Below are 144,179 nucleotides of genomic sequence, written 5' to 3' on the forward strand. Positions count from 1 at the left end.
AAGTATAGAGAGAGAGAGAGAGAGAGAGAGAGAGAAGTGCTCAACTCCCCGAAACAGAGGGCAGGAGAGTTTTACGGACTCAGATGAGCTAATGAAGAGTGCTGGAGGGGTAAAGCAATAGAGTGTATGGATTACACGATGTTATATCCTGCATTTACTATTGAAGCCAGATTGAACATGGTCTAGGTGAATTCTGTAAGGGCCCACTGAGGGTAGTCAGAAAAGCCTGTCACATTTAGTCAAGCTAAGGAGAAGTGAAGGCCATCTTGAGCAGTAACACACTGGGTAAGGGGTTTCTTAATTAACACAGTTTCCGAGGATCAGGCAAAATTCAATATTACCAGTTCCCCTGAAATTAACCGTAGAGGAAAATATTTACTATTTAGATAACTGCTTGCAAAATGACTCTAGTCCTGAATCATCCCGTTGTACCTTATTTATTCCTCCCTTTAAAAGTTTAAGGCGGGTGGGTCACAGTGGCTCAGCAGGCAAGAATGCTTGCCTGCCATACCAGAGAACCCAGGTTCGATTCCTGGTGCCTGCCCATGTGGAAAAAAAAAGGTTTAAGGCAAAACCACCCTCCTGAGGCACTCTGATTTTAAAATCTGGATGTTACCCATCACCAAAGCCTGAATCAAAGTACTTTCCTTGCTCATCTGGTTTCGGACTTTGTTACCCATCATACGATCAGATACCCAGTGATGTCCAACCAGTGCTAGATGGGACAAGATTTCACACATGCCCTTTATCCTGGGCAGTCAGCCTATGGCACACACAGCCCTAGGATGTGTGTGAGTTGAGGAGGTTTAGTCACACGTTGACCCCACGAGTTCACTGTTGATGATATTTCTGTCAGTTTCTGTCAGTTTTACACATTCTGATGGTGTCAGGCACATAACACTTACTGTTTCAGACCCAAATGTAGAACCCTAGACATGCTGGCATATGTTCCTTCCATCAAGGAGATGCTTCCCCACCTGCCTGATGGGATGTGTGAGTGTGCATATTTAAGTGTAAGACACACCAAGGTTGCTTCCCAGTAAAGCTGTGAAGGCCACTAGGAGATTCCTTCCATCCTCCTTCTCATTCTGTCACTGTGGGCACTGCCCACGGAAGCCCCAGGCCCACACCCAGTCCACCCCTGCTCCTCATCTCCAAACTTGCGTGCGCCATTTTCTTAGCTCATTGTATGATTATTAACTTGCTAGTGGCACAAAATAGACAGAACTAATGTCAGTGTCAACAATGGCTTAAAGTTCTTCTCTCTGAGTATCTGCCTTGTAATAACACCTCTCTGTCATCGCACTTTAAAGAGTGAATTTGGGGGAATTTTAGACAATATCACAACTCTAACAGATGCTGGTGTTCTGATGATCTGGGGTAGTAGTAAATAGGCATAAGCCCAGAAATAATGAAGATCCATCACAGAGACTTTGCTAACACAGCTGTGCTGGTTTGGAAGGATTTATGGACCCTAGAAAAGCCATGTTTTAATCAAAATCCCATTTTGTAAAGGCAGAATAATCCCTATTTAATACTGTATGCTTAAATCTGTAATTAGATCATCTCCCTGGAGATGTAACCCAATCAAGAGTGGTTGTTAAACTGGATTAGGGAAGATGTGTCTCCACCCATTTGGATTGGTCTTGATTAGTTTCTGGAATCCTATAAAAGAGAAAACATTTTTGAAGAATGAGAGATTCAGAGAGAGCAGAGAATGCTGCAGCACCATGAAGCAGAGAGTCCACTAGCCAGCACTTTGGGGATGAAGAAGGAAAACGCCCCCCCAGGAACTTCATGAAACAGGAAGCTAGGAGAAAAAGCTAGCAGATGATGTCATGTTTGTCATGTGCCTTTCCAGATGAGAGAGAAGCCCTGACTGTGTTCACCATGTGCCCTTCCACTTGAGAAAGAAACCCTGAACTTCATTGGCCTTCTTGAACCAAGGTATCTTTCCCTGGATGCCTTATTTGACATTTCTATAGACTTGCTTTAATTGGGACATTTTCTCAGTCTTCAAACTGTAAACTAGAAACATATTAAATTCCACTTTTTAAAAAGCTGTTCTATTCCTGGTATGTTGCATTCTGGCAGCTAGCAAACTAGAACAACAGCTTTTTAAGAGTACACTAGAGGAAGCTAAGCCACTTTTGCTCATCTTGCATCAAGTTTGTGAGGGACTATTCTCAGCAAGATAAAAAGGTTACTTTTTAGTGACTGCCAATATAAATGACACTGATAGGATCAGAATTATAATGCAGTCCTTTTCAAAATCCACAATGAATATTTATTGCCCCAGTTCTCACTTGCCTTGACAAATCTGGTAATTGACTATAAAGCAAAGTACAAGAGGAAAATGGCTGAAACAATAATTCAAAAAGAAAATATGAGCTAAGAAATCTTCATTATCAGGAAAATTGCTAATGTGAATTGTCACTTTTTTGACAATGGATTTGAGGATTCAGATACTTTTAATAAGTTCCTTTTTCTATCACACGTAAAGTATGTAGGGAAAAAAGAATGTCAGAGAAACCTGACAACAGTCCAGGAATTGTGCATTTAGCCTTTGAAACTACCCTAATCAATGTGTAGCTTATGTCTAGTTAAAATCATAATATATTTAAGACTGTGAATGACACTGCATAAGCGCTTATTAACTTAAGCCAGGTGTAAATAATTACCACAGTTGATTACATGTTCAGTATTAAGTGATTATTCAAAAAAATAGACATCTCATTTGAATTAGCCATTTGATTTGGTTATAGATCAATTTACAGTCATCAATTTTTAACAGTGACTGAAGCTAGCAAATATGATTTAATTAGAGCAATGTATAAAACACATTTATATTCATAAAGGTACAAAAAAGCATCTAATCTATAAAGGATGATGGGCTCAAAGTTTCATTTTATCTAATATATCTTTCTATAATTCCATAATCCTATTTCAATTAAAGACATTTTATTCAAAATGATAACCCTACATCTTTTGAAAAATTGGTGTTTATTTGTTCAATATTAAATGAATAAATAAATTTCCAATGATGTATATATATATATACACAGATCTCTATTTTTTAGATACCAGTTCCAAACAAGGATGATACAAGAAAATAAAATCATGGACTATTCTTTTTTTTTAATTTTTTTTTTTTACATAGTCAGGCACCAGGAAATGAACCTGGATCTCCGGCATGGTAGGTGAGAATTTTGTCACTGAGCCACTGTCACACCATCCAGACTATTCAGTTTTATAGATATAGATTCTAAAGTTCTAATAAAATATTTACAAATTCAAATTTGGCAGTTTATTAAAAGACTAATAAATTCTTACTGTAGGGTTAACCTGAGAATGACAAAATTTTTCAAATCTAGGAATTCTAGCAATACAACTGAGGTTAAAAGATTTTTTCAAAAATAGGATATTGAAATAAGTTCAGAGAAAGCCTTTGGTAAAATTGACAATACATTAAAAAAAAAAAGCCACAACAGCGAATGAACATCAGTAGGAATAAAAATAAAAATTCCTTATCAAGTGCTGAATTGAATCTATCTTGTTTACCCTAACAATGGGATGTACCAAAATGCACTGTGCACATCAGATTAAATGGTGGAAATTTAGAAAGTTTCTGATTTGATACAAGAATAAAAAACAGCTGTCTAGCACCACTACTCCCCAACATATATAAGGTTTTAACAATGAGACAAGAAAGAGAAATGTGAAAAGAAGTGAAGAGTTGGAGTTGTCAAAATTTAAACAGTAAATCATTTGTCAACATATAAAATCCAAAAGAATCAAAACTATTAGAACTAATATAAGAATTCACCAAGTTTGTTAATTATAAACTCAAAACATATATATCTGTAGTATACGTTACAACAAATAGAATTTAGAAATGGCAAAAGAAATAGGATCTTTTCAAACAGAAGACACATATTTAAGGCTATAATTTGATGTAGCAAAAATGTAAACAATCAGAAAAAATAACTGGATAGAGTGATAAAATATGTACTGCATTGGAAGACAAAGTTATCAAGATATCAACTCACTTCAGATAAATCTATGAGTGTAATTCAATTCAAATTCATTTTCAGTTAAGTATTTCCAAGAGGATATTTCATTTATTTAACTAAGTGACTGGTAAACTTAAAATTCTGAGAAATAAGAGCAAGAAATAAAGATAAGTCTAATAGATATTATTTTTATGTTCTGTTAGCTAAAAGAATAGGACCTTAGCCAAGAAATAGAAAAAATATATATCAATATTAAATACTATAGAGTCTAGAAAACACAAAATTTCTCTATGGAAATTGTGACATGATGCAGGTTGCCTAGAAAATCAGAAAAAAAACATGAATAAAGTAAAGAAGGATTGTTGCCAGAATAACTAGCTTTCCATATGTAAAAAAATGTAAAATTAGGTTCCCAACTTCACACTAACTCACAAACAATAAATTATGGGTGAACAAAACAAATAAACACAAATAATAAAACTTTAGAATCAGAAAGGTAAAAAAGAATACCATTTTGACTTTAGGATGGAAAATAATGAAAGACATATACAAATATAAGGAAATAAATTGACAAATTTAACTATATCAAAATAAAAACTCCTGTTCAATAGAAAGGTAGGAATAAATTTCTTTTAAAAAACTGGTGAAAAAAAATCATTTTCAACATTAGTTTGATAGTCAATTTCATGTGTCAGCTTAGCCAGGTTATGGTTTTCATTTGCTTGTTATTTCACAGATGGGATATCAGGGATGGGGCTTGCATCTATTTATCAGTGGATTGCAAATATAGCTATTTGCATCTACAGTCAACAAAGGAGGTGGAAAGTATATCCTCATCCCGTTAGTTGGAGTTCTTAAAAGTCAGAACAGAGAATTTCAAAGTTTAGAAAGAGCTATTTCTGTTTCTACTTCAGCCAGCTAATTTCCCCAGGTGAATCCAACTTCACCTTTATCAGAGTTTCCAGCAGAGAGTTTGCATTTAATGTTGTAGATCAAGGGGATAGAAAAGGCATTAGCAGTGTGTTTGCATGGTTGGTTGAAACATGGATCAAAAGTTGGCTGCCATTACCTGAGGTCAAAATGCCAGGACTGCCCTGGTGTAATGTAGATGAGGGGATTCAGAGGCTTAGAGAGATTGGAATGTTAGAGTGGGTTTATCATGGAAAACCTGCTTACACACCCCAAGAATCCCCAGAGGTCACCTCTTTCACCAGAACCTTAAAAAATAAATTTGCAAGACTAGTTCCATCATCCCTCAAAAACTCTGTAACTGTCCTTCACTGTTGGTCAAAATTTTACTGTTTTGTATAAACTGCTGTCACAGAGCTGAAATCCTTAAACACAATGGTGATGATCAGATCCCGAGTTGGCAGAAGCCATGTGGCAACAGTTAATCACCATAGACAAGGTGGGCATGGGCACCATAATGGACAGCAGACTCAAAGCAGCAGTCAGAATAATCTGACTTCCAGAGACCTGTGGTATTGTCTAGCAGATCATGGGGTACCTAGAAGTAAAATAGCTGGGCAGTCTACTAATTCTTAAGTAGAAGAATTACTTAAGCTGTATAAGTAGAAGAATTCTAGGTCAGTTGAACAGAAGTGTAATTTGGATTACAAAAACAGTGTCACCACCCCTTAATCAATTCCCCAGCTCTTCCCAAAGAGACCTACAACCTTTTACTAGGGTGTATTAGTTAGGGTTCTCTAGAGAAACAGAATCAACAGGGAACACTTGCAAATATAAAATTTATGAAAGTGTCTCACGTGACCATAGGAACGCAGAGTCCAAAATCCACAGGGCAGACTCCGAAGCCGATGACTCCAATGGATGGCCTGGATGAACTCCAGAGGAGAGGCTCACCAGCCAAAGCAGGAATGCAACCTGTCTCCTCTGAGTCCTCCTTAAAAAGCTTCCCATGATTGCATTTAGCATCACTAATTGCAGAAGACACTCCCCTTTGGCTGATTACAAATGGAATCAGCTGTGGATGTAGCTAACGTGATCATGACCTAATCCTATGAAATGTCCTCATTGCAACAGACAGGCCAGCGCTTGCCCAATCAGATGAACAGGTACCACAACTTGGCCAAGTTGACACCTGTCCCTAACCATGACAGTCCACCCCTTGTCAACTTGGCACCTATATATATATATCACCTTAGACCATACTTAATTTCCAAATGAAAACAAATAAGCACACATTTTTTCTTTTACCTGACAATACTCAACTGTCCTGCATATAACTGGAAACACATTAAATCTCTCCAGAATAGCGTGCAAATCCTTGGGCAACATTCATTCTTAAACTTGATATCTTACAACTTAAATAGTATAACACACACAAAACAGCATTACAGTCCTAGTTTCTGTAACTGATCACGTGGTTGAAGTTCATATTTATCACTACCTTCTTCCACTACCCATTCCATGTTCCCTTTCCCCTCAGCAAGCACTTCAGCTGGCCATGGTTCTTTGCCTGGTGGGGTGACCCAAACCTTTATTCCTGAAGTCTCAGAGCCATTAGTGGTCCTGCCTGGATTGTGTTGTTGCAGTTTTCCATTGATTTTGATCACAGGGCATGGTAGTACTAATAGACGCCCCAGGGGGTCTCCTATATTCCAAGAAAACTCTTCAACTCCATTATGTAGTTGCAGTCCTACTTCCTTCTGATAGTCAGGGTCAATTACCCCAGACAATAATGTAATCCCCTTCTTGGTGTGTTGATCCAGAGGCATAAGTAGCCCAAAGTGGCCAGGTGGCAATCTTAACTTCCAGTTCAGTGGTATCACTGTTGTTTCTCCTGGAGAAAGCACACCCCGTTTTGGAACTAAAACCTGCAGGGACAGGAAGCAAAAATTTTCCTAGTGGATCACTAGGAGTAATAGTGAGTGGCACCACACCCATTTCCACCCCTTGGTTCCTGGACCCATGGATCCTGGCTATGGGAGAAACAGCACCATACAGCGGACGCTGATTCAGAGCATACACAGCTTCCTGGAGAACATTACCCCAGCCTTTCAAGTTTTTGCCACCTAGTTGGCACTGTAATTGAGTTTTCAAAAGGCCATTCCACCGTTCTATCAATCCAGCTGCTTCTGGATGATGGGGAACATGGTAAGACCAGAGAATTCCATAAGCATGTGCCCATTCTCGCACTTCATTTGCTGTGAAGTGTGTTCCTTGATCCGAAGCAATGCTATGTGGAATTCCATGACGATGGATAAGGCATTCTGTAAGCCCACGGATAGTAGTTTTGACAGAAGCATTGCGTGCAAGGAAAGCAAACCCATATCCAGAGTATGTGTCTATTCCAGTTAGAACAAATCGCTGCCCCTTGCATGAAGGGAGTGGTCCAATGTAATCAACCTGCCACCATGTAGCTGGCTGGTCACCTCGGGGAATGGTGCCATATCGGGGGTTGAGTGTGGGTCTCTGCTGCTGGCAGATTGGGCACTCAGTAGTGGCTGTAGCCAGGTCAGCCTTGGTGAGTGGAAGTCCATGTTGCTGAGCCCATGCATAACCTCCATCCCTACCACCATGACCACTTTGTTCATGAGCCCATTGGGCAATAACAGGAGTTGCTGGGGAAACAGGCTGACTGGTATCCATAGAACGGGTCATCTTATCCACTTGATTATTAAAATCTTCCTCTGCTGAAGTCACCCTCTGGTGTGCATTCACATGGGACACAAATATCTTCATGTTTTTAGCCCACTCAGAAAGGTCTATCCACATACTTCTTCCCCAGACTTCTTTGTCACCAATTTTCCAATTATGGTCTTTCCAAGTCCCTGACCATCCAGCCAAACCATTAGCAACAGCCCATGAGTCAGTATACAAATGCACCTCTGGCCAGTTTTCCTTCCAAGCAAAATGAACAACCAGGTGCACTGCTCGAAGTTCTGCCCACTGGGAGGATTTCTCCTCACCACTGTCCTTCAAGGATACCCCAGAAAGGGGTTGTAATGCTGCAGCTGTCCACTTTCGGGTGGTACCTGCATATCGTGCTGAACCATCTGTAAACCAGGCCCGAGTTTTCTCTTCCTCAGTCAATTCACTGTAAGGAACTCCCCAACAGGCCATAGCTCTGGTCTGGGAAAGAGAAGGTAATGTGGCAGCAGGAGTGGAAACCATGGGCATTTGTGCCACTTCTTCATGTAACTTACTTGTGCCTTCAGGACCTGCTCTGGCTCTATCTCGTATATACCATTTCCACTTTACAATAGAGTGCTGCTGTGCACGCCCAACTTTATGGCTTGGTGGGTCAGACAACACCCAACTCATGATAGGCAACTCAGGTCTCATGGTAATTTGGTGGCCCATGGTTAAGCGTTCAGTCTCTACTAAGGCCCAGTAGCAGGCCAAAAGCTTTTTCTCAAAAGGAGAGTAGTTATCTGCAGCAGATGGTAAGGCTTTGCTCCAAAATCCTAAGGGTCTGCGTTGTGATTCTCCTATAGGGGCCTGCCAAAGGCTCCAGACAGCATCTCTATTTGCCACTGACACTTCCAGCACCATTGGATCTGCTGGATCATATGGCCCAAGTGGTAGAGCAGCTTGCACAGCAGCCTGGACCTGTCGCAGAGCCTCCTCTTGTTCAGGTCCCCACTCAAAATTAGCAGCTTTTCTGGTCACTCGATAAATGGGCCGGAGTAGCACACCCAAATGAGGAATATGCTGTCGCCAAAATCCAAAAAGACCAACTAGGCGTTGTGCCTCTTTTTTGGTTGTGGGAGAGGCCAGATGCAGCAATTTATCCTTCACCTTAGAAGGGATATCTCAACATGCCCCACACTACTGGACACCTAGAAATTTTACTGAGGTGGAAGGCCCCTGTATTTTTGTTGGATTTATCTCCCATCCTCTGACACGCAAATGCCTTACCAGTAAATCTAGAGTAGTTGCTACTTCTTGCTCACTAGGTCCAATCAACATGATATCATCAATATAATGGACCAGTGTGATGTCTTGTGGGAGGGAGAAACGATCAAGTTCTCTGCAAACAAGATTATGACATAGGGCTGGAGAGTTGATATACCCCTGAGGTAGGACAGTGAAAGTATATTGCTGACCTTGCCAGCTGAAAGCAAACTGTTTCTGGTGGTCCTTACTAATAGCTATTGAGAAAAAAGCATTTGCCAGATCAATAGCTGCATACCAGGTACCAGGGGATGTATTGATTTGCTCAAGCAATGATACTACATCTGGAACAGCAGCTGCAATTGGAGTTACCACCTGGTTGAGTTTACGATAATCCACTGTCATTCTCCAAGACCCATCTGTTTTCTGCACAGGTCAAATAGGAGAGTTGAATGGGGATGTGGTGGGAATCACCACCCCTGCATCTTTCAAGTCCTTAAGAGTGGCAGTAATCTCTGCAATCCCTCCAGGAATACGGTATTGCTTTTGATTTACTATTTTGCTTGGTAGGGGCAGTTCTAGTGGCTTCCACTTGGCCTTTCCCACCATAATAGCCCTCACTGCACGAGTTAGAGAACCAATGTGGGGATTCTGCCAGTTGCTCAGTATGTCTATGCCAATTATACATTCCAGAACTGGGGAAATAACTACAGGATGAGTCCAGGGGCCCACTGGACCCACTGTGAGACGAACCTGAGCTAAAACTCCATTGATCACCTGGCCTCCATAAGCCCCCGCTCTGACTGGTGGTCCAGAGTGATGTTTTGGGTCCCCTGGAATTAATGTTACTTCTGAACCAGTGTCTAATAATCCCCGAAATATCTGATCATTTCCTTTTCCCCAATGCACAGTTACCCTGGTAAAAGGCTGTCGGTCTCCTTGGGGAAGACTTAGAGGAAGGTCAACAGTATAAATTTGTGGCAGTGTAACAGGTTTCTCCCCCATAGGGACCTGGCCTCCCCTTCATTCAAGGGGCTCAGGGTCTGTAAACTGTTTCAAGTCTGGAAATTGATTAAGGGGTCGTGACTCTGTGTTTTTGTAATTCAGGTTAGACTTCTGTTCCCTTGACCTAGAACTCTTTTGTTTATACAGCTCCAACAAGAATTTAGTAGACTGCCCTTCTATTGTATTACTAGGCACCCCATGATTTACTAGCCAATGCCACAAATCTCTGTGTGTCATATAATTTTTATGCCTCCTTTGAGTTTGCTGTCTATTATAATACCCACGTCTACCCTGTCTTTGGTGATTAAGTGCTGCCACCTGGCTTCTGCCAACTCGGGATCCTGTCATTCCCATTGTGTTTAAGGATTCCAGCTCAGTGACAGCAGTTCCTACAGTAATATCTGACCTACAGAGAAGTGCAACCACAGAGCTCTTGAGGGATAATGGTGCTAGTCTCACAAACTTATTTCTCACTGTTCTGGTAAAAGGTGCATCTTCTGGACATTCCTGGGGTGTAAGAGCAGGATTTGCATGATAAATCCACTCTAACATCCCAATCTCTCTAAGCCTCTGGATCCCCTCATCTACATTATACCAGGGCAGTTCTGGCATTTCAACTTCAGGTAATGTTGGCCACCTTTTGATCCATGTTTCAACCAACCACCCAAACAAGCTGTTAACACCTTTTCTAACTGCTCTAGCTATAACATTGAATACAGAATCTCTGCTTAGTGGGCCCATATCAATAAATTCAGCCTGATCCAGCCTTATATTCCTCCCACCATTATCCCACACTCTTAAAATCCATTGCCACACATATTCCCCTGATTTCTGTCTATATAAATTGGAAAACTCACACAGTTCTTTTGGAGTATAACGTACCTCCTCATGTGTGATACTTTGTACCTCACCTTTAGGGGCCTGTTGGGACTTTAGTCTAGTTATAGGTCTAGAAGAAATGAGGGGTGGTGGTGGTGGGTCATGAAAATAATTAGAAATATCTTCCAAGCCATTTGCTTCAGGGCTTTCATTTGCAGTTTCATCTAGTGAAACAGGATTAATAACTCTAGGGCTAATCCCTTCAGGAGGAGGCTGGGTGGCCAATTCCTCAAGGCAGGCTGGAGGTGGGGCGGCTATGTCCTCAGGGCAGACTATTACAGGGTTATCTAGAGAAGGCTCAGCATGGTCTAGGGTTTCAACCTCACCCCCAACATCATTATCAATCCATATGTCACCATCCCATTTTTCAGGGTCCCACTCCTTTCCAATCAATGCCCTCACTTTAACGGCAGACACCATGCAAGACTGAGATTTCAGTTTACGTTGTAAAGTTGCTACTCTAACAATAAGACTCTGAGTCTGATTTTCAGAGATCTCAAGTCTACGGCTACAGGAAATAAAATTTTCCTTCAGGATACTCATAGAAACCTCTACATCTTTCAGACGGCACTTAAGCTTCTTGTTTGAAGCCTTAAGCCCATCCCTTTCACCCTTTAATGTAGACAGTGTATCTAACAACAACCAACCAACATCTCTATAACTCTTATTTCTACAAAACTCTGTAAAGTTGTCAAAAACATTATCCCCCAGAGTCTGGCTCGTACAAGCGAAGCATTAGGAGGATCGAATGATGATATTTTGACTATCTCCTTTGCCAACTCAGTCCATGGATTGGGAGTGTCATTCTGATTACCGGAATCAGAGTCCTTAGTGTCTCTGAGCCCAGTCAGAGTAGAAAACCATTCATAAAAACCCATTTTTAAGATTCTGTTCCTTAAGAACCACTCCTGGTACCAAGATGTATTACTTAGGGTTCTCTAGAGAAACAGAATCAACAGGGAACACTTGCAAATATAAAATTTATGAAAGTGTCTCACGTGACCATAGGAACGCAGAGTCCAAAATCCACAGGGCAGGCTCCGAAGCCGATGACTCCAATGGATGGCCTGGATGAACTCCAGAGGAGAGGCTCACCAGCCAAAGCAGGAATGCAACCTGTCTCCTCTGAGTCCTCCTTAAAAGGCTTCCCATGATTGCATTTAGCATCACTAATTGCAGAAGACACTCCCCTTTGGCTGATTACAAATGGAATCAGCTGTGGATGTAGCTAACGTGATCATGACCTAATCCTATGAAATGTCCTCATTGCAACAGACAGGCCAGCGCTTGCCCAATCAGATGAACAGGTACCACAACTTGGCCAAGTTGACACCTGTCCCTAACCATGACATAGGGTAACTGTGCACTGGGGAAAAGAAAATGATCAGATATTTTGAGGATTATTAGACGCTGGCTCAGAAGTGACATTAATTCCAGGTGACCCAAAACGTCACTCTGATCCACCAATCAGAATAGGGGCTTATGGAGGTCAGGTGATTGATGGAATCTTAACTCAGGTCCATCTCACAGTGGGTCCATTGGGTCCCCAGACCAATTCTGTGGTTATTTCCCCAGTTCCAGAATGCATAATTAGGATCAACATACTCAGTAACTGGCAGAATCCCAATATTGGTTCTCTGAGTCATGGAGTGAGACCTATTATGTTAGAAAAGGTCAAGTGGAAGACAGGAGACTTGTCCCTTACCTAGCAAAATCCTGAATCAGAAGCAATACTGGTTTCCTGGAGGGATTACAGAGATTAGTGCTACTCTTAAGGACTTGAAGCATAAAGAGGTGGTGATTCCCACTACATCCCCATTCAATTTCCTGTTTGGCCTGTGCAGAAAACAGATGGGAATTGAAGGATGGCAGTGGATTATCATAAACGTAACCAGGTGGTAACTACAATTGCAGCTGCTGTTCCAGATGTAGTTTCATTGCTTGAGCAAATCAACATCTCACTGGTACCTGGTATGCAGCTATTGATCTGGCAAATGCTTTCTTCTCAATAGCTATCAGTAAGGATCACCAGAAACAGTTTGCATTCAGCTGACAAGGCCAGCTATATATCTTCACTATCATGCCTCAGTGGTGTATCAATTCTCCAGCCCCATGTCACAATCTTGTCTGCAGGGACCTTGATCATTTCTTCCTCCCACAAGACATCACACTGGTCCATTACAGTGATAATATCATGCTGAGTGGACCTAGTGAGAAAGAAGTAGCAACTATCCCAGACTTATTGGTAAGGCATTTGCAGGTCAGGGGATGGGAGATAAATCCAACAAAAATGCAGAGTCCATCCATCTCAGTGAAATCTCTAGGTGTCCAGTGGTGTGAGGGCATGTCAAGATATCCCTTCTAAGGTGAAGAATAAGCTGTTGCATCTGGCCCCTTCTATGACCAAAAAAGAGGCACAATGCCTAGTTGGCATCTTTGGATTTTGGAGAAAACATATTCCTCATTTGGTTGTGCTACTCTGGCCCATTTACCTAGTGACCAGAAAAGTTGCTAGTTTTGAGTGAGGACTGAAACAAGGGGAGGAGGATCTGCGGCAAGTCCAGGCTGGTGTACAAGTTGCTTTGTCACTTGTGCCATATGGTCCAACAGATCCAATGGTACTGGAAGTGTCAGCGACAATTAGGTATGCTGTCTGGAACTTTTGGCAGGTCCCTATAGGAGAATCGCAATGCACACCCTTAGGATTTTGGAGCAAAGCCTTACCATCCACTGCCAATAGCTACTCTCCTTTTGAGAAATAGCTTTTACCTTGCTACTGGGTCTTGGTAGAGAATAAATACTTAACCATGGGCCTTCAAGTTACCATGAGGCCTGAGTTGCCTATCATGAGCTGGGTGTTGTCTGACCCACCAAGCCATAAAGTTGGGCACGTGCAGCAGCACTCCATCATAAAATGGAAATGGTATATACAAGATAGGACCCAAGTAGGTCACAAAGGTACAAATAAGTTACATGAGGCAGTAGCCCTAATGCCCGTGGGCCCTACTTCTGCTACATTACCTTCTCTTTCCCAGACTAGAGTTTTGACCTCTTGGGGAGTTCCTTACAGCCAGTTGACTGAGGAAGAGACAACGTGGGCCTAGTTTATAGATGGTTCTGCACGATGTGCAGGGCCCATCCAGAAGTGCACAGCTGCAGTACTACAACCCCATTCTTGGATGTCCTTAAAGGACAATGATGAGCAAAACTTTTGAGCCATGTATCTGGTTGTTCATTTTGCTTGGAGGGAGACCTGGCCAGAGATGCATTTGTATACTGACACAATTTCTGTTGCTAATGGTTAGATTTGATGGCCAGTGACTTGGAAGAAGAATGATTGGAAAATTAGTGACAAAGACGTCTGGGGAAGAGGTATGTGAATAGACCTATCTGAGTGGGCAAAGAATTGGAAGATATTTGTGTTCCATGTGAATGCTCACCAGAAGGTGACTTCAGCAGAGGAAGGTTTTAATGATCAAGTGGATAAGATGACATGTTCTGTGGATACAAGTCATCTTCTTTCTTCAGCCACTCCTGCCATTGCCCAATGGGCTCATGAACAAAGTGGTCATGGTGGTAGGGATGGAGATTATGCATGGGCTCAGAAACATGGACTCCACTCACCAAAGCTGACCTGGCTACAGCCACTGTTGAGTGCCCAACCTGCCAGAAGCAGAGACCCATACTTAGTCCCTGGATGACCTCATTGCCCAACGTGATCAGCCTTCAACCTGGTAGCAGGCTGATTACACTGGACCGCTTCCATCATGGAAGGGGCAGAATTTTGTTCTAGCTGGATAAGACACATATTCCAGATATTGGTTTGCATTCCCTGCATGCAATGCTTCTGCAAAAACTACCATCTGTGCACTTACAGAGTGACATTTCCACCACCATGGCATTCCACAAAACATTGATTCTGATTAAGGAACCCACTTCATAGCAAATGAAGTGCAGGAAATTCCACATGCTCATGGAATTCTCTTGTCTTACCATGTTCCCCATCATCCAGAAGCACCTGCATTGATTGAATGGTGGAATGGCCTTTTGAAGACCCAACTACAGTGACAACTAGGTCGTAGTACCTTGCAGCCTGGGGCAATGCTCTCCAGGAGGCTGTCTATGCTCTGAATCGGTATCTACTCTATCGTGCTGTTTATCCCATAGCCAGGATTCACAGGTCTGGGAATCAAGGGGTGGAAATGAGAGTGGCACCACTCACTATCACTTTTAGTGATCCACTAGAAAAATTTTTCTTCCTGTCTTTGCAACCTTAAGCTCTGATGGTCTATAGGTCTTAGTTCCAAGAGGTGGCATGCTTCTACCAGGAGACACAACAATGATTTTATTGAACTGGAAGTTAAGACTGCTACCTGGCCATTTGGGCTTCTCATTCTTCTGAATCAACAGGCAATGAAGGGGTTTTAGTGTACAGCTGGGGTGACTGATCTTGCCTATCAAGGGAAAATACAACTGCAACTACACAATGTAGGTAAAGAATATTTTTCCTATAATACAGGAGATCCCCTAGGGCATCTCTTAGTACTACCATGCCCTGTGATTAAAGTCAGTGGAAAGCTGCAACAACCCAATCCAGGTAGGAGTACCAATGGCTCAGAAACTTTAGGAATGAAGGCTTGGGTCACTCTACCTGGCAAAGAACCATGGTCAGCTGAAGTACTTGTGGGTAAAGGAAATATGGAATGAATAGTGGAAGAAAGTAGTGGTAAATATGAACTATGACCATGTAATCAGTTACAGAAATGAGGACTGTGATTTTTATGAATATTTCCTTTCTGTTTTGTTATGAGTATGTTTGCCTTTTTATATAAGCATTTATCTTGTTTTCCTCTTAACATTTGTCATAAGTTGTATTGTTCATATTATAGTACTTAAGTAATAGGTTATGAAGTTTAAGGGTAAATATTAACCAAGAAAACATTGCATCCCATTCTGGACAGATGTAGTGCATGTCCAATTGTACACAGGACAGGTGAGTATTTGTTAGATGATGCATATGTTCATTATTGTGTTCTATTTTGAAATTAAATGTGTTTCAAGGTGATATGTATAGCTGCAAAGTTCACAAAGAGTGGACTGTGATGGTTAGGCTCAGGTGTCAACTTGGCCGAACGATTATGCCCGGTTGTCTGGTGAGGTAAGCTCTGGCCTGACCACTGCTGCAAGGACATTTCCTGGCTGGTTGATTAACAAGAAGGCTGGTGTATTAAATCAGTTGATTGCATCTGTGGCTGATTACAACTGCGAACAACAAAGGCGTGCCTTGCTTCTCGCAATGAGATAATTCAATCAGTCAAGCTTCTAAGGAAGGAGAGAAACTCTTTCACTGCTTCTTCAGTCAGTGAACCTCCCCTATGGAGTTCATCAAGATCCTTCATCAGAGCCACCAGCTTCACAGCCTGCCCTTTGGATTTTGGACTCTTCCATTCCCATGGCTGTGTAAGACACCTTTATAAATCTCATATTTACAGACCCCTCCTGTTGGTTCTGCTTTTCTAGAGAACTCTGATTAACACAACAACCAAAATAAAATCCTTCTAATAATCAATGCAGAAAAAAATTAAACAAAATGGACAAAGTACAAGACAATCAAGATGAGAAAACTTAAATGAGCAGTGAATATATCAAAGGAAATGTACATTATAACAATAATGAAATTACTATTGTTTTCTATTTGGACTGTCAAAAATGACAAAAATAAAATAAAATAGACAAAATCAAGTATGCTGAAATAAAGATAAATTAGCAATTATTCCAAGTGTAGGCAAGTTGAGAAGCAGACAGCCTACTAGAATGTGATGTGAGAATGCCATTTACATGTAAATGTGCCCCCCACACTGTCTATCCTGCAAGTCCCTGTGGTCCTGCATGCGCTCTCTTCCCTACAGCATGATTATATTCTGGGTTCCCTGGTCTTTTAGGGGCACTGCCCAATGACACTGTCATGGTCAGGTTCATGTGTCAACTTGGCCAAGTGCTGGCTTGTCTGTTACGATGAGGACATTTCATAGAATTAAATCATAATCATGTCAGCTGCATCCACAGCTAATTCCATTTGTAATCAGCCAAGGGGAGTGTCTTCTGCAATGAGTGATGCTTAATCTAATCACTGAAAGCCTTATATAAGGAGGATTCAGAAGAGACAGGCTCTTCCTGTTTCAACTGGTGAGTCTCTCCTGTGGAGTTTGTCCAGACCCTCCATCGGAATTGTCAGCTTCACAGCCTACTCTGTGGATTTTGGACCGTGTTCCTTCAGTCATGTGAGACACTTTTATAAATTTTATATTTACGAATGTTCCCTATTGATTCTGTTTCTATAGAGAACCCTAACTAATGCAGACCCTAATGGCCACCTACCAGTGTATAAAGCAAAACAAAACCTTCATTATGTAGTATATATTTGCATCAAGACAGTTTTCAAAGATCAAAAAGAATATAAAAGTAACAATTCCTACCTGTGTGTAGATACCATGTGTGCTAGTTTGAAAGAATGTATGTACCCTAGAAAAACCATGTTTTAATCTTAATTCCATTTTGAAAAGGCAGCCGTTCCTTCTAATCACTATTCAGTATTGTATGTTTGAGACTGTAATTAGATCATTTTCCTGGAGGTGTGATTTAATCAAGAGTAGTTGTTAAACTGGATTAGCTGGAGGTGTGTCTCCACTCATTTGGGTGGGTCTTGATTAGTTTCTGAAGTCCTATAAATGAGGAAACATTTTGGAGAATGAGAGAGATTCAGAGAGAGCAGAGCAGAACAACATAGCCACAAGAAGCAGGGTCCACCAGCCAGCGACCTTTGCAGATGAAGAAGAAAAATGTCTCCCAGGTTGCTTCATGAAACAGGAAGCCAGGAGAAGAAGCTAGCAGATGATGCCATGTTTGCCATGTGTCCTTCCAGATGAGAGAGAAACCCTGACTGTGTTCGCCATGTGCCGTCTCACTTGAGAGAGAAACCCTGAACTTCATCGGCCTTCTTGAACCAAGGTATCTTTCCCTGGATGCCTTAGATTGGACATTTCTATAGACTTGTTTTAATTGGGACATTTTCTCAGCCTTGGAACTGTAAACTAGCAACTGATTAAATCCTCCTTTTTAAAAGCCATTCGTTTCTGGTGTATTACATTCTGGCAGCTAGCAAACTAGGACACCATGACTCCTCTTTAAAAACCTCATCTCGAATTAGCCATTTCTTTGCTTTGTCCTGAGACATGGTGATCTAACTGGAATTGGGTGTAAACAATGTTCTTGTATTTCCCATGGCACCATTCTGGAAAGTGGTCACACTTACCCCAATTCTGTCACACTCTGGTCAACATTACTTAATATGTTTTTTTTCAGGTCATCATAAAACTTATGAATGCAATAACTTGGCAATAGAATGCTGAAATAAAAAGCAATCTTTGGAAATATTTTGAGATTGTAAAATTAGGCTTTTTCTAGTGGTTGTCCTTCAAGTGGTTTCTTTCACAGAAAGTAACTTACTTTATATTATTAAAATCCCCTATTGCATTAAAATAAACTATCTGTTCAGAAATAATTTGTAAATACTTCCAAATCACAAAATTCTACTTATCTAACACTAGTCTACCTAAAGTATAGTTTGTATATTCACTCAACCATTCTTCAGGTTTTCTTATAGTATTAAAATTTGCAATATAATTCTTAGGACTAAGAAAATGCTCCCGTGAACAATTTCAATATACAGCTTCAAATGATTGTGACATAGTTAATGAATACATTCTTTTCAATATTTCTGAAATAATGTTTGCAAATTTGGAGGTTCTGATGCTTTAAGCATTGAAGATATCTAAATACTTTATAAATTAATAACAAAGCCTAATGTTGAGTAAGATCAAAACATATTTTGCAAAGAAATATTAAATCAGAAGCACAAGGTAAATAGCCAAAGGCCTTTTTAAAATCCCCATTATTCCAATAATTAAATTAAAAGTTATTTAGAATATAAAGCATTTTACTCTAATTCTTTCTCACCATGTTCTATTACTTCAAAACAGTTCCTGGTGCATGAATGTGTTGGTCCAAGTGTGATGATGGGAGCTTTGAAGGTGTATAACTGATTTCAAATCACTCCGGCACAAACTACTGATTCTCTTATCATGCACTAGTTAGTTTTGCTCTAACTTTTGTTAAAATGAAAGTTCTAACATCATGTCATTAAGTGCCAGAAGGGAAAGATATCAAGGCATAGTGAAATGAATGCAGCTTCTATAAATAGGGACCTCATTTATAAATTGGGAATACCCTGTGTTCTCAGCACAAATACATAAGATGCCTGCAGATGTGTTTGCCTCAAATTGATGTGCAGTGCCAACCAATACATTTGTGGTCATTCCTGAAAACATTGAAATAATATTGATTCTTTAAGATCACTGTTCCTAAGTGTACTTGTTAATGGATGCCCATACAATGGCAAGTAAAGATTAACACTAAAGCTATTAGCGAAAAAAAAAAGGCAAATGGTAAATTTTTAAGACAAAAATAGTGTTGCAGAATCAAATGACAACATCACAACAAAGAGGGCAGTGTCCAATAAGGAGAGAAAAAGGGTATTTTCTTTCAGCCCTTCTTATACTTTTCATATTGAAAATTCATGTATGTTCTGCCCATGATTATGCTTTATATGCTGGATATTATTAATAGTACATGACATCTGGTGCATACATTTATAATATTCTGTACTTCCACAAAGCAGTCTTCTCTCTCTTTCTCTCTCTCTTCCTCCCCACTATTGTTCTTGTAATTCCATTCCAGTTCTCAATCTGTGACTTCTCTGCACTGAGCTGCCCTTCCACCACCCAAACATTAGAGCTATCACAAAGGGAAACTGCTGCTGGATCTTGAGTGGGGCAGTAAAAGATTGGCAGGGACAGTGGCACACAAAAGTCTATTTTCCATATTAAGAGTGAGGCAGTTTTTCAAAAATAGCAGGTGGTTTTTTTCACCCATTTATTCATCAAATAAATATTTATTAAATGAATACTATGTGCCAAGGACTGTCTAGTTGGTGGGAATGACCAAAAGATGTCTGGCGTGAGTGCAATCCACCCTTCTAGTTCCAATGAGCACAGCTATAAAACCTGAACACTAAATGCATGGGACAGCTATTTGAACACTCAGAAAATTAAATAGTAGTAGTGGTTGGGAAAGAAGAGCAGAATTCAAAGTATAACTGAACAGCAGTGAGTCTACCACGTTTCCCTTCAATATCCATACCAGGGGTCAGAGAGCGCGCCAGCGTAAGTGTAGATTAAGCTCAAGGAAGACGAAAGAATATTTCAACTTTATTTTATTTAACTTTTTGAAATCCCTCATTTTGTTTTGTTTTGTTTTGTTTTCCTTTATTTTCCTCTGGGCCCTTGCACCCCAGTGTCCAGGAGTCCCTGTGGTGGAAGGAATGGGAGCGTACACGAAGCAAAGCTCTGAAGGAAGTATATCTTCTCCTCCAGGTGGTGAACTTGTGGTCCCAGAGCCTGGGGCAAACCCTGTCGCTTTTATCTCTAGTTTGTTCCACCTGCCACAAAATTTGTGGCAAAGAATAATGGCCAAACATCCAGCTTTCTTGGTGAGGAAGCAAAAAAAGGACTTCAGGGAACCAGAAAGTATTGGAGAGATCATTGAGAGAAAGGAGCTGAGAAACGTGACAAAAGAGAGATTTTCATGAACTTCTGGGTTCATCCCCAAGATGTACAGGGGTGTGGATATGATCCTAAAAAGTTGAACGGTAAATTTTGAAAACTGAGCAAAGAGATAGACCACCATCCCAGGCTCACACTGGCCCGTGGGTCAGATCTGAATAGCACAGCAAACGCTTTGAAGACCCTACTGACCTTGCAACTGAAGTTCACAAAGGGCATATTGGAAATGTGCAGCCTGAGTGTAACAAGGCCAATTGCTGCTGAAACAACACCTCCGTAGACTTTAGCAAGATCTAGAGCCTCCAAACTGAATACTCAAAATGCCTGTGACATAGTCCAATATTATTTGGCATACAAATAACCAGAAAAACATCAACTTACATGGAAAAAAGCAATTAACAGACACCAATGCTGAGATGACCCAAATACGATAATCACAAACCAAAGACTTTAAAGCAGCTATGACAATACAGTTTTTCCAACAAGTAATCACAAACACTCTTGAAACCAATGGAAACATAGAAATTCTCAACAAATGAATATAAAAATAAAGAAAATCTAAATAGAAATATTAGAACTGAAAATTACTGTAGTCAAAACACAAAACTGAAGAGTCATAACAGCAGAAAGAAAATTATAAAAGGAAAAGTCCATAAACATGAACATAAATCAATATAAATTATCCAATCTGAACAATATCAGGAAAAAAAGATGAAAATAAACATGAACAGAGCCTCAGAGACTTGTGGAAAATAACAAAAGTTCTAATAGCATGTCATCTATATGCCAGAATGAAAGGAAAAAGAATACAGTGCTGAAAAAATACTTGGAGACATAAGGGGGAAAACTTCACAAATTTGGCAAAAGGCAAAAATGGATATAATTAAAAGGTGAAAAAGACAAATCTACAATTACAGTTGGATACTTTAACTCTCTCTTCTTTGTAATAAATATAAATAGTGGACAGAAAATCACCATGATTATAGAAGAACTTAACAACTGTATCATCAGTTTTGGAAACCAACCCATAAAATTGGTGTAATCATATTATCCAATTTTATACTTATTAGAATGCAAAAGAAATCAATCATCCAAATAAAGAGGAAACTCAGTTTTATAAATTGATCATTCTCTTTGTTCCTATCAGATTTAGTCTGAGCCCAAAGACCTAACACATTAAAACTGCTTTGCCCTTTCCAAAAGGCATCTTTCTTTACGATAACAAATGGAATTATTCCTAAATGTTTACATCAGTAAGATTTGTGAATTTTTTGTCCTCTCAACATAATAGGACCTATCCAAATTAACCTTTTGTGTATTTTACTCTTAAATTTGAATTTAGAATGTATAAATTTTATCATGTATTTTCCATTTCTCTATCTATGTAATTAAGAAAATCTATAAATCTCTCTTTTCCTTGAACTTATTTGGAATAAGTTATAACATTCTTTGGGAAATATGATGAAGTCATTCCATGGAAGCATTACTAATATTCACAGTTTTAAAAACATAGTAATACTCCACAAATTCTGTTTGATGACATGATAGCACTAATAAGGAGAATGGCTCAAGATGGGCAATTTTGAATGTGGGTTAAGAGCGTGGAATTAGAAGCAATGTGGCCTGGATTCGAAACACCCAACTCTGCCACTTAATCACTGAGTGGCATGGAGCAACTTAATCTCTGTCTTAGCTTCCTCATTTATAAAATGAGAATTATAATATCAGTATATCTAATACATTTAAAATATCAACTTGGGTATTCTGTACCCAAGTTGCACCTTGGTTGGTACCAAGTTGCACCATGTAAAGTGATTATTATTGTTATTTGCAACTAAGTCTAGAATCCCTCTTCCTAACCCTTACATTTCCATGACATGGCTACCAAAATCTTGTAAATAAGATTCATTCCATGCAGGTATTTATACATTTTCTAAATGCCTCTGCATGTGCAGGTACTCTCTCGGTGTTGGAGATGCTGTGATAATTAAACATAATCTTTGTTTTAAAGATGATGACTCTGATGGGTACTATTTGCAGGTATTATATACTGCCCAAGGCGAAAAAAACACTGGGAAAACATTTTTCAAAACTGAAGTCCATAATACATTGGAGAAACATTATAACTACTTACTAAAGGCAAAGACTTCAATAAATTATTTTAATGCCCCCATTGTTCTCATTAAAGATGTTTTAATTTCTTACTTTAATACATTACAACTTTATCTCAAAGTAATTTTGACCGAAGGACTTTCAAGATGAGTTTACAAATCATAATGATTTCAATATTTTAGGACACTTTTCAAAATTTTGAAGTTAATTGGTCAGTTTAATTAATTCTGAGATTTTCAGCAGTTTCACTTATCACACATGATTGATGATCATTAGTTTAGAGCAGATTAAATGTCTTCTGAGCCATATATAATATTAAGTCTCAAACAATGGTGCGTTCATGTCAATTAGGATGAATTTCATTTTTCCATGACAGGCATAACAGAATAATGGCAGAATCTAAGGTTATCTATGCCCTAATTCACTAAATATCACAATAATAGCTTCCTTTTTTTTTCTTTTTCTAGTGAGCCACTATAAATTTATTTAACATTATTCAATGCTAATTTGAGTATAAAGCAGATCCAGATTCCATAGATTCCAGGTTCATCTGTCTGGCTACATGACTCAATCCCAGATGACAAGTCATATGAAACATAAAAAATTCACAAAACCAATTAATAAATGGCTTGATAGATGAAACAGATACTTTTCAAGTTTGTGGCTCCAGTGTAACTCTTCTGCTTTAGGAGAAAGCATGTGAGAATGGAAAACAAAGAATAACTTGCAAACTGTAAGGGACACAAAGCAACATATATATTTTCTGCAGATAGGAATCTATCAATATATGTTGCTCATTGATTTCCAAGTATCAGAAGATGGCTCTCACAAAAGATAGCAAAATGAAATATCATTATAGATATATTTTTGTAGGTAAGAGAAGGTCAAAACAAAGCATATGACTGTGAAAAGAGTTAAGAGAATATTTGAATTAGCAAATTCACATTCTTGTTGAATGTGAGAGTTACAGGTTTAACATGAAAAATACAAAATCAATCATTATATGACGAGCAGTCATGCACAACAGTTTTTTACTCTTGAGATTACTTGACTTGGATAGCCCAGAAACAGCTTGCTTAAATCTGAATTTGAAAATACTTAACAATTAATAGATTTCAGATTGCAAGCACAACACACAATTTTATTTTTATTGCACCATTTACTGTGAATATAAGAATTATTCCAAAACTCAGATTCATGTGCTGAGGAGGTTCTAATCAGCCTAAGAAGGTGGAGAGGGAAGAATGAGGTGGAGAATTTTAAATTGAAAAATCAGCAGAACACAGTCTTCATGGAACCAGGGTCCCTGTGACTGAGAATATCTCATAGGTAACCTTGAGCTGAGGAAGTAAGGTATTCCTAAGAGGTACACGTTCACCTGGACATTGGCCATCAACGATGCTGAAAAAGTAAATGTCTTATTTATCACGCTAGCAAATGAGATTGCTAAAGTTTTAAATACAAAAAGGAAATTGATGTATATTCCAAATCCTGAACATTGAGCACCAAGCAACAAGTCAGCATTCCAATAGCTGTTATATAATGCATGAGTTATTATACTGTTAACTGAGGTGATATGTATTTTATTAGAGGGGTATACTCATTCTACTTTGCTTATCAATCCTGAAAATCCATTAAATAATGTCAGTTTTTCACAGCAAATCTAAATCTTTTATTCAACGCTACCAGCTTGCTTCGTGTTAATGAGATTTTTGTAGACATAGCCAGATTTGAAACATAGATAACACTGCCCCCACACACTGCAACGGTTTGTTAAAAATATTTGTTTTTCACAAAACTGGAAGTAATAAACTCGTTATAAAAATGTGCTGTAAGGCACTAGAGGTGTTAATCTAATATTAAACATAATAGTTGCCTGTTTTTCCAGTACAAAAGCCCAGTTGTTTATAAGCCTTCTTTGAGCAACTCTTGAATAAATATTGAGTGAAGAGGGTGTTTACATTTACTATCAGGTTTGCAAACTACCCTTACCCCCCAAAATGTCACTAAGCTTGATATTAAACAGATCATATATGCCACACAGATAACAGAAATAAAAACACACAATTTTATTTTTATTGCACCATTTACTGTGAATATAAGAATTATTCCAAAACTCAGATTCATGTGCTGAGGAGGCTCTAATCAGCCTAAGAAGGTGGAGAGGGAAGAATGAGGTGGAGAATTTTAAATTGAAAAATCAGCAGAACACAGTCTTCATGGAACCAGGGTCCCTGTGACTGAGAATATCTCATAAGTAACCTTGAGCTGAGGAAAGTCACAGCTGTATTTCACAGCTGTATCCCGGTACAGGAAGCTAGATGGGTAAGTTGGCATTTAATGTTTCTGAATTTTCCACATTTTTCTAACTCTAAACATCTTAACTTTCTAATATAAATATATAACCTAGATAAAAATTAATGATTAATCATGAATTTATCTTATGAATGAACTAACCAAGAATTCAATAAAGTGTTTTATTTGCCTTCCAGAAAAAATAATGATATTGAAATTCCTATGTGGCTATATTTAGAAACCAAGAGGTACGCTTATCACATTAATACTTCTATAGTGCAGAGACAATTTAAACTTTTGTAAATACAGTCATTTTCCTGGGATATTTATTGTTTCCTTGTTTATTTGAGAAGTGCATAGGTTGGGAATCAAACTCGGGTCTCCCGCATGGCAGGCAAGAAGTCACCACTGAACTACCCTTGCACCTCCTTGTCAAACATTTTTAAGGCTCCTTTAAAATCCTTTTCAGATAATTCTGACATCTGATTCAGTGTTGAGGTCTCTTGCTTGTGTTTTAAGTTAAAACTGTGATTTTCCTGGATCTTACTGTAATGAGTGATTTTCGATTGTATTCCAGACATTTTGGATAATATGAGACCCTGGATTCTATTGCCGTGTTTAGCAGCGAGACTGCATGTTGTGGTGCAGCACAAGCAGTGAGTGCTGGGCGTGCGTGCATGTCCAGCTGCCCACTGGGCCGGCCAACACCCCCTGAAAAAAGTGGAGTGTAGCCTCATGCTGCCTCGCTGCAGCAGGGGATGGAAGTTCAGCTCCCCTCCTAGTCCAGCTGACACTGGGCAGTATGTGTACACACTGACCCCCAGCCCTGCATGGCTTCTATGGCAAGTGTGAGATTGCCTCATTCTTGAGGCCCTGATGTCCCCAGAGGAAGGGAAGGGTGGACACATAAATCTCCCACCCACAGCAGTGTTTTGCCTCATTACGCCATGTGGCCTGTGGGTTCAGCTTATCACCAACCCTATAGATAGGGGAATCAGTGCACCACTTGCTACTGCCTCATGAAAGAAAGAGTATAAGATCATCAGAACCCCCTAGCTTTGGCTAGAAAGTTAGTGGGATACCTCCCCACTCCACCTACTAACCGACCCCATAGGGGAGTGGAGTACCACTGCGTCTCCCAGCCCAGGCGTGGGAGGTCATCTGCCCACTTTTGCTATAGGGGGAAGGATAGATAAGATTTTTAAAAAATCTATTTTGTCTGTATCTGTTGAAAGCTTATGCTGCACCCTTTCTGAGGTCTATAGGAAAGAAAGGAAGCACGGGAATCTTTCTACTGTATCGTTCCTCAAGGTCCCGAGAAAGTTTAGAAGTTCATCTTTGTCTTTGGTGGAAGATGTTTCAGAATATTTCTGCGCTTGCTTTTGTGTTATGTCCAGAGTGTCTCCATTGTAAGAGTCCCTGGCAGTTATAGGGCTACCCCATTTTGGCCTCACTGGGAGTGCAAATATCTTTGGAAACATGTGGGACAGATGGAGTGAAACCATGGTAGTAAAAGAGAGCTACATTCCTTTATTTGTCTTATTTTTATAGCAGAGATTGGATTTAAATATTTTTAGGGTTTGGGTTCTTGAATGGTTGGATTTAGAGACATGAGGAAGGAACATGAACGAGTGAACAAACATGAATTATCTGATTCAGTGCAAAAGATGCCTTCAAAAGCACTTGCGAATTCTTCACAGATTCATTCTCCAACAGATTGGTCTAAGTGGCTCTAACACATTTACAAGTGGTGAGATAGCATTAGTTTTTAAGATTACTGGGTATAACAGTAATGCTTTATGTGATCTTCAGAAAACTGTGTAAGAGGGAATCATGGAAATATTTGTACTATATATGCTTATGGGTATCCATGTCCATATACAGATTTCCTTTGGACACTACTTAATCATTGTCCTTTGGAGCCACTAAACCAAAATTACTAGCCAAGATCCTGGTATCATTTGGCCTGTATCATTCTCTTACTAACAGAGGTGACCATCACAGGCAAATGCAAAATGAGAAAGCTTCCATCTCCTGTCCCATAGAGAAGTTTTCCAGAGCAGAGTCTCTAATGTAGCAGCAACTCAAGGAGAAAATTTCTTCTCAACCCTTTTTTTTTTCTGCATTGGCAGGCACTGGGAAGCGAACCTGGGTCTCTGGCATGGCAAGTCCTTATCTTTTGAGAGAGTAGATTCAAGCTCCCCAAATGTGGTCTGCAGGCCTCCTGCACCAGAATCAGCTGGGAGAGAAGCATGAGCCTCTCGTCACACCCTGCCCCTACAGTTCTGACTGAATCAGTCAGAGCCCCAAGCAAGGACTCTGCTTCTTTAACTACCTTCTGCTGGTTTTTAATCACACTTAAAGTCTGAGAAAAACTCGATCAGTACAGGGGTCACTTTTTTATGTTAACATTTTAAAAGGACATTAAAAAACATCCCCAGGTGTGGAATGGGGCTATGAAAACTGCAGTGGCACATTGCCTACAGCTGAATCTTCAAGAAAGTTCCTGAAACACATTTCTTCCCATCTTTATGTGAAGATCACCAGAAAACTCCTTTTTTCGCACCAGCTCACCTAAGACAAGTTTGTGAAATAAAATGTTTCTTCTTGAACCTTTCAAACCAGCTTACATTGCACTCTCCCCACACATCAGGGGGTCGCCTCCTTCTGCTTCCTTAAATTTTCTTACTGCCGCTTCATTTAAAACATTCCTATCCTAGATAAGCACTACAAGCTGTTGCCAGGAACTACCTGCCATTAGTAATAACTCCTTAGACTTAACAGTGAAAATCTCTCCTACATGGCAAATGTTAGCTGGAAGAATTTATACTGATGAATTTAATTGAATCCATTTTTAGCCAGTGATGAATCTGAATTAGGAAATTGGATAGTGCTTCTGATCTGTCACTTGTATAACTCACATTAGTTGTTTTTTTTTTTTTTTTTTGGATTGGCAAAATTATGGATTTACAGAAGAGCCATGCATAAAATACAGGACTTCTATATACTATCTTATTATTAACTACTTGCATTGCTGATTGCTTTGATACATTTGTCAAAAATGATGAAAACTCATTTTTATAATTTACTATTAACCACAGTCCATGGTTAAATTTAGAGTTCACTGATGTTGTGCAGTTCCATGGAAATTTTTTTAAATGTATATTCTAGTAACATGTATGCAACCTAAAATTTCCCCTTTGAACCATATTCAAATATATAATTCAGTGCTGTTAATTTCATTCACAAAATTGTGCTACCATCACCACCATCCAGTACTTTTCCACCATCCCAACCAAGTAGGAACTCTGTTCATTTTTAGCCTTAACTCCCTATTCCCTCCCCCTTCTCATTTCCTGCAAGTCTATATTCTAGACTCTGACTCTATGAGTTTTGCTTATCCAATTATTTCATATCACTAAGATCACACAATATTTGTCCCCTTGTGTCTGGTTTATTTGAAGAGATATGTAATAAGCATTTATCAGTGAGAATAATATATTCATAGGAAGAATTCATTAAGAAGAAATTATTTTATTCAAGAATAAACTTATGAAATTCATTAAAATATTGATATGATACACCTTTTCCTTTTGATCTCTAACTGCAAAAGCAGGAAAGGAGAGAGATGGGTCTGAGATAAATCGGACACTCCTTAACATTTGCTGTGATAAAGACAACATGAAAATGAGTCAACCTCAAATGGTTAACAGAAGCAAATTTAACAAATTAAAATTCATCTAATTGACCATTGCATGAATTTACTTTGTCAATTGACCTTGTCTGCTCCAAGGGACCTGGTGTGAGGAAACTGCCCTTGGTTAGATGAGGTGCCTCCAAAGCTGGGGTTACAAAATTATGGCTAAAACAATTATGCATGTTCTCTTTGAAACTTGTATCTGCAGGGGTTAAAGCAATGAAAATCAACCATCTTTCCATCTTCCCATAAGCAATCTCTAAGGAATCACAGACATGTTTCTTGTGCCATATGACTTGGGGCTTTTTTAGTATACTCTCTCATCCATTCATTTTGTTGTGCAGAAGTATATGTAAATATATGTGTGAATGTGTGAGAGTAAGAGAGAAGGGAGTTTGGATGTGTGCAAACTTGGGAGAGAGAGTGAGAAAAAGAACCTATTTCTTAATTAACAAAAAAAAAAGAGTAATATAAACTTCATTTGCTTCATGTGTCTCTTTACTGAGCCACTAGAAAATTCAGTTTACCCCTGTGATCAAAGATAGTGGTTTTCTAGGTTATGGTCCTTTACCACACCCCATGGTAGCCAATGAGGATGTCAACTTGAATGTCTGATTGGACAGTTGATGGGGAAAATTGATGTCTGAAACCATTAAAGCAATAAAATGGATTCTCATTGAAACTTATATCCGCAAAATTTAAACCTGCCATCTTTCTCACTCCATTGTGTACCTTCTGTTCTGATTCGTCTCCCCTGCACTACACATTGCATACAAGTTGTAATAAACTAAAATTTGATACATAACATATAGTGACATATTGGATAAGGGTTTTAAATATAGGGAATATATTGGCTAAGGGTTTACAGCTATGTTTGAATGTATGTATGCATTTAAAATAGCGTTTACATTTTCTCTGTCTTAGGTCCTATAATATATTTTAAGGAAAAGTCATGTCTGAGCTCAGAGATGTAAAATAGAATCACTGTATAACGCTGCTTTTAGGGATCTGGAAGAACACATCATGCATGTTAATTTCTGTTTTGGGAACTGTGAAATGCACTCAGCCATAGTACTGTCAAATGCAGATAAAATCACTACTGTATTTATTAACTCTAAATAATTTTAAAATTTGATTACTGGAAAGAAACACCACTCGCCGTAATTGTTAATAAGGAAAGAAGACCTACTTGGAATTTTCGTTGACCTCATGGGTGTTCTGTCAGAGGATGAGGAGAGGTATTTTATTGTATCACCCCTTGGCTTCCTGGAGAAGCAGGAATCACTTGGAATGTAATCATTTTAGTTGCCCTTTATTAAGGCCATATGTATCCAGGGACCCCTCCTGGAGGTTTCTCTGGTAAGCTGATTTGGAATGTTTACAAACTGCTGAAAAACAGAGATGAAGAGAAAACTCTAGAAGGCAGCCAGAGGGAAAGAAAACATTTTCCAAAGAGGAACATCTTCCAAAGAAAAGAATCAGAGCAGACTTCACATCAGAAACCACACAGTCATGAAGACAATGGAGTGATATATTTAAAGTTCTAAAAGGAAAAAAAAAAGCAGACCGTCAACCCAAGAATTCTAAAATCAGCAAAAAATCATATAGCCCATTTCTCTTTTTTGTTCTTCTATCTGAAGACCAAATTCCATCCTTGTCCTGTTTCCATCATTGTTCATGAGAAGTTTGAGGCCAGCCCTATTAGGATTCTTTCTCCTTCACAGCAATTTCTTTTTTCTGATAGGAAATTTGTAAGATTTTTCTGTTTGATTTTGCAGTTCATGAATTTTCCCACTTGTGACTCATGTCTCATTAGAGAAGTCTGAACTGATGAGCTCTTTCAATCTGCAGCTCGCATTTTCATTTTGCTCAAAAATGGTTTCTTTGGTTTAATCCACAATTACAGCTGGCTCTCGCTCTCACTCTTGCTGGATTCTCAGTTCGTGCTCAGTTCCCCAGATCTAACTACCAAATCCCTTTCATGCTCCCTCGCATTTATTTTCCTGGCAGTCTTTTTTGCTCTGTGGCTTGAAATGCTCCCACCTGCTCCTCGGCTGAGCTCGGGCTTGCTACAGGAAGAACACCTACCGTGGCTCTCTGATGGCTGCCAGGCCCCTACCTGCCTGCTGGCTGTCCAGCAACTATTTGCTTCAGGAGCACAAATACATTAGTGTCAAAATTAAAATTAGGGACAAAGTGAACATTTTAAGTTGTTATATTCCCAGAACATGGTCCATGCAACTCAGCAATAAATTGCTAAGACACAGAGCTGGCCTAAGCAATACATATGTTTTGACAATTTTCATGTGATTCTGCCAACAGAGACTAACTAGAGGTTTCTGTGTGTGTCTGGGTATTTTTCATCACTCATCGAGAAGAGGCAGAAGTCTCTGATATATACCAGCAAGAACAGGAGACAATGTTAGACATTTTACATTCCATAATTCTGATTAAGTACCATATTTTTCTTACATTGTATATGTTGTTACCATGGGAAAAATGGTACTTAATGTGCAAAACTTTGATGATAACATTCTGTTTATACTACTTATTTGGTACTCAAAACACCTAAATTCTTATATGCAATTCCCACACATGTATAATTTATGTTATGCAATACATCTAGCAATGTGATGCTTTCATATGTTGGAGACTGTTCACATATATTTCCTAATTCTGTACTGACGAGTCCTTTCACCAGATTAAAGGGCTTTGTATTTCACTCTGAACATTTACCATGTTAAAGCCCAAGGATACTCTACAATACTTTCTATAAATAGTTTGGCATTGCACCTGGACTGTGACATTTATATCTGTATTGATAGGGATTATTTAAACATATGTGTATCTGTATCATTAAGTGCATATATACACACACACATATATATTATATCTATCTACACGCATATATATATGTTTATCTGTATATCTATATATCTATCTATATTTCTATCTTTCCTATTGGATGTCTCTTAAAATTCCTTTTGACTTAAGACCTTTTCTCTTACTCATGAATAGCTAAATAAATGTGGCATATACATACAATGGAATATTATTCACCCATAAAATGAAATAAAGTTCTGATACATATGACTTTGAAGACATCATGTTGAGTGAAATAAGCCAGTCACAAAAGGACAAATACTGTATGATTTCACCAATATGAAATAATTAGAATCAGCAAACTCATAAGGCTAGAATCTACAGAATAGTTTATCAGGGCAAGGGGTGGGTTAGGTCATGGGGAATTAACGCTTGAATTGTACAGAGATTCTATCTGGGTCGATCGTAAAGGTTTGGTAATGGATGGTGCTGATGGGAGCACAGCTTTGTGAAGGTCATTAAAAGCACTTAGGTTGTATGTGTGTTACTAAAATAAAAATGAGAAAAAGAACAGGACTGTACATCACAAACAGTGCAACCTAGGGTAAATGATTGGCTATAACTACTAATATACCATTATAAAATGTTCTTTTATGAATCGTAACAAACGTACGACATTAATGCAAAGCATTAATAATAGGGTGGTATATGGGAACTCTATTTTATGCAAGATTTTCTGATAAATCTACAACTTCTCAAATGAAAAATGTAATACAAATTGAAATGTTAAAAGGATACAACTAGGGTAACATACTTGACATTTTATTAATGATGCATATCTCAGTGGGAAAATGTTGCACCATCTCTTAGCCTGAGAAAACAGGTATATTGGCAGAAAGTAAAGGAAAAACAAGTGAAGTTCCTCTCTTAAGCAAGGAAAGGATAAGGAAGGTGTGGTTTACATGAAAGTAACAAAGTAAAGGAGAAAATACTACTAGCCTAAAAGTAGTCACTTTTTTGACATGACATGCACTTGCATGACAATTTTGAATAAAACTGCTAACTCACCTTAAATAAAAACAGATTTAATCTTTTTTTTCACTTTTCAACTATCTATGGTAAGAAATCTTTAAGGCAATCAAATTTTTCATATATCAAGCCATTAATATCTCAATCTTCTAAATTTTGGGGATCGTTTACCCCCAAATCTTTTGCCTGATTGTGTACTCCAACCAGGGAGACATTTTCTGCTCTTGTGAGGAACAGAGTGTTTAGAAGGAAAAGGAAATACCTAGGAATTAAAATTTGGGTGAAAATCTTCTCTGCTTCAAAGAATGAAAAGTGCTTCTGAAACTCACAGACATTAGGCATGAGAAGAATTAGAAAGAGCACTTGATGATTTTCTGCAGCTCTTATCAGCAATCCAACTTCAAAAAAACAAAATCAAGTTAGTAGTTGAAATACAGATATAAACGAAGTGCAGAGAAGGGGTAAAAAGTGAACATTGTTTAAAATAATAATGCCTTGTGGGATTATAACATGAAAAAGTGAAATATATAACAATAGCACAAAAGAAGTTATAGAGGAATACATGGAATTAAATTTGTAAGGTTCTGACATTGTTTGTGAAGTGGCAAAAGTACTGATAAATAAAAGTACACACTCTAACCCCTAAAAGAAGAAAGGATGTGCAACTAAAAAGCTAATACAGGAGATTAACAGCTAACAACTAGAAGTTATCCAAATATTCATCGATGTAAGAATGAATAAACAAACTGTAGCATGTTCATAAATTGGAATAATACATAACAATGGAAGGGAATGAACTTGAGGTACATGCAAAATTTTGGAGGAATTTCAAAATATTTTGCTATGTGAAACAAACCAAACAGAAATGTACTTACTGTAAGATTCCATTTATATGAAATTCAGAATTAGGCAAAACTAACCGATGGTGATACAAAGAGACTATGGAGTTGGGGTGGAAGTATTGATTTGGAAGAAACAAAAGTAAACTTTCTAGAAGATGGAAATACTCTGTATCTTAACCTGGATGGTGATTGGTTACATGACTCCATGTATCCATCCATCATTGTACCTATCTATCTATCATCTAATAAGATTTCAACTAATAGTTTTTAGTGGGAATGCTTATTAAAAGAAACCTTCTTAAACAGTATCACACTTGAAATATTCTTAAGACATCAAGGGTAGAAGGATATGGGGCATCATTTCTTCAAGCCCCATTAGTTTTACAGATAGAAAACAGACGTGGAGCAATGGATGACTTCAAAGATGATGCAGCTTGTCAATAGATGAGCGAGAGGTAAGACGGGGCCATCCCGTATTTGCAGCAGTGCTCACTTAGCGCCATCTTGCACTAAATATTCAAGCACCACTGAAATTAAATGGAGACAGAAATGCATCAGTCCGAATACAAATAGTAGGATATTCTAAAACGGACTCATGTATTTTTCTTTCTCTTGCAAGCTTAGTTTTTAGTCTTCTCATTAAATGAAAGTTTCTAGATTTGACCAGTAGTGATACACAGACACAGGCTGTGAATTTTATAGCTCTTTTGATCACATTTCTTTTCTTGCCTTAATTGTTAGAGAAACGCCATGTCCCATTAGGCTTGATTGTTAAGTGAGAGAGATAAGGGTGAAATTATTTTTCAAGAAACATACTTGCCCTTCTTGCAGGAAGCACTTTACTCGTGATTATATGTGCACTCAGATGAAAGTACATTTTTTGAGTTGATTGTCACCCACTATGCAATTATTAATAAACTTGAGGTAAGGGGTTTCTTTCAGCATGATGAATGCTTCTTGTGTTTGTGACAGGACACTTTTTGATCTCTACTACGAGAACAAAAGGATCTTTCTTCGACTTACCTAAAATCTTTTCCAGTGGAACTGATTTGATGGCACTGAATTCTGTAACCTATCTATAACTGGTGACAGGATGACTTGTCTCCTTGAAGTCTGGTTAACCTAGCGATTTGTTCCAACAGAGGCAAACATTGAAATGGAGAGTAATTTTGATGATACAAACTCCCCCCCCCACCCAGAGGAAACCAGATGAAAAAATATCAAATAAACCAAACCGTTGCTATCACAACAATTAAAGAAGCCAATTTAAAAGAGTCATTTATAAAGAGGAAAATATTTAAAACACAATTTCTATAATGCCCTCAGATAGCACTACACTCTACTGTTCATTCTTTCTTTTACTTTTCTTCAAAGTTTAAGTCCTAAACTTTGTGGAATCTACAAATAGAAAAAAAGGATGTTATTTTAAACCTGAAACTTTTAGCCTCTTTCATTAGAAAACATGCACATGAAGAATTAAAACATTCTTCAGTGTATACATTTCATATGTAAATGATTTTCTTCAAAAGCCAGTGACGGTGGTGCAAAGGTGGCTCAGTGGCAGAATTCTCACCTGCCATGCCAGAGACCTGAGTCTGATTCTCGGTGCCTGCCCATGCTCAACCCTGCCCCCCCAAAAAAGGCCAGTGACAATGACAAATTTATTTTGCGGTGACTGAGGTATATATTTTAAAATTTATTCCCATTTTATTCATATCATGTTATCTTTCTTGTATTTCTTATCATATAGCACTTGCAGCTTTATAATTCAGTGGACATTGGTTCCATTGAAATATCAATTAAAAATTCCACCAGCATTACCCAATAATTATCTTGACAACACTTCCCTTTAGAGGAAAGCCAAACTTGGGATTTTAAAGGTTCAATCATTTAGAAAGATTCTCATTGTCAAACAGAAACAAATCAAAGAACAAACAACATAAACAAACAAAAAAACCCACTCTAACTATATTTGACCACTGAATGGGTACCTCTTTCCTTATGATTTATTCTCAAAATTTTCCTCTAGGTCATTTATACTGGGGAATCCTAATTTTAATACTTTCATTATCTTTACAAAGAGGATAATGCATTTGAGGAACTGGTGGAGAAAAAAGAGCAAATAAAATGATAGTTGAATGGCATGCTCTTTTCTTGTTTGTAGCTTGAACACTGCAAAAGACACATCAATATGGTCATATTTTTCTAATTCAATTTTCTCACTCGCACTTTGAAAAACATTCACCATTTGGGGCAAAGATGACGGGAAGGTATTCCTCATAGAAAGAGTTCACATAAAGCAAGAAGCTTCACATTCCATTGGTTCCCAGAATCACAAATCCTCAAACTGAAGCAGCGAGACAGCTGGAGATTTCAGTTAATGGGCAATTGTCTAGCAAACAGTAAATCACCAAAGAGCCCATCTCAAACTATCCAGAAATCTCAGAAGCAAAAAATACTCTTTTCAAGTTAGAAAAATTTTGGTGCAAGGTGTTCTATCTTCTGTATATTTAAAGAATGTCTCCAATCCTGAAATATTTGGGGAGATTAAAGAATAATATCATGGTGTACTTTTTAAAAATGTTCTTTAATTTTAACAATTTTAAAATAAAACATGAAAGAAAGTGTAACAACTCCTCATTACCTATGGCCAGGACTAAATAACTCTTAACAGGGTTTTCATGATCGTTCTCAAAATAGTTTCACCTTAGATTACATATGATTGCTTCTCCAGTATTCATTTATAATTTCAAGCTTACTGCTTTCCCACTTGGTTTCCTGTTTTCCATTTGAATTTTGCTCTCTCTTTGCAAATAGCCCACAGTCATCCTCTGACAAAGGGAGTGAGGCCTGACAACCACCCTGCTTTGAAAATAAAATCAGAAGTTTTCTTTGATAACAAAGCTCTGGAAAAGTTAAGTATAGGGTTGTGTCAGTAGGAATCAGAAAGGGAAGAAAACATTTGTCCAGCAGGAAGTCTGAATAATGGGATTTCCAGCTTCTCCTAAATCAATTCATAACAAGTGGCATCATTATTTTATGTAACCTAAATTCCTCCAAAATGTCATGCACATGCACACGCACGCACGCACACACGAAGAAGGCTGAGAAGGGGCTATTTTCTTGGGTAACTGCTCCACCACTTCTTTCAACTACCATAAAAGATCAGAAGTTTCTGAAAATTGTAGATAATTTTCATTAATCAATGTAATTGCAACTGTTCTGGGAAATAATCTCAATTTGGAGCTATTACCTACTCAACTGCAATATAATTTTTACATCTAATGTAATATCAGGTTGCACAGTCACACTCAGGCTATCTTAGCAAGCATGGCTGGGACTATTTTGACACTTCTGTACTCAAAGAGTGGCTGAAGTTGATCCTATGGCATCAGGAGTATTGAATTTCTGGTCACAAATGAATCCTCAAAAGAGGAAAGTTAGAGGACTTACAAAGACGCTTTCCTGGCATTACGGTAAGTAGTTACCCAAAGTTTCTTTGAAAATCACAGGTTGCTTCAATCTTAGGCTCAATTTTGTACTCCTTAATGGAATGTCTAAAGCCAGTATTACTTGGATAATGCTGTGGAATTTAGTCTTCATCACCCATTTTTCAGAGAATCCAGGGAAATAAGATAGATGTCAGTGAGAGGAGAAAGGGAGGAGAAGAGACTAAACCTCGATCATAGGAGCTTACTGTGAAGCTCTGTACAGATGGCCAAAGCCAACAATGGTGACAGCCCTGGGCAGGAGAAGGGTCACAGCTTACACAGGACATTTTGTCGGGGTAGGGGAAGGCAGGGGTTGGGTTTTCATTGTCTAGCTTGGGAGTGAGAAATTAACAGGCCAAGTGGGGAGTTATCACAAGCTTGCCGAATCCTGGGCGGAGGTTGGATAAGAGGAGCTATTGCAGGAATGCAGCTGCCCGAGGGTGAATGAAAGGACTCTCATGGGACTGCCTCGGGAGCTGGGGCAGGTTTGGTTTTGCAAGGAGCTTCCTAGAAGTTATGGGTGGGGGAAGTTTCTTGGAATGTCTGATAAAGGTTGGTGATTTCATGGTAGGTTTAGCCTAACATTCCAGACTTTTCCTTTTAATTTTCTAGGGTTGCTGAAGAGTGAAGGTCTGACTTCTGTATCTGTTTCCGGCTGGTGGAGGGCATAGAGCTGTTCCTACATTTTGTCACTGGGCAGTGGCTGGCACAGGTGTTTTAGCCAGGGGAGTAGCATGTTGCTGACAGTATGATTTGTCAATGCTTGGACAGTTCAGTGAATAAAGCTGGCAAAGAGTTGTAAGAGACAGACTCCACAAATGAGGAGTAGTATAATTATGAGAAGGGGTATTATAAGTGGAATTAGCATGTTTTCAGAGGAGAGGAGAAAACGAATAGAATAGACCTTAGCCATGATGAGTTGTCATATGTGGCATTCTCTTGTGTCTTCTGTGTTATTTTTATGTTATCTCTAGGAATTTTAGGTTAAAACAGAGGTTTAGTTTCTTTTTCTAATATAAATAAAAAGTTAGGTTAGTTAACAGGTAGAACATAAATTATTTACTTGCCTTGCTTCTTGTAAAAGTCTCCATTTTTTGAAGATGAATCTTTAATTTGTAGTTTACTGCAAATACTTTTTGAGAAGCATTAGAGTGAAACAAAGTAGTTGACAGGGAAATTTAATTATAATACTGAACATTTTTATGTAACTTATAATACATTAAATGAATTTAGCTATTTTTAGCACTCAACTTTTATAAAGTGAAAGAATAAATTTTTGCAGCTGTTGATAACAAAAAGAATATTTTTAGAGTTTCACCTTAAGAAAGCTAAATGTGAAAGGTAGTCAGGTTTGAAACAATATTTGTTCTTTTATTTAAAGTTGAGGAAAAGACTTAGAAGTTTTGTTTTGAATAACTAAGGGTATGCTAATGTTAACACAGACACAGGAAGTTATTTTGCTAAACTATAAACTTTTTGCTTTTTACACTATTACTTAAGGAAAACTCTGTACTGAAGATGGAATAATAATTCAAGAAAACTTTGTCACTTTAACAGAAAATCAAGTTTTAGTTTTGCATTAGTATATTATAGCTCCATCAAATTTTCTTAACCTTGACCACAATTTTACTATCTGTGAACTTTCTACAGCTTTCCTTATTCATTTAGGTTTATTTCACACCTTTTTATTCTGTAATAATGTACAAAACTATACTTTTTCTTTTTAATAAAAAAACACATTCTTTCTATCTTTCATACTTAAGTTATTAAAACAATTTTTGGAAACTGTTTCCAAACAAACATCTCACAACATACAATTACCATTAAAATAAAACTTGTCAGAATATATTTCATGCATTTTGAAATAGTAACAATTTTGCTATTTGCTATTTCCATTGCTGTCTTTTAATGCTTACTTTTTGTGTTTTGGTTTGGGTTTATAGCTCAGCAGGTGGCACTGAGAGTATAGCTTAAATTTTCTCAGATGACTCTTAGGTGAGAATAAACCCAAGGTAAAAAACTTTTTGTAGGGCAATTTGAGCTTTAAAAGGTGATAGGGTGAAGGAGAATGACAAATTGAGCCAATACCTTATGATTTTGCATTAATCCATAGGACTTTGGCTTTTTAATGGGCAGCATGGGGGTGTTGTAAAGAGAATTAGCTGGTTTTAAGAGTTCCGCTCATAGGAGGCGTTTAACAATGGGTTTGATTCCCTGGAGGGTTACAGGGGGTATTGGGTATAGGGGATGAGCAGAAAAGGAGGTGGCATTCCTAAGGCCAATAGGAACTGGTTCATGGTGAACCATGACAATGGGCGTTTCTGTGCTCCATTGTGTTCCATACTTCAGGGTTGATGAGAGAGGGAGAGACAGGGAGAGAAGGGGGGCTGGAAGGGCCTGCTGAAGAGGTTGTATTGACTACAGACAGAAGGAAGTTGCCTTATATGGTTTTGGAGAATGAATGAGTATTTGGGCTTTTAACCCAGCTAGGATGTCCCTTCCTAAGATTGGTGTGGGGCAGTGTGGGAGGATAAGGAATAAGTGACTGTGTGGCTGTTGAGTGAAAAGGTAGGAATGGAGCAGCTAAGGGCTGTGAAACAATACCATCAGCTCCAATTATTGAGACTGAAGATTTGTTAGTTAGCCCTTCATATGCAGGGAGAGCACACTAAGTCACCACTGGAGCTATGAAAAATGAAATTGACTTACCTGCTAGTAAAAGGTTGCTCAAGTTTCCATGTGAGTGATTGTTGTGGGGCCTTGTGCAGTCCCCAGGCACCGTCTCTCCTCTGCTGATAATCCTAAGAGTTCTGGGAAGTCAAAGCTGAGAGTCTTGCTTGACTGGGTAACTGACGTCCCTGTGCCTTGAGGGGCCTAGGGTTTGTTGGACTCCCAATGACCTTCCTGCTTGCAGATTGGGCACAGCTCCCTGGGATTTGGGCATCGTCTGGCCCACTGCCCAGGCTGTGTGCACTTAAAACAGGTTCCTGGTGGGCTTTTCGTCCCAGTTTAGGAGAGCCTCGGGTTTCTCTCAATGCATAAGTAAGGAGTTGATGAGCCTGGTTGTGGGATTTAGCTTTGGCTTCCTCCTTAAGTTTTTCCTGCTGGGCTTGTTAAAGATTTTAAATGCTATATTAACTAGGTCACTTTGGGTAGCTTGGGGTCCTCCTTCTGACTTCTGCCAGCTGACTGGGAAATAAAATGCATATGGAGGAGTGAGGTGCCTTCAGAGGAGTCTGGGCTGAGGTTAGTATAGCGTTCAAGGACTTCTCTGAGTCTAGCTAGAAAGTCTACCAGGTTTTCATCACCTTTTTGAGAATTTCTTTTAATTTTTCATAATTAACGGCTTTGTGTGTGGTTGCCTGCAGTCCTGCAATGCACCAAGTTGTCATAACGTTGTGAGACTGTTGGCCAGGTGAAAATGGAGAAGGATTTGATAAGTGGAACAAGTCTGATTGCGAGAGAGAGAGAGAGGGGGGCACCTATACGAACCAAGGAAGGCTTGGATATGTGGGACTTTATTACACTTGCTGAGATAATTAGAAGAATTTGTGGGTCAAGGGTTCCATTTGCTGGCCAACTAACTATTATTTAATTTATACTGTGGCCAGGAAGTACTGCAATAGAAAATTAATCTCTTAGGTCTTAAATCAGCAGCAGGACCAAGGACTGCCCATTTCCCGTGATAGTGGATTGGGTCAGGAGAAACCCTCACTCTTAGATGACTTAGAAACAATCAGGAGGGTGCACCCCTTGAGAGTTTTAAGCCCCAGGGAGTATGTGGGGGAGTGGATGGAGGTAAGCCACCATCTTCCTTGCTCCTAGTTTGAGGGCCCGGCAGAGGCAGCTCTCCCTAGCAGTAGAATTCCAGACATGTTGTCCAGGACAACAGAGAAAGAGAGTGCATTACAGAAAAGAGGAGGGTGTTTTTCCTTACCCTGAGATGATTTGCTGGTGTTGGTACTGAAGTCAGACAGGAGGGTTCCATCCCCTCCTATGGAGGTTTTGTCTCTGTTGCCAGTCCCGGGTTTCAGAAAGCACCAAAATTACAGCTTTCTCAACCCGAAGGGAGGAGAAAAGGCCAAACTCAATCAAAGGAGCATGATTGCAAGGCTCTGTGCCTTAATTTAAGGCTGAAATTTAAGCTGCCAACAGGGAAGGTGCAAAGGTTATATGGGATGGTTGGTGGGGGTAGGGAAAGGGAGGAGGTGGATTTTTATAGACTAGTTTGAGAAGGAGAAATGAGAAATTGGCAGACTAAGCCGGGAGTTATTGCAAGCTTGTACCTGCTGGGCTGTGGGGGGCATGTTGGATAAGGGAGCTATTGCAAGATTGTAGCTGCCAGAGGGAAGATGCAAAGACAATCACCGACTGCCCTCTGAGCTGGGGCAGGTTTGGTTTTGCAAGGGGCCTCCCAGAAGGTATGGATAGGGGAGTTTCTTGTAATGTGTCTAAGGGTAGGCTATTTCATGGGGTTAGTCTAACAGTAAGTATATCCAGAGAACTCTGTCTGGTTCAATAGATACATAATCAATTCCTTCCTTCCTTCAAAACAGGAATTATACTTGAGTAGAAAATGAATAATGCTCCATTATACAAAATATATTCAAACAATTTAGAACAAAATGTCTGAGTGTTTCTGTTTTATTACACATGAGCAGATCATGAAATTATCATTTCCCTGCTTGGTAAAAATATTTTATTTCTAAAGTTTTCTAAATCTTCCTGCATCCCCTAAAGTCATTCTCATAAATAACAATGGTGCTTTAGTGATCTTAAAATTGAGAACTGTCAGGAAAGGAGAAAGCTGTGGGTAACACTTGACTCCATAGGCGGAAAATGGTGGATATCAAGGAAATCTTTTGAAAAAGTCAGAGAACTGATAATATATTTAATGGCAGTGGCCAGTGGCTTTTCAAGAAATGAGTCACATTTCTTCCAATTACAAAGAGGAATTAGGGGCAAATATAATTTATTTGCAATCAACTATATAGAAGTGTCCGATGAACCGTCCCCTGCCCTTGAGTTCTTCCACGCCCAGCCCGTGCGCCCAGGCCACACTCACCGCTGGCGCAGGAGGGCCCGAGAGGCTGCAGTCACAAGCCACCCCCCTGCGCTTCTCCCGGCACCGTCCCCCGTGGCGACACAGGTGTCCGTAGCTGCTGCAATGCCCCGGGCAGCCCGGCTCCACGCCCGGCGTCCGCGTGGCTCTTTCTTCCAGGTCCAGGGCGCGCCCGTCCAGCTGCAGGGAGCGCAGGCAGCCCAGGAAGCCGCTCTGCCGGGTGGCCGTGCCGCCTGCAGGGGAAGCACCGCGCGTGGAAATGCGCGCCCGGGTCCACTCGGGATCCCAGCCCCACGCCTCACTGAGGCCTTACGCAGAAGGGCAGAAACCGCGACCTGCCAAAGGTTTTACTACAAATATATTTGGAGAACACATTTGATCAAATATAAAGAAATGTTAAATTACGGTGAATCAGGCCATAATCAAATAATATTTTTAAATGGATAACATGGTATATACATACAATAGACTATTTACTTAGCTTTAAAAAGTAATGAAGGAATGAAGTTCTGATATATGTTATAATGTGGATGAGCCGTGAAGACATTATATTGAGTGAAATTAGCCAGACACGAAAGGACAAATATTTAATGATCTCACTTGAATGAAATAATTAGAAGAACTAAAACTTGATGGAGACAGAAGGTAGTTTGTAGGCCAGGAGGGTGGGATGGGAATGGAGCAGTTTTAATGTGTGAATAGTTTCTATTTGAGGTGAGAAAAAAGAGGGGTAACCAATATTGGTGAATGCAATTAATAGTGCTGCATTGTACACTTGAATGCAGTTAAAATGGGAAATTTTACTTCCTATATTTGTTATTATGATAAAAAGTTTAAAATAAAAACAAGAAGTGGAGCTTGGTACATATTTATTCACAAAGCGTTTTTCAACTTGAACACACTGACCCAGGAGGAGACAGGCTTTCTATCCTCTGAAACCATGAGCCAGTAAATTCCTGCTGTTAAGCCAACCCATTGCATGGTATTAATTTTAGCAGCCAGGAAGCTAAGACACCACCTAAATGGGGAAAACTCCTGTGAGGGTTTCACAGCATAAGAATAATAAAAGCATAATTCAGTAAAAGAAGAACTAATTTTTAAAAAAGAGAGATTAAAGGAGATTTTGTATAAAAGGTGAAATAAATTGGGGCCAAAAGAAGATCATCTCAGAGATAACAGACGTATCATAAATCCCAAGGACCAGAATCAACACAACTGAAATTAAATTACCAACATGGGAAAAGGGCTTGAGAGGGACTCAGTGAATACAGATGAAAAGGACGAAGATTAAAGTAGTTAGATAAAGGGACAGAGAAAGATAAGCCAATATAAAGGCAGCAAATACCCCAGCTGAAGAGTATCCTACAAATGAAACAGAAAATGTATCAAAGCATAAAAAGGGGAGTCTAAAGAGAGAACTGAATTCTTTGCATCAAAATAGCACATTTTGTTTCATGAAGAATACAGAATGGTTTATACTATGATGAATTCTGGCCAAGGTTTTGAACCTTAAAGATTAAATATAGTTCATATATTGAGGCCGAAAAAAAAAGTCCTCGATAGCAACAAATGAGACAGTATTATAATAAGGGGCATGATCAAAGGTTTCCTCAGGAGAAGACTTATATCTGATAACTTTCTCAACCAGGAGGAAGGAGAAGAGACCAAAACTCGACTAAAGGAGTTTTACTGTGAACCTAGGCTCAGGGAGGCTGTGCCTAAAATGGCGACAGCACCGAGCAGGGGAAGGGGCACAGCTATGTAGCATGGTTGGTGGGACAGAGACAGGGAGGTGGTGCGTTTCCTTTGTCAAGCTGGGGAGCGGGAAGTTGGCAGGTTTCCACTGGTTGGTTTTGGAAGCAAGAGGCTAAGTTGAGAGTTGGCAGCTTTTCATTGGTGAGGTTTAAAATGTAAACGCCACCGTAGTCATGCAGGATTGCAGCTTCTGTGGGCAGATGTTGGGTAAGCGGAGCTTATTGCAAGATTGCAGCTGCTGAGGTCAAATGGATGCGGTGGGTTTCCTGGAAATCGTGGGTGGGAGAAGCTTCTTGGAATATTTGCTAGGGTTTGATCGTATATGTTGTTCAAGTACTAGAACAATAGGGACTTACAGAGTCCAAAGAACCCCAAGATTTTAGTGCCAATGAGCCCCCAGCATGTGAGAGTCACTATTGACCATGCTATTCAACCACATACGAAAACGCTGCAGTGAAAGAGATGAAGACAGCCTCAATGCCTCACAGTGGGGAAACAGTAGGTAGAAAGTTCTGAAAAGAGAAAATTAACTAAGTAATGTTATGCCTGTTGAGTTATTCTTGGTCTTTATAACTCAAAAATAATGAATTTAAGGCATTTCTAGGGAAAAAAAATTGACTATCTGACAATTGAATCCACTCAACCAAGTAAAAGGTTAAAAAGAGAACTCAGCAACAGTGGCTCAGTGGCGGAATTCTCTCCTGCCATGCCGGAGACCTGGGTTTGATTCCCAGAGTCTGCCCATGCCAAAAAAAAATTATAATTTTTTTTTGGCATGGGCCAAAAAAATCTGAGTTATATATATATAACTCAGAAATGGAGATTTTTGAAAATTGAACAGTGATGTGCACTATTTTTCTCTCTCTTTATATCTGTCTTTACTTCTATCTGAATCAGTATCTGAACCTATCTCTATATAGATGTAAACAATCAACTACATAAATGTTTAGATAATTTCAAAAATTAGAGGGTGAGGGAGTGTTACCGGAGAAAGGCTCTGGATTCTTTTGCCCAATGCACTCCATAACCAGTTCCTGAGACACCAGATTTCAAAGAGAGAAAGAGTTTATCACTAGGCATGTAGTAGGAGAGCAGATGGCCTAGCAGCCCAAAATCTGTCTCCCTGAGTTTAAGGGGTTCAAGGTTTTTAAGGATTTTAGCAGGGGGAGCTGAGATCATTATAATTTCAAATAGCAATAGGAGAATACAAGGTAAAAGGTGGGGAGGCAGAGCTATCACTTCAGTACTAAAGGTGTGAGCCTCAAGGAAAGGAGACGAGTTATCTATCAACAGCAGTGTCCAGCAGATATGATTTACAAATGCCCAAGGCTGAAGCTAGTCATGGCTGACTTCAAATTCTCCATTAGCATCAGGGTTTTTGCTCTGCCAGGAAATGACCAGATAAAGGGAGTAACAGCTTTTACAGTCACAAAGGCACAAGATAAGGGCTTTTACCATCATTTCAGATGCAGGGCAGCTGAATTCTACTTTACAAATTTCAGATATTCTCCTCTGTCTACTCGAAGACGGGAAAGCAAAAAGGAATATAATGTTTCAGCAATCAAAATCATCCCTTAATTCCTAATTTCTCAATTATAGGACAAAGGAAGGGAAAGTAAAGGAAAGCTGAGTTTTAATTTTCCCATCTCTCAGAATGGTCACTAACTATACTTGAAAGTAAGTTTATGTAAAATACAGTGCCTCCAAGTGCTTCATGCTTTATTTGATTTTTAAAATCCCCCAGCGATTTCCAATGATGAGAATATATTATCTGAAGTTCATTAATATCTTAATTTTCATTTTGCTTACTTTTGATTCCTTAAATTCAAGTAAAATAAAATTTAATTATTCTCCAAGTTTTGTAAATCTTTGTTTACTCCTCAGCCTATATACATACACAAAGTGAAATTTAGATATTAAAGACAGCTATTTCTATATTGTGGGACTTGTGTTGATTATTTCATTTCTTCTTTGTTATTGTATCTATTGCTTGGGTTTTAAATAGTGAGTCTAACAATTTTATACATAAAGTCATACTTACTAAAATTAGTCAAATTATATATGCATATATAGAACTGCCACAGTGAATACATTATTGTAAATCTCAGAATTTCAGTGATATGATTCACGGCCATTTTAATAGAAGTCATGTTTTAAAGGAATTTCTTTGTCTTTGCTTTATACGTCTTCACCATCAGTTATTAGTTGGTAATTAATGCCTTACTGTAAGAGTGAAATAAAACATAGAAGGCCATATGAGGTTTTATTTTTTTTCAAGAAAAGTAGTGCAAAGCAACATGTTTTCATGAATCCTAAAATTGTATTCATGGTTTCACAAATACCTCTCATGTCTCAAGGCTGAATGCATTATCAGAGTGGCTCAGATATAACTGGATGCACTTGCCATGTTATTTTTTTAAGCCAGTATTTCAATCCAATCTACATTACTGGCTTTCAGTAGAAGCCATTATATTCTAATCATTTAATGATGTGCTCCATCAAAATACTTTTCTAGTCCTTTCAACACTGTTCTAGGCTCCAGGTTCACAAAGATAATTAGCATCATGGAAGAGGAGGTGACTTTTCCTCCAAATTTTAAGTATTTGTAGAATTTTGCCAGTGGAACTCAAGAGGGAGCAGAGGGGAAGCAGAGCATGTGCTTTGCATCTTCGGTGCTTCACCACCTTTCCTCCCTCTACCCTCCTACAGGGACAGGCGAAGGCCCATTTGAGTGGCACAAACATTTAGAGCTATACCCGTACGTTGAGAGTCTACTGATTTCTCCTTAGCTTTTGGGGTATTTGTGGAGACAGCATGGCTGCAGATTGGGGTACACAGGCATTTGCATCACTGACATGTGTCCATATGTCCACTTTGACCCACACTGATTGGTGGACTCGACTCTGGAGGACTGCTGAGGAGTCTCCCTGCAACCAGTGCCCAGCTGGCCATGGAACCAGCTGAGCCCCAAGCCAGGTTCATTATTTCTGACCACAAAAGAATTTAGAGAAGGAAGGGCTAGTAAGGATAAGTTTAGCAAAGTTTTTTAAAGAGAGAGAGAGTACAGGTGAAAGAGGTTAATGTGGACATGCCCAAGGGATAGACATGCACTAAGCGGGTTGGATTTAGCTGGCTTTATAGGAAGTCTTGTTGGCGGCAGGTTTTCATAGTAACCTTTGACCACCAGGTATTTTCTTTGTGCAGGTTCTTCATAGTGACCTTTGAACACTAGGGGCGTACATGGTTAGGTTACTTGTATTAATCAGGTGCTTATGGGGTTTCATTGTTTCAGGTAGTGATAACTATTGAGATATGTGGTCAGCTCATCAGGTATTCAAATTTTGTCTTTAGGGAGATGTTTAACAGTGTTTACAATCCCTGGTTTTTGTTATTAACTAAGACTTTGCTTTGGGCCCAGAATTTTACAAGCTTCTGTGGCTTGGGGAGGTTTCACGGCTTTAAGGAAAATTTTTGTTCTGTGAAGTTTGCAGCTGAAACTTGCAGCTTTGGATCAACTCTTTTGAAGTTGATTAGAAGAGTAGGGACCAGGGCCTTGATGCCTTATTCTATCCTGCCTCATCCCTAGTAATAAGAATACCAAAGCCTTTCCCTTTCTCTCTTTGGCCCCCTGCTTTTCTAAAATTGAAATAGCTTTTGTCACAGATTCTCCAGAGAAGCTGCTCCAGAAGTATATTCACCCAAACACCACTCAATTTATCTTTGCTCTTGGAAACTCTCTCTGGCGAGTGTGCCATATAACTCAACATTAGTTCTGGTTGTTGGCATTTTCCATTCTTTCAGTTATGCAATTATAGTGATGCATATAATGATGAAATATCAAAATAACTTTTTGAAAGATGTATGTCCATCTAGATATAAATAAATCATAAGAAATACCTTCGTTCATTAAGTTTTTCCTCTGATGCATGATTATGAAAGTAGTGCTACTGTCCAAATCAGCTGGACCATAAGTAAAATAACAGATGTTATCTCTGTCTTCTGTTGACAGAGAGAACAGGAACAGAAATAAAATGAAAATTTAGAGTCATCTACTTTAAAAACAATATAAAAGGAGGGGATTCCAACATCCAGTCTCAATGAATTTGGGAGAAAATCATTAATGGGGTCAGCAGGTCTAAATTCTAATTTTAATGGACTCCATCTTATTTTCTTCAGTCATATTAGTGCCTTCCTCAAACCCTCACTCTTGTCCCCTTCAGATACGTATATAGATAGAAAATTCCGTTTCTTTTGTTGATACTAGGAAACTGAAACACAATTTTCCATTTTCGCTTACCTGTCCATTTTTTCCATCAATACATTCTTTAACTCAATGGATCACATGTTTATTTCTCTCCCCTAAACACTCCTCTGTGATTCCTGCATTAGAGTAGACTTTGATTTCTTAATAAGGTTCTTAGAATTAACTTATAAATATAGTTTTTGCCTTCCAACATTACAGGGCAGTAAAGTGACCCTGTACATTTTCTTGGCAGCACCGGAATGAGAAAACAATAAGGATCAAGGTATTGTGAGTAAAATAAAAGACTAGTTTGTCCAATATACACATATATTTTAGATGATAGGATCTTTTATGTTTTTAAATTACAATAATCAACTTCTATTGTATATGCAATCACATGATTATTAAATCATGTCTTCTTCTGTTGAACTTCTGTATCCATTTATTTCAACATAATTTTAATTCAAAAATTATTTGGCCAATTTCTTTTTGTGTTCTGAAATAAATGTAAGCAAGCATAAATGTATGCACTCCATTATAATTTACTGAATATCAGAAAAGGAAAATATCTAAATTCAGCCTACACGTGGGTACCTATGGTATTTATCCCCAGCTGAGAAAATATATTTAAGACAAAGCTAGCTGTTTTTTAAATACTTTTTAATGGAGATGCGATAGATGAAACTACGTATTCCACTAGTTCAAAGGAAATGAAAAAGTATGAGAAATTACAGGAGAAAAAGTTGAAATTCATTTGCTTAAATTGCCATTGACTTCCTGTGGGTGTTCAAATTCAACCCAAGCAGCTGGGAAATAATACGTCTTTAACCCTGTCTTGCAGTGCTGGTGTTCTTATGTGTGGCTAAGGGAGGGGTATAATTTCAGATCCCCATCGTGGGTTTCTGGGTCAAGGCAGCTGGCGGTTCTGTGTTCCCTTTTTCCCAGGATGTGACCGAGTTTCGGCATCACGGCATTGAACGCATTGCTAGGAATCTAGACATTACACATTTCTTGATGTTCAGATCTGCAGTCTTCACGAAAGGCAGTCTGAACTGAAAATGAAGTCAAGGAAAGCCAGCCCGTGAATGATGCTTCTTCTCAGGTTATAGTGACACTACATAATTATATTCTGTATAAATTAATACCTCATTAATGAAATGTAGATCATCCGGCAGACGGCATTTTATGAAACACCACACAGCTAAATTGCTCATCCAATCTCCCAAACATGTTGTTCTGAAAGGAAAGGTTTTTCTCTCCTTTTGTGGTGCCTCGGGCAGAGCAGGGCCGGGGGTAGGCGTGTTTCAGAGCCGGGCGGGCTGCGTCGGTCACCTCCACCCGAGAGTGGCGGGCGCTCCTTTGCGAAAGGACCACGGAGGGCTTCGTCCAACAAAACAAAAACAAACAAGACTTTTACAGTCCTTTTGATTAACATACCCATGAAAAAAAACAACCATGGTCTCTTACTGTAGTTCAAAACTAGGATGCATTAAACTCAGCTGACACGTGCTCAGCACGGGGGGTGGAACTCCTCACCGCAGCGCCTTAAACCACCGCGTCACTTCCGATGAGCTCTGCTGACCGCAGAGGAGAAAGGGGCAAAGCTGAACTCATGGTCCTCTTTGCAAGTCTGCAATTACATTTCAAAATATTAAGTCTATAAATGCTCCTCTGAATTTTTTTCTAAAGTTTTCCTTACCTGGTAAAAAAACAAAACAGAAAAAAACACAAAAGCTTTCCTTTCCTTTCACTTTCAATCTTCCTGGTTGCTTATTGTTTTAGGTATATATCTTGAAAACAGGTTGCAGCTCTCTTTGAACAGTCAATAGGGGAAAAAAATTCAATAGGAAATATCTGGAGAGCTTGTACACATTTATTGCAATTACTCATAAATGTGATTTATGTCCATCATCAAAATTTATATCTTTATTTCCCTAAATTTGAAAGAAACCATGATATACAAATTCTTAAAAACAAAACAATATTAAAATTTCACTTCTAATTATTATAATTAGTATATAGTAGCTTGCCAATTCTATGACAGCTAAATTATATGTACATTTTACAGAATGCATAGGTCTTTTATAACTTGTCCAGTATACATTTTTGCAAATTTATAGATTTAAAGCATAGTTTAATATTTATAATGACATTTTTGTCTGTTTGACTTGATGATAAATTGTTGTCATGTTTTTATTACTTATTTGATGGAAAGTTCTTACTCTAATTGGGATATTCTCTAAATAGAAGGTTTTATTTTTTTCCCAAATAATGACTGCTAACATAAGGAAATCTAATGGAAAAATGGGGAGTAATTTACGTTACTGCTGGTCATGTTAATAAATATTTCTCCAAGGAAAGAGATAAATTGGCTTCTGATTTACTTTCATTTCCAACTGACATCAATGACAGATCACTCTATTTTAATTAAAGCCTTCCCACTAAGCAAAAGTCTCCAAGCATAGCTAATGGTTGTTTTCGAGAGATTAATGCCCTTATTTCTGTATTCATTACAATTTATGATTATTTCACCTTTACCTATAACTTCTTTTGCAAAAAAAATTTATATGACACTGGTAAATCCCATCTTTAAATTTCAAATAAATCAAAGCAAACTCATTGAATTAACATTTTTGTAAGAAATGGAAAAACCTCTTCCCATTCACCTCCTCACATAAACACATTTGAAAAACATGTTGCAAGAAATAAGAAGAAAATTGAGAAGACACACATTTTCACTGCAGAATAAGCTCAGACTACTGAAAATTTCAAAATAATTAAAATGAGAGAAGTATTCTAACACAGATAGACCCATGATCCTCCACATCCACCCTAAAATTAGTGTGGGGTGTGATGCTTTCCCTGGTTTGCTTCTAAGCTTTCTTCCAAAGAGGAAACCCAGATCTTCTCTCCAATGACTGCAGAGCTATATACCAAACTCTACCTCTAAGACGCCCACTCCATTTCCTCCTGTCCCCTCCACTCATTAATTAGAAGAGTAACTCATTGCAGGTGGGCTGTTCTTCACGTGATGTGTTACTCAGCACCCTAAGCAATGCAGAGTCCACTAAAGCATGTGCTTAATCTTGGTAGAATAATCTACAGTAACTTTTTTTTTCTTTTTTTTGTATGCTGTGTGGGGTGGTTACATTTCATTATTTTTCCATGTGAGTATCCTGTATTGCAGCACCATTTGTTGAATTTTTGTTTGTTTAGTTATTTGTTTGTTTGTTTTGCTTGTTTGTTTGTTTTTCGGGAAGTGCATGGACTGGGATCGAACCCAGGTCTCCTGCATAGCAGGCGAGAATTCTACCACTGAACGACCCTCGTCCCCCACTCTATAGTAAGTTTTAAATACATTTTTATAAGAAGAATTTAGCAGTCTTCAATATACACTCAAAAAGTCGCTTGAATACAATTCAGCTTTTCTTTCAATAGGCAGCAACATCCACCTTTCCTCCCCCTGGCGTAATTTGAGGATGTGCAAATGCAGTGGTTCCCAGCAGTCGAGGAAGGAGTGGCAGGAGTCCTGAGGCTAAAATGTCCTATATGAGATGGAAGAAAATTAAGATTTCTAGCGATGGTCTTATAGAAAGAGGTAGGAGGCTAACCGGTTTGTCTCATTATAAGAGACCAAAAGTTAAAAAAAAAAAAAAAACACATTAGAATTTTATAATAGAAATATAGTCATGGTGCTCTTACTTTTTAAACTTTATTTCCAAATTTTTGTAGAGTAGAATTCACAGATTTTTGGGTGTACATTTTTGTGCATATTAACAAGTGCATAGAGTCCTGTAAACACCACGATAAAAACACGATCAGAAAACAGCACAGGCTCTCTTACCTCCAAATATTCCCTTGTACTGCAGCTTTGTAGCCAAACATTCCCTACACTCTTAACCCCTAGCAGCCACCAATCTGTATGTTTCCATACAATTTTGCTTTCTCCAGATGCCATCAATGGAATCACATAATACATAATGTTTTGAGTCTAGCATCTTTCGCTTAGAATTATGCATTTTAGAGTCAACCATATTACTGAGTAACATTTCATTTATATGTAATTATCTTGGCTTGCATATTCATTCACCTGTTGGACACTTTGAATTGATTCCTGTTTTTGGTGATTATGAATAATGCTGTTGGAAATATTAAACTCTAAGTTTAATACAAGAATTAATGGTTTGTTTCTCTAGAGTGAACAATGAGGAGTCAGACTGCTATGTTTTGGTAACTGTTATATTCAACTTCATAGGAAACTGCCAAACTATTTTTCCAGGGTGGTTGTAACATGTCTTCCCACTTCCTACATACCTATTATTTTAGCCATTCTAATAGGTAAGTAGTTGCATTTAAATTAAAACTGTAGTTTTAATTTGCGTTTCTCTAATGAATAATGATGCTAAGCATATTTTCAGTATGCTTATTATAAAATAATAATATGCTTATTATTTCAGCATATTTTTTGCTAGCCATATATATCTTCTTTAGTAACATAATCAAATATTTTGGTCCATTTTTTTATTAGGCTAATTCTTTTCCTCTTCTTGAGTTTAGAAAGGTCTTTATACATTTGTAGATATAGGTTCTTTGTAGGACATGTGACTATAAAATACTTTCTTCCAGTCTGTGGTTTTTTAATTACCTTAAGAGTGTCTTTAGGTGGAGTACAAATTTTAAAAATTTTGATGAAGTCCAATTTTCCAAAAATTTTTCTTAAAAGAATGCCACTTTTGATGTCACTACTAAGAATCCTTTGCCTAATCTTTTTTCTAAAGGTTTCACAAAATTTCACAATTTTGCATTTTAAATGTAGGCATAGTCTGCATTTTGACTAAATATTTGCATAAGGTGTCAAGTAAAAGTTGAAACTCATTTTTTTACATATAGATGTCCAAATTTTTCAGCACCGTTTGCTAAAATGACTGTTGCCTCATGGTTGAATCTTCACTGCATGTTTATAAAACATCAACTGACATGTGAGTTTATTTATGGATTCTCTATTCTGTTCCATTGATTTCATTGTTACACTTTAACCAATACTGATCTCTTGATTGCCTAGCTTTATGGTAAGTCTTCATATCAAGTAGCATGAATCCTCCAACTTGTTTGTTTCAGAACTGTTTTAACTATTATAATTCCCTTACCCTTCCACAAAAATTTTAGAATCAACTTCTTGATATCTACAAAAAGACCTGCTTTTTTTTTTTGCAATTGTGCTAAATTTATAGGTAAGTTTGGAGAGATTTGACATTCAAACTAACTTGACTTCCAACCCATGCACCCCGTGTATATTGCTACTTATTTAAATCTTCCTTCATTTCCTCATCAGTGTTTTGCAATTTTTAGCAAACAATCCTGCCATCTCTGTTAGATTTATACCTAAGTATATCATTTTGTAAAAATGCTGTGAATTTTACATGTAAAGGAATTTGGAATTTCTACAGTTCATAACAAATATATAGGAATGCAGTTACTTTATATATAGTGACCTTGTATCCTGAACATTGGTACACTTATTTACTACATGAGAAACTTCTTTTGTAGTATTCCTTGGGATTTTCTCCATTTCTAACTTATGGCTTATTATATATCGCATCCTGTTCTAAGACCTCTGCTACTGCTGACACCCTTTCATCCTGGAAACAGATAGACTGCATTCATTACCACCAACCGCCAACCCAGCAGGGATCAACGAAATAAAAAAAAAAGGAGTGCAAAGAAACTATGATAAAGAATCTTTAGAAAATATGTTGCAAGCTTGTCACCAGGAAGTAAAAGATATTCAAAGTATTTAATATTATTCTCAATATTTCTTTAAAACGAATTACTTCATGATGCTTTCATGCATCAGAACAAAAAATTTACTACACACTTATGCACAATTGTAAGTTTATGTCTAAATTTCTCAGAGTCCCTATAAAGTAGTAGGTATCAAACATTTTTAAAGATAGCAAGAAGCACTGGTTCCATCAAAAAAATTTAAGCAACCTAGGGAATTTAAAGAACTATAAAAAAGAATTTAGAAAATTATGAGGGACTAGTAGATTCAGAAGAAGAGAAGAAATAGGAAAACTATCAATGACTAGGATAGAATGCTCAACTTCCTCAGTCTTTGGCTTGTTAATGTTTATTTTCACACATCCGCACAACACCCTGCATTATAAACCCCATTTTATCCAGTCACAATCATGGCTTCCTTTTAGATTTTTTGCACCTGAAACTGCTCCATTTCTCAGTTTACCTTTTTTGACATTCTTCCTATGTGCTATTTCCTTGACCTCTCCTTCCCTGTTATTATGTCTTCGTTCTCTCTACCTTCAATCCATCCATGTGCAGTCTCAGTCCACAGACTTAAAGACCTCTCTTTACAGCGCAGTCCTCATTAATTACTGCATTGGTTTCTCTGCTGCCAAAACAAATGCCATAAAAAGGGTTGGCTTAACAACAGGACTTTATTGGCTCCTGGTTTCGGAGGATAAAAGGTTTGCTTCTGTCTGGTGATCAGGAACTTCTGACTGGCCGGCAATCCTTGGGGTTCCTTGTCTTTTCCATCATATGACAATGTATATGGCAGTGTCTCTTTTCTCTTCTGGGTTCCATTGACTTCCAGCTTCTGGCTGCTCCCTGTGGATTCTCTCAGTCTAAATTTAATTCTGCTTATAAAAGACTCCAGTCGTCCAGATTAAAGCCCCTCACGAAGCAATTAGGCCCACCTTTCCTGAAGTTACATTTTAAAGTGATCCTATTTACCATGGTTTCTTACCCACAGGACCAGGGTTGGAGCATAATTCAATCCCCAGCAACTGCCTTTCCAGTCTTCAAGAGCTTACTAGCAATTAATTCAGTGGTGCAATATTAGTTTCAGAAAATTAATTGAAAACTAGCAATTAATTAAGTAGTTCAATATTAGTTCAGAAAATCCAATCGAATGCTGGAGGACAATCTATAATAAATAAATAATTTATTATAATATATTTAATAATTTATTAGTAATTTAGTCTATTAAATAAATAATAAAACAATTATATCTGGAAATTCTACTGAATTTAAGGGCAACTCTTCAGAGTTATATTGAATGCAGTAGGAGAGTCGGATATTACTTCAACCTACAGTGTTCACACTTGGGTACACTGCAATCGGTTGGCAGAGCAAAGCAGATTAGAGTTATACTCGTAAAGGAAATGTGTCTTAACTTGTGGTTCTCAAAATTCGGAGCATTTGAAACACCCAGGAAGCTTTCAAATGGATGACAAACGCCTCACCTCAGACTTACATAGTCAGAATATTTAGGGATGAAACCAACAAAAACCCAGAGCTGAGAACCACTAGTCTACACAGTGATTTCAAACCTTAGTCTGCATCAGAATCTCCGAGTGCTCATCTCAGCACAGGCTGCTGAGACCCACCCTTAGAATTTAAAATGTTAAGATCTTGGATGGGCCTGAGCATCTACATTTCTAGTTTCCAGATAATGAGCATTCCAAATTGGACCAGAAAGTACACTTTGAGAGCCACTGATTTACAGAAATTAAATCTAAACCTTTACCCTAGCGTTTAGTGACATCCATACTAGACCCCAATTTATTAACCTCCCACTATTCCTTGACTTTCCAACTAACTATGTGCTCACCCACTTTTCCCTTCATGGCATGAATTTGCTCAAATAGTATCTCTTTTTATTCTCATTCCTACCAATATATCAATATATATCTGTCCTGATTATTATTTTAGATTCTGCTTAAATGCAACATCCACCAGGAAGAATCTGCTGATCCTATATCACAAAGAAAAACCTTTAATCTTGGAAATCCACGAGGATTTATCAGTCAGGCTCACATTATGGGATTAGACTTTTTAAAAAATATTTACAACTGTTGAATAAATAAGGAACTTAAAGGTAGGTGCATGTGTTACATATCTTGGAATTCCTCATGGAATTTTCATCTGAGCCATCAGAGCATTCCCAATGCATGCAGGAAGCAGCACTGAGAGAGCTCTGAAGCAAAGCAACTTACTCTGATAGTGTGATAAGAACCCAAACACTGCAGGGTGTAAACCAATGCAAATTGTGAGTCATATTGGTGATAGCAGCTGCATTCCCCATGACATGCAATCACAACATTCTGGACCTCATGCCATTTACCCATAAAAGCTGCTTTCAGACATGGCTTAAATATAGTGAAGGCTTTGTGGCTATAGGACATAGCTGAACAAGACAAAAACTAGCAATTAATTCAGTAGTGCAATTTTAGTTTCAGAAAATCCAGTCAAAAGCTGGAGGGCAATCTATAATAAAACTATTATAACTATAAATTCTACTGAATATAAGGGCAACTCTTCAGAGTTATAGTGAATGCAGCAGGAGAGTTGGATATTACTTCAATCTACACTGTTCACACTTGGGTACATTGCAATTAGTTGGCAAAGTAAAGCAGATTAGAGTCACACTCATAAAGAAAATGTAGACCATAAATGTAGACCATGGTATCTTTCTACTTCACCTTTGCTATAATCTATGCTCTTCTGGAAATATAACAGTCATATTAGATGTTTGTACAAAGTGAGTGTGTCAAAAATTCTCCAGTGGAAGCTGATACATATTTGAGGAAATTATATATTTTGTTGAAGCAAAGAAAAGGGGCTCTCTTCTGTTTCTGAATGAGTTTAGAAAGCTCATATCTTTCCCCACTGTCCATCATCCCCTTCTCCAGGTTAAAAATGGTTTGTTGGGCTCTCTCTTCCAGCCAAGATGGAATAAGAGAGATCAGATTTAATCTCGTAATTGAAACAGCCAAAACACAGGCGAAATAAATTACACTATGGTTTTCATTGCATTGGGTGTCAGGCAATGAAGAATAGTCGTCCTTGAAAGATGGAAAACAAACAAGGTGAGCCACAGGATAGTCAGAGCTTACTGTCCCGAGAGACTCTACAAGCCACAGGTGAGGAAGACCAAGCGATGGGAAGCCTGGCAGATCCGTGAACTGACTAGATGGAACTGAGAGTTCAGTAGACCAAGATGGTCAGAGTTTGCAGGAGAGAGTATCAGAAAGACAAGAGCTACACAGGAAAAAGTCTAGAGACCTTTACAGGGTCCCTCTCAAGTATTCAGCTGTGTCCTGATCAATGACATGGGTGTGAGAATACTACCTGAGGCCAAGAAAAGAGTCACCCAAAGGTTTTAGAGTCAACAGTGCCTCTACTCAAACTTCAGCTTTATTTCTAATTGCTTACAACTAAAAACAGAGCAAATATCTATCAACAGACACGTGGACAAGCCAAGATATATCCATATGGTACATAGCTCAGCAGTAAAAATGAATGAACTGCTGAATACCAAACTAATTATACTGGGTTAAAGAAGTCAGACAAAATCAATCTATAGTGTATATTCCATATATGTAAAACTCTAGAAATTGCAAACTACTCTATAGTGACAACAAATCAGTGGAATGTAGCATGGATGATATGAAGGGGTGTGAGTGAGGGATTGTAAAGGGGCACAAGGAAATTTTGGAGAGTTATGCTCATTATCTGCATTGTGGTAATGATTTCATAGCCTTATTAATATGGCAAAATGTATAAAATTGTACACCTTATCGTATATCAATTATATCTTAATAAAACATAAATATATAATTCCTCAATAAAACTGGTTTAAAATCATTGCTGTAGTTGTAGAAAAAGCCCTTCATCTAGTAGTAAAGCAAAATAGGTAATCATCAGGGAGTGCCCTTATACAACCTGCATGTATCTCCTTAGATTTCGCATCCTAGGTGACTCTCCTGCTGCACCCTAACCTCTGCCCTGAGTAAATGCATAAATAAATGCTGGTGCTATCTTTGTAGTGACCAGGCTTTGGATGAGGGCAAAACCAAAGGTGCATGGTGCTTGCCACTGACTAACCGGGAGACAGGGTTTTCGTTCCATTAGAAGTTCAGTCCCATGTGACGTGCTTACTTTCTTTGGTTAGTCTTGCATTCTCTGGTGAACTAACCCAATTGGAGACCTTGAACTAAGAAGTGCTTACTCTCTACAGTGTATTTCTTATCTCACTTAGTCCTTATTGAAACCTCATGAGCTGGTATTACTATAAAGAAGAGAAAGAAAAGGAAGGGCAAACTTCAGTGCTTAACTCTTAATAACAAAAGCATAGAACAGCAGTGTTGAGGGGCAGGGTGGAGGATGGTAGCAGGTGGGAACAGGGGTCCTGGCACTGAGGCAGAGCAGTCTGCACTTGACCTAAGAGGCACCCAAAGGCATTAGAACTTTTGAAATGAGGAGAGGGCTGTGACACAAGCTGCTTTTCATACTCATCATTTTTCATGAAGATTAGTATTTTGAATGATATAGAAGATCTGGAAGGCCCCTGGAAAGCTTTTGTAATAATGTTAGTAAATATATGAGGCCTAAGCCAAGGTGGGGGTGGTAGGCTGGCAAAAAAGCAGTGACATCCAGACATATATAAGGGGAAAGTCAAAATATTATATAAAGAAGACTTTTTAAAAATGTTTATTCTAGTAACATATATAAACCTAAATTTTCCCATTTTAACTGCATTCAAATACATAATTCAGTGGTGTTGATTACGTCCACAATGTTCTGCCACCGTCACCACCATTCGTTACCCAACATTCCCCATGGTTCCAAACAAAGACTCTGTACCTTTTGACCCTTAACTTCCTATCCCCTCCCCCACACTGTTCTCTACTAACCTGTATTCTACATCCTGACTCTATCAGTTTGCTTATATACATTATTTCACATCAGTGAAATCATACAATATTTTTCATTTTGTGCCTGGCCTATTTCATTCAATATGATGCCTTCAAGGTCCAGCCATGTTGTGGCATGTGTCAGGACTTCATTCCTTTTTACAGCTGAATAATATTCCATTGCATGGATAGACCACATTTTGTTTAACCATTCATTGGTTGATGGACTCTTGTGTTGCTCTCCTCTTTTGGCAACTGTGAATGATGCTGATATGAATGTCACTGTGCAAATAGCTGTTTGAGTCCCTGCTTTCCACTCTTTGAAATATATACCTAAAAGTGAAAATTCTATAGTAACTTTCTGAGGAACTGCCAGACTTTTATATTGTCACCAGCAATGAGTGTTCCTATTTCCATATCCTCTCCAACACCTGTAGTTTTCTGTTTAATAGGAGTCATTCTAGTGGGTATGAAATGTTATTTCATTGTGGTGTTGTTTGCATTTCCCTGATGGTTAATGATGTGGAGCATCTTTTCATGTGCTTTTTGGCAATATGTCTAGCTTCTCTGGAGAATGACTATTCAAATCTTTTGTCTATGTTCTAATTGAGTTGAAGGAATTATTTGTATATTCTCAGTTTTAAACCCTTATTAGATATGTGTTTTCCAAATATTTTCTTCCATTGTATAGGTTGTCATTTTACTCTCATGATAAAGTTCTTTGATGCAAAAATGTTAATTCTGATGAGGCCCTGCTGACCTATTGTTTCTTTTGTTGCTTGTGCTCTGTGTAGAATATCTAAGAAACCATTGCTTAACACATGGTCATGAAGACGCATTTCTATATTTTCTTCTATGGGTTTTATAGTTCCACCTCTTACATTTAGATCTTTGATTCATATGAGTTCATTTTTTATATGGTGTGAGGTAGGGATCCACCTTCATTCTTTTGCAAATGGAGATCAAGTTTTCCCAAAACATTTTGTTGATGACACTATTCTTTCCCATTGAGTGGTTTATGCCCCATTGTCAAAAATCAGTTGACCATAAATTTGAGGCTGGTTTCTGAACTCTCAATTATATTCCATTGCTCTATCCCTGCACAAGTTCCATGATGTTTTGATTATTTTGATTTTACAATAAGTTTTAAGATTGGGATGTATGAGTCCTCCAATTTCATTATGCTTTTTTCAAGAAGGCTTGAGCTATTTGGAATCCCTTCCATTTCCATATAAATTTGGTGATTTGCTTTTCCTTTTTTGCAGAGAATGTTGTTTTCTATGAAAAGTATTTTTAAAAGAGTTGAAAGGTATTTGTAGTTCCCAGTGTGGTCTCCAGAAAGAATTGTTTTAGATCCTCCCCACCCTTTTAAAGTCATGTTCCTCTCTTTGTAAAGAAGAGATACACAAAAGGATCATCATCAGAGAACTGTCACTATATTATTAGAAAACATACCCTTAATTAAAAGCAAAAGATATCTGTACTTGGAAATGGAAAGTTATCTTTCCCATGCTCTAGAAAACAGCTAAGGCTCGCCGAAATAGGGTGGGCATTAAATCAAGGAAAAGGCCTTGTAAAAGTGTGACGATCAGGCAGGGCAAGATGGTGGCATGGTGAGAGTGGAATTTAGTTCATCCTCCACAGCAGCTAGTAAATAGCCAGGAACTGTACAGAACTGCTGGGGGGACATCAGTGACCAAACAAGCAATGTATATCAGCCCTGACCAATGGAATGATTGAGATCCCATACAGAACCATAAGTCTCCCAAACCACAGAGGCTGGCACCCCTCCCTCACAGGCCCAGCAAGCTGGTGCTCTGAGGGAAACAGAAACAGACTTTACTAGTAGCAAGGGCTTAGCTCAACCAAGCTCCAACTGCAGAATTAATTAATGAATTCTGACTACTGAAAACAGGCTCAGATAACCTGAAGTAAGCAGTAAAGGAACCAGGAATTTTCACCCCAGTGAAGAGGTCGTAGGTGATGGAAACAACCACAACAATAACCAGAAGCTTTTTGAGTTGGGCAGCACAAAATACTGGAAAAGTGATGGACCTCAAGAGAAGGGGACATATAGAGCCTGGGGACACATAGAGTCACATACCAACTCAAGTTCTTGATTGACAAACCCAGGGAAAACAGGTCCAGATCTGAAAAGCAATTTTTTTAGCTTCCTAACAGCTCATTAGATAGAACTGAAAGCACACTCAGGCTCCAGCACTTCTCCAATTAAGGTTATAGCTATAGCATGTCTGAGAGACCAAGTAACTAATTGGGTGAAAGGGGTTAATTCTCTAAAGGGTGTATGTTTCCAAGGAAAGTGGGGTAGGGCCCTCAAGTGGAGGCCCTCCTTCAAGGAATTCATGCCCCAGGGACTGGAAAACAGAAGCATTCAAGGCTGCTTACTATTGCAGCCTCTGTCTCAACCACAACCTTGGCAGGAGAGTCTGCTAAAATGAAAGTCACCACATAACTCTATGCAGATTGCCAAATGTCAAAAACAAAGAGATGATTTTGAAAGCAGCAAGACAAAAGCAATCCATCACAGAGAATGGAAATGCATGCAGATTTCTTAGCAGAAGCCATGAAGGTAATAAGGCAGTGGTATGATATATTAAAGATTCTGAAAGAGAAAAACTGCCAACCAAGAATTCTATACTGAGCAAAACTGTCCATCAAAAACAAGAGATTAAAAGGATTAAAATATTTTCAGACAAACTGTTATTATAAGACTTTGTGACTAATAGACCAACTCTGCCAGAAATACTAAAGGGAGCACTATAGGCAAATAGAAAAAGACAAGACAAAGAGGAATGGGGAAGACTGTAGACATGAAGACTATCATAAAGGTAAAAAGAGAGAAAAAACAGATATGACATATAAAGTTCAAAAAACAAAATGGTAGAATGTGGCATAATTTTATTCTTGGCCTGGTAGCTTAGTCTTTTTCTCCCTCGCCATTTTGGCACATCCGGTTCTTCTAAACCTCTGAATTACAAGCCTCACCGGGGACTAGTGATGATGCAGTCTTGTCTCTCTAACCCTATTGGCCTTCTCCTTAGTCCTCCACCTGCCCAACATCCGCTGCTATGGGCACACTCTGGAACAGCATCTCTATGGTGCCTACAGACGTCATAGTCACTCATTCGTTCTCCCTGTGTGATTGGCTACCCTCCCCTGGAGTCCACACCCTAACTCCGCCTCCCCTCAAACTGTATATAAGCTGGGGCTCACCGAGCCTTGAAGTCTTTAGCTACTGGCGGCCCTGGCATAAGCGTCTGCCAACAATAAAGCTACCTCGCTTCATGCCTTAATTGACTCGGCCTCCAGTCCTTCAGACCCGCAGTGGTCCCCTGCGTGCGCGCCTCCGACCCAGACCCTCAAGCTCGAGCCCCCTCTGCGCCTGGCGGTTCTACTCCCTGAACCCCCTCAGCAGGAAGAGTGCACCCTCGCTAGCCTAGCGGGACCGGACTCAGCTGAGTCCCACCTCTCCCCGCAGTAGAAGAAAGAACTGCCTTTACAATAATAACATTAAATGTTAATAAACTAAACTCCCCTGTCAAAACACATAGACTTAGCAGAATGGATTGAAAAACAGTATCCATATATATGCTGTCTACAAGAGGCTCACTTTAGACCCAAGGACAAAAATAGGTTGAAAGCAAAAGATTGGGAAAAGATAGTCTATGCAAAGAACAATCAGAAATCAGCAGGGGTCACTATATTAATATTTGATAAATTAGACTTCAAAAGTAAAACAATTAAAAGAGACAAAGAAGGACACTGTGTATTAATAAAAGGAACAATTCAACAAGAAGACATAATAATCATAAATATTTATGTACCAAGCCAAAGTGCTCCAAAATACATGAAGCAAACACTGACAACACTGAAGGGAGAAGTAGACCCGTCTGCCATAATAGTAGAAGAATACAATTCCCCTGCCTCATCAATGGATAGCACATCTAGACAGAAGAACAATAAGGTAACAGAGATTCACAATAACACAATATATGAACTAGACTTAACAGACATTTACAGAACATCATACCCCACAACAGTAGGATATACATTCTTCTGAAGTACTCATGGATCTTTCCCAGGACTAGACCATATGCTGAGTCAGAATGCAAGTCTCAGTAAATTTAAAAAGACTGAAATTGTATAGAACTCTTCCTTGGATCATAATGGAAAGAAGTTGGAAATCAAAACAGGGAGAGAGCCAGAATATATGGAGGCTTAACAGCACACTCTTAAACAACCAGTGGGTGAAGGAAGAAATTACAAGTGAAATCAGTAAATAACTTAAGACAAATGAAAATGAAAACAAAGCAAATATAAAAATTTATGGGATGCAGCAAGGTGTTGCTGATAAGGAAATGTATTACCTTAAATGGCTATAATAAAAAAGAAGAAAGAGCAAAAATTGAGGAATTAACTGTTCACGTGGAAGAACTAGAGAAAGAACAGCAAACTAACCCCTAAACAAATGAAAAGAAAGAGATAACAAAGATGAGAGCAGAAACAAATGAGATTGAGAATGTGAAAACAAAAGAGAAAATCAACAAAACCAGAAAAAAACATGGCTCTTTGAGAAAAAAAATTGATGGATCCTTAGCTAGACTGACAAAAAAAAATGCAAATAAATACAATCATAAATGGAAGAAGGGACAAAATTACTGACCCCACAGAAATAAAGGAAGTAATGAGAGGATACTATGAGCAACTACATGCAAATAAACTAGACAATATAGATGAAATGTACAACTTCTTAGAAAGGCATGAAAACCAACATTGACTCAAGAAGAAATAGGTGGAGGGTGCAAGAGCAGTTCAGTGTAGAATTCTTGACTGCCCTGCAGGAGATCTTGGCTTGATTCCTGGTCCATGCGTTTCTCAAAAAACAAACAAAGTAAACAAAAATTCAACAAATGGTGCTGCAATAACAGGATACTCACATGGAAAAATAATGAAATGTGACCCTGCCATACAGCATACAAAAAAAAAAAAAAAGAATAGATGACCTCAGCAAACCAATCACAAAAAAAAAGAGATTGCATCAGTCATCAAGAAGTTTCCAAAAAAGAATAGTCCAGGACCAGATGGCTTCATATGTGAATTCTACCAAGCATTCGAGAAAGAGTTAGTAACAATCCTGCTCAAACTCTTCAATAACGTTGAAGAGGAGGGAAAGCCACCTAACTCATTTTATGAAGCCAACATCGTCCTAATAACCATAGTCAGACAAAGATATGACATGAAAAGAAAATTACAGACCTACCTCATTAATGAATATAGATGCAAAAATCCTCAACAAAATACTTGCAAATTGAACCCAGCAGCACAGTAAAAGAATTATACATCACCATGCAGGGTTTATCCCAGTTATTCAAGGCTGGTTCAATACAAGAAATTAAATTAATGTAATATACCAAATCAAAAGTCAAGGCAGAAAACCACACGAACATCTTAATTGATGCAGAAAAGGTGTTTGACAAAATTCAATATCGTTTCTTGATGAAAACATTTTGAAGGATAGGAATAAAAGGGAATTTCCTCAATATGAGAAAGGGGATATATGAAAAACCCACAGATAACATCACCCTCAATGGGGAAAAACTGAAAGCTTTTCCTCTAGGATCTGGAGCAAGACAAGGATGCCCACCATCACTGCTGTTATTAACATTATGCTGGAAGTTCTAACCAGAGCAATTAGGCAAGAAAAAGAAATAAAAGGCATCCAAATTGGAAAGGAAGAAGTAAAACTCTAATTGTTTGCAGATGGCATGATACTACATGTAGAAAATCTTGAAAAGCCTACAGCAAAGCTACTAGAGGTAATATATGAGTACAGCAAAATGGCAGGGTACGAGATCCACACTCTAATATCAGTAGTGATTCTATATACCAGTAATGAGCAATCTGAGGATAAAATCAAGAAAAAAATTCCATTTACAATAGTAATTAAAAGAATAAAATATTTAGGAATAAATTAAACTAAGGATACAAAAGACTTATACACAGAAAAGTACAAGAAATTGCTAAAAGAAATCATGGAAGACCTAAATAAGTGGAAGGGCATATCACATTCATAGATTGAAAGACTACATATAGTTAATATGTCAATTTTATCCAAATTAATTTTAAATTCAATTCAATACCAATTAAAATCCCAACAACCTACTTTGTAGAAAACCAATAACCAAATTTATTTGGAAGGGAAGTTTGTCAGGGTTCTCTAGAGAAACAGAACCTACAAAAGAGATATGTATATATGAGATTTACAAAGGTGTCTCACACAACAGTGGAAATGGAAGAGTCCAGAATTCCACAGGACAGACTGTGAAGCTAGCAGTTCCAGTGAAGGGTGCAGATGAACTTCAAAGGAGAGGCTCACTAGCTGAAGAGCAGTGAAAGAGCCTCTCTTGGTCCTTAAAAAAGTCTTCAATTGATTGGATTATCTCATTGTTGAAGGCACACCTTAGTTGATGGCAGATGTAATCAGCCACAGGTGCAATCAACTGTCAATTTAATATAGCAGCTTTCCAATTTATCAGCAAGCCATGAAATATCCTGCAGCTATGGTCAGGACAGTGCTTACCTGACCAGACAACTGGGCATCATCACTTGGTCAATTTGACAACAGAACCTAACCATCACATTCCACCCTTATCAACTTGGCAGCTATAAACACATTGAAAACATGCTTAATTTCCAAATATAACACAATAACACATATCTAGTTTGCCTAACAATACTCAACTGTCCTGTTTACAACCAGAAACATACTAAATCTCTCCAGAATAGGGTGCAAGTACTTAGGTAACATTAACTCTTAAACTTCATATCCTATGACTTAAATACCTTAACATAAACAATACAACTGTCATATGATAAGAGGGTAATAAGATTTTTGCTTATGTAAAAATGCAAACATACTCAAAACAGGGAGGAAATATTCATGTAATCACAGTCCTCATATCTATAACAGGTCACGTGGTCATAGTTCATTTTTATCACTACCTTCTTCTACTACCCATTCCATGTTCTCTTTACCCTCAACAAGCACTTCAGGTGGCTGTGGTTCTTTGCCAGGTGGGGTGACTGAAATCCTTCATTCCTGAAGTTTCTGGGGCATTTGTAGTCATGCTTGGATTGGATTGTTACAGTTTTCCATTGACTTTAATCACAGGGCATGGTAGTACTAAGAGATGCCCTACAGGATTGCCTGTATTCCAGGAAAACTCTTCTTTACTTCCATTGTGTAGTTGCAGTCCTATTTCCCCTTGCCAGTCAAAATCAATCACCCCAGCCAGTAAAGTAATCCCTTTCTTTGTGAGTTGATCCAGGGAAATAAGTAGCTCAAAATGACCATGTGGCAGTCTCAGATTTCAATTCAATGGAATCATTGTTGTTTCTCTAGAGGAAGTACTATTCCTTCTGTAACTAAAACCTGTAGACCAGCAGAGCTCAAAGTTGCAGGGACAGGAAGCAGAGGGTTTCCTAGAAAATGAATAGGAGTAATAGTGAGTCATGCCATGCACATTTTTGGCCCTTGATTCCTGGACTTATGAACTCTGGCTATGGGAGAAACAGTATCATAGATTGGACATTGATTCAGAACATACACAGCCTCCTGAGAACATTGCCCCAGCCCTACAAAGTATTGCCACCTAGTTTGCACTGTAATTGGGTTTTCAAAAGGCCATTACATTCATTTCCTGGTATCTGCCCATGCAAAAAATAAAAAAAAAAGACCATTACAGGGCAATGCAATGGTGGCTCAGTGGCCCAATCCTCACCTGTCATGCCGGAGACCTGGGGTCCCAGTGCCTACCCATGCAAATAAAAAGGCCATTACACTGTTCTATCTCAACTGCCTCTGGATGATGGAGAACATGGTAAGACCAGAGAATTCCATGAGCATGTGCTCACACACTAATTTGCCGTGAAGTGGGTTCCTTGATCTGAAACAATGCTGTGTGAAACAGCATGATGGTGGATAAGACATTGTGTAAATTCATGGATGGCAGTTTTGGCAGAAGCATTGTGTGCAGGCAAGGCAAACTCATATCCAGAGGATATGTCTATTCAGTTAGAACAAATCACCACCTCTTCCATCGTGGAAGTGGTTTAATGTAATCAAACTGCCATCATGCGGCCTGCTGATGACCTTGGAGAATGATGCCATATCAGGGACTGAATGTGGGTCTTTGCTGTAGGCAGATGGGGCCCTCAGCAGGTCAGCATTGGTGAGTGGAATTCCACTTTGCTGAGCCCATACATAACCTCCATCCCTACCACCATGACCACTTTGTTCATGAGCCCATTGGGCAATGATGGAAGTTGCTGGGGAAAGAGGCTGACTATTATCCACAGAATGGATTATCTTTACCCACTTGATTATTAAAACCTTCCTCTGCTGAAGTCACCCTCTGGTGAGCATTAAAATGAAACACAAATATATCTTCATGTTTTTTGCCCACTCAGAAAGGTCTAGCCACATATCTCTTCCCCAGACCTCTTTGTCACCAACCTTCCAATCATGCTCCTTCCAAGTCTCTGACCATCTAGTCAAACCATTAGCAACAGCCCATGAGTCAGTATACAAATGCACCTCTGGCCAGTTCTCCTTCCAAGCAAAATGAACAACCAGGTGCATTGCTCGAGGTTCTGCCCACTGGGAGGATTTCCCCACAAGTGTCCTTCAGGGACATCCCAGAAAGGGGTGGCAGTGTTGCAGCTGTCCACCTTTTGGTGGTCCCTGCATATCATGAAGAACCACCTGTAAACCAGGCCTGAGTTTTCTCTTCCCCAGTCAGCTGACTGTAGGGAACTCCTCAAGAATTCAAAGGCTCCAAACAGCATCACTATCTGCCACTGACATGTCCAGCAACATTAGATCATGGTCCAAGTGGCAGAGCAGCTTGTACAGCAGTCTGTATCTGTCAGAGAGCCTCCTCTTGTTCAGGTACCCATTAAACTAACTGCTTTTCTGGTCACTCGGTAAATGGGCTGGAGTATCACCCAAATGATATATATGCTACCAAAATCCAAGGATACCAACTAAGCACTGAGCCTTTCTTAGACATAGAAGTGGCCAGATGCATGCTTCACCTTAGAAGGGATTTCTCAACATGCCCCACACCACTGGACACCTAGAAATTTCACTGAGGTGGAAGGCCCCTGCATTTTTTGTTGGATTTATTTCCCATCCTCTGACACACAAATGCCTTACCCATCAGTCTATGATAGTTGCTACTTCTTGCTAACTAGGTCCAATAAACCTGATATCATTAATATAATGGACCAATGTGATGTCTTGTGGGAGGGAGAAATTATCAAGCTCCCTGTGGAAAAGTTTATAATATATGACTGGAGAGTTGATATACCCCTGAGGAGTGAAAGTATATTGCTGGCCTTGCCAGCTGAATGGAAACTGTTTCTGGTGGTTCTTACTAACAGTTATTGAGGAAAAAAGTATTTGCCAGGTTAATAGCTGCATACCAGGCACCAGGAATTTTGTTTATTTGCTCAAGCAATGATGCCATATCCAGAAAATCAGCCACAATTGGAGTTGCCACCTGGTTGAGCTAACAATAATCCACTGCCATCCTCTCAAGTGGCCATGAGTTTTCTGCACAGGCTAAATAGGAGAGTTGAATAGGGTTGTGGTGGGAATCACCACCCCTGCATCCTTAAAGTCCTAAAAAGTGGCACTCAAATATCTGAAATTCATCCAGGGATACAGTATTGCTTTTGATTTACTATTTTGCGAGGTAAAGGCAGTTCTAGTGGCTTCCACTTGGTCTTCCCTACCATAATAGTCCTTACACTATGAGTCACAGAGTCAACGTGGGACTTCTGCCAATTGGACAATATGTCTATTCCAATTATGCATTCTGGAAGTGAGGAAATGACTACAGAATGGGTCCAGGGACCTACTGGACCCACTCTTAGATGGATTTAACCTAAAACTCCATCGATCACCTGACCTCCATCACCTGACTGGTGGACCAGAGTGTCTAAGAATCCCTGAAATATCTCATCATTTCCTGTTCCCCAATGCACCGTTACCCTAGTAAAAGGCCATAGGTCTCCTTGGGGAAGGCTTGGAGGAAGGTTAACGGTATAAAGTCATGTCAGTGTAACAGGGTCCCCCAGTGGGACCTGGCCTTCCCCTCATTCAAGGGTTTCTGAGTCCATAAAGTGTCTCAAGTCTGGGAATTGATTAAGGGGAGATGACAATCTGTTTTTGTATTTCAAGTTAGACTTCTGTTCACTTGGCCTAGAAATCTTCTACTTACACAGCTCAAACAAGAATTTAGTAGACTGCCAATATGTTTTACTTCTAGGTACCCCGCGATCTACTAGACAACACCATAGGTCTCTGCTAGTTAGATTATTTTGACTACTGCTTTGAGTCTGCTGTCCATTATGGTGACCATGCCCACCTTGCCTTTGGTGATTAAGTGTCACCACCTGGCTTCTGTCAACTCAGAATCTGATCATCCACATTGTGTTTAAGGATTCTAGCTCACTGATAGCAGTTCCTACAGTAATACCTGATGTACAGAGAAGGGCAACTACAGATCTCTTCAGGGATGATGGAGGAACTAGTCTCAAGAATTTATTTCTCACAGTTCTGGTAAAAGACATGTCCAATAGTAAATCCACTCTAACATTCCAATCTCTCTAAGCTTTTTGATCCCCTCATCTACATTATACCAGGGCAGTTCTGGTATTTCAACCTCAGGTAATGTCAGCCACCTTTTGATCCATGTTTCAACCAATCACCCAAACAAAGTGTTAATGCTCTTTTGTAACCCCTCAAACTATATCATTGAATGCAGAATCTCTACTTAGAGGGACTGTTCTAGTTTGCTAGCTGTCAGAATGCAACACTCCAGAGACAGATTGGCTTTTAATAAAAGGGGATTTATTTCATTAGTTCTTCAGAGGAAAGGCTGCTAGCTTTCAACTAAGGTTCTTTCTTACATGGGAAGGCACAGGGTGATCTCAGCTGGTCTTCTCTCCAGGCCTGTGGGTTCTGACAACTTTCCCTGGGGTGATTTCTTTCTGCATCACCAAAGGCCTGGGCTGAGCTGTGAGTGCTGAGATGAGGAATGCCGAGCTGCTTGGGCTGTGCTACATTGCACTCTCTCCTTTAAGCACCAGCCAATGAAGTCAAATGTCATTCATTGCAGCAGGCATGACTCCTAGCTGACTGCAGATGTAATCAGCAACAGATGAGGTTCACATGCCATTGGCTCATGTCCACAGCAACAGAACTACGTGCCTTCATCTGGCCAAGTTGACAACTGAATCTAACTACCACAGGACCCATGTGAATAAATTCCACTTGATCCAGCTTTATATTCCTTCCACCATTATCCCACACCTTTAAAATCCATTCCCACACATATTCCCCTGATTGCTATCTACATAAATTGGAAAACTTATGCATTTATTTTGGAGTATAGTGTACTTCCTCATGGGTGACATTTTGTACCTCACCATTTGGGCCTTGTTGGGACCTCAGTATAGTTATAGGTCTTGAAGAAAAGAGGAGTGGGAGGGGTCATGAAAGTAATGAAATATCTTTTAAGCCAATTTGCTCAGGGCATTCCTTTTCAGTTTCATCTAGTAAAACAGGATTAATCACTTCAGACAGGAGCAAGGGCTGTTTCCCCATGGGAGGTAGTTATGTGCCTTGCAAGGACTGAGGTGGAGGTTAGATGGCCAACTCTCAGGACAGACTAGAGGTTGGGAAGCCAACTCCCCAAGGCCAGCTGGACCTCAGGTAACTCTTTCCTCAGGGCAGGCTGGAGGTAGGGCAGCTTTGTCCTCAGGGCAGACCATTACAGGCTTATCTAGAAAAGACTCAGCATGATCTAGGGTTTCAATATCTCCACAGCCATCATTATCAATCTTTATGTTGTCATCCTATTCTTCAGGATCCCACTCCTTCCCAATCAGGGTCCTCACCTTAATAGCAGACACCATGCAAGGCTGAGATTTCAGTTTACGTTGTAATGCTGCTACTGTAACAATGAAACTCTGGGTCTGAATTTTAGAGATCTCAAGCCTGAAGATACAAGAAGTAAGATTTTCCTTCAGGACACTCACAGAAACTTTTACATCTTTCAAACAGCACTTTAACTGCAAATTTGAAGCCTTCAGCTCATCCCTTTCTTTTATAACTGTATCCAGTATATCTAACAACAAACAGTAGACATCATTATACCTCCTAATTTCACAAAATTCTGTAAAGATGTCAAAAAAGCACTCTCACCTCATATAAGCATACAACTAGCAGAAACTAATGGTATTATTTTGAGTATCTCTTTTACCAACTCACACCATGGGCTGTCAGTGCCATCCTAATTATGGGAAATAGAGTCATTAGTGCCTTGAGTCTAGTAGAAAATTAACTGTAAAAACCCATTTTTAAGATTCAGTTTCTCAAGAACCACTCCTGGTACCAAGCTATATCAGTCAGGATTCTCCAGAGAAACAGAATCAATAGGATATATCTGTAAATACGAGATTTATAAAACTGTCTCAGGCAACCATGGGGACATCAGAGTCCAAAATCTGTGGGGCAGGACTAGATCTTCTCCAGTGAAGTTCCCCAACAAATTCCCAGGACAGGCTGGCTGGCTGAAGCCAAAAAAAAGAAATCGTCTCTTCTGAATTCTCCTTAGAAGCCTCCAGGTGATTAGATTAAGCATCACTCATTGCAGAAAACACAACTCTTAGCTGACCACAGATGTAATAGCTGTGGATGCAACCAACATGCTCATAATTTAAGTCCTGGAAATGTCTTCACAGCAATAGATAGGCCAGTGCTTACATGACCAGACAACTGGGCACCATCACCTGGCCAAGTTCACATAGAACCTGACTGTCACAGGTGTTATATCGGGGATTATGGCAATCAGCAGTGGCCATAGCCAGATCAGCTTTGGAGATTGAAAGTCCATGTTGCTGAACCCATGCATAACCTCCATTCCTATCACTATGCCCACTTTGTTCATGAGCCCATTGGGCAATAGCAGGAGTGTCTGAGGAAAGAAGATAACTTCTATCCACCTGATGAGTCATTTTATCCACTTGATTATTAAAATCTTTTTCTCCTGAAGTCACCCTCTGGTGAGCATTTACATGGGAACCAAAAATCTTCATCTTTTTTGCATGCTTAGAAAGGCCTATTCACATACCTCTTCCCCAGACATCTTTGTCACCAATTTCCTAATCAGGCTTCTTAGAAGTCCTTCACTATCCAGCCAAAACATTGGCAACAACCCATGGGTCAGTATACAAACACACTTCTAGCCAGTTTCTCCTTCCAAGCAAAATGAACAACCAGGTGCAGTGCTCAAAGTTCTACCCACTGGGAGGATTTCCCTTTACCTCTGTCATTTAAAGACATCCCAGAATAGGGACAGCTGCAGCTGTCCACTTCCAGGTGGTCCTTGCATATTGTGCAGGACCATCTGTAAACCAGGCCTGAGTTTTCTCTTCTTCACTCAACTGCCTGTATGGAACTTCCCAAGAGGCCATAGCTATGATCTGGGAAAGACAAAGTAATAGGGCAGAAGTGGATGCCATGGGTATTTGGATCACTTCCTCATGTAACTTACTTGTGCCTCCAGGACTTGCTTGAGCCCTTTTTCTAATATACAATTTCCATTTTATGATGGAGTGGTGCTATACACACCAAAATTTATGGCTTGGTGGGTAGACAACACCCACTTAATGATAGGCAACTCAGGTCTCATGGTCTATAGGTGGGCCATGGTTAAGCATTCAGTTTCTACTAAGGCCCCATAGCAGGATAAAAAACTGTTTCTCAAAAGGAGAATAGTTATCTGAAGAGGATGGTAAAGCTTTGCTCTAAAATCCTAAGAGTATACATGGTGATTCTCCTATAGGAGCCTGGCAAATGTTCCCGGCAGCATCCCTATTTGCCACTGATGTGTCCAGCCCCATTGGATCTGCTGGATCATACAGTCCAAGTGGCAGAGCAGCTTGCACAGCAGCCTGGACCTGTTGCATAGTATTCTCTTATTCAGGTTCCCACTCAAAACTAGTTGATTTTAGAGGTCACTCAGTAAATGAGCCGGAGTAGCACACCCAAATGAGGGATATATTGTCTCCAAAATCCAAAGATGCCAACTAGGCATTGTACCTCTTTTTCATTCACAGCTTATCTTTCACCTTAGAAGGGATATCTCAATATGCCCCACACCATTGGACACCTAGAAATTTTACTGAGGTGGAAGGCCCCTGTATTTTTGTTGGATTTATCTCCCATCCCCTGACACACAAATGACTTACCAATAAGTCTAGAGTAGTTGCTGCTTCCTGCTCAGTGGGTCTAATCAGCATGATATTATCAATACAATGGACCAGTGTAATGTCTTGTGGGAGGGAGAAAAATCAAGTTCCCTGCAGATACACTGATATAGGCCTAGGGAATTTTTACGTCTGAGGCAGGTCAGTGAAGGTATAGTGCTGGCCTTGCAAGCTGAATGCAAACTGTTTCTGGGCATCCTTACTAACAGCTATTGAGAAAAAAGCAATTGCCAGATCAATAGCTGCATACCAGATACCAGGCAATGTGTTGATTTGCTCAAGCAATGATACCACATCTAGAATAGCAGCTGCAATTGGAGTTACCACCTGGTTAAGTTTATGATAATCCACTGCCACCCTCCAAGTTCCACCTATTTTCTGCACAGAACAAATAGGACAGTGGAATGTTAGTGTTTGTATGTTGTTTTGGTTTGTCAATAAAATAAAATAATAAAATAAAATAAAAATTATATTGGGTAGATGGAAATACTAGTGGTTAGTGAGAGGAAGGGGTAAGGGGTATGATCTGTGTGAGTTTTTTTTATTTCTTTTTCTGGAGTGACGCAAATGTTTTAAAAAATGATCATGGTGATGAATATACAATTATGTGATGATATTGTGAGCCATTGATTGTGCACCATGTATAGAATGTTTGTATGTTAAGAATGTTCGTGTTTGTATGTTATCAATAAAAATATTTAGAAAGTAAAAAAAAAATAGAAACAAAAAAAGGGGGGGGAACCATTTTGGAAAAAACTTCACAGGCCATGCTGCCAGAAACCTTTGGACTGAAGAAAGGAAATGCTCCCAGGGGATCTTCATGAATTGAGAAGCCTGGAGAGAAAGCTAGCAGATGTCCCATGTTCCCCATGTGCTTTCCCAGTTGAGAGAGAAACCCTGAATGTCATGGACCTCCTTGAACCAAGGTATCTTTCCCTGGATGCCTTAGATTGGAAATTTCTTTAGCCTTGCTTTAATTTGGGCATTTTCACAGTCTTAGAACATGTAAACTTGCAACTTAATAAATTCCCTTTTCTAAAAGCCAAAAAACAAAACAAAAAAAGCCACACCACCCTTGCATCCTTCAAGTCCTCAACAGTGGCACTAATCTCTGCAATCCCTCCAGAAATCCAGTATTGCTTCTGATTCAATATTTTACTTGTAGTAGCAGTTCTAATGGCTTCCACTTGGTCTTTCCTACCATAATGGTCCTCACTTCATGAATCAGAGAACCAATGTGGGGATTCTGCCAGTTGCTGAGTACGTCAGTTCCAATTTTGCATTCTGTAACTGGGGAAATGACTACAGAAGTGGTCTGCAGACCCACTGTACCCATTGTGAGATGGACCTGAGCTAAAACTCAATCCATCACCTGACCTCCATGAGCCCCTACCCTGACTGGTGAACGAGAGTGCACAGTCACCCTGGTGAAGGGGAATAGGTCTCCTTACGGAAGGCTGGGGGAAGAGTAACAGTGTAAACTGTGGACAGTATATAAGGTCCATCCTCAGTGGGACCTGGGAAGGGCTCTGGGTGTGTAAACTGAAGGGCTCTGGGTGTGCAAACCGTCTCAAGTCAGGGAAATGATTAAGGGGCCATAACTCTCTGTTTTTGTAATACATTAATGAGGGAAAAGGAAGAACTGAAGGCTTCAAATTTGCAACATAAGCACTGTATGATTGCTGAAAAGTTTCTATTAGTGCCCTGGAGGAGTATCCACCATATATAACAACATCCAGCCAACATCACTATACCTCTTAATTCCACAAAACTCTGCAAAGGTTTCAAAAATACTCTCACCCAGAGTCTCGTCTCATATAAATGTACAATTAGCAGAATCTAATGGTGTTATTTTGAGTATATCATTTGCTAACACATGGACTGACAGTGCCATCTTGATTATTGGAAATAAAGTCATTAGTGCCTCTAGAACAATGGAATTGAATTGAGCGTTCGGAAATAGACCCTCTCATCTATGGACAATTGATCTTTGATAAGGCCATCAAACTGACCCACCTGAGACAGAATAGTGTCTTCAATAAATGGTGTCTGGAGAACTGGACAGCTGTATAAAAAAGAAAGAAAGAGGATCCATATCTCACACCCTTTACAAAAATTAATTCAAAATGGATCAAAGACCTAAACATTAGAGTTAAGACCATACAACTTTTAGGAGCAGATTTACAGAAATAACTAATAGATCTTGTGATAGGAGGTGACTTCCTAGACATTACACTCAAAGCATGAGTAATGAAAAAAGAAATAGATAAATGGGATCTCCTTAAAATTAAATATTTTTGGGCATCAAAGAACTTTGTCAGGATAGTAAAAAGACAGCCTATAAATGGGTGACAATACTTGGAAACTGCATATTAGATAAGGGTTTAATATTTAGAGTACATAAAGAGATGCTATAACACAACAACAAAAAGACAAACAACTTAATTTAAAAAATGGGCAAAAGACATGAACAAATGCTTCTCAGAAGAGGAAATACAAATGGCTAAAAGGCACATGAAAAGATGCTCAACTTCCCTGGCTATTAGGGAAATGCAAATCAAAACCACAATGAGATATCATCTCACACCCACTAGAATGGCCATGACAAAAAATGCAGAAAACAACAAGAGCTAGAAAGATGTGGAGAAAGAGGAACATTTATGCACTGTTGGTAGGAATGCAAACTATTACAACTGCTATGAAAGGCAGTTTGACAGTTTCTCAGGAAGCTAAATAGAGAATTGTCATATGATCCAGAAATCCCATTACAAGGCATGTGTTCAAAGAAACTGAAGGCAAGGACACAAATGGACATTTGTAAACCGATGTTTATAGCAGCATTATTTACAATTACTAAGAGATGGAAACAGCCCAAACATCCATCAATGGATGAGTGGCTAAACAATGGTGTGGTATATACATTGTATGTATATACCCTCCAGAGGGAAGGGTGGTGGTCCCACAGGAGGGGTAGTGGTGCCATATGATTCTGAAACCTCGTTACTAGATATATAACTGGAGGAACTGAGAGCGGGGACAAGAGTAGACATTTTCACACTGCTGTTTATGGCAGCAGTGGTCGTGATTTGCAATGGATGGAGGTGGCCTAAAGGTACAATGACTGAAAAATGGAAGTGGGAACTATGGTGTATACATACAACAGCCTATTGAGCAGCTGCAAGAAGGAATGAAGTTGTGAAGCATGCACCTAGGTGAATGAACCTTAAGGACAGTATTAATGAAATGAAAATGAAATGGCAGAAACAAAAAGACAAATATTATCATACCTCCTTCATATGGACTAACTATAATATACAAGCTCAGAGAGTTGAATTTGAGAGCTTGAGTTATCAAGTTGGAGTCTATTGCAAAGGGTCCTAGATTGTAAGCTCTTATAGTAGTCACGTATATTCAGGAGTTGTAACTGTTATTTCTAAATTCTGAGATATTGAGCTATTTGTGTATAATCTGGTCATTCCCAGAAACTTTGGGTATTTATGTGATACCTGAGACTGATTTAGAGCACTGAAGTTATGAAAGTCAGCACTATGCCATTCAGCAACTGTTTAAGAGTGGAAAAATTGATTGGACTTTGACTAGAGATATGAATGAAACTGATCTAGATAAGACTAAGTCAAGTCAAAATACAAAGTAAAGGATGATATGGTCCATATTTTAAAACTTCAACTTCTTTGTGAGACCAAAGGAAGATAAGTTTATTTGGTGCAAAATTTACATTTTGGGTAATGCATTTCCTAATTTAACTTGTATGGTCAGTTTATTTGAACATCATAATTGCATGGAATCTTGAATAGGATATGAGATCTTATTGGTTTGTACAGGTTAATGTGATGCCCTGATACATCCCAGAGTAATCTGGGCAAAGAATAAAAAGGTGTTTGCAAAGTCCCCTTAGGGAATTGTGGAGAAGAGGAAATATTCAACTTCCCCATCTGGGAAATTCCTGATATTCTCACAAACAATGAGAACAACCAATTCAATATGTTGAGCCCTTGGTCTCATGGTTTGCTCCTATTAAACTTATTCCTGCAAAAGAGAAGCTAAGCCTAATTATAATTATGCCTGAGAGTCACCCCCAGAGAAGCTGTTTTGTTGCTCAGATGTGTTATCACTCTCTCTAAGCCAACTCAGCAGGTGAACTCACTGCCCTTCCCACTATGTGGAACCTGATTTCCAGGGGTGTAAATCTCACTGGCAGAACTCCTGAATGAGCCAGGACCTGACATCATGGGAGTGAGAAGGCCTTCTTGGCAAAAGGAGGAAGAGAGAATTGAGACAAAATAAAGTTTCACAGTCTGAGAGATTTCAGAGAGAGTGAAGAGGTATCATGGAGGTTATTCCTATGCATTATATAGATATCTTCTTTTTAGTTTATGGTATATTGGAGTGGCTAGAAGGAAGTACTTGAAATTGTTGAGCTGTGTTCCATCAGCCTTGATTATTGAAGATAATTGTATAACTATAAAGATTTTACAATGTGACTCTGTGATTGTGAAAACTTTGTGTCTGATGCATCCAGGGTATGGACAGATGAATAAAATAATAAGGATAAAAAATAAATAAATAATGGGGGGATAAAAGGTAAAATATTGAACAGATAGAAATACTAGTGGTCAATGAGAGGTGGTGAGTAGGTTAGGGGAATGGGATATATGAGTTTTTTCCTTTTCCTTTTTATTTCTTTTTCTGGAATGATGCAAATGTTCTAAAAATGATCATGGTGAGGAATACAAAGTGTGTGATGATATTGGGAGCCATTGACCATACACCATGTATGGACTTTATGGGTATGAAGATTTGTCAATAAAAATATTAAAATAAGAACAACAATTTTAAAAGAATGATAGGATCTACAAAAAAGGACATTTTGATTGATACAGGAGGTGATGGTCCAGGCAACAAAAAGTTTGAAGCATTAGAAATCATCAATGATAAGGATCAGACCTGGAAAATACCAAAGACTTAAAAAAAAAAATGGTCCTAAATATACCCAAAAAGCTAAATGAAAACATGGACAAAGAACTAAAGGAAAATGACAGATGGACTCAAATAAATATCAATAGAGAGATGGAAACTATGAAAAATAACCAAAGAGAGCTGCAGATGACAGTACAGAAATGAAAAATTCCCAAGAGGGATTCAGTACTTTATTGAAGCTGGCAGAAGAAAGAATGAGTGAACTAGGTGATAAGAGAGTTGAAATATGCCAGTCTGAGGAACAGAAAAAAGAAAGAATGGGGAAAAGAGAACAGAGTCTGAGGAACCTATGGAGTACCATCAAGTATATCAATATATGAATTATTAATGTCTCAGAAGGAGAAAGAAGAAAGAGAGAAAAGGGCAGAGAGACTATTCAACAAATAATGGTTGAATTTTTTCCAAATTTAATGAAAGAAATGAATATATATAACTAAGACATTCAACAAGCTTCAGGCAGCATAAACCCAAGTAGACTGACAGTGACATGTTATAATCAAAATGCTGAATGCCAAAGATAGAAAATTCTGAAAGCCACAATAAAGAAGCAATGTGTCACAAGGGAGTCTCAATAGGATTAAATGCCAATTTCTCATTAAAGACTGTGAGGCAAAAAGGCAGTGGGGATGATATATTTGAAGTGCTGAAAACAAAAACACTGTCAATCAAGAATTCTATACCTGGTAAAACTATGTTTTAAAAATGCTGAAGAGATTTAAGACATTCCCAAATAAACAAAAGCTGAGGGAGTTTGTCACCACAAGACCTGCCTTACAAGCGATGCTAAAGGCAGTGCTGCAGGTTGAAAGGAAAGGACAACAGACAATCAAAGCACATGGAATAATACTGATGTCTGGGAAGGGTCACAACATGGTCAAATATACATGCCAGTATAATTGTATTTTTGGTCTCTAAATTTTTATTTCCTACAAGATCTAAAAGGCAAATGCATAAAATGCCATACCAATCAGTGGCTTAGCACTCATAATGTATAAACATGTAATTTGTGACAAAATTACATAAAGGTGAGTGGATGTAAGGGGATAGGAACATAATTTGTGTATAGTACTGAAGTTAAGTAGTTTCAGAGCAAATGAGATTGTTGTCCATTTAGGGTGTTAAAATGTAGACTCTATTGTAACTACAAAGAAAGTATAAGAGAATATGCAAACTCACAGAGATAGAAATTACAGTATAGGTTTCCAGGGATAGGAGGCAGGGGAGATGGGGAGATAATGAGTAATAAGCATAGAATTTCTGTTTTGCAGGATGAGAACATTTTATTCTTGTATGGTGGTGAGTGAACCACAATATTGAGAAAGTTATTAAATCCCACTGAGTAGTAGTTTGGGAATAGATGAGATGGGATAGTTCATGTTTTATATATGTTTTCCCAATATAAAGAAAGAAGTCAATTTCTTGAACTGAATAACTGCACTCAAGGTGGTTACATAATGAAGATCCTTGTTCTCAGGAAATGTCCATGGCATTTGGCAGTATTAGGGGTTCACACTCGAGCGTTCAGAAAATGACTTGATAAATGGAACGATAGATGGATAGATCGACAAACAATGGGTTGATAGATGGATAGAATAATATGGCAAATGTGATAAAATGTTAAAAACTGGTGGATCTAGATGTCTTGGGTGGGGGCGGGGTAGAGATATTTCAGAGTTCAGTGGATAGGGTTTGTATTATTTTTGTTACTATGCTGCATTTTTCAAAGTATTTCACAATAAAACATTAAAACACATCTATACTTGTCTTTATGCTGGATACACACAGAGTTCAGACAGTCAGGACGGCGCTGTTGTCCAAAGTTTTGTTGTACAAAGACCGAGTACAAATTGAATTAAACCTGATGTAACTCGACCCTGGTTGGCCCCCTCTCCCTGGAAGAGCCCCGCGCACCCACTGAGTGCGCCCGCCTGCGCCCCCACCCCGCACCCTGCCCTCGCCCGCTGCGCCCTCACCCACGCATCCCGCGCCCTCGGGTCGTGCAGACCCGGCGGCTGCTCCCCGCGTTCCGCGAAGCTCACCGGTGTGGGGCTGCTCTGCGCCCGCTGTAGGCGGGAAGGACAGAGGGCGGGCGCCCCGGGCCAGAGCCCTGGACTCCCACCCGGGCGTCCTGCGCGGAAACGTGGGAGGAGAGAAGGCGTCAGCACAGGCGGGACCAGCAGGAGCCCAAGTCAGGGGCGGCTTCCATTTGGGTTATGCATCGCTCATCCACACCTACTTAGTGCAGAATTGTCCCGTTGGGATTCTCAGAACTTAAAGTCACAGGGAACAGCGATGTGTTCAGTATTGAGATTTATCTCACCTTGTATCTGCAGCCATTTATTCTGGTTGACGTTTGCATTGCAACATATTTAACTGGAATTTAGTATCTATGAGAAAGTATCATGGGAGAGCTGATTATTACCTTCTATGATTCGATGTCTAAAATTATGTAATATAAGCAAAGACTTGCCTGTTTTTAGAATTATTTTTCACATTACCATAAGAGTGAAATGAAAATTTTATTTCAGGTGCATTTATCTTTTTCATCAACACTTTCCTCATCTATTTATACATCTAATTCTGTCATTACCAAGTAAATGTATAAAAGATGTATTTTAGGATCATGTGTCCCACCTAGGCATGTAATATACTAAGAAGTGACTTTTTTGAATAGCATTGCTCAATAGAATGTCAGTGTCTGAAAGGGAGATCAAACTCTGAAGAAGCGGATACCTACAAATCCCTGAAAGAGCTTTCCAGGTGGTGAGGCTAGCTAAATGTCTGCTCCATAATTTCTGATGTGTTTATGCCCCACGTACATCTGAATTTAACCCTAACCCTAACCTTAACCTAATCTTATATTATATATTATAGATATATATATATACTATATATAATCTTATATAGTATATGTATAATCTCAACAAGAAAGGCATCTTGAATTCTTTGATGTTCCCAAACATGGACCTACCATCATGGAGTAGTAAAAATATTGCAATTAAAAAAAAAAGTACTTACTGGATGTTTTCCATTTATATAAAATTATAGAAATGCAAACTAATGTATAGCAACAGGGAGCAGAACACATACTCCCTGGGGAGAAGTGGAAGAGGATGGAGAGAGAAATTACAAAGAATTATGATGAAACTTTTAGGGGTAATGGATAAATTATGATGTTGATTGTGGTGATTACATATATACTATGTCAAAACTTATCTATATAGTGAATCTATTGTGCACAATCATGATGTGCTATTTATTACCGGGTTTGTCTCAGTAAAGGGAAAAAAATAAAAGCATTCTATGCAGCAAGGTTTCTGTGTTAGGTTGCAAGCTGCTGGAATGTGATACACCAGAACTGGAATGGCTTTATAAAAGGGAATTTAATGTTACCAGTTTACAGTTCTAAGGAAGTGAAAGTGTCCAAATTAAGGCACCAATAATAGGTTACCTTCATTCAAAAAAGGCTGATGGGTCAGGAACACCTCTGTCATCTGGGAAGGCGCATGGCTGGCATCTGCTGGTCCCTTGCCCCTGGGCTCCATTGCTTTCAGCCTCTGTTCCTGTGGGGATTCGTCACATTACTTCTCCAGGGCTGGCGTTCATCTCTTGGCTTCCCTTGGCTCTCTCCAGGTTCTGGCTTGCTTAACATCTCACGGCAACATCTGCTGGGCTCCAAGAATCTCCAAACGTTCATGTTTCTATTCTCCATGTGTCTGCATCTGTGTCAGTTCTGCTGTGACGTTTCTTTCAGCTCTGAGGTTTCTGTGGTTTCTCCAAAATGTTTCCTCTTTTAAAGGACTCCAGTAAACTAATCAAGACCCACCTGGAATGAGTGGACTCACATCTCCATCTAATCAAAAGTTAACACCCACAATTGGACACGCCACATCTCAACAGAAATAATCTAATCAAAAGATTCCAACCTACATTATTAAGTCAGGATTAAAAGAAACAGCTTTAATCCAAACACAAGATTGGATCAGGATTAAACATGACCGTTCTAGGGAATATAATACACTCAAACTGTCACAGTCTCCTTGGAGTCTGGTCATATCACAGAGAGTTTTGAATATCATGGCTTGCTAAATAGAACCTAAGGAGGCTCACACACTTCTAAGATATCAAAACAAAGAGATCAAACAGAAATCCAGAGAGAGGGAAGAGAGCCCCAGGGCTATTGGAATAAGCCTGGCTCAGCACCACATGGAGAGTGAAGCTGTAATAACCCACAATGAAGAGCAAGGACAGGCACAAAATGTGAATTGATGGCATTTTTAATTCAATGAGAAAACGGCTTTTTAGACCATCTAGCTCGCTGTAGACACTGAAGGTGACTGAGTGTTCTGACGGAAAAGTGAATTCTATCGATGTTTCCTTTAATAGCCTTCTCGTTAGGCATTTTCCATTTCAAAATTTTAATGGGAAACTTCTAAAATAAGCTCAGCATTGTTTTTTGTTTTTTGGCACATTACCTATTCCATAGTCACCATCCGGTGTTTCCTGTCAAATGAATCATGTATAAAGAAACTGCATTAAGCTGTGAAGTTGATCAATCATGTGCCATTTTGGGGGGCCATTTCTTCTCTGAGTTGTAGCACAGGAAAAAAAATGATGCATCTGACTTGCTCAAATAGGCTGGTGAGTCAGTGGGATAGATTTACAGTCATGCATGATGAAAATTAAGAATAGGAAATGTTCTTAGTACAGAGATGGGAAGGACTGAGAATTTGTCTGCAAAACTATTCCTCTGAAGTGTATTAGTAAAATGGGGAAAATCTGACATAGCTTTCCAGGTAAGCCACTACCTGTTATAATATTTTTATTAAAACACCTAAGTTAGGACACAAACACTTATGTTCTGTTTCCCTAAGATTTTGCAACATATTTTTTCAGAGATTATAAAATATTGATTTTGTCCTTAGAGATCACCTAACAGAACTGTCTGATTTTATTAATGAAGACCTATATTTTGTAAGTGATCTACACAAAGAAAAATATACAATTGATGTTCATTGTTGTCTCAATCAAGAATTAGACCTGAAAATATTAATTTTAACAAGTAGCTAAATCTTGGAAGGGTACCTATAGTTAGTTGCATCAGATATTTCAGTATATGTTTGTTCGGACCCGTGTCATTGACCCACTGGGAGGGTGATTCTTGGTTGATTCCTGGTCAGAAGGTTATTTATTTAAGTGAACGTGCAGCAGAACAAATTACACTAATTTACCTTCATGATTTCATTGGGTCTAACAGGATATAAATGATCAACTTTACACACAGTATCTTGCATAATCCACAGTTTCAATATTGTAATCAGAGAGCAATTGGCATATTACATCTAATTTGCACTTTTGCAACATTTCCTTGCCCTTTCTAATATGCTCCTGAAACTGCAATGATGATGATTTTAAATTCACCTAGTTCTTAGAAAACAGAAGCATATCTGCTATGCTCATTTCCATGTGCCTAAGAGAGAAAAAGAAAATGGAGACACTGTCAAGAAAACACTGAAGCCCCTATAATTGGTTGATCCGCCGCTTATCATTTGGAAATCGACCTCCAAGCAAATGAGATTAAAATCCCCTTTCTCACAGCTGCTTAAAAACAATTCCCATTTGTATCAAACCCTATCCTTTCAGGACTGAGGGAGAATTGGCTCCGATGGGAAAAGGCACCTCGAGACACAAGGAAATTGGAAGTAAATGTACATAGATCATTTATCCCGTCACATGTTATCTTAAAATAAAAAACAGGTCCAGGAGATTCGCTGACGAGGAGGAAGGAAGGACAAGTGAAAACACTACAGCTGTAGCAGGATGTACAAAGATAAACCCTGTACTTACTCAGCAACTCTGGCTTCAGACAGAGTTTTACTTTTGAAACCCTTCCTTTGTGTTACTACCCAAATGCTCTGGGACGTTGGCGAGAGCCTCTATTTCCTCTAGACCAACTCTCCATTCGGAAACATGAGGAAACTGAGTGCTAGAAAAATTAACTCACCCAGGTTCACAGAAATAGCTAAACTTGCCACACATTTCTATGCAATCAGATGCTAGTCGCTGCATTTCGTGAGCAAGTGAAGATGCTGACGTCTCAGGTTGCTGGAAAGGGGCAAGCCAAGGTGTGCAAGACAGTAGGTCCTCTCCTTACACGGAATTAACAGACAAAGCAGGGGCGAGCGGAGGTAAGTCCTGGGAACTAATATGCCCATACCAAAGCCAGGATGGCTTTTCCCTGGGCAGCCTTTTAGGAGACAGGACTTCTAGGCCTTCGCAAAGCATTGAGTCCCTGCCCTGGGACTGTTGGCCGGGATGATACAGGTCCCTGTATCTGATGCTATGGGACAGAGGGGACGTCTCAGAGGTTGGCATTCATCCCGGCTCCCATTCGTCGTGGGTAATCAGATAATCTGCTGGGTTCCAGAAAGAGAAGGTCTCCGGTAGAAGTCTCCTGCCACCCCCCCCCCCCCCGCCCCAGAGGTCTCTTGGGGGGCTTCCTTAGCCTTACAAAGTCAGATCCCTGGTGGTACCCTTTCAATGACATAATTACATTGAAAATGCAGTGGTTTATTCCTTACACGTTCTCAAGCTGTACAACCAGAGGGGGACAGCAGTCCCACCTTGGCTCAGTAGAGGGGTGCAACTCAAGCCTTGGGGGTCCCCACTATCGCTGCTGGTCTTCCCTTACTTCTGGAACTTTGGGGCTCTTTTCAGATTTGCTTTAATATTTGTAACACAAAATGTCTTAAACTATCATTAAATATTCTCATTTCTCCCCAGAATATAACTGCTATGCATACTTTTTAATTCTTTCACGATTTTTCCTTCCTGTACCATTCTAACTCCCTCAGAATTGTAGAGGAAAACCCGAGAGCCATACATTTTTCACATAATGTGTTATATTTAAAGTGTTCTTGTATGTCTCCTTCTTCAGCAGTTTGATCGTTTATTATTGACAAGAGCTGTAATTTTATTGCACATCAGTCATATTCTCTTGGAATAGTGTATACTATGTGCTTGGCATGGTCCCTGTTACTAGATGTTATTAATGTGTATAAATATTATTTATAAAAATAACTATTATTATTCCTCTTTGCATATCAGTTTATGACATAGCGTAATAAGGAAAATCATTTCCTTAATGAGAACCGAAGGTGCCTACTGATGAAATTTAATATGGGTGAGAGTGCAGCAGAAAGGGAGAGAGTTCTGTGACCCTGGGAAAGTCATCCACATTGTCTGAGCCTCATTTTTCATATTTGGTCAATGGAGAGACTAAACTAGGTGATATTTAAAGGCTGGCAGTCTATTATTCCAGCCAGCTTTGTGTTCGCTTTCAGATTCTAGGCTTGTAGCCTAAACTTTTACTGATATTCTTTTATTTTCAGCAAGGCTATCAGCTTGGTCAGTGGCAAATAGGTGGTATCTGGGAAGCAGCTTAAGATGTGCTCTGCAGATGTGAAGAGAGGAGGATAACACACTTGCTTGAAACATTTGTATTTTTTTGCCGTGTGGGGAAGTTTATAGCCCCCCACCCCTGCCTATGTGCCTTTATGCAAACTTTAGGGCCACATTTCTTTTAAAACCTACCAAGGGCTAAAGTAGTCTCATAAACGGAAAATGAAAATTCTTTTCAGATAAAGGGCACAAAGTTTGACAGTCATCAAAATAGCAGCTCATGTACATATTTCCTAAGATATTTTAAACTATTTTTCTGTAAGCAACTCTGTTTTCTAGTGAAAAGTGCCACAAAGCGTAAACACACTAATGCCATATATATTTGGCAATCTCAATTTTCAAAAGTGAAGTGGAAAATAATTTAATCATCAACGTTCTGAGCAATGAGAAGACATGTCACTGAAATCACATACTAAATTGCATGTGTTTATTTAGGAATGCCTCCTACAGCTTCCTTCAGAGCCTTTTTAAATTTTCTTTTAAATCTATTTCTAATCAGGTTAATTAATCATTTAAAAGAACAAATGTACAACCCATATTTTCATCACAATTTGTTACTATTTTAAAACAGGTGATTATTCGATTAAATCCCTGTCTACATTATTAGAATGGAAGGTTCATGAGAGAATGTAGAGTTTCTGTCTTCTTTATCAACTGTACCAGGAACTTTGTAAACAGTAAAATAAATACTAGGAAGACTGAGTGAATAAATGAATGAATGAATGAATCAATCAATCAATCAATAAAAGAATGATTGAATAAGTGAATGAAAATTATATCATCTAGGCTCAGACCCAGATGGTTTCACTGGTTAATTCTAGCAGGTATTTAAATCAAAGGTAACACAAATACTTGTAACACACTTCCTAGAAAGAGAAGAGGAGGGCACATTTCCCATTTCTTTCTATGGGATCAGCATTACGCTAATAATAAAACCAGACAAAGATAGCACAAATGAGAAACATAAGGCAACATTCATCCACAAAATACCATCTCATTTTCTGGGACGCTCCTAAAACCATCCTGGTTTGCTAGGAACCTTCAACTATTTGTTAAAGACTCAGCACAAATTTGCATGCATGGCTATCATTTATCACAGTGAAATGATAACAAAGCAAAATCAGCAAAGGGAAAAGGTCTGAGGGAAACCACATGCAAGGTCGTAACTTTCATTTCCAATTTTAGTAATTTGAGTCTTCTCTCTTTCTTGAACAACCAATTTAGTTTCAAATAATCAATTATGGTTTTATTGATTCTATTACTTTTCTATTCTCAATTTCTTTTAACTCTAATTATTACTTCCCTTCTCCTTACCCTATTTAATGTCTAGGTTGAACATTAAGCAACTATAAATATAAGGGTTTTTTTTGGACTTTTCAATTTTATTACATATTTCTATTCTATGCCAGTATCATACTAGTTGTTGCATAGTAAGTCCCTTCCAAAAGGGTTAAACCACATACTTATGGCGTTCTTTTCACTGTGAATGTACTCCAAATATTCCTAAGATGCAAATACATTGCTTAGTCACTTGGACCCAAAGTTTATATCTTGAGGACAGCTGAGTTAGTACTTCTCCAAGTTACTGCTGATGCTTTATAACCTTCTCCATATTCATAATTCTCACAATAGCTTCCTGAATCTGCATTTATGGTCTTCCTCAGTAATTTTAATGGGGTTTTTTATTCTTGATTATGTTTGGTTTTCATTGGCAAATTGATGATAACCCTTGATTTCTTATTTTGTAACCAACATATAGTTTTAACAAGGTAACTGGCTTCAAATCCATGTCATCAATATTTGCATTTTGTCTCCTAAGGCCAGTACTTGGCTTCAATAAAATATGCATGATATGTTGAAATGTCCATTTTAATTTGAGGACTATTACTCAACTACTGTTCAGTGTAGACGTCTCTTGAGTTTTATTGAAACAGGATTGCTATCTGGAATGCAGATGCTTGTAATGGTTTTATGTTTTTGAAGCAGTTATTTACTAATTCTTCTTTAGACCTTTGTTTTAACCCCCTCAAGTGTCTTCCATTATGACAAGTAGTATACAAACCTGTATATTTCTGACAACAATGTTCTAACAAGGCCATGTTTACTGAAAGGGAAAAGAATATTGAATTAAATCTAGGGATCCTGAATTCATCCAACACTTTTAACCTGTTCATTCAAATCTTTACTTACACCAATTTTTTTAAATATCCACTGAATTTTAGAGGTATGCTTAAAATCACAAGTTTTCTTTAATTGAGAGATTATGCTTGCTTTAGCATCATCACTTGCCTTGTATGGTATAAAAGTCTTTTGGCCGGTATTTTTACACAGAACTTTTGAAATATGTCTTTATACTTGGGTCACTTGAAGACAACCATTACTTGTTAGTATTTGATTGGGTGTGTCTTCCATTTATATTTATTCTGAGTTCTTGGAACTTTTCTTCAACAAGAAATAATAGCATCCAGCCAACTCAGGGGATTTACTGGCTGCTTGAGTCATTTTGGTAACTGCACTGATGTCACAAGCTTTATCAAGTGCAGTCTCAAAGACAGTATTATTGTTAAACGCCAACTTTATCAGTGCATTATATATTTTAAGAACATCCAACACTGTCTCCACATGTATGTAGAGTCATTTAAGGCAGCTTCTCCATACATCTGATTTGCTGCAGGCGCCTGGCTGCGAATATGTTTCCAATGTGTTCTTTTCCTCAATTCTCCTAGGCCATCCTGGATTCTACTTGTACGAAGATACTTGCAACCCATCTATCATCATGTCTGTCCTCATCCAATAAATTCTGAACATCTGTGTAGAAAATTTCCAGGTGATTTTCAATCGTGCTTGCTCACATTTCCTCACCCGTTTATCTTGTGTGCTTCCATGAAGTTGTACTTGAGCTCTTAATTTTTCTTCTAACAGATAAGGAGGTTCTGCCTTTTCAGTAACTAGGTTCCGTTTAAAGAATTTAGCACTAGCCCTTGTGTTAAAATCTCTGGGCCAACCAAAAGTTGATATACAAAGGATTCTTTTTGTTCTGTTGGCATCGACCTTTTTGCAAATATATCGTCTTAATGATGGGCAGAGTAGAACAGAAATTATTTCGATTTTTTCTGCACAGCTTTGTCTCTTATCTATAAATAAATAAATATTTATTTATTCAAGCAGCTATTTATATCATTATGGGTTCATATTTTGAGGGTAAACTATACCCAAACTAAAAAATACCGAAAGTATATTTCATACTTTGGGTTAGAATCCAGTACTGCTTTATTTTGGTCCACAAATTGTTCCAACTTTGGCCAGTGGAAGCTCTTTCAGTTTGCACATGTATTCCTTTGACATCATTCTGGGCTTTTTAAAAAAAGCACGTTCTTACATTTCTCTGTTCCTAATTCAGTTCCAGAATCAGCCATTTCTCGAAGGGGCTTTAGTCCCTTTTATTGGAAAATAACATTAGAAACCTAGATTGAAGTGATAGGTGTTTTTGTTGCTACTGAGATGTTGTAGTTCCTAGTTCCTCTCAGCCGAGAGAACAAGGAAATGTGTGTGAGTATGCTAACCCATTTATACTCACATACTGATAAATATTTCTGTATATAATCATCTGCATCTGTATAAGGTAACCATGAGTTCACACTGATTACTTCAACTCTGATCCATTACCAGTGGAACACTCTAGTCTCCTCCCGTGGTTTATCTGTAACCCCCACTGCAATCAGGAGGAAGCTGGCTCACGCAGTCCATCACCCACCTCTCTAATTGTTCCTGGTGTGCATGTGTAGCAGCTTCCGAATTGTTAGGCTTTCCCCCATCGAAAACACCTTTATCATCTCCACCACAGTGCATATGTACATCCTTTGGCTTTCACTCTTAAAGGCTCTAGTCATTTCCAAAGTTACTTAAACCACATTTATTCTTCCACATGCTTCAACATGGTTGTTTCATCCATTCATAACACATTTAGATTCTTTGGTCATAGACTTCATTCCATATTGGGATCCTCAACTTCCCAAATTATTATAATGTTTTAATGCACACACGTTAAATTCCACTCTTTGTGCTGTACAGTTCCACGAACTTTGAGGCACTTAATGTCTTGCATTCACTATTATATTATCATACAACATAGTTTTATCTACCGAAAAGTCCTCTGTGCTTCATCTACTCAGCCCTGCCAATCCCCACTCCCAAACCCTGTTTAATGTCTCTTTAGTTTTCCCTTTTCCATGTAATTGGAGTCATAAGTATCTAACACTTTCAGAGTGGCTTCTTTCACTTGGTAATATGTAATTTAGCATTCATCCAACTTATTTTGTAGCTCCTTTAGCCCATTTATTTTTATTGCTGAATAATATTCCATTGTATGGATATACTGGGTACTTATTGAAGAACATCTTGGTTGCTTCCACCTTTTGGAAACTTTGAATAAAGCTACTTTAATATGTTTGTGTAGACAACGTTTTCAGATCGGTTTGGTAAATATGTAGGAATATGATTGCAGGGATGATGACGGAACGTTCGCTTTATAAGGAACTGTCGAAATGTCTTCCATAGAGGCTATAGCATTTGCATTCTAATTAGCAATGAATGAGAAATTCTGTTGCTCTGCATTCTTGGCAGAAAGTTGCTCTTATAATGTTTTTTCTTTAAGCCATTCTAATAGATGTATACTGGTATCTCATTGTCAGTTTAATTTAAAATCCCCCTAATTGAGCATCTTTTCATCTTTATTTTCCATCTAGTGAAGTGTCTTTTCACATCTTTTGTCAATTTTTAGTTTTATCATTTTCTCATGTTGAGTTTTAACAGTTCTTTGTATACTTTAAAATAATGAAAAATAAATATATTTATGTTTTGTAAATATTTTATCCCAGCCTGTGGCTTATCGTTTCATTCTCAAAATGATTTATTTAGCAACATAGATGTTTTTCATTTTAATAATGTCCCATTTATCAATTTTCTGTTCATGGATCATGATATGGAATTGTATTTAAAGACTCATCACCAAATCCAAGGTCATGTAGATTTTTTTTTCCTGTATTGTCTTCAAGAAGTTTTATAGTTGTTTTTATTTTCAATTTCGCCTTTAGGTTTACGATCCATTTTGATGCCATTTTTACATAAGAGGAAAGAGGTCTATTTCTAGAGCTTTTTGTTTTTGCATGTGGATGTCCAATTTTTCCAGCATCACTGGTTGAAAAGACCGTGCTTTCTCTATTGAATTGCCTTTGCGTCTTTATGGCAAACAGTTGACCGTATTTGTGAGAGCCTATTTCTTGGCCCTCTATTGTCTTTTCTGTTCCATTGATCTATCTATCTATATATATATTCATTTGCCAATCTATACTATTTTGATTACTGAAGACATAGCAAGTCTTGAAATAGTCTAGTATGAGTTGTTAACTAAAATTCTTTTTCAGTATTGAGTTGGTTATTCTAGGTTCTTTGCTTGTCCATATAAAATTTGAATTAATTTGTCAATATCTACAAACTTGTTCATGGGGATAGTGATTGAGATTGTGCATGATATAGAGATCGTGTTGGGAAGAAGTAACAATATTGAGTTTTCCAGACAATGAATAAGAAATAAATATCCATTTATTTAGATCTTTGAATTTTTTCATCAGTTTTTATAGTCCTTCTCCATGTAAGTCCTATATATTTTTTGTCAGATATCTACCTACGTATTTCATTGTTGGGAGTACTATTATAAAGATGTATTGTTTCTCAAACTTAGAAATTGCTAATTTATAGGGAATCAGTAAGATTTTGTATCTCAATCTTGTGTCCATTGACCTTGCTATGCCCTCATACTAGTTCCAGTTATATGATCAATTCTTTGTGATTTTTCTACAAAGACAATGTATATCTTTTATTTCCTTTTCTTATCTTATTGCACTGACTATAACTACTATGTATTTTGTCCCTTCTTCCTGATTTTACAGGAACACATCAGTTTTTCACCATTAAAGATTATTTTAGCTGTAGGGCCTTTTGTAGATGTTCTTCAGCAAATAGATTAAATTACCCTTTATTTCTAATTTGCTGGGAGATTTTTTCATGAAAGGATTTGTATTTTGTCAAGTTTTGTCTTTTCAATTGGTATGATCATCTCATTTTCATTTCAGTCTTTTGATGTGGTGGATTACATTGTTTCATTTTTAAATGTTGAAGCAGGTATGCATACTTAACATAAAACCTGCTTGACCATGTTATTTAATTTTTTAACACATTGTTGCATGTGATTTGCTAATATTTTGTTAAGGATTTCTTCATCTATGTTCAAACTTCATATTGGTCTGTATTTTTATTTCTTGTAAACTCTATGTCTGACTTTTTAAATGTAATTTTATTGAGGTATAATCACACACCATACAATCCATCAAAAGTATACAATCAATAGCTCACAGTATCATTGCATAGTTGTGCATTCATCACCATGGTCAAATTTAGGACAATTTTGTAATTCCAGAAAAAAAAAAGATAAAAATAAAAAATAAAACCCAAAACATTCCATAACCCTTAGGCCCTTATGGTGTATTTGTGACTGCTGATGAAAGAGTATTAAGATATTACTATTAACTATAGTCGCTGTTTTCAATGTGTACATTTGCCTTCTAAACACTCTATTATTAACTCCTTGTAATTGTGTTGTACATTTGTTCTAGTTCATGAAAGAACTTTTTTACAGTTGTTGAGTTAATCACAGTCATCAACCACAAGATTCACTGTGTTATACATTCTCATGTTCTTTTATACTCACATACCATATATTCCATCAAAAGTATACAATCAATGTCTCACAGTATCAACGCTTAAGTGGTGCAATCATCATATACTCAATTTTAGACAATTTTCAATGTTCAAAAGAGAAAAGTACAGATAGACACAAAAGAAAGAAAACCCCAAATACCCCATATCCCTTATCCTCATCCCAATTGTTGACTCCTAGTTTTGGTGTGGAACACCTGTTACTGCCGATGAAAGAGTATTAAGGTATTACTGTTAAATATAGCCCATAGCTTGAGATAGGTAATTTTCCCCATATACCACTCTATTATTAACAATTTATGCAAGTGTCATCCATTTCTAGTAGTTTACACAAGAACTTATTTATGTTTGTAGTGTTAATTGGTGACATACACAGCATTAGACAATCACTTTCAATCAAATTCACCTACAATACAACACTATGACTTATAATCCCAATTATATGCTACCGCCACATCTATCCAGTCCAAATATTTAAGTTCAACCTCATTAACAATTCTGTTCACATTAGATAACTGCTCTCCCCATTCTAACTTCAGTCTATTTCTAGGTACCCTGTACTCTACATTTTAAGTCTCTGAGTTTACATGTTCTAGTTAGTTCATATTAGTGAAATCATACAATATCTGTCCTTTTGTATCTGGATTATTTCACTTATGTCCTCAAAGTTCATCCATGTTGTCACATGCGTCAGGACCTTGTTCCTTCTTACTGCTGCATAATATTCCACTGTATTACATACCACATTTTGTTTATCCATTAGTCTTTTGATGACTTTTGGATTGTTTCTATCTTTTGGCAATTATGAATAATGCCACTATGAACTTAGGTATGAAAATGTTTGTTTGCCTCCCTGATTTCAGATCACCTGGGCATATATTGAGTAGTGGAATTGCTAAGTCATAGGGCCACACAAATATTTATTTATGTGGTGGTTCTCAGGGACCACCAAACTGCCTTCCACAATAGCTGTGCCATTTTACATTTCTACCACCCTTTCTATTTCTCCACATCCTCTCCAATATTTATGGTTTCCTGTTTGTATAGCAGCAGCCATTCTTTTAGGTGTGAGATGATATCTCACTGTGGTCTCAATTTGCATATCCCTAATAACTAATGAAGACAAATATCCTTTCATGTGCTTTTTAGCCATTTGTAATTCCTCTTTGGAAAAAATGTCTATTCATATCTTTTGTCCATTTTATAACTGGGTTGTTTGTCCTTTTATTGTTGAGTAATAGTATTTCTTTTTATATATTGGATATCAAATCTTTATATGGTTACCAGGTATTCTCTCTCGTTGAGCTGGCTGCCTCTTCATCAAAGTTCTCTGATGCACAGGAATGTTCAATCTTGAGGCTTCCCATTTATCTGTTTTTTCTTTCATTTTTTGTGCATTGGATATAAGTTCTAAAAAGCTGCCTTCTATAATTAGGCCTTGAAGATGGAGTGTATTGTACTGGCTTTTATATGTACGTCATTTATCCACTTAGAGTTAATTTTTGTGTAGAGTGTTAGGTGATGGTCCTCTTTCATTTCCTTGAATATGGATATTCAATTCCGACAGCCTCATTTTTTGAAGAGAATATTCAGTCCCAGTTCAGTGGATTTGGGGGCCTTGTCAAAAATTAACTGACCATAGATCTGATGGTGTATGTCTGAACTCTCAATTCACTTCCATTGATCTGTTTATCTTTGTGCCAATACCATGCCGTTTTAACCACTGTGGCTTTATAATCGGCTTTAAAGTCAGGAAATGGAATTCCTCATACTTTGTTCTTCTCTTTTAGGATGCTTTTGGCTATTTGAAGCCACTTTACCTTCCAAATAAATTTATTAACAACCTTTTCCAAGTCTGCAAAGTAGGTTCTTGGAATTTTGATTGGTATTGTATTAAACTTGTAGCTGAATTTGGGTATAATTGATATCTTAACAACATTTAGCCTTCCTATCCATAAACATGGAATGCCTTTCCATCTATTTTGCAATGTTTCATAGTTTCCCGTGTACAGGTCCTTTACATCTTTGGTTAAGTTTATTCCTATATACATGATTCTTTTGGTTGCTATTGCAGATGATTTTTTTTCTTAATTGCCTCCTCAGTTAAATCATTACTAGTGTATAGTAAAACTACTGTTTTCTGCATGTTAATCTTATATCCTTTCATTTCCTGAAATTTGTTTATTAGCTCAAGTAGCTTTGTCATAGATATCTCAGGATTTTCCAAACGTAAGATCCCTGTGTCATCTGAAAATAATGAGAGTTTTACTTTTTTCTTTCTTTTTTAAATTTATTTTCCTTGCCTAATTGCTCTAGCTATAAATTCTAGCACACTGGTGAATAAAGTGATGATAGTGGGTGCCCTTACCTTGTTCCCAATCTTAGGGGGAAGGTTTTCAATATTTCATCATTAAGCACAACACTGGCTGCGGATTTTTCATATATGCCCTTTATCACGTTAAGAAGTTTCCTTTTATTCCTACCTTTTGAACTGATTTTTTGTTTTTATCAAGAATGGATGCTGAATTTTGTAGAATGGCTTTTATGCATCAATCACAATAATCATGTGATTTTTCCTTTCAATTTGTTAATGTGTTACATTACATTCATTGATTTTCTTGCCTGCCTGAAATAAAGCCCACTTGGTCATGGTATATAATTATTTTAATATGTTGTTGGATTCAATTTGAAAGTATTTTGTTGAGAAATTTTGCATCTATATTCAATAGAGATTGGGCTGTGTTTTCCTTTCTTATAGGATCTTTATCAGGTTTTGGTATTATAATGATGTTTTCTTCATTGGATGAATTAAACAGTGTTTCCTTTACTTCAATTTTTAGAAGAGTTTGAATAAGAATGGTGCTAGTCCTTCTTGGAATGTTTGGTAAAATATTCCAGTGAAGCCGTCTGGCCCTAGGCTTTACTTTGTAGGGATATTATTGATGACTGTATTGATTTCCACTTGTGATTGGTTTCTTGAAGTCTTCTATTTATTCACTAGAAGAGTCAGTTTATTCATGTGTTTCTAGGAAATTGTTCATTTCAACTAAGTTATCTCATTGGTTGGTATACAGTTGTCCATAGTATCCTTTTGTGATTTTTGAAATTTCTTTGGCATCCATGGTAATGACTTACTTCTAATTTCTGATTTATTTATTTGCATCTCTTCTCTTTTTAATTTTGTCAGTCTAGTTAAAGGCTTATTAATCTTGTTGATCTTATCAAAGAACCAACTTTTGGTTTCATTGATTTGCTTTGTTGTTGTTGTTGTTCTCCAATTCACTTATTTCTGCTTTAATCTTTGTTATTTCTTGTCTTCTACTTGCTATAGTGTTAGTTTGCTGCTCTTTCTCTAGTTTCTTTAGTTGGCCGGTTTGGCCTTTGACTTTAGCTCTTTCTTCCTTTTTAATGTAGGCATTTAGACTATAAATTTCCCATCAACCTTCATTTATCCTGTAGGTTTTGAAATGTTTTATTTTCATTTTCATTTGTCTCCAGATATTTACTGATTTCTCCTGCAGTTTCTTCTTTGACCCACTGACTGTTTAAGAGTTCATTGTTTAACTTCCATATATTTGTGAAAGTCACAGTTCTTCCGTGGTTATTGGTTTCCAGCATTCCATACCAATCTAAAGTGCTTTGAATAATTCCAATCTATTTAAAATTATTAAGACCTATTTTGTGCCCCAGCATATGACCTATCCTGGAGAATGTTCCACGAGCACTTGGAAATAATCTATATCCTGGTGTTTGGGCTGTGCAACAAACTATATACATCTGTTAGGTCTAATTCATTTATCACATAGTTTATGTTCTCTTTTTTTATTTCCTGATTGATCCTCTGTCTGTTTATAGAGGACAGAACACTGTCTTGCTTATAGAAGAGAGTGGTGTGTTGAAGACTTCCACTATTATGATAGAAAGATCTATTGTTCCCTTCAGTTTTGCCAATATTTGTGTCATGTACTTTAGAGCTCCTTGATTGAGAGCGTAAGTATTTATGATTATTATTTCTTCTTGGTTACTTTCCCCTTTTATTACTGTTTAGTGACTTTCCATGTCTCTTATGACATCTTTACACTTAAGGTCTATTTTTTCTGAAATTAGTATAACTATCCCAGCATTTCTTTGGTTACTACTTGCATAGAATATCTTTTTGCATTCATTAACTTTTAACCTATTTGTATCTTTGGGTCTAAAATGATTCTATTATAAATAGCATATAGATGGATCATATATTTAATCAATAAGGTGTTTTTTTTTTTTTTTTTGTATGCTGTATGGCAGGGGCTGCCTTTCATTCTTCTTTCCATGTGAATATCCTGTAATTGCAGCACCATTTGTTGAATTTTTGTTGTTTTTTCGTTTGTTTGTTTTGCTTGTTTGTTTGTTTGGGGAAGTGCATGGGCCAGGAATCAAACCCAGGACTCCTGTACAGCAGGTGAGAATTCTACAACTGAATTACCCTTGTCTTTTAACTGGAAAGTTTAAGCTATTAACACTCAAAGTTATTATTGCACAGGCAATTCTTGATTCAACCATGTACTCTTTGGTTTTTATTTGTCAGATCTATTTTTTTCTCTCTCTCTTTTTATTCTTGCTTTTATTCTTCAATATTTTGCCCTCCTCCAGACCTCTCTCTCCCCTCTCTTTTTTTCAGCCAACAGAATTATCTTTAGTATTTCTTGTAGGGAAAGTCTCTGGTTAACAAATTCTCACGGTATTTCTTTTTCTGTGAACGATCTAAATTATCCCTCACTTTTGAAGGAAAGCTTTGCTGGATAAAGAATTCTTGGCTAGCAATTTTTCTCTTTCAGCATCTTAAAATATTCATGTCACTGCCTTCTCACCTCCATGGAACCCAATGACTAGTCAGCACTTGGTCTTATGTAGCTTCCCTTGTATGTGGTGATTTGCTTTCCTCTTTGGCATTTGACAGTCTGTTTAGTATGTGTCCTGGAGTGGGTCTATTTGGATTTATCATATTTGGAGTTCATTGGGCTTCTTTGATTTGTATATTTATGTCTTTTATAAAGGTTGGGAAGTTTTTCCCAATTATCTCCTCAAATAATCTTCCTAGGCCTTTACAAATCTCTTCTCCTTTTGGAACAACAGTGATTTTTATATTTGTGTGTTTCATATTGTCCATCATTTCCCTGAGAGCCAATTAAAATTCTTCTTAGTTCACTTATTCTTTCCTCTGCCTTTTAAAATCTGTTGTGTGTCTCTACTATATTTTAAATTTGAAGTACAGTATCTTCCATTTTTGTAAGATTTACTATTTTTCTATTTTTTCAAATTCTTCATCATGCTCATCTAGTGTCTTCTTGATAGACTTTTGTCGTTAGCCACTCCATTGATGTTACTTAGGAGATTTGCATGATTAATTTGTTCCAAATTCTGTTTCTCCTCCAGCTTTTTAATTTGGTCATTTGGCTTGGTCTTACCTTCTTGCATCTTCATTTGCTTAGTCCTTTTATGTTGAATTCTAGGCATTTTATTTTCTTGATAAAGTTATTTTGAAAGTTGATTTCCCTTGCATGTCTAAGATTTAGTAGTTGCTTGAGTTTATATTGAATGTCTCCTTCGGTACTTTGTTTTACAATAATTTCCAGCCACACTAGGGCCAGAACTTCATACAGGAGGTACAACCCTTTTTGAAAATCTCTTAGAGGCTTGGCAGAAAAGCAGTTTACCAGACTGCACTTTCCCTGTCTTTCCAGGGAAAGTTTGCCAGACTGCACTTCCCTGGTGGACCACCTCCTCCCAGAAACCCCGTATCTCCCGGAGTGCAGTGGTCTGCTGTGCAGGGACCTGACTACACAACAATCCGGCCAAGACTGCAGGCCTCCAGGTGTACTGGAAGCCACCAACTCCAGGGGTAGGGGTTTGCCACTGTGCACCTTGGCTGAGACCCTGCTTGTGGGCATATGTCATTTCCAGGTTCCTGCATAGGAAGAGCTCAGGCTGGGGTTTCAACCTCCCCACTCAGTAGCCAGGCCAGGAGTGCTCTGCTTTTCACCAGCCAGCAAGACCTGGGTTTCTTTTAGAGCACTGCTTTGACAATTGGGTGGTTCATATTTGTCAGCCAAAGCAGGGCTGGTTAACCCTGCAGAGACTGTAGACCATTTCCAACGGGCCCAGGATTGGGTCTGGACAGCCTCTGAAAAGCGCTGTAGTGCCCCTGAACTTTCTGGCCTTCCCAGAAGATAGCACCCTTTGTCGACTATCTCAGAAGTTGTTTCCCTCCTGGATTCCAGGCCATGTCTGACCATGAGGGCCGAAGTGGTGGGGTTTCTGTGTGCTCACTTTGCTGGCCAAAAATTCGACTCAACATGAGCTGTGTTCCCACTTTATTTGTGTAAATGTTGGTAGAGGACTCCCCCAGCTGCCCCAGTTCTCCTCTGTCCCCCAGACAAGAAGCAGGCTGCCTGCTGCTGTTTCCCTCTGGGTTGGGACATCAGGGCCAGAAACACAGTCTCTGCCCACATTTTCTCAGACCCTTCAACCCTCACTGACTTGGGTGTTTAAATGTCCTTCCCTGTCGCTTGGGTTCCCTAACAGTTGATGTGGGTATTTTCTGCCTGGCTACTTTGATGCTTTTAGGGAAGATTTGGGGTTCCCTTCCAACCCTCCATTTTAGAAATTCTGCCCTGCTTATCTTTTCTATTCCACCCTCTCCCATGGCTTCATCCTGCTGTGGATCCTGTGAGCTTGGGTCCCTGTTTCCAGACACAGGTGGGGATCTGTCTCACTGCTGTGAGAAGTTTTATAGTCTGAGTCCCTGGTGGGAGGTGGGAGGGATCCCAGCTGCTGCTTCTGTGCACTTCCCAAGCTGTGTGGGACCAAGTGAGGGGGAGGGGAGAGGACCAGCAATGGCTTGGAAGTTCCTACCTGATATTTTTCTCTTTTTTTGATTCATTATTTGTGGGATCCTTTTCTAGTCTATACCTCCTTCCAGACTTCTGAATAGGTAACAATTACTTTTTTTTTTCACTGAATCTCTGGGGAGAGATTTTCAAAGTAGCTGTTTATATCACCATGTTGACATCATCATTCTTTGATTTTGAGAGAAGGGCAATGCTAACCTCATAGAATGAATTGGAAAGCATTCCCTCTGTTTCTATTTGTTTGGAAAATATTGTGGATAATTGATATAATTTCTTCCTTAACTGTTTAGTAGAACTGATTAGGAAAACCATCCAGGCATAGTGATTTTATTTTTTGAAAAATTATTTATTAGTGATTCAGTGTCTTTAAGAAGTACAGTTTAAGTTATCTGTTTCTCCTTATGTGAGTTTTGGTACTTTGTTTCTTAAAGGACTTCACTTATCTCATCTAAATTTTAAAACTTGTGGGCATAGAGTTGTTCATGGAATTCCTTTATTACCTTTATCTGTATTTATATCCATGGGATAAGTAGTTATGGCCACTGTTTCATTTCTGTTATTGATAATTTTGTCTTTATTCTTTTTGTTTTTCTTTGGTTAACCTTATTGAGGTTTTTAAATATTCAGGGTTTTTTGTTTGCTTGTTTTATTTTATTTTCTCTATTGTTTCTTTGTCTATCTCATTGATTTCTCTTTAATTTTTATAATTTAATTTCTTCTGCTTGCTATAGGCTTACAATTTTCTTTCTTCACTAGCTCTTTAATGTGGAATCTTAGATTATTCATATTAGATCTTTTTTCCTTTTCTAATATATGCATTTAATACCATAAATTTCCCTGTATAACTGCTTTGGCAGTTTCCTACAAATTTTATAAAGTTGTATTTTTATTGTCATTAAGTTAAAAGTATATATATATATATTTAATTTTCTTTAGACTTCTCCTTTGACCTACATGCTATTTGGAAGTGTGGTGTTTAATTTCCACATATTTAAGGATTTCCAGATTTTGTTTCTGGAATTGATTTCTAGTTTAAGTCTATTGGGGTCTTTGAGCATAATTTATATGACTTCTATTCTATTAAATTTGTCAAGGTGTATTAAAATGGCGTAGAATGTGCTCTATTTTGGTGAATGCTCCTGTGAGCTTGAAAATAATATGTATCCTCCTGTTCTTGGCTTGAATATTATATAAATGTCAATTAGATCAAGCTGCACAGGACGACTATATCTTTTTTGTTTTCTGCTAGTTCTTTCAGTCACTGATGGAGAATGCCAGTAGTGGATCTCTCTGTTTCTCCTTTTAGTAGTGATATGTTCAGCTCAGATATGTTTAATTGTCTGTTGTTAGGTGTATACACTTTTAGAGCTGTCATGTCCTCTTGGAGAAGAGACTCCCTAAACCTTTATGTATTGTCTTTCTTTATTCCTGATATATCCTGTTCTGAAGTTTTCTTTGTCTGAAATTAATATAGCTACTTCAGCTTCTTTTTATCTGGGTTAGTATGATATATTTTCTTCTTTCCTTTTACTTTTGGCCTTAAAGTAGGATCCTTGCAAAGAAGATATAGCTGGGTCCTGTTTTCCTGCTGTTGCTCTTACTGTTTACTCTGCCTTTTAATTGTTTTTTTTTTTCACATTTAAAACCATCCTGATATATTTGGAATAATAGCAACCATACTTATAGCTGCTTTAGATTCATTACCATAGCCTTCTTTTTTGTCTTTTCTGTTTCAATTGAATATTTTCTATGATTCCATTTTATCTGTTCTCAGAATATCAATCAAGAATGTATGGTTTCCCTAGCATGTACAATATGCATTTAAATGAATATCAGTCCACTCTCAAATAACACTGATTCACTGCACGTGGACTGCAGGCAGGTTATAGCGAAATGTCCCCAAGCCCCTGGGGACATCCCAAGCACTGGGATGACATCCAACAATTTCTCACTAATGGAGAGGAGACTAAAATAGCCCTGAAGTCCCCATGGTGGGCAGTCACATCCTGAGCAGAGCTGCTACGAGATCAGCTTATATGAGCAGGTTCAGACAAAAATTATGGTACCGTATGACAGAGAAGCTGCTTTCCCATGTTTACAGACACCCTGAGGATTGGACTTTCCAAAAAGAACAAAACAAAAAGACAAAATAAAATGTGAAAAGGCTACACCATTCAATGGGAATATTAAGAACAAACATTAGTATTGGCAGCATATATAGTAACACTTGGAGTCAGAAATTTAGATCATTGAAAAAGAGTTAAAACTTAAAAGTCTTAAGATTGGATCTCTGCATATTTAAGCAAAGCTGACTTAGTTTTAAAAAGTATCCCTGAAAAGTTTTAATGCTCTGTAGCATCAGGCTTTGCAATAGAAAGGAATTAAAATGCATGTGGAATTAAAATGTGAAACAAAATGACAAACCAAAATGTATTAGGACTTATTAAATGTATAAAGCTGAAAAAAGATTATTCAATTAAAAATATACATGCTGCCCATACTGATCTAGAAACGCTGTGAAATGTCTTCTTCAGTGTGCATATGTGAATGTTTTGGCGTAATTCCTATCAGATTGTTATAAAGATTGGCCTAAGCCTTCTAAGGAAAATGCATACTAACTTTGCTATTTTTTATAAAGAAAGTTTACAAATACACAATCAAGAATTATCTTTGAACATTAACATCTTAACAACCCCTTAACAAATAAAAGGGCCTCCCATAATGTTATCATATAACACATCAGGAAAAGAAAGAAAATAATTAACATCACAGACTGTTGTATGAATAAAAGGAAATGGGCATTGATTATCTTCAATATTGAAAGTCACATTTTCAAGGCTCCATTGCAGCCACAAAATTAATTTAACATACATCATAAAGTATTTTCCTTTGTAATCCTGAACTACTCATGAGATCAATGATAATATCAGAATTTTAAACAAGGATACTATTTTGATCTCAATTGGAAAATATTAGCTATGAATTCTGCCAATCAAAAGTGGAATTTTGTCCCATTCCACATGGTTACTATATAAAATTTAATTGTGGGCTCTTAGATTTGCATATTGAAAAATGAATGATATAAAAGGTGAAAATATAGGTCTAAGACTAAGTAAAGAATACTTAAAATCTATAAAATGCCTTTTGTGTAAAAGAGTATATTGGGTGAAACAATTGAACTAACAAACAATAATAACACAAAGTTTTTAATCAATGCTAAATTATAAGGCATTTAATCTAATACTTTATTTTCATGCACGTTTATTTTAATCATCCGTAATTGTATAGTGCCAAAAATCCTAGAAATAAAATTTTCACTTTGAAAATAGAATTTTATTTTATCCATTTTTTTAAATCGCAAAGATATGCTTTATTTATATTAGTATTAGAAACATTTTTATAACTTGTGATTTTTTATACAATGTATTTTTCCAATTATTTAAAAACTAAGTAAGTATGTAATTCTCATATTGTATTAATATTTATAACCTGAAATTAGAGGTTATTTGATAAGCTTATTTTTCATATTCAAATTGAATAGTAATTTTATGATATTTGAATTTTACAAATTTTTCTCTTGGCCCTTATGGTGTCAGTCAGTGGTAGAATTTTGGAAAAGAGGAAATAAAGATTCAGCATCTTAACTCTTGTGTTATCTAGGGGGAATTTTCATCCTAAGAATTTCCATAAAAAGTAAATGTTTTCTCTTCCTTTTGTTGCTTGAAGCTATATCTCTATATGCTTTGTACCCCTAATAAATACATCTCTAAGACCAGGAAAGCCCACTTGGCATGTAAAACTATTGCTGAGCACATCGAAGCATCATAAATGCACTTTTCTGAAACATTAAAATTTCAAATAATGTTACATTGAGGCAAATTGTTTTTGAACTGTTGTACCTTTTATTTATTTGTTAATTATTTTCATACTTAACATGGTATAGTTCAATTTGTTTAAAAATTTTTATGAATGGAGTATAATCAAAAGAATCATGATTTTTTTTCATGGGTGACTTCTACTTCACAGCACTAAATAATTAAAAAATTAAGGCTAATATTGAAAGGATTTTAAATCAATAAATATTTTGATTGACTATTTTTCTCTTTCTGCTGGTCTCCCTTTCTCTAGGTGATGACTCTTGCCATGTAAATTATTAAATGAGTTATCTGCTTCCATTACAGACAAAACCAAATAAAGTAGCCAGAAAGAAAAGTTATGAAACATTTAAAAAGGGAAAGATCAAATGCCAGCTCTGAAGTTGAACAGGCAAGACCCAAAGAACTAGGAAAAGTCTAGCCACATTATAGGTGGGGTTTGAGTCATGTCTCCCACAAAGACAAGTTCAGATTCCAATCTCTGGTCCCATAGGTGTGAACCCATTTGAAATAAGACCTAACATGCTACGTGTCCAAAGGTGAGCCTTACTCCAATATGGCTGAGGTCCTTACAAGGAAAGGGAATTGGGCACAGGGAGAAGCCACAGGGTGCAGCCAGAAGCTGGAATTCAATGAAAAGGAAAGGAGAAGACGCCACCATTGCATTGTCATGTGATGGAAAAGCCCAGGACTGAGGATCACCAGCAACCAGCAATGAAAGCATGGCCTGGCTGACTCCTGACTTTGGACTTCTCCCAGGCTCAAGACCACGAGCCTATAACTTCCTGCTGTTTAAGTCATCTCATTGCATGGTATTTGTTTTGGCAACTAGGAAACGATAACAATTATTCTCACTTGTCCACATAGAAGAGATACCCCAAAGTTCTTATAATAAAATGGGAGAGAACTTTTCATCAGTGACCTCTGAGATGGAAACTCTACGTTTCAAAGAGATACTTATTACTGAATTAGGAAAGTAGTCATTACTATTGAGTCAGTTAGGTTAAATACCTTTGGTGGTGATAAAAATATTAATATAGGTCATTGTACTGGAAATTGATCAGGGTAAGATTTCATTACAGTGTTATGATAGGTTCCTGCTTAATAAAGTTTCACACAAGGGAGATGTGGAAATTCTGTTATCCCTCTTTCTGCAGTGTAAGAAGGTTATTGAAGAGCACAAATATTCCATAAAAGTAAATGCTAAAGGGTGGGCCACAGCAGGCAGAGATCTCGCTTGCCATGCCAGAGACCCAGATTTGATTCCCGGTGCCTACCCATCTGTGTTAGTTAGATTCAGTTGTCAACTTGGCCAGGTGAGCATACCTAGTTCTGTTGCTGCGGACACAAGCCAGTGGTACGTGAACCTCATCTGTTGCCAATTACATCTGCAGTCAACTAGGAGGCGTGTCTGCTGCAATGAGTGAAGTTTGACTTAATTGGCTGGTGTTTAAATGAGAGAACGCAATGTAGCACAGCCTAAGCAGCTCGACATTCCTCATCTCAGCACTTGCAGCTCAGCCCAGGCCTTTGGAGATGCAGAGAGAAGTCACCCCGGGGAAAGTTGTTGGAACCCAGGGGCCTGGAGAGAAGACCAGCAGAGACCATCCTGTGCCTTCCATGTACGAAAGAACCTCAGTTGAAAGTTAGCTGCCTTTCCTCTGAAGAACCAACAAAATAAATCCCCTTTTATTAAAAGCCAATCCGTCTCTGGTGTGTTGCATTCCGGCAGCTAGCAAACTAGAACACCATCCGAAAAAAAAGGTAAGAAAAGTGAATGCTAAAGAGTTTGAATTTCAACCAACTTTAATTTGATAAAAAAAATGCCAAAAATTTATGAATAACATGCCTCAGTGGAAGTGCTGTTTAATGAATGCCTCTCAAGACAGCTCAGACTAAGTCAGAAAGTAAAACAGAGTAGTCAGGGAATGTAGTAAATGCTGCTATTTTGTAGATAGGCTGCTCGTAACAATAACAAAGCCACTCTAAAGACCATCATGAGTCAAAGCACAATCATGACTCCTGATAGTTATCCACTATAATTAGTGTGATTATACATCACAATTTTGCTGAGACAATCCTGACTCGTGCTTGTTATCCTGTCATATTTATTAACAACAGTGTCACTCTCCCAAGTATCTTGCCGTGGCCAAAATTATATCATCACTCTACTAGTTTTCAGTTTGTTGTCTCCTAGCTCCAAATCTGCCCGTTCATTATCTGCTCTGAGAGAATGGATTGGATCCTTGAAGAATGTTTCCTTTGAGGCAAGCATGCCACTGAGCTTATCAGTAGAGGGAAATTGCTAGAAGCAGTACATGAGGAAGGGGACTGTCCTCTGGCTGTCCCACTTCCAGAAGTGGTTGGCCTCAGCTGTGTCCAAAGCAGGCAATCCCTTTGAAGCTCATTCTTGAGGAGTTTGGGGAGGTGACTCTTGTTCCAAGCTATTGCTTTCTGGGGTACCTTATCTTATCCCTTATGTATTTGGGTATTCTTTAAAGTTCTTTTTTCACCTTTGTAGTTATTCCTCTCTTACAGTTAATAATTCCTTGTGTAGAATTTTCTTGTTTCAAATTACTGTCCAGGTTCTGTCTCCTGATGGGAGCCTGAGTGATACAGTCCCTCTAAACAAAATAGCAAGATACCAAAAGTAAATTTGGATCATTTAACTTGGAACATGAGGTTGGACCTACATCAGGAAACAAGAATGAAAAGGAGGAAAAATTGGGAACGGAATGTCTCAGACTATGGGATATTTATTTCCTTGAGGTCAAAGTTACTTGAAGAATCAAATACCTAATAAATGATTGGCACCTAGGTGACCTAAGGAGACTTACTTTATCAGTCTATATATCTCTATAGAGATTGATTGGATAAAATGAGTTTTTGTCAGGATCACACATATTCCAGCACTGGTGGAGACTAATTAAGAAGATAATTAAATAAATGTAAATACTGACTCAAGGTATTCTTGGGATTGTATAAAATAACCCTGAAATTGGAGTTCTGGAGGTGGAAGTCAAGCTGCCCATTTTACCCAGAACAGAGCTGGCCGAGTCTAACAGACTATAGAAACTGTGGGCTCTGGAGAAAGAAGTCTTTCCCTGTGATTGAAACCTGTGATCATGTAAGTCAATTGAGAACCTGAACTCCATGACCAGCAATCATTAGTCCCATACTTTCCTGTCTTAGGTTTCCTTGTCCAGAAATAATATCCATCTTGGTTTTTAACATTGATAAACTGGTGTATTTTGCCTTTGTTTGCCTCCATTTGCCTGGCATTGGCATTACTTTTAAACTATCTATGTTGCATAGATGTTACTAGAATAAAATTTAAAAAAACACATAGGAATGTACAACACAAAGAGTGAGCTCTGTTATAAACAATGGACTACAGATGATTGTACAATTATCGTTAATTGTACAAAAGTACAAATAGTACAAAAATGTTCTTTCATGAATTGTAACGAATGTACCACACTAATGCAAGGTCTTAATAATAGGGTCGTGTGTGGGAACTCTGTATTTTATGCAATATTTTTCTGTAAACCTACATTGGACATTGTAAATTTGAACATGGAGAACTATAAAAGGTAATTCTTTTGTCCAGTGTATTTTATTTTGCCGCAGTAAACAACACATCTGGGATTTTTCTTCTTATCACTTTTAGAGTTTCAGAATCTTTTTACCCTTTTAAATGATAGTGCTTGGATAAACTGTTTATTTTTTGGAAGAAATGTCTTTCTCTGAATAGCTATGAAACCCATCATACATGATAAAAAGCTTAGAAAATGCTCCAGGTCAAAGTTTCATACACTCAGATAATGAAGAAAGGAAAGATTCACATCTTTAAGAGCGTTGGTTTACTTCTGCTCCACAATGATGGTTGTTTGGGGAGGACTTTAAAGATTAGACAATCTGATTCATGATTGTCATCAATTCAAGAATTGATGATACCATCAATTCTTTTTTTTTGGCATGGGCAGACATCGGGAATCGAACCTGGGACTCCAGCATGGCAGGTGAGAACTCTGCCACTGAGCCACCATTGCCCGCCCCAGCACACAATTTTAACAAGGGCTTTTTATGCTTAAAACAACTTCGAGGCTGCTTGACCGATGTGATCATTTAAAAAAAAGAAAAAGAAAACACATATTTCTAGCTCTGAAGACTATGCTGAGCCACTGTGACCCACCCCACACCGTCAATTCTTACACAGGACATTTTACTTTCCTTTTGGGCTATTGAGCTAGCCACTACAATAATTCCAAAATTATTCTATAACAAAACAACTATAAAACACAAAGCAAGTGGGAATAATATCAAGAAGCACTTTCAGCCATGATTAGCAAATAATTCTTACCCTTGGCAGTTTTACACTTCCACTTACCCTTGACACTAAAACTCTGAGTTTGGTGTCAAAGGGCTTTTCTTAAATGCCCGGGGGGGTGGAGTAATTACTCTCAGAAGTTTCCACTTCCTGGTAGAAATGGTCCCAGGTGGACTCATTCAAAATCCATCAATCAGGGAATTGCTTCATTTGTTAGCTGCTGCAGTGTTGTCTTCATTAAATGTATTACCATGTTATCACTTAGCAACAAAAAGAAGTGTAAATGATCAATTAATTTAATCTCTTGCTCTGTTGAGCCTATTATCACTCCTCTATATTAGATAGCAAGAAGAGGAATGTGCCTCAAACTTTAATATGTATATGAACACCTGAGGACATTGTTAAATGTTCTGATTCAGTAGGTCTAAGATAGGGCCTGAGAATCTGTATTTCTAGCATGTCTCCAAGTGATGATTTATGAAGTACACTTCAAATAGTATGAGTAGTAGAGGAACCAAAAGACAAAATCAGAGCACCCATATACTCCCACAAAATGAGCACGTTAAACTGGAAGCAATGGTTATAAGGATTGTTTGGCACTAGGAACATTCTATATTGCAAAGTGATAAAGGTAGGAGCTGTTCCACTGATTCACCACCTCTTCTATACATTTGAATTACTTGGAGAGCATTTAAAAACCCTGATGTCCAGGACACACTGAGGACCAGTTCAATCAGACTCTGGCAGTGGAACATCAGAATCTAAAAAGATGCCCAGGTAACCACAAAGCCAAGATTGAGAACTGATCTCATAGAGGGCACTATATTTAAAAATAACTTCCTTACAGGGGTTGCTAGGCCATCTCAGTGCCACTAAAGAAATGGCCACAGTTCTGAATTTGTATCATGCTAAACACAACATCAAAATTATATTTATTTTTGTTTTTTGTCCAAATTCTTTGAGCAACAATTATCAAGATATGTTTTTAAAAATTGGCTTTTCTGTGAACTAAATGAAAAGGTCGCAGCTTTCTAACGCACATGCACATACACACACACAAATAAGGCCATCTGAAAAACATGCATCTTTAGCCATGATTTGTAATCTTTACCCATTTAGCATCCTCCACTGCCTACATTAAAAAGAAAGCAATCGGTGTTCGGTAAGAACTTTCATTTAAAAAATGGCGTGACCCAAGCTACAGGGGCAGTAAAATAAAGAGGATTGAAGAGGATTTTCTTGCTAATGTAGTCCATCCCTTTCATTTACCTCCAGAATGATAGTTGTCAGCTGAGCAAATCTGCCCAGGCACCAGGGAATGTGTAGTGGAAGCAGTATCGTCATCCACCATGATACTTGAGTAATTTCCATTAGCAGATAAGGTCACGGAATGCCACTGCCCATCATTTAATCCATCACCTGGGGGGAATGAAATTGGTTAATAGAGACACAAGTAAACTCTGACAGGGAAAGTGCTTGTAAAACAGTGTGTTGCTGATCAGCTAGAGCGACTAGCTAATGCCTGTGAAGAGCACACCTAGAGTTCAGCAAAGTTAATTTCACTTACTGCAGTTAAATGTACCAAAGTCATGACCCTGGGTAAGAAGGGTTTGGGAGATTGGGGTTTATAGTAGATTTGGCTTGTGCTAGATGATTCTAAGGAGGGTTGAAGTTAGTAGAGTCCAGATCTGTAGACAGTGCTTCAAGGAACAGGAGTGATTCCATGTTCTAATAACCTGGTACATTTTATGTAGGAGACAGATGTGATTCACGTCAGCCCGAGAGCAGAAGATTTAGTTGTCTTGTGGTTGCAGAGTGCTCTTGTCTCTGTCTGGTTCTACAAAGTCATGGAGTGGCCTCTTTTGATTATCATTAATAGTCTACAAAAATTGACCATGTTCAAACGGGGACATTATGCCCTAACTTTTAGCTCTCACCAGCCTGGACTGTTTTTCACAGTCCCATCTCTCAGTAGTGTTAGATAATCTGGAAAGGAAGGAAGGAAGGAAGGATGGAAGGGAGGGAGGAAGAGAGGGAGGGGAATAGGAAGGAAGACAGAAAAACAGATGAAGGGATGGATTTTGAATAAGGACTAAAATGGCAAGTAACTCCTGTACTCCAGGTGCTGTGCTAAGGGTTTACATGCATCATGCCATGTGTTATCTTAGGGAAGGCATATATAATCAACATATCTATGATCTGATATGATGTCCCTCATTGAATGTCCTGGCTGGGCAAGAGTCAGTTTGAGTTTACCATCACTAAGAACAAGAAACAAAACCCCAGTTGAAATCTGCTGGTCAGCAATAGCCCTGCTCTGTTTCACTTTGAAGCCAAAAAGCCAGAAATCTCATCCTCTCTGAAGGTCCTTGGCCAAGTAACTTCTGGAGCTCGAAAAATCACAGGGATCATTTGAGGTTATAAATATGAGAATGATGTATTTCCTCATGAATTAAATAAAAGAAGATAATAGGAAGGCTTCAGAGTGATTGTGCTGGTTTTGTGGTGGACCCCAGAAAAGCCATGTCCTTTAATCCTCATTCAGTATTGCTGAGTGGGAGATTTTTCATTGTTCCCATGGAGATGTGACCCACCCAATTGTGGTTGGTAACTTTTGATTAGAGGGAGATGTGACTCCACCCATTCCAAGTGGGCCTTGACTGGAATCCTTAAAAAGACGAAATATTTTGGAGAGAGTCCCATTATTAGAGCCATGAAAATGATGAGAGCCAGAGCCTTCTCAGCCAGAGACCTTTGGAAATGAAGAAGGAAAATGCCCCCCAGGGAGCTTCATGAAACAAGAAATAGAGAGAAAGCTAGCAGATGTCACCATGTTCGCCCTGTGCCCTTCCACATGAGAGAGAAACCCTGAACTTCATCGGCCTTTCTTGAACCAAGTTATCTTTCCCTGGATGTCTTAGATTGGACATTTCTATAGCCTTGTTTTAGTTGGGACATTTTCATGGTCTTAAAACTGTGGATTTGCAACTAAATAAATTCCCCCTTTAAAAACCATTCCTCTACATGATAAAGGGTACATATGATAAACCCACTGCTAGCATCATACTCAATGGTGAAAAACTGAAAGCTTTCCCTTCTAAGATTTAGGATAAGACAAGGATGTCGTCTCTCATCACTGTTACTCAACATGGCATTGGAAGTTCTAGCTACAGCAATTTGGGCAAATAAATAAATAAAAGGCATCCAAATTGGAAAGGAAGAAGCAAAACTTCCACTGTTTGCATATCACATGATCCTAGATGTAGAATTTCCCAAAATATCTACAACAAAATTAGCAGAGCTAATGAATGAATTCAGCAAATAGGTGGGGGTACAAGATCAATATGCAAAAATAAGTAGTGTTTCTATACATAATGATCAGTCTGAGGAGGAAACCAAGATTCACAACAGCAACTAAAAAAATCAAATATCTAGGAATAAATTTAACCATGGATGTAAAGGTCTTATACGGAAAACTACAAAACTTTGCTAAAAGAAATTTTAAAATCTCTAAATAAATAGAAGGATATTCCAGGCTTATGGATGGAACATTAATTATTGTTAAGATGTCAATTCTACTATTAACAGATACCAAACAATCCCAATCAAAATTCCAACAGCCTTCTTTACAGAAATGGAAAAGCCAATCATCAAATTTAGCCACACTATTTTGCAAAAGAAGAACAAAGTCTGAGAACTCACACTTTCTGACGTTAAAACTTATTACAAAGCTACAGTGGTCAAAACAGTATGATACTTACACAAGGACAGATATATGGGCCAATGGCATTGAAGTGAGAGTTGAGATATAAACCATCACATCTATGACCAATTGATTTTTGACAAGGCTACCAAGCCCACTAAATTAGAGAAGTATACCTTCAATGAATGGTGCTGGGAGAACTGGATAGCCATATGCAAGGGAATGAAGGGGGGGCCCTATGTGACACCATATACAAAAATAAATTCAATAAATAAATTCAAAACAGAGCAGAAGACTAAGTATAAGGACCATGACTATAAAATTCCTAGAAGAAAATATAGGGAAACATCTTCAGGATCTTGTGTTAGGCAATGGTTTCTTAGACTTCACACCCAAAGCACCAACAACAACAGCTACAACAAGAAAAGATAATGGAACATCATCAAAATTAAAAACTATTGTGCATAAAAAGACTCCATCATGAAAATGAAAAGACAACCTACTGGTTGAGAGAAAATATTTGTAAACCATATAACCAAAAGGGATTTAATATCTAGAATATACAAAGAAATCCTACAATGCAATAAAAAACAAACAAACAAACAAACAAACAAAACAAAAAAAACTGTTCTGTTTCTGGCATATCCCAATCCTGCAGCTAGCAAACTAGAACAGCAGTGCTTCCAGATCCTTAATAAGAGAATGTTCGAGACTTTGAAGGGGTTTTTATGCACCATATACCACTGGATTGCATGCTTCAAAATGGTTCATTGTATGCTATGTAAAAAATAAACAATCCTTTATTGTTTATAAAGGATTTCTATGAAATCAATAAGAAATTTTAAAATTCTAATTTGTATTGCATTCAATCATTTCCATTAAAATAACTCTAGATAAGTAAAAACATTTTGGTAGTCGGGTGCAAGAGAAGTTAGCATGCTTTTCAAGATGTATGCACATACACATGCTGCCTTAACTTATACATAATTTGGGCTTTAAAACCGTTATAAATGTATGCAGTATTTACTTTTGCTTTAAATGATCTTTAACATGCATTATAAAGATAAATATGAAAAGTCCATGAAATAAGCTTTCTCCAAGAATACCAAGTAGAATTGAAATTTTAATTGTTAGCAAAAACTAAACCAATTTTTTAAAAAATATTTAAGTATTTTGCAATTCTAATCTATGCAGATTAACTTTTATTGCAAGTTAGTATCTCACTTCAGTATATAAAAATAACAAATGCTGAAGTGCCCTGACTTGCAATCTAAAGCAACCTGAAGTATTTTAAGTTGTGGGCATAAATGCTCTATCATTTGTTTCCCAGGTTCAGATTCTCTCCACTGCTCTGCCAACAAAGCAGCCAAACTTCTTGTCATTTCAGTTGCCTGAGCAGATTTTAGCAACTGATTTGCCAATGAAATGTTGACAAACGAAATATTTCTTTTCCTTTCAAGAATAAATATATACATTCTCCCCAAGTAGAAAATAAGATTACATTGTGGTTACTTCCAGGATGTTACTGGGTAAATAGCTCATATCTATACTATTGAGTCTTATAAATATTGGGGTATAAAATCTTTTTTCTTTTTAGTTTACTGACATTTTATTATATAGGAGAAGCTGAATGATTGCATTTACCACCATTGTTTTATTTACTGTCCAAAAGTTTTCAAATGTTGCCAATTAAAACTATGACTCAAATTCAGGACACCAAAAGTTGTAAAATATCCAATTTCAGGGATACTTAAAAAGTGTCTTAAATTTAATGATACATGTCATGTCCTCACTGATACTTACCCCTGCCTAGTCTATCAATTTATTAAAATCTATGATCAGGGATTTTTCTAATTCTCTTTGTGCAGTGTTCTCAACTTTTTTACTTTTTGCATATTGAGTCCAGGTTACTAGATGAACAAACATTTAAGATAATTATATTTCCCTAGAGAATATTACCTTTTATGAATATATGAAGATAAAGAATAACATTCTTTATCACTAATGTTACTTTTTACCTGAAGTTCTATTTGGTTCACTATTTTTTGTGTGAAATATATATTTAAAAAGCTATATATTTCAAAGTATATCATAAGAAGTAGTTATAGAACAGATTTCAGAGTTTGGTACGCAATTCTAGGTTTTTCCTTCTAGCTGCTCCAAGACACTGGAGACTAACAGAAATATCAATATAATGATTTGGCATTCATACCTTTTGTTAAATCCTATCTTCTCTGTTATAACTCCTTCTTCTCCTTTGCTCCTTCTCCCAATCTTTACAGGTATTTGGGCTCTGCCCATTCTATTCTTAATAATGTGGGGTAGGGGGAAGGAACTGGTTGATGTTCTGGAGAGGCTGGCCCCTCTGGTTTCAGGACTTATCTGGCCTAGGAACCCATCTAGAAGTTGTAGATTTCTGGAAAGTAATCGTAGTGCATCAAATTTTTGTGGAATCTCAGATAGGGGCCTAGGTGTTCTTTTGGTTGATAAGAATGGTTTTTGTTGGAGTTTGGTAAACCATGGTAAATAGTGATATCTAGACGAAGCTTGCATGAAAGTAGCCTCCAGATTAGCCTTTCGGTGCTATTTGAACTTTCTCAACCACTGATACCTTATTTAGTCACCTTTCTTTACTGCGTTTTGGTCAGGAAGGCATTGTAGATCACATGGTGCCAAGGCCAGGCTCATCCCTGGGATTCATATCCCACATAGCCAGGGAGGCTATCACCCCTGGATGTCATGTCTCATGTAGCAGGGAGGGTATTGATCTTACTTGCAGAGTTGGGCTTAGAGAGAGAAAGAGAGGGCACATCTGAGCAACAAAAGGGGTCCTCTGGAAGTAACTCTTAGGCATAACTAGATGGGCTAAGTTTCTCTGCTACATACATAATCTTCACAAGAGCAAACCTCCAAATCAAGAGCTTGGCCTATTTACATGGGAGTTCCTAGTGCCTGAGACAGTGTCAGGGTTTTCCTTGGTGGTAAATCTCAATAGTTCTATATCTTTCTCCTATTCCTCAAAGGACTTTGCAAATATTTTTTAATTATCTGGTGAACATAATCTGGAATGTATCTGGACATTACATTAAACTATATAGAATTACAAGCCCTCATTTCCACTTTGGGCTCTGTGTGTTTGGGTTGTTTAAATGATCTATCCAGACAGGTTGAGTTAGCGACAGGTTGAATTAGAGACAGGTTGAGTTAGATTACGTGCTCCAGAAAATTTAGGTTTTGGAGAAAATAAACCCCTCTGCCTTTGGTCTCATACAGTAGGTGATGTTCTAAAATATATTTTCCTTAACACTGTGTTCTGATTTAACTTAGTCCTACTCAATCAGTTTTGTTCTTATCTCTAATGGAAGCCTGATCTCTTTTTCAGTTTCTTTAACAGTTGCTGTATGTGGCAATGCTGGCTTTCAGACCTGTAAAACTCCTACTCTGAGTCTTAGGTATCACACAGGTATCCGAAGTTCCAGAAAAATGCCAGATTTTACATATATAGCACAGCTCTCAAAGTCTAGAAATAACAATTACTGCTCCAAACTAAATGTCGCTGCTATAAGAGCTTACAATCTAGGCCTTGATTTTACCATAAGTATTTTTAAGAGATCATACAATATTTGTTCTTTTGTTGCTGGCTAATATTGCATCACATAATGTCCCCAAGGTTAATTCACCTGATTGCATGCCTTACAACCTCATCCCTTTCTGAAGCTGCACAATGTTCTATCATATCTATATATACCACAGTTCGTCGTTCTGCTTCTCAGTCAATGTATCCTTCAGCCATCTCCATCACTGGGCATCATGTATTATATCCAAAGTCAACAATCCATGTCTCATATTATCCTCCCTTAGTTGGACAATCATCAACACTCTCAATTTTAGACGGTTTTTATTGCTTCCAAGAGAAAAATAGCTGAAAAGCACACCTTCACCTAATAGAAAATCCAAACCTCCTCTTAATTCTTATTGCTTCACCCCCAATTATTGCTGCAGTACTGCTGATGGCTTCCTGTTGAACAGAGAATTCAGCATGCAATAGTAGTTTTCCCCATACCCGATGTTATTTACTCTTTGTATAGTATTCATACCTTCAAAGTACTACATACAAGTACTTATTTATATTTATAATGTTAATCGGTGGGATGCATGGCTCTATACAACCCCTTTCAATCATGTTCACCTTCAATATGGCAATATACTTATAGACCCACTAATGAACTGCCTTCACTTCTATCTAGTCCATTAGATTTAGGTTCAACCTCATTAGCTAACTACTGACCCATTTCTAGCTTCTGTTTATCTCTAGGTCCCCTTATTTTCTGTAGTATAAGCCTCTGAATTTATAATAGCAAAATCATACAGTATCTATCCTTTTGTGTCTGGCTTATTTCATTCAGCTTTATGTCCTCAAGATTACAACTGCATAATATTCCATCGTATGTGTATACACATTTTGTTAATCCACTCGTCTATTGATAGACACTTGTATTGTTTCTATCTTTTGGCAATTGTGAATAATATTGCTATGAGCATCGGTGTGCAAATGTCTATTTGTGTCATTGCTTTCAGCTCTTCTGGGTATGTACTGAGTAGTGGTACTGTGGGGTCATAGGGTAACTCGATATTAATTTCCTAAGGATCCATCAAACTATCCATAGCAGCTGTACCTTTATACAGTCCCACCAGCAGTGCATAAGTGCCCCAATTTCTCCACATCCTCTCCAAAATTTGTAGTTTCCTGTTTGTTTAAGTGCAGTCATTCTTACATGTGTGAGGTGAGAACTCATTTTACTCTTGATCTTCATTTTCCTCATAGCTAATGAAAATGGTCATCTCTTCATGCACTTTTCAGCCATCTGTATTTGCTCTTTGGAAAAACGTCTGTTCATATCTTTAGCCCATTTTATAATTGGGTTGTTTGTTCTTTGTTGTTGAGTTGTATGATTTCTTTATGTATACAAGATATCAAACCTTTATCTGATACGTGATTTCAAAACATTTTCTCCTGTTAAGTTGGCTGTCTTTTCACTGCTTTGACAAAGTCTTTTGAGGCACAGAAGTATTTAATTTTGAGGAGTTTATCTACTTTTCTATTTTTCTTCTCTGTATTTCTTTCATTGCTTGTGCTTTGGTTGTTAAAGTTTATGAAGCTACTTATTATTAGTAGATCTTGAAGATGTTTCTCTATACTTTCTTGTAGGAATTTTTATTGAACTGGTTGTTATATTTAGGTCTTTGATCCATTTTTAGTTTGTTTTTTGTATAGGGTATAATAGAAAGCCTTCTTTCATTCTTTTGGCTATCAATATCCAGTCCCCTTGGGCCCATTTATTGAAAAGGCTATTTTGTCTCAGGTCAGTGGATTTGGGAACATTGTTGAAGATCTGTTGACCATAGATTTTGTGGTCTAATTCTCTGTACTCTTGATTTGATTCCATTCATCAATTCCTCTAACTTTGTACCAGTACCATGCAGTTTTGACCACTGTGGCTTTATAACAAGCTTTAAAATTAGGAAGTATTAATCCTCTCACCTCAATCAGGAAGTATTAATCCTCTCACTTCAGTCTTCTTTTTTGGAAATTTTTAACTATTTGAGTTCCATTTCTTTTCCTCTTCCAAATGAATTTCATCACTAGCTTTTCCAACTCTTTAAGTAGGTTGTTGGAATTTTGATTGGTATTGCATTGATTCTACAGATCAGTTTGGTTAGAATTCACATCTTAACTATATTTAACCTTTCTACCCATGAGTAGGGAATGTCTTTCCTTTTTAAATCTTATTTGATATATTTTAGCAATGTTATATGGTTTTTTGTGCACAGGTCCTCTATATTCCAGTTAGATTTATTCCTAGATACTTGATTCTCTTATTTGCCATTTTGAATGAAATTTTTTCCTTAATTATCTCCTCAGTTAGGTCATTGCTTGTATATAAAGACATTACTGATTTTTGCACATAATCTTGTATTCTGCCTCTTTAGTGAATTAGTTTACTAGCTCAAGAAGCTTTGTCATAGACTTTTCAAGGTTTCTCAAATGGAAAATCATCTGCAAATAATGTCGTCATCTGCAAATAATAGAAGTTTTACTTCTTCCTTTCTGATTTGAATGCCTTTTATTTCTTTTTCCTGACTGAATGCTCTAGCTAGAATTTCTAGTTCAAAGTTGGATAATATTGGTGACAGAGGGTATCCTTGTCTTGTTCCCAATCTCAGGGGAGTTCTTTCAGTCTCTCACCCTTGAATATTATACTGGCTATGGGTTTTTCATATATGCTTTTTATTGTACTAAGAAAATTTCCTTCATGCCTACCTTTGACGTGGTTTTATCAGAAGAGGATGCTGAATTTTGTTGAGTGATTTTTCATCACCAATCGATTCGATCATGTGATTTCCCCCTTTTGATTTGTTAATGTGCTTTATTATATCAATTGATTTTCTTGTGTTGAACCACCTTTGCACTCCTGGCATAAACCCCACTTGGTCATGGTGTATAATTCTTTAATTGGATTTAATTTGCCAGCATTTTGTTAAGAATTTTGGCACCTATATTTGTTAGGGAAATTGGCCTGTAATTTTCCTTTCTTATGGCATCTTTATGCAGTATTGGTATTAGATTGATGTTAGTTTTGTAAAATTAGTTAGGTAATGTTCCTTTTTCCTCAATTTGTGGAAGAGTGTGAGCAGAAGTGGTGTTAGTTCTTTTTGGAATGTATGATAAAATTCCCCTGTGAAGCCATCTGGCTCTGGGCTTTCCTTTGTAGGAAGACTTTTGATGACTGATTGAATCTCTTGTGATTGGTTTGTTGAGATCTTCTATTTCTTAAGCCAGTGTAGCTTGTTCATGTGTTTCTAGGTATTTTTCAATTTCATGTAAGTTGTCTAGTTTGTTGGTGTATAGTTGTTCATAGTAACCTCTTATGATTGTTTTTATTTCTTCAGGGTCCATGATAATGTTGCCCCTCTCATTTCTTCTTTTGTTTATTTGCATCTTCTCTCTCTTTTTTTGACACCCTAGATAGGGGTCCATTAATTTTATTTATTTTCTCAAATAATTGACTTTTGGTTTTATTGATTCTTTCTATTGTTCTTTTGTCCTGCCATTCATTTAACTCTGCTTTAATCTTTGTTACTTCTCTTCTTCTATTTGCTTTGGGGTTAATTTGCTGTTCTTTCTCTAGTCCCTCCAGGTGAGCAGTTAAGTCCTTGATTTTTGCTCTTTCCTTTTTTAGTATAGGCATTTAGTGCAATAAATTTTCCTCTCTGCACTGCCTTTGCCACATCCCATAAGTTCTGATATATCGTATTCCCAGTTTCATTCATCTCCAGATAATTGCTGATTTCTCTAGCAATTTCTTCTTTGACCCAGTTGTTGTTCAAGAGTACATTATCTAATTTCCATATATTTGTGAAAGTTCTGGTTCTTTGATGGTGGTTGATGTCCAGCTTCATTTCATTATCATCATAGAAAGTGCTTTAAATAATTTCAATCTTTTTAAATGTATTAAGACCCGTTTTGTGTCCCAGAATATCCTGGAGAACTTTCCACAGCACTAGAGATAAAAAGTATATCTTCATGTTTTGTAATGATCTATATATATGTGTTAGATCTAACTCATTTATCACATCGTTTGAGTACTTTATTTCCTTGTTGATCCTCTGTCTGGCTGTTCTGTCTATAGCGGACAGTGGTGTATTGAAGTCTCCCATTATTATTGCAGAAATATCTGTTGCTCCTGTCAGTTTTCCCAGTGTGTGCCTCATGTATTTTGGAGCTTCTTGATTGGGAGCATAAACATTTATGATTGTTATTTCTTCTAGGCGAGTTGTCCCTTTTATTAATACATGGTGTCCTTCTTTGTCTTGTGTGATAGCTTTACATTTAAAGTCTGTTTGGTCTGATATTTGTCAATCTTGTTGACAAATTCTCTCAGCTTTTGTCTGTCTGTGAAAATTTTAATCTCTCCCTCCCTTTTGAAGGACAATTTGTCTGGAATCAGAATTCTTGTCTGAAAGCTTTTCTCTTTCAGCATCTTAAATATATTACGCCACTGCCATCTTGCCTCCATGGTGCCTGTTGAGTAATCTGACCAAGTCTTACATGGTTTTCCTTTTGTGTGATGAGTTGCTTTTCTCTTGTTGTTCTCAGGATTTTCTATTTTTCTTCAACATTTGAAAGATTGATTATTATGTGTCTTGGAGTAAGCATATTTGGATTTATTTTATTTGGGGGTCCTTTGGCTTCTTTGATTTGCATATTTATGCTTTTTATTAGGGTTGGGAAATTTTCTCCCACTTTCTCCTTGACTAATCTTTCTTCTGGGACACCATTGATTCTTATGTTTATTTGCTTCATATTCATCATTTTGCTGAGATCTAATTCAAAATTTTCTGTCTTGTTGCCATTTTTTTCTTTTGTGCATTTGAATTCAATTGTCCTGTCCTCTGGTTCACTTATTCTTTCTTCTGCCTCTTCAAATCTTCTGTTGTGTCTCTAGTATATTTTTTATTTGGTTTGCACTATGTTTCATCTCTGTGATATCTGTCATTTTTCCACGTATTCTTTCAAATTCCTCTTTCTGCTCTCCTAGTGTCTTGTTATTATACTTTATGTCATTAGCCAATCCACTGAAATTATTTAGGAAATTTGTATGAAAGTCTTTGATTAGTTTTTCCAAAGTCTGTGTTACCTCTGGTGTTTAAATTTGATCATTTGGTTGGGCAATATCTACATGCATCTTCATATGCTTTGTGATGTCCTGTGGATTTCGAGGCATTTAATTATCCTGATAGGATTACTTTGCAAGTTTTATATTTGCTTGGATGTGCAAGGACATGGGGTATGGCATGAGAGGGCATGGGGATGGGAGTGGAAGGGGTGGCATGAGATGGGGTACACAAGATCACAGGGAACAGCACATTGGATGTAGGGGCAGGATGTGGTGTAGGCAGGCACAGCATAGGGGATATGGAGGCAGAGTGCATCAGGAGGTGCACTAGGGGGCAGGGGGTATAGGAGGGTGGGACATGGAGGCATGGGTGCACAAGGCTCAGCATGCATGGTTATGTGGACATGGGGTAGCCAAGGGGCACGTCTTGTCTTACTTTCTCATTCCCACCTCCTTGTCTATGCACTCCTAGATCTCTGGACCTTCAGCTGGAAAGGTGCGCTGTAGGCTCAGTGCACTAGCCAGATGGTCTCTATGGGTAGGGAAAATCCATTACTGGCTTCTGGGTTCCCCAAGGAATTTATTTGTTAAGGATGACTATGGTGAGAATGTCTTTATAAAATGCATTCATATTTAACTCATTCTAGTTGGGTAGGTAAATTGTATGGTATAGGATTTATAGCTCAATAAAACTGATTAAAAAGTCAGTGGTAGATATGCCAGAAACAACCAGTAGTTGCCTGACTACTTTCTCTTTCCCTACATGGGGCTTTGATTGTCCATCTTCTACCAGTGCCCAGGGCCTGAGAAAGTCCTTGGTTCTTCTGAAATGCTTGTACGAGTAAGGGAAGAAATAGTAAAAGGAAGAGACTTGTATGGTTCTAAGCCCAGCAAAGGTGGCAGGCTTTTATCGTGAGAAGGGTTAGCCAGCAGGTCCTGGCCTACTTTCTCAGCAACGATTCTCATGAAAGTTTAATTTTCATAGCCTTTCCTGTGTTACTTTTCTCTTGCTGGTTTATTTAGTGCTGCTGGGACTTGCACTGAACCCCACGGATGCTACCTGAGAACTTAGAAAGGTTTTCCTTAGATAGGTCTCTAGCCCTCTTGGTGTGGGAGGTGAGTCTCAGGCTTTAAAGACAAAGGTTTCCTGAGACAGGCTTCTTGGGTTAGAGTCCCTCTTGCCAGCAAGGTGGAAGAATGCTTTCTCTGCCCATCTATTATACCAGGGCTCCTCATCAATCCTTCTGCAAGTGGTAGCGGTGTCAGAGGGACAGGAATGAGCATGGGTTCTGGGGAACAATGAGCTGGGCCGCCTTCTGTTCATAGGGTGGGTGGTGGGAGAGTCCACCTGCTGCTGTTGGGTTGGGGGTTGCAAGATGCCTGCCTCTGGGTTACTCTGTCCTGGGGTCTCACAAATGTGCCTTCCTCTTACCACCTTTCACAGTTCTCCTTTAGTTACAGTCTTCCAGGGTTAATGGTTGTATTTAGTGGGCATGAGTATGGAGAAGTGAGTCTATGCCATCTTCTAAGGACCCTAGGGCTCAGGAATATGGGCTTCCCAATTCATTACTTTCAGCATCTACTATATAATTGGAGACTGAGAGCAGTATTTTCCTTCAAATATCTCCTCCCCAAAAACCCACTTTGGTTCCATGTTACAGACTGGAGGGCAAGGCTCAAAGAGGTGACATGGCCTTCTCAGGGTTTCAAATCCAGAAAGTGGCACAGCTGGCTTTGAGTGCATATTTTCTGTGGTTCCACAGTCCCTGAAATTTCCCACTGCAGGGCCACCAGGGAACATAACTACGCCCTGTCCCCACCTCCGCTGGGTTCAGAGATTCACAAGCAAATACAACAGCATACATACTTCAACTTTATACTTTTACCACAAACGGCCATGTTGGAATGGATGCCTCATTGTCCCCTGGACGAAAGGAGGCTGAATTATCGGTTATCACAGCAAAATAAAACTGCAGTGGTGGTGATTATGGAAACGATTTTCAATTTGTGCTAGTTCTCCCATGAAAATTTCCTTTTAAAATTATGAACCAGAAAAAGACACCTCTAAGGGAGTGGGCATGCTCTATTCTCTCCCGTGTGAGGAGTTATTACCCATGTTTTATTTTTGTGCTGAAGCCATTGTAATGCCTGTAATCATATTGGTCTCTTGGTGAACATATATTACATATTCTCCAACATATATTCTCCAAAATGATGATTTTCATTTCTATTTTAACTGCATGAACAATAATGTAAGAAACCTCTAATTCTCTCAATTAGTGATTCCTGGCAACAAAGGAAAGAAACATCCTCTGGCTGCTGACATTCTGGAAAGAGCATTGCATATGTTTATTTCCACCAAATCTGACCTTCTATTACTATGTTCAATTGAAAACAAAAATATAATTAAAGGAAAGTTTTAGGTAAACACATCATCATCCCACGATAATATGACCAGTATCACTTTTACGTATTGTCTGCAATCATCCCTTTGCACTGATATTCACTGAAATAATTAAAACAAAAAATTAAATGCCATTTAAAAATATACTTCATATTTTAGTTAATATAGCCTTTATTAAAATTTTAGTTTATACTACATTTAAAATTTCTCACATGCTTTTGCTAATTATAATGTATATTCCAATAAGCTGTTGTATCATATCACTACCCTACTGCTTCACCACTGTAGAATTGAAGTTTTTGATACTTGACTTCCATCTCTAGTTTACATCCCTGGGGTTTTCATTCACAAAAATTTATCATCTGGAAGAGCTGATGTTACAAGAAAGTTATCTGGCTTCTATACATAATTGTTACAATTCACAGTAGATGCATAATTTGTCCCTGTCTGTGACATGTCTTCAGAGAGTCCCACCTCTCCACGAGTCCGGGCCAGTACAGGTGACATGAGAACCACGTCCCAGTGTGAGATGAGCTCACCACACTGGCTTTATAGCTCGGGAATGGGCCATTTCCCCAGACACAGCCAACAGTCCTGTCCACCCACACTTCAGGAGCAGCGACGCCAGCTCAGGTGAGTCCCCTCTTCTCACACTGTCACAGGGAGCTGTGGACCAGACGCTTCCAGAAAACTAACCTCCCTCCTCTTACTTCCTTACAGATCTCTTTTCTACCTTTTCTCCATTGGAAAGTCTTCTCTCTGTCAATATATTTTACTTAGGCTTTTCTCTTTTTCTCTTTCTTGTTCATTTCTTTACTACTATCCTTGAGACGTTTCATCCTTTATCTTAGACTGTTTTGTACTTCTCCTTTCTCACTCTGCACTCACTGTATTTTTAAATGACAATTACATTTTTTATCCTCCTAATTCCTTTCCTGTATAATAGGCAACTTATGCTCAAACTCTTGATGATGTACACCCTTTCATTCTCCTTCCTTTAGTTCCTTAGGTCTCCTTTCTGCTGTGACATTAGAGTGCAGTAGCTGTGGACTCTCTCTCTCTCGGGTCATGCTAGACTCAAGTTGAAACCCTGCTCTGCCACCTCCCTGCAGAATTACTTGTACAGGTGAACCGCCCTCTCTGTGCTTCTCTTTCCACCATGAAGAGTGGAAACCAGGGCTGGATGAACTATCACTTGCAATTTCCTCAGACGGATTCCCTTTGCTCAGTAGCCCTAAAAGCATTCGCTGTTACTGCTCTTTGCTCTACCCTGTGCCCTCCCGGTATCTGTCCTGCCCAGCCATGGCCTTCTGTCCATCCGCATTCCCTTTTGAGTTCAGGTTCTAATGTTCTGAACCTGCTTTGCTTCAATCAAGGAGCTCCATTCTAGATTGTTCTGCTTTACTCTCCTTGGCCTCTTTTCCCATGGGTAGACATTCTGGAGTGATCATTAACCTTTCTTCTCAACTTTTTATACTGTTCACTTTCATGTAATTTAGGTCCAATGTCTTCTCTACCTGCCATGCAGTTTTTCCCGACCTTCTGTCTTTCAGGCATGTTTACCCAATGCTGTTATGACAGGCACACAAACGGCCCTAAATTCCCCTTCCTTTTCTTAAAGTTTCATTCATTCATGCACTCCATTCCCTCACTCACTGTTCACTGACTAATTTGCTAACTTCTCCTTGCACTGCCCCTCTCTCCTCTGTTCTCTTTTGTGCCTTCTTCTTATCCTTACATCTCAGTATGGTCTGTGCACACATTCCCTTTCGCAATGTCTACTTTTTGTTAGGGTCAATTCTCATTTAATGTTTTATTTTACTACATTTTAAAATGTATTTATACAGCTTCCTCATCTTTTCTTCTATTTTAAATTTGTATTCCTCACCTTCCATTTCTTTGAGTTCTTTTCTAATTTATAATTTAGTATTCTACAGTTACTAATAATGTTGTGTCTTCCTAAGACATTGTCCCTCTAACCTTTTCTTTTCAATTGTACCCAGATCTGTTCCCCAGAAATTTTTCTTTTCATCTCTTTTAAAATGCCACTTATGTCTTTACTTGCCTCTTCAATCTAGATGCCTCCAGCCCCTCTCTTTCCCACATTCCTTCCTCTCTGCAGTAAATTGCTTTTTCCTTCTGATGCTATTGTTCTTTAAACATATTGTCCATTTACCTCTATGATTTGACTTTCTAATTTAAGAGGCATTCTTTGAACACTGCTAATGAAATGATGATGTTAGATTACAAGCCGAGCTTTCTCTTTGCTGGAAGAATCGGGAGTATACTTTGATGGGTTTTTTTATTTAGTAATAGTGTTTTTTACTACAAGTAACTAAATCTATATCATGTATATGAGAAACCAATAAGGTTGTAAGTTTAATATTAGGCTTTATTTTAGATATATTTTTTCTGTTCACATTATTTTCCTTGACCCTTTCAATACTATCTAAAGTTTTCTCATTTTTTCAACTTGTTTCTTGCTATTTAATATTTTTCTAACTTTATATAAAGAGGCCAAATCCATAAATAGATATTTTTAAATCTAAGGATTAATCTTAATCAATTCCTGAATTTGAATATAGTGCTAGTCCATTGTTCCTTATAGATTATTTGTTCCAAATAAATTTGACTTTCATAAGTTATTGAAACATGCTAATTATATAATACATTTTTCTGACTTTCATCTGAAAGGAAACTATAAAAGAATACTTGATAAAAATCTTAAAGAAAGTAGCCATTATGGGCATTTGGTTGTCAGATACTTAAGCATTTACTGAAGGTCATTAAGAAATCAATTAATTTATGGGAAGGCATCAAGGTCTCAGAAAAGACCAATAAAAATATAGATGACTTAATAATAAGACTTTTACATTTAAAAAGATTCACTATGGGAAACATTTCTTCTAAATAGAGGATGAAATTTGACTTTAGAGACTTGTATTATTTGTTTGATTGACTTTTTCATTTTCTGGGTCACCATCAATATTTACAGTTCAGTATCAGTTTTTATTTATACATGTATGATCCTTGTCATTTTCACCCACCAATCTTCTTTGTCTCTTCCACAGGAACTCAACATTTTTTCTTTCATGAATGTTAATTTTTGTACATACCTTGATTTTGCTCTATTTTGCATTGTTTTACTTTTAAATAATCTTTTAATGTAGAAGAATTTTAGATTTATGAAAGAATTGCAAATACATTATAGATGTTCCTTTCACCCTTTATTCCTTTTTCTCTAATGTTAAAATTAAACATGAGCATGGTTTTTTTAATCAAAACTAAGAATCTAACATTGGTACCAGCTTTATTAACCTAACCGAGGCTTTAACCAGATTTTTCACTAATGACGTTTTCTATTCCAGGATTCCATTCAGAATACCGAATTGCGTTGTCATGAATTTTTAGACTTTTCTGGTCTGGGTAACAATTTGCAGTCTTCCCTGCTTATTTACTACCTGGACAGTTTTCAAAAGTCCTGGTCAGTTATTCTGTAGACTGTCCTGTAGCATGTCTGATGCGTTCTCGTGGTTAGACTGGGAGATAGGTACAGGATGAAGAGCTGAAGTGTTATCATTGCATCATTTCAACGGGCTACAGGACTCCAGTATCTCCTGCTATTGTTGATGGTACATTAATCACTTGACTAAAGTAGTGTTTCCAACTTCTCCACCATAAAAGGTCCTATTTTAGCTTATTTTCATTCAAAGTGAGGCATTAAATCCAGCTCACACTCAAGAGGAAATAAATCAAATTCCTATGGGCAGGGCCTGTGTCCACCTATGTTATTTTTGAGTTCATCTGGAAGGGAGAGTTGCCTTGTTCCCCTACTTATTTATTTAACCAGTTATTTATTTGTATAGGATAGATTCATGGATATTTATTTTGTTCTTTGTGGTACAATCTACTACTACGTTCTTATTTTGTTGATAATTTGTCCTGGATTTTGCCCCTAGTAGCTCTTACAGGTTGGCTCCTGTGGCATTTTGACATAGTCCAAACATTTGTTTCTGAGTCTTTCCTTATTTTCTGTCACAGAAAGGTACCGCCTACTCAACAGCTTTTTTACCTAACCCAGTACTAGATGTGGTCATTTTCCCAAGGAATCCTGGTTACTTTTATTCAATAAGGTATTGCAAAGCCATGACTTGTGAAATGGGTTTGTTTTCTCTACTGTGGTGTCACCACATGCTTTAATATTTATAGTTATAAGGTAAACTCGCATATAAAGGTGACTTCATATTTGTGTATCCCATGTGCATGTATATATACACACACACTGGACTGCATCCCATGTCTCTGCCTCTAATCCAGAAATCCTGATTCGTTCTAGTCTTCCCATGTTGCTTATTTGCAATTTCTTCCTTGGATAGTAAGAAAACTAGGGTCAGCTATGTAAAGTTACTAACTAAAGTACAGTGTTTACGTACAGTGCTTTTTGTCTTTAGCCTTAAAATTTACAGTAAAATAACTGTGTAATAAATGCACTTAGCACATTTCCCAGAAGCCCTTCAGTGAGCTGGCTCACACATTTGTAATGCAGCTTTGTTAATTTTTCGCAGTCTGTATCCCAGTCAAACATCCCTGGTCACAGTGGTTGCTGTTAATATTTGTTTATGTAAAAGTTGCTGTTTCCGATGTGCAAGCCAATGTGTTTTCACACTTCCATAAAGTGATGTGTCCACCAACCCCAGTACACTCTGAACAGTCACATTACTCTAAAAATTCTCTTGTATGGTCCACTTATAATGAGAAATTCCTTTCTCCCTCAAAGGTGGAAACCAATGATTTGTTTTCTGTTCCCATAATATTACCTTTTCTAGAACATTATAAAAATTGAATGATCTTATTTTCTTTTGGGTTTGTCTGGCTTCTTTTAAATAGCAAAATGCATTTAAGATTCAATCCTGTTGTTGGGTGAATGCATAGCTCATTCCTTTTTATTGCTGAGGACTATTTCAATGCATGTTTTCAATTTTAGCCATTATATTAGGTGTGTAGTGATATCTCATTGTGGTTTTAATTTTCAGTACTCTAATGATAAATGATATTGAGCAAAATTCCATAAGCTAATTTCCAGTCTATATTTCTTCTTTGGAGAGATGTCTCATCTGATTTTTTTTCTGATAGTTTTTAATAGTGTATTGATTATTTTAATTCTCCTAACAGTTTTTATCATGGAAAAATTTTATAATTTTGATAAAGTCCAAATTGAGCAATTTCTTAATCAAGTTTTTTATGCCATATCTATAAATTCATTTGCAATTCCCATGTCATGCCATTTTCTACTATAAATTTTATGTTTTTAAAATATGTCTATGATCTATTTTGAGTTAATTTTTCAGAAAGGTATAAGGAATGTGTTGAGCATCATTTTTCCTTACAAGGACATCCAAGAGCTCCAACTCCATTTATTGAAAAAGCTGTCATCTCCTTGCTGAATTTTGTGCTTTTCTCAAAAGCCACTTGTCTGTACTCACGGGGATCTCTTTCAAGGCTCTCTATTCTGTTCCATAGACCTATACCTCTAAATGCTTTACGCATTACCTCCCCATTCTCTCCGTCCCGCCCCCTCCCCCACCCCGGAAACCAGCAGTTGACTTTCTCTCACTGTAAGATCAAATATCCTCTAATATTCTCTTGGGGTTACCATGAAGCTGAAATTTAATATTCTAATTCATTTCCTTTGGTACCAACTTGTACATACCTAGTGGGTACACAAACCACTTTCTAAACTCCTCTCCACCATTCTTTCTATAGCTCTTGTCACAAATTACATGGCTATTCATTACAGTCCAAAGCCGGTGCTTTCTCACTGCATTTTCTACATTTAACTTTAGGTCCTGCAGAAACTAAAAGGTGCAGTTACAAAGCAAATACATACGAGAACTGGCGTTTATATATACACTTACTGTTCCCTTGCTGGAGATCTTATTTAGTCATGTGTCTTCCTTCTGTTGTCTGTTGTCCTTTCCTCTCAACCTGCAGCACCTGTCTTTAGGTTCTCTTTTAGTGCAAGTCTAATGGTGATGAATTCCCTCACCTTTTGATTATCTGATTTTTGGAAGACAGAGAGCCAGATAAAGAATTCTTGGTTGACAGATTTCTGGTTTTGGCATTTAAATATGCCATGCTGCTTCCTTCTTGCCTTACAGTTTCTGATGATAAATCAGCACTTAGGAGGCTCTTATGAGGCTCCCAAGTATTTGACACACTGTTTCCTCTGATGGCTGTCAGAATTCTCTATTAATCTTTAGCATTCAACAATTTAATTATAATATGTTATGGTGTAGATCTACTATGTATATCCTGTTCAAGTTCATTGAGGAACTTGGATGTAGTTGCTCAATGCTCAATGCCTTTCATTAAATTTGGGAAATTTCTAGCCATAATTTCTGTGAATAATCTGCCTGTTCTTTAAAACATGTATGCACTTGAGGTGGTCACCATATCCTAAGGTTTGGTTCACGAATTCATATTGTTTGATATTTAAAATTTTAAGGAGCCCTGCCTTCTTGGAATGAAATACAATTGATAATTATGTATTATCCTTTTTATATTTTGCTGGATTCTAATTGCTGTGTGGAAGTATTTTTAATGTATTTTTATGAAAGATGTTGGTATAGTTTTCTCAAAACTAATCACATGTCTGATTTGGGGATTAGAGCAATGACGGCATCATGAAATAAGTTTTCAAGTATTCTCTCCTCTTCTAGCTGTAAAACACCATGTAGAAATTCATATCGTTTATTCCTTAAATGTTTGGTATACACCTGGGAAGCTAGTGAAATAATTTGGGTCTGACGTTTTCTCCTTTGGAAGGTTTTAAACTACATACTCAATTCCTTTAATACATTAGGGTTTTTAGGTTTTCAGAGTATTGCTGGTTTGCATCTCTCACGGTTTAAGTCTACTTAGTCTAATTTATCAAATGTATGTGAACAGAGTCATTTGTTGTATTCCACTTTATCCTCCAATATCTGTGGCATCAGTAGTGATGCCTCCTTATGTGTTAGTGACACTAGGAGTTTGTGTCTTTTTTCTTCTTTTCCTGATTAGCTTGGCTAGAGGTTTTTAATTTAGTCATCTTTTTGAACCACGTGTTTTTTCAGTTTTCTAATATTTTACAGTTAATATGTGTATTCTTCTTTTTCTTCATTATCCCGACTACAGCATTTTTAGTTTTATGTATCTCACAGAAACAGGTATTTATTAACTGCCTTTTTCTATTTTCCTCCTGAGTTCTATTTTCTTCCTGATGTATGTTCTAACCTTTGTTAACTCTTCTGTTTTCTTCTCTTGTATCACCCTAACAATTATTTGTGTCTTAGTTCATGTGGAAGCTTCTGCAATTGAGTTTTTATAGTTGTTTCTCCACTGGTAAAAGAAATACCACACAAGGGACCAGCTTAAAGAATGCCAGTTTTTTGTCGCATGGTTTTGAGGGTAAGAGAAGTGCCCACTGAAGGTGTTGGCAATGCAATGCTTTCTCCCTGAAGACTGGCATTTGGGGGCTGGGTGCCAACCATCACTGGTCCTTAGCTTTTGAGTCACATGTTAATGCACTTGCTGATTCTTCCTCTTTCTCTTCTGATTCCAGTTGACTTTTGATTTCATGACCTGTGACACTCTTTGCCCTTTCCATTCCCTCAGCCAATAAGGACTTCTCCCAACTTGAGTCTATGTGCATCCTCATTTAGCTTGGGAACACCTTAACTAATAAAACCTTCAAAACATTTATTTACAGATGAGTACACATTCACGGTGCCAGGGCCTCGGACCTGAAGTTATGATGCAATTCCCAGCAACTTAATAGCTTTATTCTTTTCTAATATGTGTATTACATGCTATAAATTCTTTTCTAAATACTGCTTTAGCTGAATCTAAAAATTTTGAAATGTCGTATTTTTATTTTCATTCAGTTCAACAGATTTTTACATTTTCATTTAGAATTCCCTCCAATCTATGGATTTACTTAGCAGTTTGCTTTTTTACTGACTGTATTAAATATTTTATTTAAAATATTATTAAAACACAAATTAGGGTATAGTATATACTATAGTTAGGAACCACAGTTTATCAAAATAAATTCAGGATATACCTGGATTACATGTACTAAATAAATGATACTAGTATTTATTTCTCAAATTTCTTTATTGTGTAGAACTTTTTCCCTTAACCTAAGTGGAAGAATGTGATATGACAAAATATTTAGCTTAGCCTACATTAAATTTTGGCTATTTAAAAATTTGACAGTATTAGTTTACTTTCACCTTTCTTATAAGTAATATCTATTAACCTGTAAAAGTATGCAAAAAAGAGAAAATACATATAAAATAAAAAAATCATAAAATTTTATGAACACTTAATAAAAGTCAGTTCATCCCCACTAGAGTTTTTTGCTTGTTATTGTTTGTTTGCATTTTTTAGGACAGTGTGTGAATTGTTAATTATAGGGAAAATGAATGGTAAAAAAATATTTAAAATTTCTTCCTAATTCAGAATTACATACCTGCAAGTTACAACAGCAAAAGTTACATTAGCACCATATTGTCAAAAGCTTAAACATTTATCATAAATTCAGTGCTGGTAAGATTCAATGTAGTCTGGATACTAAAATATTTAATATGGGAGGTTCACTTTGATATAACTTATTAGGAAAAAAATGGTGATTGGTTTCATGGATGATAACTGATCACATCAGCAAGTATTGTAAGGAAAGTTAGGAAATGACTTCAAGAAAAGGAAATGCTGTTTAAATGTTGCAACACTAGCATAGCAGATATTTTTAACGTTGTTATTCAACATTAGCACAGCAGATAATAAAATTATGGTGAGAAATAGCTTCTTATGTAAAAAGGGCCTTAGTTATAATGTTAATTGAAAATGGAGATGCATAATTATACAGACAATAGAATTCTAAATAAAGAAACAAATGAAAAATGTCAGAGAATGGAATATTCTTAACATGGTATTTTCTTATGCTTATTCTAAATAATTAATTGATGAATATTTTAAACTTTTTTCCTTTATACTATTTTTTCCACATTTCCTCCACTAACAGGTAATTATGTTTATAAAACCTCCACTGTAGCATTTCAATCAATGTCTGTAAAGTGTGTTATAAACACTGTCTGATCATAATTTGGCCCTTCACACCAGCTTGCTATTTTAAATAAAAATGAAAGGGAAGTAAGTGTACAACTAAGTCTTTCTAGACTCTAGTAAGTTTGTCTTAACAGTAATCACGTCACTCCCCGAGAAAGCATTCCTACGTATGTGGCTCACTATTTCATATTATTTAGAAATTTGTCTCTTCATTGGGTAAAGCCGACATCTCTAGAATGCATTGATGTCATTGTTCTTAAGGCTGAATAGATTCTGCAAATTCTCTCTATAATTTTATGTATATGGGAGTCTTGGATTTTGTTTCAGTGCTAACAAAGACACAAGGAGATGCTTTCAAAAAATATGATCTTCGGAATTGTCTTTCTCTCTCAAACCGGCGTTGGGATCCTGGGGAATGCCCTGGTGCTCGTGGTGAGTTTGTCCTTCTCCTTCACCCAGCCCTCTCAGAGGAGGGTCACAGATAAGATCCTTACACACCTGACTTTTGCTAATCTGCTTACTATAAGTTCTCGGGGAATCCCAGAGATGATGTTCTCATTTGGAATCAAATATTTACTGAATGATGTTGGGTGTAAGAGTGTGATGTACATTTACAGTGTCAATCGTGGGGTCTCCATTGGCACAACCTGTCTCTTGAGCACGATCCAAGCCATCATCATCAGTCCCAACAGCGGCAGATGGGCATGGCTCAAACTCAGAGCAACCAGTTTCATTTGTCCTTCCTTTTCCTTCTTCTGGGCCCTCAACATGATAATCAATATTCACGTCATTATTGAGAGTACAGCAACAAAAAATTGCACTTCAGGTCAACATGGATTTTTTTTGAAATATTGTACCACATCAGCCATCAGTGTTACTTTTATAACATGCATATTTATTCGGGATGTTTTCTTTCTATTCTTCATGATGTTGGCCAGTGGCTACATAGTTATTCTCTTGTGCTGGCATCAGAAAATATTACGGGAAATACATAAGGGCAAGCATACCCGGAAGTGTTCTCCAGAAACAAGAGCCACACAAACTGTCCTTTGCCTGGTGATATGTTTTGTTTTCTTTTATTTGTTTAATTCTTTCCTTATCGTCCACATAGCATTTTCAAATGAGAAGTACAGTAATCTCCAGGACATCAGTATCATTTTTGCATTCGGTTACCCAATTCTGTCCCCTTTCTTGTTTATCAGCATTGATAAGAGGATTTCCAGAGCACTTCATGTTTTCAGAAAGTTAAGCAATTGTCAGCTCCAAAGCAGTTACCTGATGAATGCAACAACTGCTCATTCTGTTGTACCTAAGTATTCCACGAACTGATTCACATTTGAAGATAAGACCATCCTCTAAGATTTTTAGTAAACACAGCCACTCTCCCATATCCCACTTATTCAATTGTGGTGGGGCTGATCAGAATAAAAATAAGGCTTTTATTCAGCACAGAAATATGTCAAATTTGAAGGACACTGAATATTTTGTGGGAGATATTGTTCACGGATATAAAAAAGAACGAAAGCACATTTACTTCCCTTAACTGAATATAACAATAAGATGAATATATATATAAATCTTGCTTTTCCCATGTTAGGGCACTATGAGCCTGTTCTTTAATCTTATAACCAGTGGATGGACAGATTAGGAGATGAAAACAATAGCTTAATTCCCAGAATTATCCCAAAACATTAATTAGATGATGTATGAAGTTAAATTTAAGTTGGTGCAAATAGCCATAGTTTGGGCCAACAATATCTTTTGAAAGTACTACAAAATGAAAACATTTCTGATGTTAATAAGAAGAAAATGACATCCCAATACAGGTCTTGAAAAGCATTGGGGATTTTCATTTTGCTTAACTACTGCTTCATATCATTCCAGGGAGATGCAACATAGGGAGATGCTCTAATACTTGATTGATGATTTATAGCCAGTGTCCGGTCTGAATAACTTTTCTTCTCAAGCATGACAAAAAGGGCCAGGGAGACTGAAATCTGAAAACTAAAACAAAAACAGAAGCAGAGTATTGAAAACTTGAGTTTGAGGTTTTTTTTCTTACTATGCTTACATATGACATATGATCAAATGAGGTTAAATTAATTAAAGTATTTCCCATTTCTAATATTATCTACACTTAGGAAGGTGGACCCTGTGAATTATAGTTAAATGTGATGATCTGAGCTTTTTATGTCCTTCCTTTCGTGTATTGTCTGAGTTACTCATCTCTGTGGATATCAGGATCCTCATGTCCATAAACCTTAAAAATAGCAATTAGGATAATTTTCTCAAAACAAATGTTTGGCATGTATGCTCTATTTTTTCACTTGTATAATATTTTAATAATATGTTATTGGTAGCTCCATTTGTTTTCAGCTCCATATGTACAAGAAACATGTTTTTGTTTCAATGGACCTTCATATGTGGTCCAACCTGGGTTATCTGGCTCAAATTTAAGGTGCTTAACTTGGCAAAGTAACTAATTTGATTTGTCAATGAAATTTATAATATGGGAAACATATTATTATTCCCAATCTCATAAAAGTGACATTGATTTAGCCCTTGGAGTCACCCCACCTATATGAGAACTGGGATTTGTTGGGAGCAATATTAGGTGCGATACTGGACAGTGGATAATTATTCTTAAAATGTTGCCCCTCTACGTATAGGGCTACTGACATTGTTGTACATATGAGAAAATGAGCCAATGGAAAAGGTTCCTCTATTAGGAGCTCATTTACGGCTTTCTCTGTGCAATCTGGTTAGATCTTGTGACTCACTCCCAGCCTCAGCAGGAGCACTTTAACCCTGGGCAGAAATCCGGATTCCACCACCACCGGATGGCAGGTCATGAAGTGACATTGTTCCGTTAACTCATGTGGGGTATAATAGCTACATACATAACTAAATATGAGACAATATAAATATATTTCTTTGTTATTGTTCTTATTTTATATAAAATAAAATTGCACAAAGCAATAAGATTCATTAAAAATTAATAAGAAATGGGGTACATGAGTGGTTCAGTAGTAGAATGTTTGCCTTCCATAAGGGAGACCCAGGTTTGATTCCCAGACCATACACCTAAAAAAGAAAAATTAATAAGAAATAAATATGTAATACATATGTCAATATTAGTGCTGCATATATTTGTAACTGTTGCCTCTTATCTGCCTTAACATGCCCTAACATATCCAGACATCTCTCGTTCTTGCAAGCCTTGCTATTCTAACCCCCTGCCTAGCAACCCCTGAGCATATATCGCACCACCTTTTCACCTCTTCTTCATTAGACCATGTACACTCCTCACCTCACCACCCATTATAATATTCTACACACCTCCTAGCCAATCCACATCCTATACGACACCATACCAGCTGCCCATCAAAGTTTCTTCACCTCTAATTAACTCCCCCTCACCAACCCTATATATTCTTTGTGCTTCCTCCTGTCGGGGTCTTAGCCTGTAAGCCTTGCCAGCCAGCTAGGTCCCACGAGCCCTATGCAATAAATTACTGCTATTATTCTTTAGTCTCGGTTTATTGTGCTCGCGCGCCCTCCAAACCTTCGAGCCCCGTGGTCTCGGCTGACGCTGCTCTCCGGCCGAACCACATCCCAGGACGAGACCCCAGTGCGGTCGGGCTAGACAAGCCCCAAGCCGCATATTAGCACAAAGGAAAGAGAGAGAGCAGATTTGTATTGAAGCAAAGTTTCTGTATAGACCTGAAATTGAGTTGGTTTTAATCCAAACACAATCATTTTAAGTTAAAATGCAAATTGTAATCCTGGGGAAAATTATTAAGAAATTTACTCAAGAAAAAAAAAAATAGCCAATGTGAAAAACAAGGAAATCAATGTGCTACACTAGAAAATATGTATTTATCATGAAGGAATGCCATAATGAAGAATTAGATGAAAAAATGCTTACATTAATAAAGGGAAAAGTTATATTGAAACATTAGTATTTGGAGGCTTCAATATCTCATTTCAAAGATAGGTAGAGCAACTAGGCAGAATAACAGCTACAATATAGAAGACTTGAAAACACTATAAACAATCTAGACCTACCAGAACTATGTAGAATACTTCACAAAACTAACAAAATACAGATTCCTCTGAAGCACACACAGCACTTTCTCAAACTTAGACCATATGTTAAAGAATAATACAATCCTGGGTTTTCAAATCATATGGGCATGCTCACTGATGACAATGGCGATAAATTACATTGGAAATCGAGTATAATAAATGGAAAACTTAGAAATTCTCAAATATGTGGATGCCAAACAATGCACTTTTAATAATCTATAGGTCACCAAAGAAAACACAACATAAATCAGAAAATCATTTGTGATACATAAAAATATAATACAATATGGCAACACATAGGAAATACAACTAAAGCCAGGCATAGAGGAAACTGACAGATAGAAAGTCTATCTTAAGATAGGAGAACTACATAAATCATCACTGAACTTTCCCAGTTAATATTGGGAATAGAGAAAAGGAAACCAATAGAAATTTTTTAAAAAAAGAAATAAATTTTAGAGAATGGAAAGAAATAGAGAGTGGAAAAAAACATAGAAAATCAATAAAGCTTTAAAAATAGTGATAAAAAAGACTTGAAAATTAAATGCTCTACTGGGTTAACCAAGAACAAAGAGCGAAGGAACACATTACTAACTCCGGAAAGAAAGCGCATATTTCACTAATGACCTTACAAGGTTAAAAAATTATAAGGAAGAAGGATGAGAGGGTATTTCAGGGGTAGAATTCTCACCTGTCATGCAGGAGACCCAGGTTCAATTTCCAGCCCACGCATTTCCCCAAGAAACAAACAAGCAAGCAAGCAAACAAACAAATCAACCAACAAAAATTCAACAAATGATGCTGCAATAATGGGATACTCACACGGAAAAAGAATAAATGTGATCCTGCCATAAAGCATACAAAAAAATAAATAAAATCCTTGAAAAAAAAGTATAAGGAAGTATAATAACAATTGCATGCCAAAAAAACTACATTACTTTGATGAAATAGAAAACTTTGTAGAAAGGCACAACAGCAAAAACTGACTTGAGAAAAAACACGAAATCTGACCACATCTATAACCAGTAAAGGGATTGAATTAGCAATCAAGATTTTTCCCACAAAATGAAGCAAAGGCCCAGATGACTTCACTGGTGAACTGTATGAAATATTTAAAGAAGAATTAATGCCAATTATTCTCAGATTTTTCCAAAATATATTTTTCCAAAATATAATAAAAAAGGGAATATTTCTCCATCCATTTTACAAAGCCAGTATTACCTTAATATCAAAACCAAATGAAGCTATAAAAAAAAATCTGCTAGTAATAAAAATTCAAATGTCCTCAACAAAATACTAGAATCCTGAACCCAAGAATAAATAAAAAGGAAAACACACTATGATCAAGGGGCATTTACCCCAGTATTACAAGGTTGTGTTCACAACTGAAAATTGATCACCACAATACACCATATTTCTAGAACAAAAGACTGAACTGGCAATGACCATCTCATACATACAGAAAGAACACGTGACAAATTCAAACACTCTTATGATACAAACATTCAACAGACTAGAAATATGTAAGAGAGCTTCTTCAAACTGACAAATACCAAATAAGAAAAACCCTCAGTTATTATCAAACATAAAGGCAAAAGAAAAAAGTTCTGAGATTAGGAACAAAACAAGGTTGCCTGGTTTCACCACTGCTATTCACATTGTATAAAAGGACAAAGTAAAGGCAATAGTCAAAAAAAAGAAAAAAAGAGAAAGGTCATCCAAATTTGAAAGAAAGAAGTAAAACTCTATTTGTAGTTGACAAAATATTTGTAATAGGAAATCCTAAATAACCTATAAAAACACCTACTGGACTAAAAAAAATAACAGCAGCAACAACAAAAAACACCTACCAGACTTCATAAATATGCTAGCAATACTCTAGGATGCAAGTAGTTTACAAAACTCAATGGCATTTCTATTAAAAATGAAATTATGAAAATTCCATTCACAATAGCAATAAAAGAATAAAAACAGGAATAATTCTAACAAATAAATGTGACATGTGTGTGCTGAAAATTAAGAAGAACTGTTGAAATAAATTAAAGATCTATATAAGTGGAAAAATTCCCATGTACACAAATGTGAAGACTTACGAGGGAAAATTCATAAGAAATGCAAGAAACCCAGAATAGCCAACCCGGAATTGACTATAATTGTAAGGGTTTATTTCTGCACCATAAATTATGTTTGGTGAATCTGTAGGACTATCCTTATGCCAGTACCACCCTGTCCTAATTAATGTAGCTTTGTGGTAAGATTCGAAATTGAGAAACTTTGTTCTTTTATTGGGGGCGGGGCGGGGGTGGGCATTGAACCTGGGTCTCTCCTGCATGGAAGGTGAGCATTCCACCACTGAACCATTTAACGTTGTTCTTTTTGAAGATTGTTTATGCTATTTGGGGCCCGTTGCAATTCCATCTGAATTTGAAGACTGGCTTTTCTAATTCAGAAAAATGAGCTGGAATTTTGATGGGAATTTCCTTGTATCAGCAATTTAATATGGTTATTACTAACAACTTAAGAACATTGTCTTCCAGTCCATGAACACATAGTATCTTTCGAACTATCACAAATTTTTCAGAAATATTTTGTAATTTTCAGTATACAGGCATTTTGCTATGTTGGCTAAATTTATTCCTTGATATTTTATTCTTTTAGATGCTATTGAAAATGGAATTCTTTGCTTAATTTTCTTTCCAGATCATGCATTGTTGGCATTGTATTAAAGTACAACTGATTTTTACGTGTTGCTCTTGTACTCTGTGACATTAGTGATTTTCATGCATTTAAATACAGAATTTAGTTGTTGGAATATAGAACAAATTGTCCACAAATCCTAAAATGTTACTTTCTTGCCTTTTACAAGAAATATTAGTGATTCTTGCATGGCAATATCAAGGCGTTATGACACATACCAGGGTTTATAAAAATAAAGTACATTAACTGTGTCTCTAATCATTTCAGTCCACGAGGTATTAAAGTGATCTGCCTTCAACCTAACTTCATACAGGAAAATGAAAGGTATCTATGCTGCAAGCACATGGCATCATGATGAAACTTGTCAAAATTTATACAAGATAATCAGCAAAAACAGTAAAACAAAAAACATGCATAAAAGATGCTTGGCCAAATAGAAAAATAAAATCCTGGCAAAAAAAAGAAACCACCATATTCTACAAAAATGAGTTATCAGATACACTACAGTAAGTGTCATTAATATATTAAAAAATAAGAATGGAATTATGGAAATATTGTATATCTTGATTGAGGGGGTGTTTACATGTTATGAAAAATATAGACAGATAGATATAGAATATATAAATTCATATATAATGTAATACATTTCAATGTACTCAAATTTATATTAATTAAATTTGTTTTTAAGTGTTAAAGTTTTTATTACAATTTTACTCCTTCATGGAAGAGGCACTGTTTGACTCCCAGGAACATGATATCCCGGGGCATGACATCTGGGTCTCTGATATGTATTTCATTCCACAAGAAAAAGGGATGGACAGCTGTGTCCAGCTCTGAGTTACCCAGTTTTTGTTTCAAATCTCTCCTCCAACTGATCCGCTTTGCTTCCGTTTTGCAGACCAGAGGCTGAGGCTCAGTCAGGTGACATGACCTTCTTGTGTTCTCACACACAGCACGTGGCACAGCTGGTTCTGAACTCACATCTTCCTGTGGTTCCACAGTCCCTGAAAGTTCCCGCTGCAAAGCTCCTTGTACACAATTCCCCATTGCCCATTTCTGTTGGGTTCAGGGATTAACACGCAAACCCACCACTGCAAACCATGCCCACACCCATCCTAAACCATAAGCCCTGATGGTACATGACCACATTGAATGGAACTGCACTGTCCCCTCCAGGAAAGGAGGCTGAGTTATCTGGCAATCCAGGAAGCTAACAGCTCAGTACAGCTCCAGGGTTGGGGATTCTGGGAAGGATTTTCAATAATCTTTGTGCTAGCTTTTCTGTGAAAATTTCTTTTTAAAATTGTGAGCTGTAAATGTGCACCTCTAAGGGAGTGGGCATGCTTCCTTCTCTCATGAGTTGGAAGTTTTTACCCAAGTTTCATTTTTGTGCTGAAGCCAGTGCCATTGTTAGGCATTCAAGTCTTCTGATGAGCATATTTTCACTATTCTTCATGATGAGTTCTCTTATCTTTTATAACTTTAAGTTAAGGAACCTCTAATTCTCTCAGATAGTGATTCCTGGCAATGGTCAAAGGAAAGAAACATCCTCCTGGTACCAGCATTCTGGAAATGGCATTGTATATGTTTATTTATTTCCACTAATTCTGACTTTCTATTGCTATGTTCAACTTACAAAGAACATGCATTAAAGAAAAGTTTTAGGTAAACAAAATATGGACACATGAACATAATCAGTTGTACATATTCTCTGTAATCATCATCTACTTGCATGAGCATTCACTTAGAGAACTATTCAAAAATTGAAATATTGTTTTAAATCTACTTCATATCATCTTAATGTAACATTTAAAATTTCTCATGTGCTTCTGCTAATCATAATGTAAAACACTGCCCTGTATTCCAACAAATTGATGTAACCAAAATTACTAATTAACCTACTGCTTCACCACTGTAGAATTGAACTTTTTGTTACTTGACTCCCATCTCTATTTTATATCCCTGGGGGTTTCCATCACAAGAATTTATCATCTAGGAAAGTTGGTCTCTCAAGAAAGTTATCTTGGCCTCTGTACATAATTGTTACAATTCACAGTAGATGCATAATTTGTCCCTGTCTGTGGCACGTCTTCCAGAGAGTCCCACCTCTCCATGTGTCAGGGCCAGTGCAGGTGACATGAGAACCACGTCCCAGTGAGAGATGAGCTCACCACCCTGGCCCTTATAGCTCAGGAATGGGCCATCTCCCCAGACACAGCCATCAGTCCCGTCCACCTACACTTCAGGGGCAGCGACGCCAGCTCAGGTGAGTCCCCTCTTCTCACACTGTCACAGGGAGCTGTGGACCAGACGCTTCCAGAGAACTAACCTCCCTCCTCTTATTTCCTTACAGATCTCTTTTCCACATTTACTTGGTTGAAAATGTTTCTTTCAACCCATTTATTTATCCTCTGTCCTCTTTTTGTTTCATCACTCTCCATATTTTTCATTCTATACTTGATACATTTCATCCTTTTCCTTGGTGTCCTCCCTAATTCTCTTTTCTTACCTCTCTGTGCCCTCTATTCTTTTTTTAAATGACAATTTTATTTTTTATCTATTGAATTCCTTTCCTGTGTCACAGGCATCTTACACCCAAACTTCTGATGGCATCTCCCATTTTCATTCTCTTTCTTTTAAATATTCTGAGTCCCTTGTTCTCGCATCTTGCAGTGCTATTAGAGTGCAGTAATTGTGGACTTTCTAGAGTCATACTAGACTGGGGTTCAAACCCTGCTCTGCCACCTCCTTGCATTATTACCTGTGCAGGTGAACCGCCCTCTCTGTGCTTCTGTTTCCATCTGTGAAGTAAGGAAAACAATGCTTACCCTACCCTGTTGTTAGGAGGGCTGGATAAACTAACACATAATTTTTTCAGATTGATGCCATTTGCTCAGTAGGCCCCCCAAACTGTTTGCTGTTAGTTTTCTTTTATCTACCTGTTGCCCGTCCCCCTGTCTGTCATGCTCCAGCTGTCTTCCTCAGTCAGCCCTCATTCCCCAGTGAGCTCAGGTTTGATGGTTTTAAGATGCATTCATCCAGGAGCTAGATTCCAGTTCTGCTTTACCCTCATTTGCCTCCTTTTGCATGGTTAGAATATTATTGGATTATCATTAATATTTACTCTCTTAGCTTCTTACATTCTTCATTTTCCTGAAATTTTACTCCATTTTTGCAAGCTTGAAATGCAATTTATCTAGAATTTATGTTTCTCTAGTTTCTTTACCTCACTGTGAAATGCATGCAACCACCCCTCACTCAGGTTTCTTTTTCTTTATTTATGGTTCACTCGTTCATGCACTCTGTTTCTTCACTTGCTTTTCATTCAGTAATGAGCTTAATTTTGCCTCCTCTGTCTCTCTCCACTATTCTCCTTTGTCCTCCCAATTTTGTCCTTAGATCTCAATATTGTATCAGCTTACATTGCATTTAGAAATACTTTTTACTTTTACGATGGTTCTCATCAGTGATGTATTTCAGTACTTCTTAGAACTTCCTTTACTTACATATGTTCCTCATCTCATATCTCGGCATAATTTAAAATTGTATTCCTCACCCTCTATTTCTTTTAATGACTCTTTTCTACTTTATAATTTAGTATTCCATATTTCCTAATGTTCTGTCTTCCTGAGTCATTGTCTGTCTATCCATTTCTGTTCAATTGTACCCAAATCTGTTCTCCATGAATTTCTCCTTTATCTCTCTTAAGTCTTTACCTGCCTCTTTCCTTGAGATGCTCCCTCTATCTCACTTTCCTCCTTTCTTTCCTACCCACTGTAATTTGCTTTTTCCTTCTCATACTTTTGCTGTTGAAACACATTTTCCATTCACCTCTATCTTTTTGATGATTAATTTGAGACATTTTCTGAGCACCTCTAATGAAATGATGATGTTTAATTACAGGCAGAGCTTTTCCTTTGGTAGAAAAATTAGGAGTATGACTAGACCTACTTTTTATTTAATGGGAAATAGTTTTGTAAATTCTGGATGATGCATTTGAGAAATATTGGGTTTTATTTAAATATCTCTTTTTTCTGTTCACATTTTGTTATCCTTGACCCATAAGAGAACATTTTATTGTTGAATCTATAGATTTATGTTAGACAATTCTTCAAGTTGAAAAAAGGTGCTAATCCTATTTTTAACAGATAATTTGTCCCAAATAAATTAATGCATTTTGTGACATTCAGAAGCATTACAAACATAACATACTAAGTACATAATACACTTTTCTGACATTCATCTGAAAGAAAACTAGGTAAGACTATTTGATAAAATCTTTAAAAAATAGCAATTATGGGCATTTAGTTGTCAGGTACTTAAGCATTTATTAAAGCTTAATGAGAAATCAATTATTTAGTGGAAAGGAATCAATGCCTCAGAAAAGTCCAGGACAAATATGGTTGACTTAATAATCACATAATTGATTTTAGATTAACAAAGATTTAGTAAGGGAAGGATTCTCTCTGACTTGTAGAAATATGGCTCTAGATATTCATAGAATTTATTTGACTTATGTTTTCTCTCATTTTCTAGCTCTTCCTGACTATTTGTAACTAGAAGTTTTTATTTATGCATATATGATTCTTGTCATTTTCATTCCCCAACCTTCTTTGTCTTTTCAACAGGCACTCAGAAATTTTTGTTCATATATGTGAAATTTTTTGTAGTGCCCTGATTTTGCTCCTACATTTCATATTATGAGTTTTTTTTTTAGTTTTTAACTTGAAATAATAGATTTATGAAAAAATTGCAACAACATAACAGATATTCCTGCATACCCTTTATTCGTTTTTCAGTAATGTTAACATCACACATTACCATGGTTCAATTGTCAAAACTAAGATGGTAGCATTGTTACCAGTTCTATTAACTCAGTCCCAGGCTTTATTCAGATTTCTCAGGTTTTTCCACTGAGGCCTTTTTTCTCTTCCAGGATCCCATTCAGAACACTGCATTGTCTTTTGCCTTCATGTATTTTTGTCTCTTCTGGTCTGGTTGAAAGTTGCTCAGTCTTTCCTGCTTATTGATTAGCTAGAGAGTTCTGAAGAGTAGTGGTCAGTGTGTCTGTGAACTGTCCCTCTGTGTGCATTAGTCTGATGTTTTGCTGTGGTTAGAGACTGGGTGACGGGTTGGGGTGGAGAAGTGAAGTGTTATCATTGCATCATATTAAGGGGCTACAGGATGCCAGTCTGGCCTATTACGGCTGATGGTGACCTTGGCCAGTTGGCTAAAGTAGAGTTTTCAACTTATCCACATAAAGGTCCTATTTTAGTCTCTTTTCATTAAAAGTAAGGCATTAAATCCAGCTCACACATTCAAGGGGAAAGAAATCAAGCTCCTGTGGAGAGGGCCTGTGTCTAACGGTACTATGTGGAATGCATTAGAAAGCGAGAGTTGTCTTGTTCCCCTACTTATTTGCTTATGCAATCATTTATTTATATAGGATAGACTCATGGATATTTATTTTATTATTTGTGGTACAATCCACTACTACATTTATATATTGTTGAAAATTTGTTGTGGATTTGGCCTTTGGGAGCTCTTGCACGTTGGCTCCCATGACTTTTTGACATACCCCAACATTTTGTTTTCGAGCCTCCCATACTTTCTGTCACTACAAGGTAGCAGATACTCATCAAGGGTTTTCCCTAACCCAGTTCTAGATGGGTCATTTTTCCAGAGTATCTGGGAAAGGGTTTCTTGTTGCTACTGAGCTGTCCCTGGTTCTAGATCCTCTCCATAGACAGAGGTAGGAAATATATATGGTTAATAATCCACATTTTCATATTTATATATTATTGTATATTTATACATTACTTATATATACATGCTACTTCATATTTGGATATTCCATAGGCATGCATATATACACACACACACTTGAGTTCATTCTGATGTTCCTACATCCTATCCAGAGATCGTGATGAATTCTAGCCTTCCCTTCTTGTTTATTTGCAATTTCTTTCTCTGATATAAGAAAACTAATTCCAGCTACTTAAGTCACCTACTAGAATAGAGTATTTATGTACAGTACTTTTTGTCTTCAACTCTACAGTCTATAGTAAAATCACTGTTTAATCCCAGTATGTTTTCTCCCATGCCCTCCAGTGAGGTGAGCCCATGTATTTTTAACACAAATATTTAGAGGATTTCAAGATATCTTTGATGAGTTTGTTGATATTTCCATAGAGTCTTATACATGTCTATACCTCTCTTCCTTTAACTGAATTCATTTGGGGAGTGACAGTATAATACATGCCATCTTTACTATTTACAGTATAACAAAATAATTTCCAAATGG

The 144,179-nt window shown here is 37.7% G+C and overlaps 1 pseudogene; it reads right to left on the reverse strand.

Moving 5' to 3' along the window:
- Positions 1–41,698: 41,698 nt before the first annotated feature.
- LOC143655464 (cullin-1-like) lies at positions 41,699–98,035 on the reverse strand (annotated as a pseudogene).
- Positions 98,036–144,179: the final 46,144 nt, after the last annotated feature.

The sequence above is a fragment of the Tamandua tetradactyla genome, chromosome 2 (assembly GCF_023851605.1).
Source record: "Tamandua tetradactyla isolate mTamTet1 chromosome 2, mTamTet1.pri, whole genome shotgun sequence".
In the NCBI taxonomy this organism is placed as follows: domain Eukaryota; kingdom Metazoa; phylum Chordata; class Mammalia; order Pilosa; family Myrmecophagidae; genus Tamandua; species Tamandua tetradactyla.